The sequence below is a fragment of the Hakea prostrata genome, chromosome 3 (genome assembly GCF_041222555.1).
Source record: "Hakea prostrata isolate BN-2017 chromosome 3, UWA_Hpros_2, whole genome shotgun sequence".
Lineage (NCBI taxonomy): Eukaryota > Viridiplantae > Streptophyta > Magnoliopsida > Proteales > Proteaceae > Hakea > Hakea prostrata.
In genome coordinates, this window is record NC_142602.1 from 43,665,211 (window position 1) to 43,809,389 (window position 144,179).

General features: G+C 39.2%; 2 protein-coding genes across 8 annotated transcripts; one reads left to right on the forward strand and one right to left on the reverse strand.

Moving 5' to 3' along the window:
- The first annotated feature begins 15,995 nt into the window (after positions 1-15,995).
- Positions 15,996-16,415, forward strand: LOC149022324 (uncharacterized). Its single transcript, XM_089147589.1, has one exon. It carries the CDS (start codon positions 15,996-15,998, stop codon positions 16,413-16,415), a length of 420 nt encoding a protein of 139 aa, XP_089003715.1.
- Positions 16,416-23,919: 7,504 nt separating this feature from the next.
- LOC149022325 (Tetratricopeptide repeat (TPR)-like superfamily protein) lies at positions 23,920-98,563 on the reverse strand. Of its 7 annotated transcripts, none has more exons than XM_089150446.1 (19): positions 98,271-98,563; positions 98,089-98,171; positions 93,669-93,762; positions 92,309-92,557; positions 92,162-92,209; positions 91,349-91,981; positions 80,322-80,501; positions 79,531-79,595; positions 65,833-65,940; positions 65,483-65,596; positions 60,673-60,768; positions 60,363-60,461; positions 55,280-55,399; positions 39,608-39,712; positions 35,171-35,335; positions 34,897-35,024; positions 34,743-34,812; positions 24,831-25,048; positions 23,920-24,488 (listed from the first exon to the last, which is right to left on the reverse strand). In XM_089150446.1, exons 3-19 carry the CDS (start codon positions 93,754-93,756, stop codon positions 24,317-24,319), a joined length of 2,658 nt encoding a protein of 885 aa, XP_089006572.1. In that variant the 5' UTR covers positions 93,757-93,762; positions 98,089-98,171; positions 98,271-98,563; the 3' UTR covers positions 23,920-24,316. The 7 variants fall into 7 exon arrangements, with proteins under 7 accessions (XP_089006572.1, XP_089006574.1, XP_089006571.1 ...); XM_089150448.1 differs by lacking the exon at positions 93,669-93,762 and adding an exon at positions 92,988-93,176 and having other exon boundaries at positions 23,921-24,488; positions 79,531-79,601; XM_089150445.1 differs by having other exon boundaries at positions 23,921-24,488; positions 79,531-79,601.
- Positions 98,564-144,179: the final 45,616 nt, after the last annotated feature.

Below are 144,179 nucleotides of genomic sequence, written 5' to 3' on the forward strand. Positions count from 1 at the left end.
AGTACAACCTAGCCCTAATGAAGACATGGGGGAGATCTTACCTTCAATCCGGACATCCCCAAACATCACTTGCCTTCCAGAAGTCCAACTACCAAGCAAGGCAGGCTCTTCAGTCAGAGAATCCAGATCCATGGGTTCAGGGTATGGATCATGGACTTCAATCCGAACACTCCACAAATTTACCCGACTAGACCTTCGGGTTCTCGGACTTGCAATACGGATCCCGGGTTAGAAATACAGGGGTTGTTACATCCTTCCCTCCTTAAAAGAAATTTCATCCCCAAAATTACAACGTACCTGAAGGTCCAAAAAGGTGAGGATACTTAGACCACATCTCATCTTCTTTTTCCTAAGATGCTTCCTCAAAAGAATGATTCTTCCATCTGATCTTCACCAAAGGTATAGTCCGGTTTCTCAATTGCTTAACCTTCTGATCCAAAATCTCAGCCGGTTCTTCATCATACGTCAAATCCGCACTCAAACCTTCCGGTTCATGCTGGAGCAACTGCTCTGCATTTGCCAAGCATTGCCTTAGCATAGACACATGGAAAACATCATGCACACCAACAAGAGACGGAGGCAGAGCCAACCGATAAGCTACTGGTCCAACTTTTTCGATAATGTCAAAGGGACCAATATACCTAGGCTGAGGTTTCCTTTGATATTGAAACGCATGACTCCCTTAGTCGACGAAACTTTAAGAAACGCACGCTCACCAACTTGAAACTCAAGGTTTGATCTTCTTTTAATTGCATAAGACTTTTATCGAGACTGGGCAGTTTTGATCCTTTCTCTAATCATATCCACCATGGTACTGGTGGTTTCAATTAGATCAGGGCCAATAATACGCCTTTCCCCAACTTCATCCCAATACAGAGGAGTTCTACAAGTCTTTCCATACAAAGCTTTAAACGGGGCCATTCCAATAGTAGACTGATAATTGTTATTGTAAGCAAACTCCACCAAAGCTAGGTGGTCATCCCAGTTACCACTTATATCTATAACGCACGCTCTAAGCATATCTTCCAAATTTTGTATGGTCCTTTCCGACTGTCCATCGGTCTGAGGATGATGAGCAGTACTCAAATTCAGCTGAGTACCCAGAGCTTTCTGCAGACTATTCCAGAAACGTGAAGTAAACCTCGGGTCTCTATCTGACACAATACTAACAGGAACACCATGTAGTCTCACCACATTGTCAACATAAAGTCGGGCCAACTGAGTCATTCCCTTTGCTAGTTTAGGGTATAGACCTGTGACAAAATCCATAGCAATGTCTTCCCACTTCCAACTAGGTACTGGAAGAGGTTGCAGAAGGCCAGACGAAGGCTGCCAGACAGCTTTCACACGTTGACAAGTTCCACACTTATCAATGAAGTCTTCCACATCATTCTTCATGCCGAACCACCAAAAATACCCTTTCAAATCATGGTACATCTTCACACTTCTGGGATGAATAGTAAAGATGGACTGATGAGCCTCAGTCAAGATTTCTTTTCTGAGGTCTTCACAGCAGGAACACAAACTCTTTCTCTAAAAATAAGAGCACCATCAAAGGCTAGGGAGAAATCTTCCACGTCCTTAGTCTTCGAAGTGATCAGGTCAATCTTCTTCTTCAATTCAGGATCAGTCGACTGCAGAGCAACAATTCGGTCCCTCAAACTCTGTCGAACTGACACAACTGTCAAAATAGCACCAAAACTTTCTGACAAAATCTCAAGTCCAAATCTGACCATAGAGAACAATAAGGGCTTATTAAGAGATGTCAGATCCACACTTTCTCGATTACTCTTTCTACTCAAAGCATCAACAACCACATTAGCTTTTCCTGGATGATATTGAATATCACAATCATAGTCCTTCACCAGTTCTAGCCATCTTCTTTGTCTCATATTCAACTCCTTTTGAGTAAAGAAATACTTGAGACTCTTGTGGTCAGTGAAAATCGATATCTTTTCACCATAAAGATAGTGACGCAAGATCTTCAAAGCAAAAACCATAGCTGCCAATTCCAAATCATGAGTAGGATAGTTATGCTCGTAGTTCTTCAACTGCCTAGAAGCATAAGCTACAACCTTTCCATGCTGCATCAAAACACAACCCAAACCAACTTTAGAGGCATCAATATACACTGTCAAACCTCCAAAGTCATCTGGTATCGTCAAAACCGGAGCCTTAGTCAACCTCTTCTTGAGTTCTTGGAAACTCTTTTCACATGCTTCATTCCACTCAAACCTTATTCCTTTTCTGGTAAGCTTTGTCATAGGAGCTGAGAGTCTAGAGAAATTCTCAATGAAACGCCTATAATATCCCGCCATACCAAGAAGACTTCGAATCTTAGTGACTGACTTAGGTCGGTCCCAATCGGCAATAGCTTGAACCTTTGCAAGGTCAACCTTAATACCATCAGCAGAAACAATGTGACCTAAGAACAAAACTTTAGGTAACCAAAAGTCACATTTACTGAACTTGGCAAACAACTTCTTCTCTCTCAAATGTTGTAGAGCAAAACTCAAGTGCACGACATGCTCTTCTTCGCTCTTCGAATAAATCAGAATGTCGTCTATAAATACAATGATAAACTTATCCAAAACATCCTGAAATACTCGGTTCATCAGATCCATGAATGTTGTTGGTGCATTAGTAAGACCAAAAGTCTCAACTGATGATACCCAGATTGAAATTCGTAATGCCCATATCTAGTCCTAAATGCAGTCCTGCAGACATTACTGGACTTCACTCTCAACTGATGATACCCAGATCTCAAATTGATCTTCAAGAACATAGTGGCACCTTTCAACTGATCAAACAAGTCATCGATCCTAGGAAGGGGATATTTATTTTTAATCATCAACTTGTTCAATTCCCGATAGTCTATGCACATCCGCATACTACTGTCCTTCTTCTTCACGAGAACACCGGGGCTCCCCAAGGCGAAACACTGGGTTGGATAAACCCTTTTCTTGTCAAATCATTTAACTAAGTCTGAAGTTCCTTCAACTCAGTCGGAGCCATCCGATACCGAACTTCCGAAACAGGGGCTGCTCTAGGAATTAGATCAATTGAAAATTCTAACTCCCTCTCTAGAGGCAAACAAGACAAATCATCAGGGAAAACATCAGGAAAGTCCCTGACAACTTTAATATCAGACAATTGTTTCACACCTTCTGAGACATCCACAGAAGAGGAAAGAAATCAAACATCCTTGGTCCACTGCCTGACTTTCACAGTTGTAGCCACAATCTTCTTGCTCAACTTCCCTTGACTTCCTTGATACTCAAACAGACTATCATCCTTAGGATGAAACAATACATTTCTTTCAAAACAAAGGATAATTGCGCCATATTTGATAACCAATCCATTCCAAGTATCACATCAAAATCAGACATATCCAACTTGATCAACTAGGCTTCAAGAATTCTACCAACAATATCAACTAAACATGACTCAACCACTTCATCTAATCTAACAACAAATTTGGTAGGAGTACTAATAACTAGTCCTCTTTCCAACTTCGCAAGTGCAACAAGGATACGACTCACAATGAAGATGCTATGAATGAATGAGATGCACCAGTATCAAATAGTACAAAAGCAGAGGTAGATGATACTGAAATAATACCTGTCACAACATCGTGATCTATCTCAGATTCTGAACTAACAACACTAAACACTTTCCCAAAGGGAACATTCGAAGCAGACTTCAAAGCTGACATCTGAGGATTCGGCTTTTGAGTGCAGTTACGGGAATAATAACCCGGCTTTCCAAAGTTAAAGCAAGTCAAATCCCTACTGCCCACAGGAGCTACTGAAGGAGGATATGCAGGTCTCTGGTTATTAACCACTGGACGGGGGTTAGCATAGATCGGTCCAGTACCCTGACTACCTGCAATAGGATGCACTGGTGCACTGCTAGAACCATAACTCGAGGCAGAGCTAAAGCTGGGACTAGCTCCTTTAGGCTGAAATGAGGGGGCAGAATAAGGAGCAGGCCTAGAGAATCTCCGGTTACGGTCCACCAAATGATTCCGGTTCGCAACAAAACACTGGAGCTGATAATTCTCTCTTTCATTATCTTCTACCTTCTTCTCATTCTAAACCATCTCAGCATAGTCCACAATCAGATGAATCGCCAGATAAGTCTTCAGTGACGGCCTCAAACTTTGAAGAATTTCTTTGCCTTTTCTCTATCACCTTTGAATGCTGCAGAGGCAAAGTAAAACAACTCTTCAAACTTCTTCTGGTACTCCAGAACAGAACTAGGTCCCTGTGTGAGTGTCATAAACTCAGCTTCTTTAGCATCTCTCACAGACTCAGGAAAATAATTCTTGCAAAATGCATCCTTGAAAATTTTCCAAGTAAGAACCGGGTGCAAAGCTTCCAAAATAGGTCGGGTAGCATTCCACCACGCATCAACTTCATGTTGCAATCTCTGTTCTACACACAGAATCTTCTGAGCTTCATTGCAGCGGAGGTTGCAAAAAGCTTTTTCCATCTCTCGGATCCACTTGTTAGGAAACAATGCATCCAACGAAATACCAAGTAAGCCAGGGATCTGCAACTCCAAGAAATGCTCCATCAGTCTTGCATGAGGTCCAGGGGCAAAACCATCCACAAAAGTACCAGCTGCAGAAGTACCAGCTCCATTAGGATTAAGAGCTGCTTGGGCATTCTGCTGAGTAGTCGCGAAACCTTGCATCATAGTAGTAAACTGATTATGCTGTTGATGCAACATGTTTCCCAGAATTTTCATCACATCCTGAATAGAGACTACTTGCGGTGCTTCTGGAGGAGGATTTCCACCAGGAAGAGGGGTTTCAACTCTCGAAATCTTAGTTCCAATGTTTCCGATAGGTATCTCAACACAGTTCTGATCTTCTCCACCATCTTCACCTCCTTGACCATTAAGTATAGCGCGAGTCCTTAACTGAACCATTCTGCAAAAAGAATTCCAGAAATTAGCAACACTATATGATCAAGTCCGGAAAAAGATTCTTCAAATGAAATAAACACCACAACATGGTCAACATTCATAAACAGGGGCAACATTAAGCACAAAGTCCAAAAAGAATCAAAACAAAGCCAAAATCCAAAAATCTGGGCAACAACAATTGGGCCTGTCGCTTAAGTCAATCGACCGCCAGTAGCGACCGTGTCACATCCCCCCAGCCGGTACTCTATCTGGATTACCCGGGGAAGTGATCCACAGCCCAAGAGATCAAGTTTAGGAACGATCATATCCATTTAGCACAATAACATAATCAAAAGCAAGAACAAATCATTGTATTATAATAAGTTAATAATAAAATTCAAGAAAAGATCTCAGAAGGATCACTAAGAATATCAGAGTGCGGAATGAAAAGATACCAAACAAAGACAAGTGTAGAGTATAGCAGAAATATACTCCACAAACATATGCGGAAGGTAGATCAAAATCTAAGTAAAGCTCTAAGCTAATACAAGTAAAGTAAAAGATAAGTCTAGAAGAAACAAGAGAAATCTAATCTACATCTTCAATTGGCTCTTCTTCATCTTCAGTCTTCATCTTCTTCACCTTGCGCTTCCTTATATGGACCGTCATCATATACCAAACCTGCAGAGAAGTCTAACAACAGATATGGTACAAAAGGAGTGAGTTTCGAAAGAAACCCGGTAAGGCAGTTAAATCCATAATAACATAAATGGCAGGATTTCAAAACAAACATAAATGCAATATGGTATGAGACAAACAATGAATGTATGAATCTAACTCTATGTATGCTGGTCTCTATTGGCAGACATGCTTTAAGTCATAGCACCGTACTTCTTTAGGAAGGTCTCATCACACAATGCCTTTTGGTAGTGGGTCCGGCATCCCTCGGGACATTCCATGACTGGGGGTATAGGTCACCGCTCTCTCACATCACCATTGGTCTAAGTACTGGCGCATGTCAGGGTAAAGCCTAGCCAAATGCAAGTCTCCTACTTAGTTATATAAAGTCAGATCTAGATACGTCCATTCCTCGCCCCTGGTGATCCTTTCCGGTATCCTTCACACTAGAGTCCTCATAGTCCCTGACTACAGACTCATCAACCCTATTGGTTATCCACATATGGTAAATGGGAAGCTCTCACGTCCTCTCACGGGTTGGTTGCCGGTCTTGAGCGCCCATGAGCCCAAGTCTATCCATATGCAACCCTACCAATAAATGGCCCCCACAATGTGATTCCTGTCCTCTCATGGGCTGGTTACCGGTCTTGAGCGCCCATGAATATCCATTGCTACCACAGGTCGTTCGGTCTCAATACCCTTCCGAATAGGGTCTGATATAACGGGGTATTCCTAGCCAAACACTACTAGACAGCCCTAAATATGTCATCCAACAGTTTAGGAAGGTGTCCAAGGGCATCTCCGGAAACATCCCATAATATTCTTGTAGTTGTCCAAGGACAGCCGAACCATACTTAATCAATCACAAACACAAATCAATCATATCATACACATTTACAGTATATAGAAAATATACCATAATAAGATCCATCTCATATACAATTGACAAATAAAGATATTCATAAACTAAAGAATACAAGTAAATAAAGCTACTGTAATTAAAGTAAGTGCAACAGTAATATATTCATAAAAGAATCTATTTATGGTAACAAATCCGAAACATTCTAATATAGAAACTAAAATCACACAATCTATGCTATTATAGAAGTAACCATCCTTACCTTATATAACTTGAAGAGAATCTCCAAGGATCAAGGAGAATCTTCCCAAACTTGGCAAGAAGGTCCTAAACAAGTATATATATCATATTAGGAAAGAAATTTAGAAGGTAAGAGATCAAATCATCCAAAACAGACCAAATATGAGGTTATTGTCCTCATTGGTTGATTGACTTGGTCTACTGCCTCAGTCGACCAATGAGTCGACCAATAGAGACAGCGGCCTTCAAAATCAGAGTTTTTAGAATATAGAATCGAATTTGGTGGTTCAAAAGGGTACCAAACAAGGGGGAAACTACTATGACAGTATCCTAGTATATAGAGGACTTCAAAACACTAATCAAATCAAGTCTTCAAGTTACAAATTAGGAAACAAAAGTTACCATAATTAGATCAATCATGGTTCTTGAAGAATTCATGGTAAAAATCATGGACAAGAACGATAGGATGACGGATCATTGATTGTGATAAAGAAATCATGAAAAACATGCATAGATCTTCAAGAAAAATAGATCTAAGACTGAAGAACATGAATCTAAATAAGGAAACAAAACTTACCATAAATGTATCAGTCATGGTTCTTGGAGAAAGCATGGTATGATCAAGAAGAAAGAACTAGAGATTGATAGGTTACAACTCTTGTAAAGAAAACACAACGATTGACTACTAATATGATCAATAAAACAGATCTAAGAAGATTAGAATTTGAATCAAAAGATGAATGAAGACAAGATCATGATTTGGATCATGATTCCTTCAAAAGCTTGCAATAATCATGATTAAGAACATTGCATTAGCCATTAATCCTTAGGAAGATCATGAGGGATGAGTAGAGAGATGTTTGCAACAGAGAATGCAGCATCTTCTCTACTGTCTCAGCCCAAAAAGGAAAGAAAAACAGAGATGGAGAAGAAGAAGAGAGTGTAGACATACCTTTGATGCAAGAGGAAGAAGATTACTTGAGTTCTTGCAAGGAATCAACCAAGGATGCAAGGAAATTGATTAGAATGGAGTTCTAACTTGTTCCAGAGGCTTAGGAGGCAAAGGAGACGAAGTAATCCCAAGATTGGACTTAAATAGAGCAACAAAGACCTAAATCTGCAAACAGATCTCATTGGTCGATTGGATTGGTCTACTGGCTCCAATCAACCAATGGAGACAGCAAGGTACATAATGCACTGTTTTGGTCATAACTTCTTCGTTTGAAGTCCGATTGATCCGAAATTCAAAAGGGAACTTCACACAAACATAATAAGACTATCTAGCATGAATTGGGCATCATCCATGGTCCAAAAATTAGTACTTTATAATTTGGAATATGAGTTTCTAATTTGGGAACAACATGGTTTCCATAGCAATTTCACCATGGATTCAAGGGAAGAATTAGAGAGAACAAGGCTTCACTCTAATGGAATATCAAGAACATATAAGAGGCAAGAATAACTAAATAGAAAATCAAAAGAATACTAATCCTAGAATGAGAGGAATCAAAAATAGAAACTTACTAGAATGCTTATATCAATGGTCAACATAGAAGGCTAAAATGGCTAGAAAGAAAGGGGAATTGATTCAAAGAGATGAAATACATTAGAACAGCAGTAAAGCTAAGATCAAACATGTTAAATATTAATTAGAAAATAAGCTATAGTAGAATGATCATGCTGTCCAAAACTCAATCAAAATCAGTGAAGAATTGAGGAGATTCACCATGTGGTTTCAAGGAATCCATAGAGTGATTGGGGGTTCACTCTGAGACATAAGGAGATTAGAGAATAGGTAGTTACAGTAGTGTAACACCTTCTCCACAATCAAAACATCAAGATAGAACAGTAAGAAGAAGAAAAGAGAGAAGAAGGAGATAGAACACTGAAATCAAGGTCCAACTTAAAGGTGTAACATTAAACTAACCTTTCTTCACCCAAAACATATAGGGTGTCCTAGCTAGGTTTGGGTTGGATTTCACAGACCGCCCCAAAAATTCGTGCGATAGAACACTTCAAATATGGTTTTGGGTCTCATTTGCACTTCTACACTTCTCAAAACAGTACTAGGGCTCTGGGGATTTCGTGCTTAGGCTAAGGAAAGTATCTTGGAGACTCCGTTGGCTTCGGATTTACTTCCCACACAACTTCTACACGCTACACAGGTAATCTTCTCACAAAACCCTTCATTTCCTTGGTTTGCATGTAAGAAAATACAATGTGCAACTATTTCTAGGTTTTCTTTGATGCAAAAAGTTCTCTTTACTTCCCAAAACTTGTCTAGGCATTGATCTACTGTTCACAATGCATTTTTACACTAACAGGTAATTATTGGACATGTCCTAGTTCTCATTTTGCATTCTTATTACCCAAAAATAGATTTTTCACACTAGATGGCTGCTCGCGGAGGTAGGAGAGTACCCATTCGCAGCCGAGGTCGTGGTCGGGGTGACGCACAGGACCCAGTCCATCCAGAATACTTCAGATCATAGGAGGCATAGGAGATGTACTTTGTCCACTTTAGTCAGCGCCCGATGGAGTATGGACGACCGGTGGTGACTTCAGAGGTAGAGCAATTCCAGAACGAGAGTAGGTTTGCGGCAGTGGGCTGGAGAGGTACCTTGTTCTTGAACGAGGATGCCTATCCAAAGCTAGTCAGGTTATTCTACAGCAATCTAACCTTCCACAGAGAGAGAGTGGGAGAGCATGACACCAGGCTTGTCATAGAGAGCCGAGTGAAGACTACAGACATACACTTCACCACTGAGGAGCTGGCTCACATCCTTGATGTGCCATACGTCCACAGCAACAGGAGATGGTTCGAGCCGGGGGCAGAGTCAAATGATGTCATCCATTGGGAGGAGAGAGCTCTCATCTACTCAGGCATTTGCATGCGGGAGTGCAGCAGGGTAGAGTCAGTGATTGAGTTGCTTCCCTCATGTCGGATCATCTCACAGATCATGGCATCAGAGTGAGATCTCACTCATGTAGGCTATGATGGCCTTCTCGGTGTACACCCGCTACCAGATCGACTTGGCATACATCATTCAGAATGCCATGATCTATCGAGTGACATATCCGAGGGGAGCGAACCTTGGATACGGGAGATTTTTGACACGGATCTTCGAGCACTTTAGGATCGACTTTGAGGGAGAGGAGGCTATTCCGGTCGGTCATAGCGGCACGATAGGTCACAGATTGGTCGCTCAGATACACTTACTGGGCTGACCAAATTCACCAAAGATGCCAGTCGAGCCGGAGGACATGGATGTAGAGGCTGATCATGCTGATCATGCAGACTCACCACCACCTTCTCAGTTCGAGATAGGGGGCACATTCGGGACTCAAGATACTTCGAAGGTCGCACCACCTTGGGCTAGAGGTCTGTTCACTCGAATGGACCAGTTCAAGCAAGGGTAGGTAGAGATGAGGGGCCAGATAGCAGAGTGCCTTGACATTCTCCGCCAGATGAGACTGGCACCACCACCACCACCACAGCAGTAGTAGACTTAAGCTTTTATCCTTTTTGATTCAGTACAGACTGACTTTAGGATTTAGATATGTTTATTGTAGTTTTTATTCGGCACATGTTTATTCCCTATCATTTTGTAAAGCGTAGAGCACGCTCCAAATTATGTAAAGCATTATCTTATTAATGAAGTACAATTATGCTTGTTGCATTTATATTATTGTCTCTTATGCACTTTCTTTGATAATTATAATATGAGAATGTGTTTCACTTGACTTATAGTAAGTTATGCAAAAGAAAGATTCACTTACTCTTAGTTTGTTTCTAACGAAATATTTTCTATTATTCACTCTAGTTCTTTTGAGTCACTTCTGGATCTATGACTCAGATTGCTCATCTAACACTTGTATTAAGTATTACTGACTTTGTAAAACCATGGCTCTTATACCACTCTGTCACACCCCACCCATCGGTCTCGGTTACCCACCCAGACAACCCGTGGGAGTGATCCGTCACAGGATCCACGGTTTTAGTCTATCAATAATAATAAATACAAATAAAGACAATCAAGAGCAAGAATAGTTCAATTAATGAATTCAAGGATTACAGGAGTCCGAATACTCCAATAAAATAATCAATGAAAGAATAATAAATCAAAAGAATACGAGTTCAGCGGAAGCAATTCAAAAGGTTTAAATAAGTTTCTTTCCTGTTTCTTTTTCTAAGGCTAAAAACTTAGACTCAATTTTAACAAGATGAGGGGTCCTCCAATTCTCCTCTATATGGTGAGCAAACTTTCTTGCAACTTGTCTCCTCCTCCCATCAATGGGTGCGATAAGCGCATTCCATGCACTCACAGGAGCATCCGCACAGGCTATCTCCATTTGCCATTGCCGGTGCCACATCTTCTTCATACGGGAAGGTTCCTTCATAGGAAACCAATCCATCTTTCGACACATTTCCTCCATCTGTGCAGACTAATAAAACATATACAAATAAAGGAATGAGTTTTGGAGAACTCAGTAAGAACAATACCAATTCCCATCCATATGTCCAACAAGTCATTATTCACGTGTTTGTTTTCTTTTCAGGTATCCTGGAAAGGTATATTGGGTGATTAAGTGCATGTCTACGAAAATTTTATCTAAGGAGTCTGGTATTTAAGCGGACCGGTTGTGTCCCTCCAGTCTTTCCTATAAATTTTCCTAGTGTACTTTGGTTCAACAATATATCAGTTGGAAGTAACCTGAGGAGATACTTTTCATGTGAAATAGTGGGAGTTATTCTGTAGTCAAAAATAGTTCGTGATAGAAGCAATGGCAGCAAAGATCAACATCGGTAAGTTTGACGGCACGAAATTCTCATTATGGAAAATGAAGATGAAGGCATTATTTATAAAAGATAACTGACTGGAAGCCATCAATGTTCGGTCGGCGGAGATCACAGTTAACGAAAAGTGGAACAAAATAGATGCAATGGCCCTTTCCAATTTGCATCTGGCATTATCTGATGATATTTTAGCAGGTGTAGAAGAGAAGAAAACTACTAAGGAGGTTTGGGGTCACCTCATCAAATTGTATGAAGCCAACTCACTTCACAACAAAATCTTCTTAAAGAGAAAGTTGTATACCTTACGGATGGTAGAATCTACATCAGTTACAGAGCACTTACATACTCTGATTTCATTATGTTCTCAACTTTCAACGTTGGAACATAATGTTTCGCCACAGGAATGTGCTGAAATTCTACTCCAAAGTCTTCCAGATTCATATGACCCAGTCATCATCAATTTAACCAGTAATATCCTCTCTTATTATTTGGTATTTGATGATATCGCTGCTACAATTCTTGAAGAAGAAAGTAGACGAAAAGGTAGGGAAGATAGATAGGAAAGCTCACAACAAGATGAATCTCTGTCTATGACGCGAGGAAGGTCAATGGAACATGATTCCAGTGGGAGTCACAATCAAGGGAGGTCAAAATCAAGGGGGTAAGAAGAATTTCAAGTGCTATAGTTGTGGTAGAAGGGGACACTTAAAAAAATGAGTGTCGATTAAAAAAGGGTGTAGATAAGGCAGAAACATCTCAAGGGTGCATTGTTGAAGGAGATATTCTTTACAGTGAAGCAGCAACGGTATCCAAGGATAGATTGGAGCTCACTGATGCTTGGATCTTGGATTCGGGAGCAACATGGCACATGACCTCTCGTAGAGATTGGTTTCACACTTATGAACCTATCTCTATAGGGTCTGTGTATATGGAAAATGATCATGCCTTGGAGATTGCTAGAGTTGGCACCATCAAGTTGAAGATGTATGATGGTATGGTACGCACTATTCAAAATGTGCGGCATGTGAAGGGCTTAAAGAAGAATCTATTGTCTTTAGGACAATTAGATGAAATTGGGTGCAAGACACGCATCCAAAATGGAATGATGAGGATCGTCAAAGGCGTGCTAATTGTAATGAAGGCTGAAAGAAGCGCTGCAAATTTGTACAAATTAATGGGAGAAACTTGTCTGTAGGCAGAAGCATCAGTTGCATCAACCGATACTGCGGAAGAGATGACAAAAGTGTAGCATCAAAAATTGGGCCACATGTCAGAGCAAGGGTTGATGGTTCTCGCTGAACAGAAATTACTCCCGGGCCTCACAAAGGTTTCATTACCCTTTTGTGAGCACTGTGTTACAAGCAAGCAACATAAACTAAAGTTCAATGCATTTGATTCCAGGAGTAAAAGTATTCTGGAATTAGTTCACTTTGATGTATGGCAAGCACTGGTTACATCTCTAGGAGGAGCAAGGTACTATGTATCTTTCATTGATGATTATTTCAAAAGATGTTGCATGTTTCCTATCAAGAAGAAGTCAGACGTGTTTTCAGTTTTCAAAACACTTAAAGTGCAAATTGAACGTGAAACTGAGAAAGTGCAAATTCTTGGGATATGCTGATGGAGTCAAGGGGTATCGACCGTGGGATCCCACTGCCCACAAAGTCGTCATCAGCAGAGACGTTATTTTTGCAGAAGATAAGCTGCAAAAGGAAGATGTGATTAGCACTTCAATAGAAATTTCGGAGAATACAACAGTTTAGGAAGAAGAGAAGTCCAATCCAAAAAATTCTTCTGGAGTAGAATCAGAAAACAAGGAACAAGTACCAGTTGAGTCTACAACTGTAGAAGCTTGACAGTCAACTCGTGAAAGACATGCACCAACCTGGCAATATGATTATGTTATGGAGAGCAATGTTGCATACTGTCTTCTAATAGAAGATGGGGAGCCATCAACATTCAAAGAAGCGATTGATAGCTCAGAAACGTCACTTTGGATGGCAACTATGCAGGAAGAACTAGAAGCTCTTCATAAGAATAAGATGTGGGAGCTTGTACCTTTACCGCACGGAAGGAAGCCCATTGGTAACAAATCGGTTTACAAGATCAAACGAAACAATGATGATCAAGTAGAGTGGTATCGTGCAAGATTGGTGATCAAAGGATATGCTCAGAAAGAAGGTGTTGATTTCACAGAAATCTTTTCTCCAGTGGTTCAACTAACTACTTTTCGGATAGTTCTGGCACTTTGTGCTACGTTTGATCTACAACTTGAGCAGTTAGATGTAAAAACTACATTTCTTCATGGAGATCTTGAAGAATAAATCTCTATGCTCCAACCATAAGGTTTTCAAGAACTAGAAAAGGGGAACTTGGTTTGCAGGTTGAACAAATCTCTATACGGCTTAAAACAGGTGCCAAGATGTTGGTATAAGAGATATGATTCCTTCATATTGAGCCTTGGATACAACAGACTTGCTTTAGACCTTTGTGCATATTACAAAAAGTTTGGTGTTGATGATTTCATCACTTTACTGTTGTATGTCAATGATATGTTGGTGTCAGGCCCCAACGAAAATCGGATCGTAGAATTAAAGGCTCAGTTGGCTAGGAATTTGAAATGAAGGATCTGGGACCCGCAAACAAGATTCTAGGGATGCAAATTCACCGAGACAGAAATAACAGGAAGATTTGGCTATCTCAGAAGAGTTACTTAAGGAAAGTCTTGCACTGCTTCAATATGCAAGACTGTAAGCCAATTTCTACTCCTCTTCCTATTAATTTCAAGTTATCCTCAAGTATGTGTCCTAGCAATGAAGCAGAGAGGATGGAGATGTCTCGAGTACCGTATGCATCAGCAGTGGGAAGTCTGATGTTCGCTATGATATGTACAAAACCGGACATTGCACATATAGTGGGAGTAATTAGTCGGCATATGGCGAATCCAGGACAAGAGCATTGAATTATAGTGAAGAGGATCCTAAGATACATTAAAGGAACCTCGGATGCTGCTCTATGTTATGGAGGATCTGAATTTACTGTCAGAGGATATGTTGATTTTGATTTTGCAGGTGATCTTGATAAAAGGAGATCCACTACTAGCTATGTGTTTACAATTGCAGGAGGAGCTATGAGCTAGGTATCTAAACTACAAACAGTTGTAGCACTGTCTACAACAGAAGCTGAGTATATGGCAGCTACACAACCTTGTAAAGAAGCAATCTGGATAAGAAGATTCATGGAAGAACTTGGGCACAAACACGAGAAGATTTTCTTGTATTGTGACAGTCAAAGTGCCTTGCACATTGCAAGGAATCCAGCTTTTCATTCCAGGACAAAACACATAGAAGTACAATATCATTTTGTTCATGAAGTGGTGGAAGACGGAAGGGTGGACATGCAGAAAATCCACACAAAAGAGAACTTAGCAGATGCATTGACAAAGGCAATCAACACTGACAAGTTCATTTGGTACAAATCCTTGTATGGCTTGACAGAGACGTAGACAACATGGTGGTGGCAAGATAGAAAATGGTGTGGAGATTAATTGGTTCTCAATCTAATCTCCAAGTGGGAGATTGTTGTATAGTCTTAGTCCCATATCTAATAGAAGTAGGAGTTGTTATCCCACATCATAAAGAAGTGGGAGTTTGTTGAGAGTTTTAGTCCCAGTTTGTGTAGATGTGGGAGAAGGTAGGATGGGGGAGAGGCTATAAAAGGATGCCTCCCCCTCCATATGTAATTCATCCTAAAATCTTCCCTCTTGTATATTTCTTTATCTATAGTGGAGTTTTCTCTCTTGCCCGAGATATTCCGGTCGTCAGACCTGAAGGAAGCAGACTCCCAGAGGTCTAGGAGGATGGAAAGGAAGAAAATCAAGACTCTCCCAATCCTCTCCAGCAACAAATGGAGCAGTTACAGATCCAATTCTTGGAGATCTAGCAAACACTCCGTGTGTTGGCAAGATAGGTGGTTGCACCTCAAGCACCCGCTTTAATAGAGGCGAGTGAACGTACACGAGAGGCAGTCTTGAATCCACCATTAATCCAAGTACTAACGCTTTCTCATCATGTAGATGGACAGCAAGGTGAAGGTCAGAAGTATCAAAAGGATCGACAAGATCAAATTCGAGAAGTGAGAGCCGGTGAACCACCCAAAAGAGATGATCGGCACGATAGGCCACAGGCAAGCCGAACGGGAACAACGACAAGGCAGCGAAGAGGAGTCCGCACCCACTCACCAACCTTAAGGCGTTTGGGAAGAGGAACTATCCGAATGGAAGATAGACGATCACTACATATTGGCCGAGAGCTCGCCAATATAAACCAAAGATTGGGGCAACTTTCTCGAGGAAGAAAGGACGATGATATTTATTCGGTTATCCGCTAAACTCCTTTCACCGATGCTATCACTCTGTTCCAATTTCCACACAATTTCAGGCTCCCAACTTTTACGGCTTTTGATGGTTTGGGAGACCCCACAGCCCATATCAGCTACTATCAACAAACAATGGCGGTGGCTGGAAACTCTGACGAGATTCTTTGCCGAGTTTTCGCTTCTTCCTTGACCGGGGCGGCACAGAAGTGGTTCTCAAACCTTCCTTCGGGAAGAATCAACAATTTTGAGAACCTCGCTCATAAGTTTATCGGACGTTTCCAGAGTGGTATCCAGATCAAGAAAACGGAGGAGACACTCTTCACTATCAAGAAGGGAAGGAATGAATCTATCCGGGGATACCTGAAGAGGTTCAATAAAGTTACTATGGAAATAGTTAACTTGGATGATCAGGTGGCAGAAATGGCCCTCTTTACAGGGTTAACCAACCGAAAGCTGCTGGAGTATTTACTTCAGGACATGCCAACCACTTATGCTGAATTAGTACAACAATGCCAAAAACAAGCGGAGGTGGCAGAGATACTTGATGCCTGACAAGGAGATGGTACATGACAAGGAGAACCTAAGGCAGCAACCAAAGAAAGAAAAGTCCCCGAAAGAAGTCAGAAATAGAAGCAGCCTAATCGAGATCGGGCTAGAAAGCCACGTTTGACTTGGAGAAGGCGATCTCCAGACCAAGACGAGTACACGCCATTAAATACTCCTCGGTCAGAGATACTAATGCAGATAAAGAATCAAGATATTTTAAGGTGGCCATCCAAGATCATTACAAAGACGGGAGAAAAGAACATGGAGAAATACTGTTGTTTCCACAAAGACTATGGGCACTACACCAATGACTGTAGGCACCTCAAGGAAGATATCGAAAGACTAATCAATCAGGGACATCTCACAAACTTTCTGAAAGTCAGGGAGGATGAAAAGAGAACAACCAATGAAAAAAGGGGTCGTTCACCAAGCCGGGAACGTCGAGTCGAAGCACCAAAGTCTAAAAAAAGGAAAGGAAGTGGCGGGACCTAGCTCATAAAGCAAGTAGGTTCGGGAGCTTACAAGATAAAGGATTTGGAGACCAACCGCGCATTGGACCAATCGTGGAATGCAAAAGCATCTGAAGAAATATTTTTCTTGAAGTCAAGACAAAAAAAAAAAAAAAAATTCAATTTTGATCTATTCGGATCTATGATTACTTAATGTAGAATGCTGATTTTTTCATCCAAATCATTTGATTGGGGGCCATATATAGCAGAGTACATTTAGAATCAAAAGGCTTCGAGTAACACCAAATAGACCTAAGATTATTAAGGCATCAGGTAAACCCCTTCGGGTAATACCGTATGAGACCTTCGAACATCCCGAAATATTCCCCAGAACTTTCGGGTAAAGGCATCAGGTAGCACAGAATGGGTCTTTCGAAAACCGAAAAAAAAATAGAGAATCTCTAAGAAAATTTTTCTGGTATATGGCATCGGGTAAAACCGAGTGGGTCCTTCGAAAGCCTCAATGAAAATTCTGAGGAATTTTCTAAGGTCAAGGACATCGGACAAACTCCGAACAGAACCTTAAAAAGCCTAGGAAATTTTTACTTCCTAAGGTAAAGGCATCGGGTAGCACCGAGTGGGACCTTCGAAGGCCAAAAATTCTCTTTGTAGAATTTTGGTAAAGTCATCGAGTAAAACTGAGTGGGACCTTCAAAAGGGCACAAGAGTTATAAGGAGTTTTTCGAGGTCGGGTATATCGGATGTACACCAAGTATAACCATCGAACCCTTAGAAAAAATCCCTTAGAAACTCTTGTGTACCCAATAAAGGCATCAAGTAAAACTGAGTGGGACCTTCGAAAAAACACAAGTTATGAGGAATAACAAACCGAATGCCATCCTCAAATGCGGATCGGGCACATCAAGGACTCACCAGTTCGACCAAAAGCTCAATCCGGGAACAATAAAGAAGCGATGCAATCGGGAAGATCAACACAAATAGCTTTTCATTTATTCAAAGGCCAGAACTATACAATGATCGTGATATATAGAGTATTCTACCCTCTTGGACAAGGAACATTTCAAATTAAAAACTACATTTGGGAGATCATAAGACAAATTGGACAAAGAACATTTCTACAAAGAAAACAAGAACTCCACCAACAACTGGGAAGAGCAGCCCGAACCCATCATCTAGCTTTTCCAGGATCCTTATCCTTTGACTGATGAAGAAACTTCATCTTCAGTCGCTAAGATAAGAAGGACAAGAAAATCTAGCGAAGATTTTCAGGCTCGATCTCCTCCTGTTCTTTGGATCATTGTGGAAGAAGGATTAACGCCTTCGGGATTGACACTTGGAGCGTCATCTTCTTCCTTGTTTTCTGCAATCTCCTCTATTATTGGAGTTGCAGGAGGTGAGTCGTCAAGATATAGCGTGATGTCCGGATTAGGAGTAGGCAGATCTTCTACATCTTCGACCCATTCGGGAGGAGGAAGCCCCAGTTTCGCGAAGACTTCGGGATGGCAGAGAAACTGATGGGGAGCCGTGTCAAAATTCGGATTTCTCCTCAAGATTAATTTGACCACCTCATTCTATCCATCCTAATAAGCATGATCATTCAAAATATCCAACAAGTCATGAAAAGGCTTACTGCCTAAGTACTTACGGATGCAAGCCTTCAGGATTTCGGCAGGGATACAATCAAGATCGAGAGGAACTATTTGCTTCCCCAGCTCTTCCACTTTGGCTTCAAAATTATTCAGTTCCCCCGAAAGATTAATTACCCTACGCTCGAAACCACATATTTGTCCATTGGCAACATCCAGGGCTTGAGAAAGATGTAAAATCTCAATATTTCCTACCTTTACCTCCTCCCAAAGCCTATCCCGAAGACGTGCGATCTCCCAATCCTTGGACGAAGATTCATCCCAAAGCCTGGAAAGGTCAGAATGCATCTTTCCAATCCGGTATGCAGCCTCCGTCTGTTTGTGGAAGATATCCACGATACTCCTTCAACAAGAGATTTTCGGATGATTCAGAAGAATATACAAAAAACGAAAAATAATCTCAAAGAAGAGACTCACATCACTAAAGATTTTACGAAAGCATCGTCAAGAACATAGTCGAAAGCCTTGCTTTCAATTGGTGTTTGGGCAAGTGTGCACCACTCCAGCACCCGTCCAAAACTACCGGTAACTTGATCAAAACGTCGTAGTTTCCAGGGAGGTCTGTAAATCTCCTCTAAAGAATGCGGGGGATACTTTGGAACTAAAGAAGTCTCTTCACCTTCTTCTCTTGGCTTCTCCCGTGGTATATGCTTCGCAGACATTGCAGCGGAAGCAAGAACGCCGGATGAATCCATTATCCAGCAAGATGAAGATTACTGTGTCTCTTCTACGGCTTCTAGTTTCAGAAAAGGATCAGAACTTCGCACAACCAAAAGGAAAACACAAGAAAAAAATGAAAGACAAAATGTTTAAATAGACGCTTAAACAGGATGATGTTTCGAGTCTTGGAAATCCAACGGCGACAATATAACGATGGTTCAAACTTTTAAATCAATGGTTGAGAGCCAATGACAATTGGAATACTCCAAATGATGAATGGTGGACATTAAGCAACTTTTCGAATTAAAAAAAAAAAGGGTTCGAACACATCGTATCTATCCACGTGGCAAAGAAGGCACCAGTTACGAAGACGGCAAACTCAAGTATGCAACCGTCAATCAGAGCATTTAATACTTGAGTGATGTTTGCGTTTCCCAATCAAGATAAATTCCAAGAAAAAATGAAGGGTCATTCGCGTTAACCGCTAGATGATCGAACGGGAAAAACCGAGGGCAAGACTTCCCCGAACAAGATGGGTCATTCGAACACCAAAACTTCAAATATTTTGAATAAGGGACAATAGAAGAACAAGATAGCACAATAGCACAACGATAAATCCAAAAGATTTTTAGTTTGTGTTCAGATTAATGCAAGTATGTTCGGTTAGACGCCAGTGCCAAAAAACAATAGAACATGCAAAGGTACAATCGACAAAACTACAACAAGCAATAAAGCCAAGAAAGATTTCATCTTAAAGTTTAAGACCCAAAAGGGAGTTCTTTGTTTGGAGACACCCTCTGGAGTTTGTCCCCCAAAGGTTTGGGCAGTTGGAGGAACATTGTATGCAACTCCTTCGGCATCCAAAGGTAAAGCAGGCTCATCATCCAAATAGTTGCAAATAACAGCGTTGGTGGGATTAGCTGGCAGTGGATTTTTCTTTTCAGCAACCCAAGTTGGAATTGGAAGATCCAAATCCACAAAAGTCTCCTCAAAAATTAAATCCTTGTGCTCTTCAATCGGGAAAGAAGGATCGATCATCAGAATACTCTTCCACACGTCTTTAACACCTTCCCGATAGGCAACCAGATTATACAGATTGAGCGACTCACCGAAAGGCCCGCTGTTCAAGTATTTCAAGACACAAGCTTTTTGAACCTCTGGTTTCAGATCTTCAGGACCTTAGGGAGAAGCAATAGCTTCCAGCTTTCCTTCTAACTCTTGCTTCTCCCTAGTAAGATCCTCGATTTGGCATTCCGCTCTACCAGCTCTTTCCTCAAATCCTCCAATCGGGACTTGGCAACAATAAGTTCCCCTGAGACGGGGCGAAGAGGGGAAATATCCTCCTCTAGCGTGGAGATGTCCTTCAACCTCTTCTCAGCAAGCTCATTGCTGAGACGAACGTCAGCACGTAGGTGTCTGACTCTCATGTTTGCTTCCATCTCATGATGGAAATTCTCAGTAAGAACCCTGTCGCAACAATACAAAAACAAATTAGTCTGCTACAGAGATCTCGACTGAAAGACGATTTACAAAATCAATACAAACCTAATATTAGAGTTCACCAATTCATCATCAGGGCGTCTCATTCAAGGCTTTCCGATCGTAAGGGGTCCGGGCATTAATGGCCCAATCAACAGATGCTTCAGTATCTAAGAGAACAGGATCCCGAAGAGTCACCCTCCACTTGGGAACATAGATTTCCCCTTGATCAACCTTGCCTCTCTTAGAAGCAGCACCATCGGTCAGTTCCCTTTTCCTTTTGACAAGGGCGGTATCATCATGGGTGGATTCCTCAACTATTACTGGACCTTTTCCTCGAGCAGCACTATTCGGCTTGGGCCTCAAAAGCCCCCTCGAGGGAGTAACCCCTTTCGGGGCAGCAACAAATGAAGCCTTCTTTGGAGAAGGGGCACCCTCGGGAACCTCTTTTCTCTCTTTCCGGGGAACTCTTTCTTCAGCAGCGGCCAAGCCTTGTTGAGCCAGAGAAAAGACGGCATTGCGCTTAAACTTGGGAGGCACTGCAAATCAACCAAAAATTGAGATCATTATAAAGACAAAGGGTACATGGATAAATAGAATAGAATTGGAATTTTTGGGCGCTCACCATAGCTCAAACCCTAGTGGCGAAGAACTGCTTCGTACTCCATGGCATGCCCATGGATTTTCGAGCGCCAGGAAATGGCTTTGATGACCCAAACTGCTTCTTTTTCGGGGGCAAGAAGGAAAGGAGAACGATTGATTGGGGTAAAGGAGTCCGAGAAGTTCCAACTCATGGGAAACTTATGTTTGGATTCGGGAACTCTACAGAAAACAAACTTTTCCCGCCATCCCTTATTATTGGAAGGACAGGTACCCTCGGCAAGAATTCCCCCTTGCCATTTGAGCTCAGTCTTTGGGCGTTTGGAAAATACTACCCACCCAAGAGGATTGGATCTACTAAGTGTATAAAAACGACGAAAAACATCTAAAGAAGGGGTTAACTTGAGCTCATGACAGAACCCTAGGTGACTGATTATATGCCTCCAGCTGCTCGGGAGAAGCATGCCAGGACAAATTTGCCAGTGATTTAAAATTTTGGCAATTACAGAAGAAAAGAAGGGGAGACGAACCCCACTCTTGAAAGAGTCAAGGTAAAGAGAGAATTCCCCTGGAGGCTTAGAATTGACCCTCTCGTTGGAATTCGGGACGTGAAGGATACAAGACTGCGGAATGGAATAGTCATCGCAAATTTTGGTTAGGTCTTCCTGGCGGACCGCAGAAATAATATTTGAGGGCCCAGTAGAGGGTCTTTTCGACGAACAGGTTTTCTCCACCATCATCTTTTTGGAAGCTTTTCTCTTCTTAGAAGAAGCTCCCTAGCAATGGGAGCGTTGCCAAGTGCATCTCTAGGGATGGCTAGGGGCAGATCTCAACCAGTGATTGGTGATCTTATGATCCCGATCACCAGAGTGTTCGACAGAAGCAGTGGGACTCCTTTGATCAGCAGATTCTTCACCCTCAACCATGCGAGATACAAAATCGCTATTTTCAGAAGTTTTACCACTACCCATTTTGGAAGAAATAAACGGAAAAAAATAGACTATGCAAGTGCAGGAAAAGAGAACAAAGTAAGGGAAGGCGAAACTTACTTGTGATTTCAGGATTAAGAAATACAGAGCTTGAGTCACACAGGTTGAAAACTGAAAGACTCGAAAGAGAACAAGTAGAGGAGCAGAGAAGTAAAAAAGAAGAAATGAGACATGATGAACCTTTTATAAGTTCAAAAGGAAAATGAATGAGAGTTAATGAATGGACAGGGGCACCTCGATTCAAGAGAAAAAGATCAGACGATTCCAAAGGCTCTACTGGTCTGACGTCACTGATGGTTCAAAGAATTTTTGTCATAATGAGATAAAATTGCGATACGACAATTCGAACGGCAAGGTGTAACGTTCGCACCTCCCCGACTTCCACATGGTCCACTACACACAAGCAACGAAGCGGCAGAACGTTTCGACGGCACCTCGATGGAAAAAGATGTCAGTAGCATTAAATGTTGAGATATTTTTATTTGGGAAGTTATATCACACACGATCATGATCGGTAGTTATACTAGACCAAGCATTCAACACTGTAGATCGAATGCTTGGCCTATGGGGCAAATGATATGAAGAAAATTGCACCGAATTCATGAACTGGGTTCATAACCCTCATACAAGATTGGACCGTAACTAGGGACTCACCAAACCCTAATTTAATGATCATAAAGACGTCGTATTCCAGTTACCAATTCGGTATGGCCTCCCGAACTTTGCGGTAGACAAAGCTGACTTGTAGAAGGCCTCTATTAGTAAAGCGGTGAGGGAATCATGCTAAGATTAGGTAACTAGTTGCGTCCCCAAGTATCTAGTGAAAAACCCTAAGATCGGACGGCCACAGAAGGAGATCGAGAATTCATTCAACGATTAAAGATTATAGGTAAAATTTATATAAACCAAGGACGTACAACTCATCAGGTATCTGAATCGTTTCCCAATTACGTATTCACTATTTTATTTTGCTCTACGATTAGCCAGAGCTTTCGTGATCAGTCCGATTATTGACTTAAGCTTCGGAGGTGGCCTCTCGACCCCACGGTCGGGCCACGTCTAACTCTTTCTTGCAGAATTACGTCAAGGAGTCCGGCGGCTTAACAGATTGGATGCATCACCCTCCAATTTGAAATCCTTGATTAAAAAGAACTTTCCTATCTCATAATTTCCATCAATAGGAAATCCTCTCTCTTGCATTTCTTAATTTTCAATCTCAAGCTTTCTTTCCTATTCAATAGCAAATTCTTCTCTTCCCTTCTCATTCTCAACTAGGTTCCATGTACATTGTTATACCATATCAAAGCTAATAAACAATGAATCATTGTTTGAACCAACTCCAATACTAGACTGACCCAACTTGACTTGAACCCATCTATTGAATCGCTCAACCGTCTAAACCATCTTACTTGAGTTGCCAACAATGGCAACACATGCATATTCAGCCAGTGGATAAACAATCTCCTTTCCTCAACCACACACCCCTTGAGAATAAAACCCAAAACGCCACCCCCCCCCCCCCCCCCAAAAAGAAAAATAAAAGAAAAAAGAAGAAGACAAAAAGATGACTACTTTTCTTACTGTAAAAAAACTTGTCATGGATTTTTATTTCGTCAAAATATGAATGTTTTTAGGCTTTGGAAGGAACAATAAGGAACAATATGCAAGTTCTCGAAGTTTGAATAGTAAATATAGTGCCGCTCTTTTGCCTGAGAACTTCGATTATCACTTGTCATTGGCCTAAGAGCTACATGCCATTCTTTGTCTTGGGTCCTATTAGCCTCCCAAGTAAGATGACTTAGGCATTTCTCACAGGGAGTCCTTATAGCAGTGAAATATGCATCGGACGGATACTTTCAATTTCTTCAGGTCAGGTTACATAATAATGACCCTATATGTGTGTATTTTTACTTCAACCACCAATAAAAGAAAATTTTCTGTGAATAAAAAGAAAATTTACACTGGAAAAGAAAGGGAGGCAGGAGGCACAATATTTCCTCCTTCACTTTCCCCCTCCCCCGCCCCCCCCCCCCAAAAAAAAAAAAAAAAACCCAATTTGTATGTTACAAAAAGGCAGTAGATAATTTCTTCTTTTTCTTTACAGATTTGGAAGTACCATAAACTTTTTTACAATCCTGAATGACATGACAAACATGGGGATCATCTTTAGGTATCTTTTTCAGCATGTTCTTTGTAGATGTATGCTCCCCTGAAGCCAAAAGGACTTGATACATCCTGCATAACATTTAAGAATGGAATAGTCAATTTGAGTATGAAGAATATCTTTAAACAAAAGAAGTGGAGATATATACATATACTAGGAGGCGATTTTCCTTCATGACCGGACCGATGAGTTTGGATGGCGTGCTAAGGGTAAAGGGGAACAATCAAGGTATTGTTGACTTCATGAATACAGAGGGACAAAATATTTATTACCCTACATGGATGCACATTTCTTTCATCCATCGAGTCTTGATGTTAAAAATTTGTAAAAGCTAAAGGAAAATTGTATAATGGATTCTAAAAACTCAGAAAGTCCAAGAATAGGTATAAAACAATAATAAAAAGAACATTCACCTTAAGTAAGTTAAGACATTGTAAGGAAGGCCAGCTTTTTGATATTCATCATAAACCAACCGGGCACTTTTCGGGTCTTTGGCATTTACACAGCTACTGAGAAGGAAGTCTAGACTTGTTCGAGATGGAAGTAGGCCAAGTTCATCCTTGATAGCCTGCAGCAAATCCAATCCCATCTGCAGATCTTTGGGTTCCATCTCCGAAATTTGAGAGAATGCCTATTGATGAGAAACACTAAGAAAGGTCAAATGCAAAAGAAGAATCATCTATTGTAGTCTAGAAAAGATCTGAAGGGCTAAATTGAACCATATTTATTCATAAAAAATAGGCTTACCAACAAGAATATTTTGATACATTTGAATTGAGTCCAATCTAAAATGAATATTCTTTAATCAAACCTCTGTTAACCTAGAATCTTTTGGATTTGCCAAAAGAAAGATGCATCAGAACAGGTAACATTACTGTGTTGAAATATAAAGGATACCTAGCTTTATGTTATAAGTGTTTGATTGACGCAATAAAGCTATGAAATCTGGATCCTGGAAATAGGGGGAAAAAACGTGTGCTTTTCTCTTTCTTTCTGAGGTCTAGCGGTAGTAAGAGAGTTGGACTAATCAATCAACCTCAATACTTAGCTGGGCTTTATGCAAAAGATGCTACGGAGGTTTCAACTGATAAACCAACAAGCCAAATTGGATAGACAAGTTTAGGACATCATGCTGCTCATTCATCAGGTCCAACCTAAGCACGCATTGTGACATGCCCAAGAGGTTTCCTTCTTGATATTATGACGTTACATCCAAGCATCTAGCCTCATCAAGTGATTACACCGAATTGGTATTTCATGTCAGACCTGTCCTTACATTAGAGCTCCTCCCAGTTCCTCAATTTGTATTACTGCCTATTCTCTGATGCCACTGATGATGGATGAGGTCCACTTTAGCAGGCCTAATAAAAGCAATTTGGAATCACACCTATGCAATAAAGCATCCAATGAGGTTAATTTCCTGATGAAAATTCTTGCCTCTATGTATGATATCTTCGTTTTGGTTCATCCATCCTTTTGTTCCTCCTTCCAAGTGAGTCATCATATTTGTTTATTTAAAACCATTCAGCAAAAATTCATTATCAACCTACCTCTTGTTACACTTTGCTATGATTAGACATCTGTAATTCAAAATCATTTATTAACCCTACTATTTTTTATTTATTTATTTATTATTATTAGTTTTTTTAACATGTAAGTTTCAAAGTATTTATTTGTCAATCTAACAAATCTTATCGTGCCCCCAATTTTCATTCTTTAGTTCTAGACACAATTCCAAGATCTGTAATCAATACCAGGTAGAGAGACGAAGAAAGAGATTGAGGGAGAAGAGGAGAGAATAATTTAAGAACAGGGTTGGGCGATAGAATCTATATATCCTACCGTATCAATGTTGTAAGTCATAAATTGAGTTCATTTAGGAGTTTGAGTCCAATTGGGAGTTTGGTCTATTAGAGAGTCTTTATTGTTTATCCATCCTAGTCCCACATCGGGGAACATTGTACTTGCTCATTCATAACAATTATTATAAATAAAGCATTGCTATATTACACAGGACTAAGTCAGGATTCTCTCAAGATTTCAACATGGAATCAGAGTGAGGTTAAACTCCTAGTCCCCATCGCCTCCATCATTCTAAACCCAGTCCACATCCAGACCTGATTGAAGCCTCTTTTCAGCCCAACGATAGAGCCTAGAAGAGTCGCTGCATTTTTGGCTCTTCTAGGGCCATCGCCTAACTCTTTTACAGCCCTCCAGCCCCACTCGAACTTCCCACAACCCTCTTTACACTTAGCGATTGGTCCTAGAAGAGTCATTGCATCTCTGTGACTCTTCTAGGGCCATCCCCTATCCCTCTCCTCTTTGAAAAATCCTAGGATGACCTAAACTCCAAAAAAAAATCATCCTTTATTTGTAGATTCAGCCCTGTGACAGTGTTTGGCAAGCCTCCAAATGTCTCTAGAGCCTTCAAAGATGCTTACGAGTGGTTCTGGGTACATCGCAGGCTCAGGTAACGTTTCTTTGAGATCACAGGGACCTATTGTGTAAATTCAAATAGCTAGAGGGATCTGTTTTATAAATTCAAATAGTTCGAGGGAGTTGTTTGTAAATTCTGATATATTTAGGGGTTGTTTTGCAGATTCGAATAGTTGCAAGGAATTGTTTGTAAAGTCTGATTTTTCAAGGGGCTATTTTGTAAATTCAAATAGTTTCAGGATTTATTTGTAAACTCGAATGGTTCTAGGGAACTGTTTGTAATTTTTGAGTGATTTCTTCCAACGATGGCTGATCCCACATCTCCCTTGTTTGGTACATTTGAAGAGTCTCTCATGTCTTCCATTCATAAGAATCGTGACTTTTCTCCGCTTCAGATGGCCACTATGAAAATCAATGGGACAAATCATCTTAAATGGTCTCGTTCAGTTTCCCTTGCTGTTGGAGCTCGTGATATTACTACTTGTCATCTTGATGGGACTTCTACCAAACCTTCCACACCTTGTTCACAACTTTCCAAGTGGTACACAGATGAATGCTAGGTCATGGGTTTTCTCATCAACTCCATCGAATTAAGCATAATAGACAATTATCTCCTCTTTCTTGATGCGGCAACTGTTCGGAAAGTTGCTAAGGATACATACTCTAAAGTAGGCAATGATGCACAATGCTTTGAAATTAGATGGAAAAACAATCAATTGCAATAGAAGGACCTTATTTTTTCTCAGTATTATAACACTCTTCGGGGATATTACCTGACTTTAGATTTCAATGGGAAGTTTACACCGAAAAATGCTGAAGATGCTATTGGTTATCAACAATGGAAAGACAAACAGAGTTTATGATTTTTTAGCAGGATTGAATATAGAATTTAATCAAATTCGCGCACAAATCCTTTATAGAGAGCCTTTCCCTTCTTTGGCTCAAGCCTATGCCATGGTAGATACAAAGGACAGTCGACAGATAGCTATGGTACACACACAGACTCTTGATATGTTTGTGTTAGCTATTGATTTTGGTATTCCTAAGCCTAGTTATGCTAACTCTCAAACTCCTGTGAAGTGTGAGTATTGTGGGAAGGAACGCCATACAAAGGATAAATGTTGGAAACTACATGGACGTCCAACCAGTTCTCTTGGAGGAAAGAGTGATAGTAGGGGCAACAATTAAATATCTACAAATCAGGTTATTTCAAACATACATAGTACTCCAGCACCTACTTCCGTATACGAGATCCATAATCTTTTCTGTCAGCTAATGACCAGACTTGATGGATCCTCTACTAGTTTGACTCCCAGTGCGAGTGTTGCATTTGCCGTTGCCTCTACCTTTGGTTCCCAGCCTCCTATAGGTATTTTCGATTGTTTTAGTGTCAATTCATTGATCCCTCCTAGATAATTGACTCTAGGGCAACCAACCACATGATAAGCTCATCTTCTTTATTTCACACTCATTCTTCTATACCACTTGTTTAGAACGCTTGAACAACTGATGGATCTTTGTCCCCTATTTTGGAAAGGGCTCTGTCATTTGTTCACCTAACCTCACCCTTTCCTCTATTTTGCATGTTCATAAATTTTCAGCTAATTTATAATCCATTAGTAGCCTAACCCGTGATATGAACTGTAAACATTCTTTTCACCTCACTGTGTTTTTTAGGACTTGGAGACGGGGTGTATGATTGGCAGTGCTAAACAAAAGAGGGGCTCTACCTATTGGATAGTTCTAATTCTCCCATCAGCTCTTTCTACAGTTTATGCATCATCCTCTCCTGCATTAGTGTCTTTATTATAGTGGCATAATCGTCTTGGGTACATTCCCTTATCAGTTTTGTCAAGACTCTTTCCTAATTTAGTTAAAAAGTGTCATTTCAATGATTTTTGCTATGATACTTGTATTTTGGCCAAATAAACAAGACATATTTATCCCATTTCAGATAATAGAAGTAAAGTTCCTTTTTCTGTTATTCACTTTAATGTATAGGGACCTTCTCGGACTGTGTCTATATCTGGCCATCATTGGTTTGTTACATTCGTTGATTGTTGCACCCGCACTACTTGGGTTTATCTCGTGCATAAAAAAGTGATGTGTTCTCCTGTTTCCAAAATTTTCACAATATGGTTAAGACCCAGTTTGGGGCTGTAATAAAAATACTTAGGACATATAATGGGATTGAATATTCGGGTGGAAACTTTCCCTCTTACTATTTTGATCATAGGATTGTCCATCAAACCAATTGTGTTGATACACCTCAAAATGGGGCTGCAAAACTCAAAAATAGGCATCTCTTGGAAGTGGCATGATCCCTTATGTTTACTATGCATGTGCCACCTCGATTCTAGGGTGATGCAATTCAAACTGCCACCCATCTCATTAATAGGATGCCTTCACGTGTCTTAGATTAGCGTTGTCCTCTTGAAGTTCTCCTAGGTACAACCAATTTTACTGTACCCCCTAAGGTCTTTGGATGTGTTGCATTTGTTCTCAACCATCATAGTCATGGTAAGTTTGAGTTTAGTTAAGAGTTTGAGTCCAGTTGGGAGTTTGGTCAATTATAGAGTCTTTATTGTTTGTGTTTTTTAGTCACACATCGGGGAACATTGTACTTGTTCATTCATAACTATTATCACAAATAAAGCCCTACTATGTCACACAGGACATAAGTCAGGATTCTCTCAAGATTTCAACAATCAGTAGAACACTTAAACACTTACCTAATTAAACTTAAACCTTAGTAGGGAATTCATTTAGACTAGGACACTGATGACCATAGTCTCAATAAGGAAACCACTAACACCAAAGACCAAAACCAACAAGGAAACTACGATAGGGGGACTCCCCCAATCGTGTTACATCATATCATCTCATTATCTGTCATACTCCCCCTCAAGTTGGATATACACAAAGAAAGCTCCATCTTGGACAAATAAGAATAAATTTGCTGTGGAGAGTATTGGTTCTACTGGGTTGACTTATGGAGCTTATGGTTATGGACCATATGGTCTCCCTCTTGGCTATCAAACTTAGGGTCAGCCACTAGTGGAGCCTTATGGTTATGGAGCTTATAGAGGCTATGGCGTCCCTCCCACTGTCACTTATGTTGGAACCTTATTGTCAGTATGGACCTTATGCTGACAACCAGAGTGTTACTTCATTTGTTGAGCAGATCTTCCACTTTATACCACAGCCACCACAACCTTTCCATATGCAGTTGAGCCAGTTGCTTATCCAGAGAATCAGAACTTCCCACCAGGAAATCTTAGGCATATGGATGAGGCCATGTACAGAGCTACAGTTGCCGACTACGTTGACAACTATATGGGGCAAACATCATGGGACTTGTATTGTCATTTGTATGGGGTGTAGACAGAAGAAGGAGACATGGAATAGAGTAGACTTGTAATTGGTACAATTCTCGCTTCTTCTCATATGTAGTATATACTTGAATGTTACCTTTTCAATGGGTTTTTTGGTAAACTAGTAGTTCTATAGTGTTTATTATGCTTGAAATAGGTAGTATGAAAGAATCAAAATCATTTTGAGTCCATATGATGCCTGAAATTGAAGTTCAAATTTCCAGAAGGAAAAAAAAAAAAAAAAACTCACCAATTTTGGCTGAAATTTCGACCAAAACATCGAAATTTCAGCCTTTTTCAAGGTCGAAATTCTAGTTTCGACTGAAAATTTTTCCTTGATTGTTGCCAATGGTTCTTCCACAACCATATACGGAACAATAAAGTATCTCCTACCCCTTCACTTACTGTGTCATCAGCCTTACATGTTGATCAATTTCCTTTCAACTTATTATCTATTAGTCAACCAACAAAAGTCCTAAATTGATCCGTAACTTCTACTCCTACATCTTATGCTTTTCAGGACCTTCAAAAGAGGAGTAGGATTGGTGAAGAGTATCAGAAGGATGGACTATACTACTAGGACTATGCAGCCTCCACGTGCTCTGCTGCTATTGTTTCTATTGGAACTGTTTCACCCTTTCAGTGGCACTGAAGGCTAGGAATTTATCCCTTATATGTTTACAGTTGTCATTTCCTTCTTTTAAGCTTGTCTCTTTACTTAATTGCGAAGCATGTGAGTTAGGCAAGCACCACCATGTTTCCTATCCCACTCGCTCTGTTAATCGTAGTTCATTTATATTTGAATTAGTTCATTAAGATATGTCGGGGTCCTTGTTGTGTTTTTAATAGGCATGGTTCTTAGTATCTTGTCGCTTTTGCCGATGACTATTTTTGTCTTGATTGGTTGTATTTGTTAAAAAACACAACACATTTATTGCCTACTTTTTATACCTTTGTGAGTGAAATAAAAACTCAATTTTCTGTGCTTCAAATGTTTCGTTCTAACAATGCTTAGAATATGTTCAACATGACATTTCTAGTTTTTGCGATGCCAATGGAATAATTCACCAAACTAGTTGTACTTAACCCCTTAGCAAAATGGTGTTGCTATGGAGAAAGAAAGAAAAAATAACAAGAAGAAGAAGGAAGAAGAAACGAAAACCACCTTAAGGTTACATGGGCCCCTATGTTCCCCATGTTTCCAAACAATATTGGTGTGATGCTGTTTTGACTGCATATTACCTCATTAACAAAATGCCTTCTACAGTACTTTCTAATAAACCTTTTTTTAGGGCTTTCTAATCTTATCCCCACTCCCCTTACAACCTAGAGTTTTCGGTCGTGCTTGCTTTGTCAATAATCTACATCTTTTGCTGACAAACTTTCCCCTCAATCTACCAAATGTGCTTTCTTAGGATATTCCTGCACATAAAACGGAAAGTTATGATCCTTTTACCCATAAACACTTCATTAGTGCTGATGTAACCTTCTTTGGGACACACCGTTCTTTATTCGCTCTACAGAACCTCCAGATGACCTCTTTACCCCTAATTCCCCCCTTAATATTTATTCCAACATCTCCTCATTTAGAGGTATATCAACGGCGACATACATTGGCCATTGCACATCCACCACATACAACCCCTCCGTTCACTGCCCCTTGTACCATTGTCTTCTTCAAATGACACTCCTGCCCCTTTGCCTCTAGATGACTTACATGTGGATCTTTGTAAAGGTAAACATTCTTGCACAATTTGTTCTAATGTTGTTCATCCTATTAGCCGTTTTATTACCTTATCTCATCTTCCATCTCGTACGATCAGTCTTGCTATGTCTCTTTCCACTTGTATTATACCTTTTCATCTCTTGGTGGCCCCCCAATACCTGGATTGGAAGGCTGTCATGGATGTGGAAATGGATGCTTTAAACTCATGAAACATGTGGAGTTTGGTTGATCTGTTCCCTCATAAGGATGTGACTAAGTGTTGTTGGGTGGTTACTATCACGTATCAGTCTGACGGTTTCCTTGCTCAAAGCCCATTTGGTTGCCAAGGATACGCTCAAACCTATGATGTTGATTATTTTGAGACCTCCCATGTAGCCAGATAGAATTCGGTTTGTCTAATCATTTCTCTTGTAGTTACTTTTGATGGGACCTTCGTACGGCTTTGCCAACCCTCAACCTGGCCGAAACCTCCAAGACCAAACCCTAACCTTTGCCAACCTAAAAAGCTCTTCAATTACAATTTCTATAACTCTAGAAGACTGCTGGTTCATAAAAAGAGGATCAAGGTGTGACCCAATTCTAGGGTTTAATTTCAAAGTCTCAAACCCTGAAATTTGGGTTTACATAACTACTACTGCACCACTCCTTGAGGTCGTTACCTTGAGGTTAACGACAAGTCAAGAGCTTGTCATTCTTCCTCTGGGCAAGAGACCGTTGGTTGCAGGTGAGTGTTCGTTGTGAAGCCAAATAGTGATAGATCTGTCAATCAATACAAAGCAAGACTGGTTACCAAAGGATTCATAGAGAATTTTGAAATTGACTTTTAGGAGACTTTTGTACTTGTTGTGAAGCTGAACACAATGTCAGAGTATTAGTTGCATGTGTTGTTAACTTGGGATGAGATAAAAAAAAAAAAAAAACAGTTAGATGTGAAGAATGCCTTTTTACATGGGGAACTAGAAGAAGTCTACATGGAAATTCTTCTTGGTTTTTGATGACATGACCAAAAAAAGTATGCAAACTCTGACGTCTACCATATGGGCTAAAGCAATCACCTCGAGCATGGTTTGGTAGATTCCATAAGGCGATGGTGTCAGTAGGATACAAGCAAGGTAATGCTGATCACACCTGCTTTATTAAAAGGACAGGTCCCCAGGTTACAATTATAATTGTCTACATTGATAATATAGTATGTGTCTATGACAGGCATTGATGGTAAAGAAGTATTGAAATTGAAAAAGTTCCCAACTCATGAGATATAAAGGATCTCAGAACACTAAGGTACTTTCTAGGGATTCAAAATTGTTCATTTAGCTAAAGACATATTTCTATCCTAAAGAAAGTATGTCCTAGACTTGTCATCTGAAACAGGCTCATTGGACTGTCATCCAAGAGATGCTCCTCCTGAAGTTCCTACTCAACTCAAGGACAAAGAAGGGGAACTTATTGATAAAGTCAATTATCTCCGAAAGTAAACTACATATCTGATACATGACACGCTATTGTCACAGCAGTTAGTATAGTGAGTCAATTCATGCATGATTCACCCAATCACATGTCAACCATCTTCCGAATTCTTCATAATCTGAACTCAACTCCAGGCAAGGGTGTTCTTCCATCCCCACATAACCATCTCCATATTGAGGCCTACATTGGAGTAGACTGGGGAAGTTCACATGGTCGAAAGTCCAACCCAGGATATCATATTTTTATAGGCAGGAATCTGGTTACTTGGCCTAGCAAAAAGCAGAACGTTGTTGCAAGATCTAGTGCTAAAGAAGAATTTCAACCTGTGGCTCAAGAGCTCCGTGAATTATTAAGGTTACATGGTCTACTAGAAAAATTGGTTGTGCTGGTAGACCTTCTAATGATGCATGATTGTGAAAACAAAGCAGCTATAAGATTTGCCCATAATCCAGTGCAACATAACAGGACAAAGCAGGTAGAGTTCGACAAAGAAATTATCAAAGAGAATTTGGAAAACGACATAATCTATATGCCATTTATGATGTCTGAAGAATAGGTAGCAGCTGACTTCACCAAAAGGTTAGCTGGACATATATTTCATTATATTTTGAGCGGGTTGAGTCCCCTGGACATATATTTCATTTAATTTGACCAAGTTGGGCATGTGTTATATCTATGCCCAACTTGAGGGGGGAGCGTTAAGAAGACAAAATAGCCCCTCTTGTTACGTTGTTAGCTAGCGCTAGCACTAGATAAGGAGAGGGATAAACCCGTCCTATTCGCTTTAGGACTTCTTGTTTGAATTGTTTTCTGAGTAGTTCAGTTTCCTATCCTGTTTTAGACTAGTTTTCGTATTCATCCTCAAGCTTGTATTCTTTTTCCTACTCAGAGTAGGTTAACCTCTGATTGTAAACTATACATACCCTGCTGGGGGCTGTAAATAAAGCATATGATTATCTGAGTAATAATTTTTGAAGCTTACGACAGGAACCTATAAACTTTCATTACCAACAAGAATCACAGTACTTAAACATTCAATAATTTATGAAGTTCTATCTTCTGTTGAGGGATTACTAACAGTTGACTGAGCACATGCACGGAAAAGTAATAAAAACATCTGTAGTGTAGGCTAGGACTAATAAGAGAGAATTAAACATAAATAACTAGTTAGTGTTGATTCTTTCAACTCAGGCTGCTAAGATAAGACTTCAATGTGTGCATCTATCATTTTAGTAAGGGCATCAACCAATTGAGCTATTCAATAAACCCAGTTGATTACTAATAAGACGCTTACATGCAATAAACCAAGGGAAGAGAGAAACCTGATCTAATGCAGCATCAGTAGCCAATTCATCTTTATCCTTTAATTGCTTGAGTAAGTTAACAGCAGAACTAAACCAAATAACAAGTGTAAGAAGAATGAGAGGACAAAAAAAGAAAGTATGCAGTAAAGCAGGGAATTTGGCTTCAATGCACCTTAGATGCTTGTTTCGGACGCAATACTGAATAACTCTGCTGCACGCATCAAGCCAACTGATGAGGTCATTCAATTCCCCCAGCAGCTCAATCAGTTTGTTCAATTCCCCTTCAGTTTGAATATGTTCCTACCGAAGGGGAGAAAGAGCAGAATATAAAAGCATTAATATTGAGCCAGTAGAAAGAAATTAAAATTCATCAGAATTTTTTTTTTTTTTTTTTAAAGTATAAAATAGTAGTAATAATACGAATGATAAAATGATATTCTTGTTACAATGAGGTTTAAAATGGCCTTGGGCTCCACATTAGAACCAGCTTGCTTTATTTCTTCATATATTTTAAGTGCATCTGCTGTTTGCCCAGATAAAGCAAGAGCTGATATCAACGCACTCTTAATTTCATTTATGTTCTTCGCTGGAATCCCTTGCTCCGATACCACCTATCACCAGAGAAGGAAACAAATATATATTGAACTTAGGTAATTTCCATAGTGTTGACTAAAGCAATCAAAGCGAAGATTTCGAGAACAACATGATTCCTGCCTTCAGGGAACAAAAGAAAAAAGAAGAGAAGGGGGGTGGGGGGCAGCAACAGACTATCACAAACAAAACCAAATGACTATGATAGTTGAACCACATATATTTTCTTTTTCCAAGTGAATTAGTGGCATTTGCACCCAAAAAAGGACAAAAAGCGCTCATTCATTGGAGGGGAACATCAACTACCCTCTAGGAAACAATGTCAAAGAAATAAATAAAGACTTGTGCGTTGCATGCTTTTGCCAATCTCCCATCCATGTTAAAACCAGCTACTTATGATTTTATTAATAATAAGGTGAATGTTCTGGAGAAGTGGATTCTGTGGCCACTTTGGAAAGCACATAAAAACATGCTTATAAGTAATAATGGATGTTTACCAATGCAGACCGCCAAACTTGTAAGCATGTTGCATACATGCTTTTGCCTATTTAACTTCTCCACGTCAGAACAAGCTGCATAAATTTTAGGGATAATTATTGTTGCCCCCTTGTACTTTGATTTTATTACTACTTTATCCCCTGTACTTTTTAAAACTGCTAATCCAACCTTTAACTTTGTCTACAATTACTAATGCCCCCTACCGTTAAACTCCGTTAGTTTACTGATGATGTGGCATCTATATATTTATTAAAAATTCCAAAAATAACCCCGCAATTATCTTTTTACTTATTTACTCTTTTGTCAAGTTATAATACTACCCTTAATTAACTATGGGAAAAAATTAACTTTAAATTCACTTTTCTTTTTAAAAATAAACCACTGAATAAAGGAAAGATGTGATTTTTCTTCTCTAAAAAGAAATCACCAAATAAAGGAATGTAATTAAATAAAACTTAAAATGGAAACTAAAATATTAATAAATATCAATTTTAATTCAAAGTTGGAAATTGAAAATCACCTAATATATGCTGACCATAATATATATTACCAAATTTTCTATCAATTAGCATCTTATATGCTAATTTGTTTGTAAAATTTCCATCATGGTGATAATGAAAATTTTAAGTGGAATGTAAAAGTTTTAACAACCATAAGTATGTGGTCCCACCAAATCCAAAACTAATTCTAAAATATAAGATTTTAAAGATATAATTGACATTCAATATAGTTTCTATAAATGAGGGTAATGCAATATTTTTTACTTCTTAATTCTAAGGGCAAAATAGACATTTCATATTTGATTTTAACAGCCACTTAACACCGTTAGAAATGAGGGGGGCAATAGTAATTTCACAAAGAAGAGGGTTTGATTAGTAATAAAACCAAAGTATAAGAGGGCAATAGTAATTATCCCTAAATTTTATTAACAATTAGGTAAATGCCCAAGTTTTTAACACTTCCTGGAGAAGCATGTCGTGTGGTTGCTTTTGGAAGCATAAATGCTCAAGTTTTTATCACTTCCTGGAGAAGCATGTCCTGTGAATCCTTTGGGAAGCAAGTATCAACATGCTTATTAGAAGCTAATGTTGAGCGTATGTCAATATGACACAGACCACCTTTATTTACAATACAGAATGAGTACACGAAAGTAAAGGACAATCCAATGTGGGAGTAAACAAAGAAAATTAACATTTGGACAATTCTACCCTTGTAACCATATTACAAGGCTCCCCTTCAAGTTGGTGCAAGTACATAACCCATGTCCATCTAGCCAATATTAGAGTTTAATCTTTTGGTACTAAGCCCTTTAGTAAAGATGTTTGCTAGTTGACCACTAGAAGGAACATCTGATATAGGTAAGGCCCTGTTCAAACTTCTCATTGATGAATGCCAATCAATTTCCACATGCTTTTCCTATCACGCTGGACAGAGTTATGAGCTTTGTTAATTGCAAACCTACTATTAGATACCATAGGAACACACAAAGATCCTACTGTAACTCTTTTAGCAGTAACAGCCATGTAAGAATTTCACAGGATTTTGCCAAAATCTCAGGAAATTTTGGATATTTTAACCCCACCGAAATGAGATGGGAGGTCAAAAAGAATTTACATAACATTTCAATTGAAAATCAAGATTTTGGTATATCGAGGGGGCTGGTAGTTAAAAATTATATCCAACAAAAAACTATATACAACTAAGTCTTGCCATCTTGGTAAAAATCTCGACCAAGATTTTATCCAAGCATTAGTGTTGTCTGGTTTCAATAGAGAACAGTACAACAGCTCATATTTGAAGAGCTTTAAGCAAACAGGTACCTCAAATCAAGGGGAGTACTCGACAAGAACACAGGCAAACTCATGATTATAGTGGATTGAAGCTCCCAAAATTGAGGTTGAATTCTCTTCCTTAGTTTGAGGCAAACTATTTTTCTCTACACTATTGGAAAATGTAAAACAGTTGTTAAATGACATTGAAATTAATGTATATTGAATATCGTAGGAAGCTACAAACTCATCTTGTTGAGTTTTCTTTTCATAATATGTTTTATTTTTATTTTTTTTCTTGTTAAAAAAAAAAATCTAGTTTCCCACATAATTAATTTAAAATATGGTTGTTAAGGTGACAAGGCGAGGCGAGGCGAGGCAAAAGAGGGAAATGAAAACCAAGGCAACAAGCCGTCGCCTTGACTGAAAAATGGGCCTAGGTGGCCGCATAGGCAAACACTTTGACAATCATGATGAAAAGAAAGTATATGATGTGAATTGTATAATGTTGAAACAAATATATGTTGGATACCATGGTCGATCTAAAGCCTCATGGTGTCAAAATATCTTTTCCACCCTATAACTATTTATTTTATCTTTTGAAAATTAGAATAGTTGTGAAAATCATTAAACGATAGGAAAAATACCAGTTCTGGAATTGGACAAAACTGGTATAGTAACTTTTATGAGTTCGAACTCTAGAGAAATTTCCTAGATTTTCTGTCTTATGAATCAAAGTAGTCACATCAACTCTTATTCCCAGACAGTTACACATAAGTAGACAGTTTTATTCTAGTGAAAATTACGCCAAAGGCATCCTCTGAGGAAGTATCCAATAACCAGTTAACCACTATCACAAATAGGAAAATAAGCACAGTTACTGTCTGCAATGAACAAGTGTTTCCATATCTTTCTTGATTAAACTCCTAAAGCTGTCCAGGAAACTCATGAGGTTCCCATTGCATCTGAGTTTGTCCTAGCTGGATTTCTACCAGTCTGCCAGTTGGTTTCATTCTCTCCAAACATGCCTGAAATTCCTTCTCATAGTGCCAGTTGGTTGCATTTTTTTACTTTCATAGCCAGCACTTTCCATGGCCCTTGGGCATTCTCCCTTGATTATATCTATTTTCTCTCTCAAGTTTGATCTAACAGAAATATTTCCAATGCCTTCTTGAAAAAAGACTTTCAAACCTCTAAAGATAGCTTGCATTTCCAAAGGCAATACCACTAGCTCCTCCCTCTTTCCTGCAAATGCTATAAAAGGTCTTCCTGTTGCTGATCTGACTACTCCACAAGTTCTAACCAAGTTACCTAGAGCTACATCTCAATGCAATGTTTCAAATGTGGAGGAGCCTTGATCCAAGACGATGTTTCTTATGAACAATCATGTCCACTACATTCTTAAATCAACCATGGTAAGCCATAGGCATGATAGAGCAAACTTCTTTTAGTGCATCTTCATTTCTTGGTCTACTTGTGCCAACTTCTTTTAAATGCATGTCATTTCCTTCGCAATCATGAGATAGTATTTCAAACAAGCAGAAATCAATAAAGCTAGTGTCTACAAAGTTTTTAAAGTAAGATTTTCTAGAAGAAATATCCATGTCCAGGAAAAAGGGAACCTTCAGAAGCAGTGCAGGATCATATCATGGGTGCTTGTAAGCATACTTCAGCCTAAGTACCACTGCAATGCAATATTCTATCACCATGCACTAGCATGCATTCCACGACCTGCTCCTAGAGACATTTAATGTGCTATCACACTAACCGCCAACATAAATGGAAAAGGAATAGAGAAGCAGCCTTTGGTGAGGCTAATCTATAATGAGAACTTCAGGTAACATAGACACTTTATTTCAAAACAAAAAAATAAGATACAAAGAAAACCAGTTGGATGGATTACTTGGGCTTTTATTGTTACAAATGGAGGAATTTTTCTCATCTTTATTAGTATATATTTCTACAGAATGCTCATAAGTATGATCAGTTACATAAATGATTCATCACCTTATCAGAAAGAAATACCTGTTTTGCCTTCTCATACTGTCCACAATTAACATACGCATATATGAGTGCCATGTAAATATGCTTTGTTACTTGAACTGCAGCACGTGTCATTTCTTCATAATACTGCAAGCAGATCACAAATGGAATATCTTAGATTCGTAAGGCATATCCCAGGAATGGATTCTTAGTTTGTACGAAAACAGAAGTAGGCCAGCAGCAAGGTTAACAGAAAAAGGCATAGCATGGTTTCCAATGAATGCATACGTTTTAGGTAAGTTACACAAAGTAATTCAAAGATAGGGTTAATCTTTTGTTACTGCTGAATCTCTCAGAAGGACATAACCAAGCCTATATGAAGCAAAATACTATATGTCAATTTTAAGACAAGTGACAATCCTGATACGACATAAAAACGATGTACAGTCAGTGGTTTAAGTTGATGGCATAAGATATATCTGACAAAAGACAGCATGACTCATATTTACAAAAGGGTTATCTCCTGTAAACCTTAACACAACCCATCAACCTGTCACCTGACGCTGACAAGAGTTTGGCAGGTTAGAGTTACCAAAATTTTGATACAACAGGAGACAATTAATCTATGTGTCTTAGGTGTGTAACCTGCCTACCCTACTGTACTCATTAGCTTTTTAACTATAAATACTAGAATATTAACAATACTTGGGTAAATACCCTCAATTTCATCTTCATGTGAATGAGAATAGGAGGAACGAAACATTGCCCATACCGTACTCTTTGAAAGGAAAGGTCCCAAGGTAACTATTTTAATTGCCTGTGTTGGTGATATACTTGTGATAGGCACTGATGGGAAGATATATTGAAACTGTAAACTATCTTGAGTCAAGAGTTTGAAATAAATCATCTAGGAAAGTATAGTACTTCCAAGGGATTGAAGTTGCTTGTTCTGGTAAAGGAATATTTCTATCCTGAAGAAAGTATGTCCTAGACTTGTTATCTAAAACAGACTTACTAGGCTGTCACCCACGTGATACTCCTCTGGAAGTTGCTACTCCACTCAAGGACAAAGAAGGGGAACCCGTTCATAAAGGTTGATATCAAGGACTGGTGGAAAGCTAATCAACCTATCTCATACACAACCAGACAAAGCTGCTGCAGTTAAGATTGTGAGTTCATGCATGATGCACATTCCAATCACAAGCCTACCATTTTTCAAATTCTTCATTATTTGAAATCAACTCCAGGCAAGGGTGTTGCTGTCCCCACGTGATCATCTTCATATTGAAGCCCACATTGATGCCTAGGAGTGCTCATATGATTAAAAGTCCACGTCAGAATAGTGTACTTTCGTCAGTGGAGATATGGTCACTTCGCGCAGGCAAAAGCAGAATGTTTTCGCAAGATCTAGTACTTGAGCCAATTCCGAGCATGGCTCAAGGGGTTTGTTAACCATTATGGCTATGTGGTCTACTTGAAGATCTTGGTCTGCCAATATCCCTTACTATTATGCTTTATTGAGACCATAAAGCTACTATAAGCATAGCCAATAATCCAATACAACATGACAGGAGTAAAAATGAAGAGATTGACAAGCTTTTTAGCAAAGAGAGTTTGGAAAGTGGCGAACCTCTATTATATTTTGGTGTGGTCTGAAGATCAAGTAGCAATTGTGTTGAAAGGTTTGAGAAAATCCTGACTTGTGTCAAAAAGACATAGCAGGTCCTTTATTTATATTAGGAACTACCTAAAAATAGAAGAGATCTTTCCAATGTCAAAATATTACACAGAGAATAATAGAAGAACCTAACATAAAAATTGTACCCTTAATGAAATAACTAATATTAACACTATTGCTGCCTTGCAACACTCCCCCTCAAGTTGGAGCATAGATATTTATCATGCCCAACTTGCCAATGATACTATTGATCCTTATAATCAAGCTGTTTGTAAGAACATCAGCCCGCTGATTGTCAGAGGTAACAAAAGTGACACTAATAAGTCTAGCCTAAATCTTTTCTTTGATGAAGTGTCTGTCAATCTCCACATACTTGGTCCTGTCATGCTATACTGAGTCATGAACTATGTTGATTGCTGATTTGCTATTTGAATTAAGATATATAAGAATATCTAAATCTGATCCAAGCTCTTGGAGCAGCCCTTACCTCATAAATACTTTGAGCAATTGCCCTAAACTCAGCTTCTATACGGGACTTGCAACCACTGCTTGTTTCTTGCTTCTCCAGGCCACCAGGTTACCTCCCACATATATACAATATCTAGAGGGATAACTCTTACAATCCAGACACCCTGCCCAGTTTGCATTTGTGCATGCCTCGATTTTTAAGTTACTATGAGCTGAAATTAGAATCTACTTCTTGGAGTAGCCTTCAAGTACCTCAAGATCCTGTACATTGCATCTAAGTGTGAGGAGTAAGGATCATGCATATATTAACTAACTAGACTAATTGCAAATGTTATGTCTAGTCTATTATGAGATAAGTAGATCAACTTCTCCACCAAATTTTGACAGATTTGTCTTGTCCATCGGTTCTCCTCCTTTAGCCTTCAAGTTTAGATTAGACTCCTCAATAGGAGTCTCCGCTGGCTTAAACCCTAAAATTCCAGTTTCTTCCAATAGGTTCAGAGTATACTTCCTTTGATAGAGGAAAACACCACAAGCTGAATATGCCAACTCCAGCCCTAAGTTCCCAAAATTCCTTCAAGGCTGAATCTCCTTCACAATGCTCTCTGTGATCACAATATCATCCACAAAGACTAGAAGTATAATGGTATGGGAACTTTCTTTCTTGATGAATAGGGTATAATCTGCATTATTATACTTGTAGCCATTGGAAATCATCGCTTTATGGAATCTCCCAAAATCAAGCCCTAGGAGACTACTTCAGCCCATACAAAGCTCTCTTCAGCTTGCACTCTTTCCCATGAGTCTCAGTGGCAGCATACCCAAGTGGCACATCCATATATACCTTCGCTTGAAGTTCTCTCAGGAGGAAAGCATTCTTCACATCTAGTTGTTGTAGGTCCCATCCTCATTTACTGCACATGAAAGGACAGCTCAAATTGTATTCATCTTGGCAATTGGAGCAAATGTTCCTTGGAACTCAATCCCATAAGTTTAAGTGAAACCCTTGGCCACCAACCTTACCTTGTATCTCTCCACGGACCCGTCTGCCTTGTATTTAACAATAAACACCTATTTGCACACAACAGTCCTATTTCTTGAAGGCAAAGACACCAGTTCCACACTTTTATTTATTTATTTAGAGCTTGCATTTCTTCATCCACTACTACATTCCAGTTTGAGTGAGACAATAATTTATGCCATGTGTTGGGAATAGAAGTAAAGGCCAAGGAGGAAACCAAGCTTTGAAATTTAGGGGACAGGGATTGATATCATAGAAGAAATTTTGGTCGAAATTGTAGAAACTTAGACCAAAATGCCTGCATTTTTGAAAAACAAAATGAAATTTCAATTATTTTGGAAAAGTTACAGGTTTCGACTGAAACCATATGAAATTTCGATTGAAACGACATGAAATTTCGTACCATTTTGAAACATTGCACTCACAGGTTATAAATTAACCTGTTTTGAGCGGAACCAGCGAAATATCACAGGTTCCGCTAATTTCGACCGAAAGTGCAAGGCTAATTTTCGACCCTAAACCCCTTTTTCCCCATTTCTCTTACATTCAACCCTCTTTTCACCTCATTTTAACAACTCCTTTGCATTCCTTCTTCAATCTTTCTCCTCCATTGTTGAGATTTTGAGAATCAAAGAAGGTGAGTTAACAAACTTCTGTATTTTTTATTTTTGTTTTGTTTATGGCTCAAATTAACTTAGATTAATTTCAAATTAAAGTATGTCTAGCCTAGAGTGTTGACCAAAGAATTTGTGATGTCAAAAATTATTTTTGGTTCTTCCTAGTATTTTTTTAATTTATTTTTCTGTTATTAAAAAAATATTTTGTAAATTATATATGTTGAAGTTTGGGCTTTTACTGTTCACATGAACAGTAACATGAACAATGTTCCCATTATTCCATGTTTCCTTTTTAGATATGCTATTCTTTCTAATGTAGGAATCTTGCTACACAAGTTTTGGTAGTTTCAAGAAAGCATAGTTTCTATTTTCTATTAGTTACTAATTTCATAACTTTCCTTTTTTAGTACTTTCTATTTTGGACAGATTTTATGAGTTAGTTTTACTAGAAAATTATGTCCATAAGTTGTACTTTTTTATTTCCTTTTTTAGAGGGCAAGATGGCTTGCTTCTAAAGTTGTAATCTTGATTATTGATATCTATAAATAAAAGGCTGCAATTCTAGGAGTGAAAAAACCTAGAATCGTAGGCCTATGTGATTCCTATCAATTTTTCTTCTTTCTTCTTCTCTTCTCTTCTTTTTTTTTTCTTCTTAGTTCTTCTTGTTATTACACTGTTTTGGTTGATTAAAGTTTATTTTCTAACATGGCATCAGAGCAAGTTTAATCAACCTAGGGACTGTTTTCTCTCTTTTGGCTGCCCAGATTTTTTTTTCCCCTTCTTTTTTCCTTTTTTTATCTAGGGCAGCCCCAACCTTCGTTGCAATAATTGTGAATGGCTGTCCTTTAACTTTTGAAGCACCAAGTATCTTTGTATTAATACTACAAAAGGCCCAAGCTTTCTAGAGATATGTCTACCTATTTGATTCAATTGAGGTTGCTACTACCCTGCTTTTTGTGCAAATCTGAAATTCGATCTGCACTATACTGATGTTCTGGGATTCCTCTTGATTCTGGCGAAGATATGTCCATAATTCAGATTGCAAGACCTAAGTATTGCCTTCCATTGTTTGTGCTATAAGTTCTACTGTAAGTCGTATACTAGTACAGTAGTACCCCTGTTTCATTGAATTTCTCTGTTCCGAAAACTTATGCTGCTCCGTCTTGCTTTACTACTACTTCTGTTGTTTATTTAGAATCAAGTTTAGCCTTCTCTTTATCTAATACTTCTAACAAAGACCTAGAGGACTACTTTTCCTTAATATCGAGATCTATTAGAGTTAAAAATCTAGCGGAAGTTTGCTGCCATGGTTCGAGGTACAACGCAAGATGTTTATTTTCTTCTAAAGATCAGTCTGCACTAGCGGGACCTTAGGGATGTTTTTTTATTAACTATGAATTTAATCCAATTTTCACTTATAGTGGCTGTTGTTTTTCTTTTTTCGTAAACATATCTGATATTATCTGCTACTGCAACAACTGTTACTGCACTTCTTCTGAGGTATTCTCTGCCTTGTTGGTCTGATTCTACTCAGTTTCTAAGTATTATCGTGGGTGCCACTGCTAAATATTATAGTGGATTGTAATTCTAAGATTCCAAGATGGTTCAGTAATTTTCTCCTGATTTAATTTGCTCCTGCCTTATTTGAGGGTTAGTGGTGGTCCATAAAAAAAAATTCCCTGGTGAACAAGACTTTGTCCTATAAGACAATTTACTGCTGCTTGATCAGCTTTATTGGTTAAAGTTAGTTTGGGAAAGAATAAGGTGACTAATGAGAGAGAGGAGAAGATGGAAGTAGTGACTTTGTTGTGGAGGCTCGTATAGAACTCATGAGCACTCCTCAAAATAACTTCACTATATATAGGCTAATTTACAAGTCTATTCTATATAGGAAAGCATCAACCAATTTTGATTGGTATAAAACACTTAATTACCGCATCTTTTTCCTATCGAGAGTTAGCGCAAGGCACTAATTCTCAATGGATCTGTACTTTCCCATATTGCCCTTTCCTAACACTCCCCCCCTCAAGCTGGAGCATATATATTACTCATACCCAGCTTGTTACAAATATAGGTAACCATTGTATTCCCTAGAGCTTTGGTGAACAAATCTGCTAGTCGTTCTCCAGTCCTCACATGCTTGGGGGATATTATGCCTTGTAGTAACTTCTCACGAACAAAGTGGCAATCAACTTCAATATGTTTGGTACATTCATGAAAAACTGGATTTGATGCTATATGAACTGCCGCTTGATTATCACACCATAACTTCATTGGTGTGTCATCAATAATTCCTAATTCCTGGAGTAATTGTTTTATCCAATACCATCTCGCATGTTACCTGTGCCATAGCACGATACTCAGATTCTGCGCTTAATCTTGCTACCATAGTTTGTTTCTTACTCTTCCATGATACAAGATTTCCTCCAACGAATGTGCAGTAGCTTGTAGTTGATCTTCTATCAATAGGTGATCCAGCCCAATCAGCATCAGAGAATCCTTCAACATTTCCTATGTCCATGATTAGTGTAAAGAAGTCCGCATCCTGGTGCTTTCTTAAGATACCTCAGAATTCGTATAACTGCATCCCAGTGTGATGTTCATGGGGCAAACAAAAATTGACTCACAACACTGATAGGAAAGGCAATGTCAGGTCTAGTCACAGTTAGATAATTCAGCTTCCCAACAAGCCTGTTGTACTTCTCTGGATCATCAAGAATGGTTCCATCTTCTGGCATTAACTTTAAGTTACATTCCATGGGAGTGTCTATTAGTTTTGATCCCAACATTCCTGTTTCAGAAAGAAAATCCAGTACATACTTCCGTTGAGATAAGAAGATGCCCTTTGTTGATTGGACAACTTCAACTCCTAGAAAATACTTTAACTTGCCCAAGTCATTGGTCTGAAATTTCTCTTGTAAAAATAGGCCTTTAACCAATCAATTCCTGAAGTGTCATCTCCTGTAATGAAAATATCATCAACATAAACTACAGGAAAGATTTTGCCTACATCAGAGTTTTTAAAGAATACAGAGTGATCACTTTCACAACGAGTCATCCCAAATTCTATTACAATAGTAGTGAATCGTCCAAACCATGCTCGAGGTGACTGCTTAAGACCATATAATGATTTGCGGAGGCGACAAACCTTATTCTTCTCCCCCTAAGCAACAAACCCAAGTGGTTGCTCCATATACACTTCCTCATGCAGATCTCCATGAAGGAAGGCATTCTTCACATCCAACTGAAACAAGGGCCACTAGTAGCTAGCGGTAAGAGAGATTAAAATGCGGATGGAAGCAAGCTTGGCAATATGCGAAAAAGTATCAACATAATCTACGCCATAAACTTGAGAATAGCCCTTTGCAACGAGACCGAGCTTTCAGGTGAGCTAAAAAACCCTCAGGATTAACTTTCACAGTGAATATCCACCTACAACCAATAGCTGTCTTTCCTGAGGGTACATGCACAAGATCCCAAGTCTGATTGTCTTCTAAGGCTTGTAATTCTTCGTTCATTGCACTGACCCACCCAGGATTAGATAAGGCTTCAAGAATATTCTTAGGAATAGGATAAGTCTCTATAGTAGATAGAGAAGTAGAGAACCCAAGTGATAAAGTAGAATATGGAATAAAATTAGAGATGGGATACTGAACACAAGAACGAGTACCTTTCCGAAGAGCAATGGGAATATCAAGGTTAGATTTGGCAGGGATGTCTATAGGATCAGCAAACGAAGTCGGCACAGAGGTAGAGACCGTAGGTGCGAGGGGGGGAGGCGGTGGTTTCGGACGGCGTGTGTACACTTAGGTGATGTCTAGTGGAGGTGGAGGTGAAGGAACTGTACCTTGTGGAAACACACTTTGAAGAATACATAGATCATCATTTAGGTCAGTTAAACTATGAGATTCAGTAGAAAAAGGAGTGGACTCAAAAAATGACACATCTGCAGTAACAAAATATCTTCGTAAGTCGGAAGAATAACAACGATATCCCTTTTGAGTGCGAGAGTACCCCACAAACATACACTTTAGTGCACGAGGATCAAGTTTAGAGATCCCTAGGCGATGATTACGAATGTAACATACACAACCAAATACGCGGGAGGCAAAGTAAATAAGGGAGATGAAGGAAATAACGAGAGAATAACGAATGCCGCCTTTTAGGACAGATGAAGGCATCCTGTTAATAAGATAACAAGTAGTTGAAACTGCATCAGCCCAAAAGGATTTAGGAACCTTCATCTCAAGTAAAAGAGAATGGGTGACCCCAATAAGTGTCTATTTTATCTTTCTACAACCCCATTTTGTTGAGTATCGACACAGGAGGATGGTGAAGAATCCCATTAGAAGCCATAAATTTACAAAAAGAATCAGAGAAACATTCTTTGGCATTATCACTACAAAAAGTACGAATAGGAACACCAAATTGAGTACGAGTTTCAATAACAAAATTGCAAAATATGTCAAATAATTTTGAACGATTTTTCATTAAATAAAGCCAAGTGACTCTTGAAAAGTCATCGACAAATGTAACAAAGTATCTATAACCTAAAGTAAAAGTAACAGGACAGGGTCCCCACACATCAAAATGAACTAAAGAGAAAGGGTGGTTTGATCAATTATTTATACGAGGGGGAAAACTCACACGATAAAGTTTTCCAAATTGGCAAGACTCACAGTCCAACTTAGAAAGAGAATGAAAACTTTTATATACCAATTTTAGGTTTTTCCAAATAGGGATGCCCCAACCGACAATGTATTTGATGGGGGATGGAAATACTAGAACAAGCAGTAGAGGATATCTCCTCGAATAGATACAACCCCCTAGACATACGGCCTCTACCAAGCATCTTCTTCGTCGTAAGATCCTGAAATAAACAATATTCAGAAAAGAATTTCACCAAACAGTTATTAGTGGAAGAAAATTTATGAACAGATAATAAATTAAAACGCAAATTAGGTACGTAAAGAACTGAGGGTAAGGTAATGGATGGAGTGAGTTGAACTGTACCCACTCCTTAACATTGATATGAAAGCCATCAGCAAGTGTAACCAAAGAGGATGATGGAACAAAAGAGGAAAATATACCTGTAGCCCTGGTCATATGATCAGAAGCTCCTGAATCAATGATCCATGGGCGACATGTGGTTGAAAGGCAAGCAATAGCATTACCTGTCTGAACGAGGGTGGCAGTGGCAGATTGTGGTTGAGTGGCCTAAAACTGAGTGAAACGAATATAATCTTCCTCAGTCATCTTTACAGTCTTACCCTCAGGATGAACTCTAGTAGTAGACGCTGATTCAGAGGTGATGATTTCATTCACCATGTATGGGGGCTTCCCATGAAGCTTCCAACAATATAGTTGAATATGTCCTGGACAACCACAATGATGACAAGTCTTAACTTGTCTGTACTGTCAGTAGAGTTGTGTGAACCCGAATATTTTCCAGTATTATTTCCTTGAGTTCGTCTTATATTCTGGTCCACAGGGGCCTGTCCTTTAGAAGTTCCTTGGGAAATTGTAGCCAAAGCTGAATTTTCTGTAAAGTTATTGGTATTCTCCCTTGCAACACGAAGAACTCTTGAAAATGTGTCAGCTAAAGTGGGTACATGATCACTACCAAGAATTTGTGCTCTAATTGCCTCAAACTCCTTTCCAAGACCTCCCAAAAAACCCATAATAGCTAATTGCTCTCTTTGATTTTGCATAGTTTTGACATCAGAGGAGATAGGTAGAAGAGAGTTTAGTTTTTCATACATTCTTTTAAAATCTGCAAAATATTAGGTAATATCTCTACCTTTCCTATCTACTCGATAAAATTCATGGGACAATTTGTAGATTCTAGCTGACCAGAATACAACACATTCAAATACTCCCATAATTCTTTCACAGTTTGTAAGTGAGTAACCAAATCTACAATATTATCGGCCAAGGAATTAAACATCTACCCAAGTATTTGAGCATCAACAATTGCCCAAGTATCATCATCTTTAGGTACAGTCTTAGTCAAATGATCTATCTGTCCCGTCCATAAAGAACAATTCTAATTATAGCCCTCCACTGGTGGAAATTTGATACAGCCTCCAATTTCTTCCCAGTTAACTGATGAGGAGAGGATGAAGAAATAATTCCAGTCATGGTATTTTTACTTGAAGTTTTTCCCATATCCAAACACAATTAAACCAAATCAGATTAATCTCAGAAATCGGAAATCAGAAACAGATTAATCCCAGAATCAGAATTAATTCTAGAATAATCCCCAGAATCAAATTAACCTCAGAATCAAAATTAATTCCAGAAACGAACCACCATATATTGAACCACTTGAACCAATAGAGCAAACCGAACCAACTCAAAACCAGATTCAAAAGCGAGATTCTCTCAGCCCTAAACAGATTGTGAGTGAGGAAGGCGACGACGGTCACTCTTCCTCAGCCCCAAATCACAGAAAATGAAATTTTCTTCATCAATCGGAGATTTATCGTAACTGAGAATGGCAAATTCTGGCACAAATCTAGCATCAATCGAGGCAACAATCTTGAGAAGAGATCAATGCACAGCTCTCTCCTTGAAAAGAAAGCTCAGTCTGCATCGATCTTTAACAGAGACACCCAAATAGTGGCAGTGTAAGGAGCTACATCAATCTTCAAACAAACACCACCAACACTGTGGGAAGAACAGTCATTTATATGGCTTTCTCTTGTATCTAGAGTTTTGCTTCCTTTCTTTTGCAATCTGTTTGTATTTTAGAGGAAGAAGAAAATATAAATCATAATGTCAGTTTCAAGACATCTTGTAACTCTTGGCGTTAGTAGATCAAGTGTACATTCTGTTTTCATTGAGTTACTGTAATTACAGTGTTCTGTGGTCGCAATTTGTTCATCTTTTAGTGGAAGAAGAAAATTATTGTAACATGCTATGTGTCTTTTGGAAGATTTTTTTTTTTTTTTTCACTTTTTCAACAATTTTATTACTTCAAATCTGAAACGTCACTTTTTCAACAATTTTATTACTTCAAATCTGAAACGATTTGCCTTGAAAGCATTTAAGCTGGAGAGGCACTCCTATGTGAATTGGGCTTCTCAAAACCATAACACTGTGGATTACTTGGAGGTTGAATCAGAGAGCAATGAAATAATATCTCACATCAGGAATCAAAGGAAGGTTTATCAAATAAATAATGTCATTGTTTGCTTCTCTCCCTTTGTAATTTGTTCAGTACTTACGGACGTGTTTGGATGAATAATTTTCAGTTCTAGCTGTACCCACATCGATATTGATCATCTGGTACCTTGAGCTCTATATAAATAGATCAGCAAAGAAAGAAGACGAGTAGTTAGTGAGAGAGGGAGGAGAGGCAATGGAGAAGCAACAACAAGCTCACACAGGCTGTGTTAGTGCTTCCATACCCAAGCCAAGGCCGCATAAACCCAACCCTCCAATTCTCCAAACGTTTAGTCTCAAAAGGCCTGAAAGCCACACTTGCAGTAACCATTTTCATCTCCAAATCCATGGAATCCTAAACTAGTTCAATTGGTAGTGAAACCATCTCAGATGGCTTTGATGATGGTGGTTTCTAAGAAGCTGAAAGCATGCAAACCTTTCTCTCATGTGTAAGAGAAAGGGGTTCAGAAACCTTAACTGAGCTCATAAAGAAACAGATTGACTCAAGTTATTCTTTCACTTTCCTTGTTTATGATCATTTCTTGCCATGGGCTTTAGATGTAGCCAAAGAGTTTGGTTGGGTTACATCAATTATTCTTCACTCAGTCTTGCGTTGTTGACAACATAAAGTACAATGTGAAGAAGCGAGTGGTACCGTTTCAGTTCCTGGGCTACCACCACTTGAACCGAAAGAACTGCGATCTTTTGTTTATGTAGTAGGATCTTATCTTACATGGAGCTAGTTTTGAATCAATTCTCCAATATAGATAAAGCAGATTGGGTTCTTGTGAATTCCTTTGACAGCTTGGAGGTTGAGGTGAGTCAGGTGACTATAGAAATATTTATACTTGTTTTGTTCTTCTTGAACCGATTTGCCTCCAAGCCTCCAAGCAGGAGTTATTGATGTTGTACTTTCATAATTTGGCTTCATTTGCTTTCAGGTTTTGACATATGAATGGGTACTTTGGACTTCTATGGATTGATCTATGATAGGGCCCTGGGATTGTAGTATTATGCTATAGTGAAGGAGAGAAGGGAGATTAGGGTTGATTAGGGGTTATAAATAGGGGTAAGATGTGAGTAGTAGGGGGGATTATTTTTATGAGTGTTTGGGCAGCTGTAGGTTGTGGGCAGTAGTGTGTTGTGGGGGTGACTAGCACCATTGTAACCAGTTTATCATTGTTCTTCGTTATTCTATCAATTAAATAATATTAGTTTTGCATTTGATTTGTGGGTTCTTAAAAAATTGGTATCAGAGCATTGACGATCTCTGGGAATATACAGACACCGGATTGTCCATGTTTTCTAGTGAAGGCAATGTGCAAGAATGGCTTCTTGAAGTATTGTTATTCTGTTGGGAACACCAAACTAAGAAGGAGAGAAGGTTGAGTGAGGTTCTCCAACATTTGGAAGGAGATGCACTGTATTGGGTGTACGATAGATCGTGGTTTGAATTTACTTGGGTCGGGTGTCGATTGGAGCAGACAGTCAGCGTCTTTCCCATAGTTGTAAATGGGGCCGTTGCTTCTTTGGTCGTATCTTGCTGGTGAAGAACAAAACACGCCTGGCTTCCCAGCCGTTGCAAACACTGAGCGAGAATGGTAAGGGGCGCACAGCACAAACAATGTCATTGCGCGGGGATGCGATTTGCTTTTTTTGGGGGCAAACAAAGCCGTCCGGCCCTACCGGATTAGGCTTTCGAAGAAAGGCCTTGGAGTTTCTAAGAAGCCATGAAAATAGACTTCGGTTATGGCAAAGACTCAAAACAAAATTTGAGTTTGCACAATATTGAAACAATGATCATGCAATCGCAAGGAAGAGGAAGTGGATCTACGAAGGCGGAAATTGCTGATGAAGCCATGATTAATTCCAGAGTTGTTCAGGCTTGCCTCGATAATTGAAACAGTGTCATTGAAGTTTTATCTGAGTTATCCACTAATGAGGAAAAAGACAAGAAACATAGGAATGGGGTGCAGAGGCTTTTCCGGATTGAAAGAAAGGTGGATTGGGAAGCAAGAACTCTGGCAAAACCACCATGGGTGATGGCGGTAGCTATGGAAGGGGACTTGTCAGCACCATGGGAGATGAAACGTGAATTCCTGCAAAAATCTGGTGTGACGTGGGTACGATTACCAAATGAGTTTTTTCCCATTGAGGAATATCTCCAAGATTTGGTTATCCGGTTAGATTTAATGGCGAAATCTTTTGATTATTTTATGCGATTGTCTACAGCTCTGAAGAGGAAGGAGAAATTACAATCAACAGCTGCAAATAAGGAAATTGGGGTTGGGATCGCAAGAGAAGAGAGAAGGAAGAAAGGGGTGAACCGGGCAGCAGTTGGACCACTAACCTTGGTCTGGTCATTTCATGTGGGTCAGTTTATAAAAGCAGTGAAGTGGGTTATGAGAAGCACAGTAACTTCAAAATACCCACGACCCACTTGGTTGACTTATAAGTTAATTAATCAGAAATTAAGTTATGGGCCTTCTATTGGTTATATTTTCTAGCCTAGCCCAGCAGGAGAAAAGTTGGAAGTTGAGGTTGTTTTCGGTGCACACGAGCACACTTCATTGCACATGCTAACAGAGACGCTTCCATTCGAGCACCTGAAAGCAATTACTATGTGTCGCATTCCTTTTGTAATGCATCCTTTTGCAACTTCGGCATCAAGCAGCGCATTTTCCCCCGCCAACTATGCAAGGGACTTTGTAGAATGGCCTACTTTTGGTCGCTTCCTGTGTACATTTGTAGAAAATAAATGCATCGTTCTCAATCTTGTAGGGGAAAGGGCTGCAAATGACAGTATGGCAACCAGTGCTGCTAATCCACTGCAGGTCCTTAACTCATATATTTACATGAAACTGAGGGCAGCAGGAGTTGTGCTTTATATGGGTCCTAATGTCACTGCTGTTCAGCTGAATTCAGTTCCACTGGCTATTCCTGGTGTACCCGTTAACTCAGCTGAAGTTTCCAAGGTTTTTCTTCATTTGGGTTGCTTGGAGTTATGTGGATATTCAATCTGTTGGATTCCAAGGAGGTGTGTTGTGAAAAATGTCGAACTAGTATGGTTGTGTGGCAAGCACGTGAAGACCAAGATTCCAATTTTCCATCACGTTGAGGACAAGGTGATTTTTGAGGGGCCGGTAATGACAAGGCCATAGGATTGCAGTATTATGCTACATTGAGGAGAGAGAGGGGAGATTAGGGTTGATTTGGGATTATAAATAGGGGTAAGATGTGAGTAGTAGGGGGAATTATTTTTATGAGTGTTTGGGAAGCCGTAGGCTGTGGGAAGCAGTGTGTTGTGGGGGTGACTAGTACCATTGTAACCAGTTTATGATTGTTCTTCGTTATTCTATCAATTAAATAATATTAGTTTTGCATTCGATTTGTGGGTTCTTAAAAATCTACCATGTGTTTTTGTCAAAAAATTCTTAGCTCAAATGGAAGAGCACCTAGAAACTTTCTAGGGAATGATGGTTCAATCCAATCAGGATTCATGTTGTTAATTTTCCTCTTTAACTACAATAGGAGGTACACAGTACACTGTTTTATGAATTACTATTAAACTTCTTTTATTTTGTACATTACTTCTTTAACTACAATAGTAGGTAAATTCTATTCTTGGTTTATAATTTTATTGTGAAAATATATACAAATGCAAAGCTCGAGGAGTAAAGAAAGGACTACTCATCATGTTAAATTATAAAAAAAGATGCTAGGAAGGCGATGCACTAGTCGAGCAGTCGAGCAAGGGCATCTGATCTCAAGACCGGGGGGGGGCATGGCAGTGACTATAGCTGGAAACTCTTAGAGGTGGATGGGCCAAAACTCATTGAAACAAGACTCTGATCAGCCCGAACTTAGTCCAGTCCTATTAGAGATGGACAAGCTACTTTTATAGATGGGAAGGAAGAACCACTGATAGCATTTGCAGCTTCTCTCCGATCAAAAGGGGTTGGACAGTACGGTTCTTCTGTTCTTACAGCCGTGGCAAGAGAGATTGATTATCCAATAGCAGGTGCTATTGGGATAGGGGACCCACTCTTTCTTCGAAATGGTATGGGGATATATATATACCACCCCCTATTAATATGTTAATATATATTATTGTGGGATGAAGTTAAAGTAAATTTGTTTAGCCTTTTTTTTTAAATGTTTTATTTAAAAAAAAAAATGTGCCCAATTTATCCATACCATACAAGATTATATGCCCATTTTACTAGAGAAATATGCACATATTGTGCAAAACCATAAAAGATTTCAGCACCCAATTTGCTCAAATGGGCACAGAAGCATAAAAAACTGATTGTGTGCCAATTTGCCCAAATTGGCACAGAATCATTGCCATACAACCCCTTAATGGAAGTACAGTTTCTGTCTATAAGCCTGAAAACTTGAATCCCTAAAGACTACCTTGAGAGAGAGTTCCCTGGACATAAACTACAGACGAGGCACACTACATTAATTAACCAGGAAACAGAAGTCCCAACTACAATAAATTCACATGAAGAAAATTTCTTTTAGAATAAGACAACCTCATAAAGTTACTGCAGGTAGCACAATGGTCAAAATAAGCAGAACTTCTTTCATTTCAGGGAAAATGATGACCAAAGCCCCCCCCCCCTTTATATTCTTCTTGAGCAAAGGTCCTGCATCAAAGATGCATGAAAATATTTTGGGACAACAATATGCAAGCAGAAATTTTTATATGGACAACAATGATCAATACTCTGGCAACCTCAAAGTCATCAATAGAGTACCTTTTTAATGTCTTCTTCAGTTTCACAAAATCCAATTAAAAGACTAAAAGTCTGTGAATCTGGTTTAACACCTGCACGTTCCATTTGCTTGAAAACCATCAACCCTCCACTGATGTTTTTCTGGAATGTACAATAAATCATATATTAACCATAGCAATTCAATTAAAATAAAAAGAGAAAAAGACCAGAAACCATATGACAAGTGAATACTATAACTAATACGACATGCAAAAATATCCCAATAAATAGATTTCCCCCCACCCCCACCCACCCTATCTGTTGATTTGCAGCATATATCATAAGGGAGAAAGAAAAAAATGCAAGTCCATAATACAAGACAGCAAGTAGACAAGGACACAAGGAAGATACACGTCCAGGAAAAATCACTTCCATATGGTCAACTTAACAGTCTGTGGAAGCAACCAAGGCCTTTTGAGACGCATGCCTAATGTAGTCCTTCGTCATGTCTGATCTTCCTTTCTTAGACGAGTCATCCCTTCAGTTCCTCCTCTCTGCCTTTTCTCTCCCCAAAAGCCATCCTTCTTCTCCCCCTGATCCTGGCTTGTCACAACCTGAAGTCCCCTGTTCAGGTCCAACCCTCCCTTAACAAGATAGCGATAGTGCAGATAGCAATAGTGCTGTTGGACTTTGTCCATCTGGGCTCTTAGACTCTGAAATCTCAAAATGGAAGAACTGCCTTTTGATCACTTCCTTGGGAGGAGATGATGTAACCCCCAAATTGAGGGCCTGTCTTCAGAATCCTTTGGTTGAATCCAGCAGTAAAATAGGGCTTTAAACACCCAGCAATTAGGTCTTGGTATACAGCAGCTGTTTCAGGGTTAGATACACCCTGCAGCTAAGGGATTTAAGCTTCTAAACCCCATGGTATAGGGTTTCTATCACTTCCTAGGGAAGAGATGATGTAAACCCCAAAGTGAGGGCCTGTCTTCAGGATTCTTCGGTTGAATCCAGCAGTAAAATAGGGCTTTAAATACCCAGCAATTAGGTCTTCTAGGGAATTCAGTGGTATACAGCAGCTGTTTCAGGGTTAGATACACCCTGCAGCTAAGGGATTTAAGCTTCTAAACCCCACGGCTAGAGTTTCTAGAGATATAGGGGGAGTTAAGGTTGATGAAGAAGAAGAAAAGGATTTGGCCAGCAGGTTTACGGTCAGGTTTTGATGAAATCAAATCTGATTTCTGCTTCCTTAATGATCAGTACAATTAGGATTTTCTCAATTTCTAGGGTTTCTAAAGGGGAAGCTAGGGTTAAGATTGGAGTTGAAGATAGAGTAGGGGGAGGGAAGATGATCCTAAAGTGGGATGGGGTTGGAATGAGGGGTTTGTAAAGTATGATGGAAAACTAAGATTAGGGTTTCTAGGGTTTTAAGAGAAAAGGGAAATTAGGATTTACTAGGGTTAGCGAAAGGAGGAAGGGCTAAGATGCGGATCAAAGGTAGGGAAAGGGTACCTAAGTGGGTAGGTATTGAGTCAAAGGTCTGGGAGATCTAGGGGTTTAAGGTTGGGAAAATCTGGTTTTAAGAAATCTGGAAATTTAATAGCTGACACAAGGAGAGAGGAAGAAGAAATAGAAGAGAGATGGGCAGGCGAATGGAAGGGAATGGAGAGAATGGGGTAGGGAGGTGAGGGAGGGGTTGCCGCAGGGGATAGAAGGGTGAGAGAGATGAAGTGCGATGATGATGGGGCTTGAATTGCAGAACTTCGGGTTAGGGGATTGTGGATAGGGGCTGAGATGGAAGAAGGAGATGGTAGGGGCTGGAGGTGGGGCTTGGTTGTATTTGAAGATGAAATGGAGCTTTAGCTTTAACACTTCAGAAGTCTGCAGAAATTTCAATCTCACAGCAGCCACAAGTCCTCCCTTCCAGGGAAAATACACGACTCCTCAGCTGCGCCTTCAAATCTCAATTTTTATTATTCAACCAATTTGTCTTTTACAAGCTACAGAGGCTTTATCTATAGCCTTCATGTATGAACTCACACTAGGACTCAACCTTGGAAGGTGGACCACTCTACCATACCTTAAACTAGAATGATTCATGTCATACTACTATACAAAAGTACAAACTTAGTTTAGTTATGGTATACTCTTTCACCAGACCTAAATACCCCTACTCAAAAGGTACACCCTCTACATTATACTCCTCAACGTTACATCTTTCCATTAGACCAAAATAACAAGCACACCCCTATGTAGTGCTCGTCTAAAACTAGATCCTTCCTTTAAAAATAAAAAAAAATCAACGAAAGGGACAAACAAAACACCAAAAAGGGAGACAGTGTGGAAATTAAGTGCTTGTTTATTGACTGGGTTTGGCAGTGTGGAAACTTGAAAGTGTTGACATTATGCATCATCTCTTCTTCTCCATCTTTGTTTCTTTGCCTCCTTCTGAACATGGAGATGGCCGCAGCCTCTAAGGATGATGAATTTGTAGCACTTCCTGACCAGCGGCTTGATAAGCAAAATCAGACTACAAGGCACATCAATGATATTTCTTTTTTCTAAAATTGCCTAAAAGGTGCGAAGCTTTGTGCCATACATTAGCATCTCGATGACAAAAAGAAATGCAGGAGTCTCCACGGATTGAAGAAAACCTTCTAATCCTCCAGCAATTTATGCTTTTATGTGTTGCTTGGCTTGTTCCATGCATTTATATGATGATGGGTTTCCGTTTGAGTTGTCTTTATTATAAAATCCCAATTAAACAATCCTCCAACTTGATTCTGTTGCTTGACCACCACAGAAAAGTCGATCACCCTTCCCCCTCTGGAAAAATAAAATAGAAAAAAAACGTGTTTTAATTTCAGAATGCATGATGACTGAATGTCGATCTCTTGACTGCAAATGTTTGTTACTTGCTGTGGGTGCATCAAGGAGTAATGACTGTCAGGGTGTAATTTTTCAATTCATATTTGTTTGAAGCACTGGAGACTAGGTATGCACAAGCAATTAAGAACATTAAATGTTGTTTACATGCTACCTATATTCACATTCTATGTTTGCTCTATATTTTATCACAGAAGTTAGCAATCTGGGCTCAGTATTTTTTTGAAGTGATTCATTAGATGTAGCCAAATTCATCATCATTTTTTATTGTCAATTTAAATATTTACTTTTGATTCATTACCTTATCTACAAAAGAAATCCAAAATGGCTGCTTTTTTAATTTTCAGCTACCCTTTTCGTTGTATCATCTTCTACATGAGAAAGTCACTCTTTTTACAGGTTCTTAGGACATTTTTCTGACTAGAGCAATTTCTTGCAAATATGATTTGACTTGGGTTGGGAATCCTTAGTAGATGAGGATCCCAACACTAGATTACCACCCCAAAAAGGAATCAAATTACTATAAGACCACAACCCTTAGATTGGAATCTTGTTAGGACACTGAACAACTTCAAAATGAAAACAAACTCCAAAAGATAAGATCCTCTCTAGATAAGGAAACTTATCCACAACTAAGTCACTCAACACAACTTTAAAAGGACTATAACTATAAAACTACTGACTCAAACAGAAAACTAGAAGTAGATCCCTGATCCTTGGATTGAGGGGATTCTATCAAGATCCATATTTGGTCCCAAAGGGGGGGCTTGGAAAAATGACCAAAATACCCCTGGGATATTTGGCCAGCTTTGAGTGCCTTGTTGGATCTAGGTTTTGGGCCCAATTTTTGGGGCCCAACCCTGGCTACATCAAAGCTGCTACCAATCAAGCCATTATTGACAACCATCCTAGTACACCTCCACAACTAAATCACTCAACACAACTTTAAACGAACTATAACTATAAAACTACTGACTCAAACAGAAAACTAGAAGTAGATTGCTGATCCTTGGATCAAGGGGAATTCTATCAAAATCCATATTTGGTCCCAAGGGGGGGCTTGGAAAAATGACCAAAATACCCCTGGAGTATTTGGCCAGCTTTGAGTGCCTTGTTGGAGCTAGTTTTTGGGCCCAATTTTTGGGGCCCAACTCTGGCTACATCAAAGCTGCTACCAATCAAGCCATTATTGACAACCCTCCTAATACACCTCCACAACTAAGTCACTCGACACAACTTTAAACGGACTATAACTATAAAACTACTGACTCAAACAGAAAACTAGAAGTAGATCATTGATCCTTGGATCAAGGGGATTCTATCAAAATCCATATTTGGTCCCAAAGGGGGGGCTTGGAAAAATGACCAAAATACCCCTGGGGTATTTGGCCAGCTTTGAGTGCCTTGTTGGATCTAGTTTTTGGGCCCAATTTTTGGGGCCCAACTCTGGCTACATCAAAGCTGCTACCAATCAAGCCATTATTGACAACCATCCTAGTACACCTCTCTCCTCAAATGAGCTCTAGCACCAATGTCAGTTCATAGCTAGGCTTGAGTTATCTTCATCTGTACCAACTTTTAGTGCTAGTGTTGCTTCTACATGGATACTATTAATAATTCCTCAACCACATTCATTTTTTTTTTGGGTTGTCATAATGCATCAATAATTTAGAGAAATGGCTCATGGTATATGCGATTTACTATAATTGAAGGGGTTGCTTCAGTATTCCGTAGATGCAAAGGTACCCACGCAGCTATATTAAGATAGTAAGTTAGCAATCAGCACTGCTCACAATCCAATTTATCATGAAAGAACCAAGCAAGTCGAGATTGACCAACACTTCTTCAATGAAAAGATTCAATGTGGTTTTATTAGCATATATCTTGTGTTTCTTCAAGGAGTCAGCGGACTGATTTATTTACTAACTAAAGTTGTTTGTCCCACTGTTAGCAAGTTGGGCATGATCAATATCTATGCACCAACTTCAGGGGGAGTGTTGTAATTTTGGGTATATCTGTAAAACTGTCCCTAGGACACTATTTTGTAATAAAGGATGACTCTATCTCTTTAACAAAAGTTAGGCTCTCAGAATATTCATTAGGATTGCTAATTTAAGTGCACCAAAAAACAATACCAATAATGCTACTATTAATATGTTAGAAATCAGAGCTAAAGAATTTAACAATGATAATATTAAAATGGCACCAGCATCTGAAGAAAGTGAAGGCAATTACAAACCTCTCTAAAGTATCCTGCCATTATCGAGTTGTACATATGTGATGTATGCTCCAATTTTAAACCTTCTAAATCTGCTAGCATCTTATATGCACCTTGAAACTGCCACAGGGAAAGAAGAAAAAAAAGATGCATTAACTGCTCCACCATTTGTTCTTGACAAATAGGTTAGCAGTAAATGTGTAAAAGAAATGCGTCGTACTACACTTTTAAAATGCATTATTTGTAAAATAAAAACACTACCAAACAAATACAAGGAACTTTACTATTTATGACAACTAAAAATTTTCAGAAAATTAAGAAAGAAACTTACATCTTTCATTTTTGCACACAGATTTATCATCATCCTAAAGGTCTCGGTATTTGGATTCAAGTTGTGGTCACGTATCATTGAATAGATAGAATGTACCTTCAAATATATAATGGCAGGAGTACAATCAGGACAGTATTTCCACATTCAAAGACGTATTTCACTAACAATGAATAACGGAGCAGATTGGAGAAATGACAATTGGCGTGCACAATAGGGATCCATCAAGCACATTACACAATAGACATTAGCTTTTGAGTTAGTTTTCCTTGACAAAAGAAGAAGACAGCAAATTGAAATGATTGTAAAATTCCTGAAAGATACGAAAAGGGTTAAAAGAAAAATCAAGCCAATGCTAAACAGCTTCATCTTCATCTTTACAAAAGAAAAAAAGGCAGAAAATAATTGTGACAAGTTCTTAAAGAAATCATTCTGTACATAATTATTCATTAGCAAAAATTGAGAAATATAGCATGTCATAAATATTCAAGGTACTTCTTCATGCCTAAATTTCACTAGAGTAGATACTATACGTGATAAGCTAATAATATTATACATTTAGTACATTTATTTGTTTAGTTCAATTCTATATTTATGATTAACTGTGATTACATCATGCGAATTATGTTTTTTTCTAATATTTGCAGTCTGCAGGATTTTGTGCATAATTAAGGGCCTTAGGACTGATTGATGCAATCTAGATGCCAGATTAACCATGGAATTGACTCACATGAGATGAAGGTGATGTAATCAAGGTTCGTGGCCAGTCTCCAGGATCCTCTGTTAAATAGAACCAGCTAATAAATGGGCTATCAAAAGGTCAGGGTTTTATTTATGGGTTGGTTTTGGGTAAAGAAAGGGAAAATTTTGGGTTATGGGATGATTGGAAAAAAAAAATCTTATGGGATAGTTTTAGAGAGAAATTTCGGCTAAGTTTCGATTAACAAAACCTAGGAAGGGCTGGAGAATTTGGTACCCTGGTTATGGGAGGTTAGGGGAGGTTCAGGGTTTTAACAAACTTAAGATGGGCTAGTGAATTTAGGTAAATTCCGGTTTTAGGTGAACCCAAATGGGGGAAAACTTTGGAGGGAAGACAATTCAACTTATCGGATGGGATGGGAAAAGGGTTTAACAGTTACGGAAAAGAGGATAGGGAAGCTTGCAGTTAGGGAAAAGGTTATTGCAAATTCCTTCAAGAATCTTGATCGTGCCTCCTCTTTCTTCCTCCTTTCTTTTCCTCTTTTCTTTCAGCTGCCGCAAGATCAAGGGGAAAAAGAGAAGGTGGAGGGAGGGGAGGGTAGCCGCAAGATTTGGGAAGGATGGGATGTATGGCAATGGAGGGGAGGGGTGGGGGAGACTTTCATTAAAGGACTAAAGGCAAAGAACAATTTCAAATCAAACTAGAAGATGACCTAAATCGGCCAAGGGGATTGATGCAAGAAAGGAAGAGAAAAAAATAAAAAAACAGCAACAGAAATTAAAATAAAACAAAAACAATAAAAATAAAGAAAAAAAAAAAAAAAAACCTAAATCTAAACCACCAGTTTCCCTTTCCTAATCCCTCCTTCATTTTCTCTCTTCCCACCTCACTCAAATATCACACATTGTTTCTGTTATTATTCATTGTTTTCATTTCTTTCATTTTTCTTTTTTTTATCACACAGAGTCCCTCATTTCTTTTATTTTTATTGAACCTAGAGGAGGGGGGGTGTTCAATAGGTTGAACTACTGGAGAATGCCTTATAATAAATAATTAATATAACACAAGACGAGGCACCCAAGAATTTTATAGCGGTTTGACTCAACTGATTCTATTGTCCATTCCTCTCTAACCTTATAGAGATTCCACTAGTGAGTCCCTTTCTGTACGGTAGCTGGGGACACAAGAACGTTTACAACAATCTTGAACTAGGCAAGAGTACCTTTACAAAAATCTTGATCTCAGAGAATAGTGTCAAATCTAATCAAGACAAAAGTATTGTTGGATAGTCTGAGAATTCCTGACTTGTGTCAGAGAGACATGGTCAATCTTTTATTCAGAATTACAAGTATCCTTGTACCTCTACCTTTGGTACAAATTTCAATTACAAAAAGTATCCACATGCAGTATTTCTCTTTCCCTCTTGCTTATATTTTTTTTTTTTTTTTTGGATTCATGTCTGGCTTATATTTGTTTCTCCTTAGATTTCTATTTTCTATGTTGTGTTGCATGCCATTCAGCCCCCCCCCCCCCCCCTAAAAAAAAAAAACAAAAAATGTCCATGTAAAAGAAAAACCTATGGGCAACAACATTCCTCAACAGTAAATCAAACCCAAACAGCCCATGGAAGAGCTGCTGCCCTTGTCCTCAACTAGTTGGGAAAGAGTATTGAAGAGAGCAAGGCTGAAATGGTGGAAGAGAAAGAGGTAATAATTGTAACCACAACAATGCCCTGTCCTACAGCTGGAAGAGATTATTTAAGAGGTCAAAGAAAAGGTGATCAAAGCAACCAAGGCTGAAGACAGTATTGTGGAGACTTTGCAAAGACACACCAAAAGTAGTAACACCAGCTGGAGATATGATTGAAGAACACGCTGTCGACATGGCTGCTGATTTTGAATATGAACAGGCAGAGTTTGTCTCCCTCCACATACTTCGGTTCATTCATCTTACATGTGCAATGTAAGCTATTCAACCCACAAGACATTTTAGAATAATTTTCCACATCACGTATAGACCTAAAACATTATTTCATGCACTAATTTGTGCCTTATTCATGACCTCAACCAAAGTTCATGGTGGAATCTTATTCCCAAGAATCATCATTCAGCCATATTATTGTCATAAAATTCCAACTGTCTGGTTAGATATCAATTTAAGTTTCATTGCAATTCTGGGTTTTATTCTCATTCCTATTCAATTGATTAGTTATTTGATTTCCCATTTATATTTGGATTATTTTACTGTTTCGTGATTATGGCCATGACAAGGATTAGGGTTGCATGTTTTACCTATCCCAACCTGACCTACTGCTACCCTACAAACCAATAAGCCAATCTACCGATATAAATGTAAATCCAGAACTGAGATATGGCCGAAATCTCGGCAAGATGGGTCAAAACCAATGAATTTTCCATGGAAAATTTGGTCCCTGGTTTGGGCGCTACTTTTGACTGTTTTCTGACCTGGGTTTTTGCATACTCCTTATTTAAGCCTGATAAGCACAATGAGTGAACCATTTGGCATAAAAAATCAATGAGAAGTAGCAATTTCTTAGGTTCGTACTTATTATTAGTTGGTTCAGACTAATATTCCATAGAACTCTCCTCCCTGAGATCAACCTGTAGGCTGTAGCCAGCGACACTGTGTGCTTTCAGTACTTGATGAACAATATGACACTGACTTAAACTGTTGCAGCTTATATGCAGCCATTAATGTGATTTCTTATTTACCCAGGGCAAGAATTGGCTTGATCTCTTACTGGCCTTTACAATAACAGATACAGATTGATATAAGGAATTTTTGACCCAAGACTGCAAACCACGGATAAGCCCAGAGAGCCCCAGCCAACCCCTACATGGCCTCTATGTTGGCAAGGTTCACTCACCGCCCATTGCATTGTTGACTGAAACAGGACTCACAAGGCCCCTAAAATTCTCTAGAATAATAAATGGAAAGAATCTAGATTTTTTTCCTTCTTTTGTCATTTTGTATTAATGTAATCTTTTTTCAGTGTTGTACCTTTATATGGTTCAAGAGCTAGGCCTTGACATTTAAGTTTAAAGGGAGCTGGTTTCTAGGTAAACAATTACTTTAGAATAGTGATTTACTCTTTCTCTTTCTTTTTTTTCCTTTTCCTCTTCGTTTTTCATTTTCACCCTTAAAGATGGGTTGGGACAGAAAGAGTAGGCAACAGCAAGGAGGAACAAACTTGAGATCTCCTAGGGAGAATGGGCTTTATGAACAGCACAGCTCACCAACTGCACTCGCAGATTTTTTTTTTTTTTTTTTTTTGGGGGGGGGGGGGTGAATACAGTAGGCAGTTGTTGAATAGTGTTCTAATCATTAGTGTTGCCTAAGTCCAGGGGTCACTCTTCTCCAGTTCCATGTATCCAACCTGCTGTAACATGTTGAACTGAATTATTGAATGAAACAATTGTTGGAGCTGCAGTGGCCAGACCTGCGTTGAAGCAGTCCCTTTCTCCTCTCCTCAACATCTTACTTTGTTCTCTCCCTGTCCCAATCTCATCTATTTCTCCTCTCTCATGATACTCCTGCTCATTTCCCCATCTCTTTTCTATCTTCATTCTTAACACTACAAGCTACTCATTCTTCATATATTCTTCAAAATCCAATCCATCTCTATTGAACCTGCAACTGAAACTTAACCTTTCGTCTTCCATTCCTTTAAACAGCCTTAACAGCCCTTAAACCCAGCCCCTTTTATTCATCATCTCTTCCACAATACATCAGCACCCTAACTTTTTATAAACTAGATCCGATTCACTATTACAGATCTGAAACTTCTATCTGCACTACAGATTCAGATTATAATACTTAAGGATCCACACAAAACCACGAACAGGACGTATCTGCTGATGTGAATTGCATGTTGATACTTTGAGTTCATCTTTTTAGAGTTTTTGGCATTGGCATAAAGCAAAATTTAACACTCCAAGATCCTGCTCATTAAGAATAGAAATATAGTTAATGAATGGTATTTTATCAATAGCAGATACGGTTAAAGGCATAAATCCCCATGATGGTTGATAAGAAGCCAGAGTCAGTCATGTACGAGAAAATAAATGAATAGATGTAAAACAAATTGAATACCAGTTCAAGCTCACAGCTCTCCCCACTTGCATGTAAGATGCAATTAAAAATTTCAATAGATAGAGTCAAACCCAATTTAAGCATTTGATCCACTAATTCAAGGGCTGCATGCACCTGCAACAGAAAAACATGTCTACAATCACCCACCACCAGGAAAAAAAGAAAAAAAGGGGAAAACCTAATCTTCCAGCAACTAAATCATGTGGATGAAGGAGAAAGAGAGATTGTTCTACATGATATCATCGTTACAGCTAATGGATTTTACACTTCCACTAAATGAGGGAGAGGGAGTGGAAAAAGTTTCACTAACATTAGTTTAGTGAACCCTGATATACTCAGCTCAACCATACCTTGAGTGAATCGCAGCAGTACACAATAAGCATTTCATATGATTTGGATGAAGGGGCCACTTCAAACTTCTCATGCAAGACTTTGAATTTTAAAATGACATCCTCAACCTTCACTAGCAAAAATCATCAATAAGTTCAAAAGGATGCAGCACGTAATCGATGTCATAAATATATCTCCAATAGTGAAAGTTTTTGCATTAGGAGAGAAGAAACAAAACCTATTTGCATTTGTGGCTTGAAATACATAATATTTTACAAAACACATCAAACAAGCAGACAAATGCAGATAGTAGCTCATGGTACTTTCTTCAGATTAAACTCAAAAGTCAAAACCTACAAACCAAGTTAACTGAATACTTCAACATGCATAAATTTTTATTAATTGTAAAAGGCTCACTCCCAGGAAATGTCAATACCAGTCGTTGCTGCATCTTGGCCAAATATCAACTAATGGGGAGGCATGTAGCAGATAACTCTATTTTATGGGTCAACTAATGATTTGCCTACTCGTAACTTCTCATAATCAAACAGATATAGAGAAAACCTCATTTATTGATCCTGTGTTGTGCACATCGTGGAACTCTGCTAGCATTTTCCACCATTCCCCAGCCAAGGTAAAGAATGAGGGTTGATGCATCAGGCCAATAGCTGACACCGGAAAACTCGAACCAAACCCATGTGACATGGATTCCAGAACTTATACTAGCAACATTATATAGGGTACACCCCTCCAAGTACACTACACTATGACCCGGGTGTAATAAAAATGAGCAAGAGTTATCATGTGCCCCCTTGAAACTGATGTGGCCACTTGGCAAGTAGGCGATGGTTCACACAGTGGATGAATCCAAGTAAAGAAGCAAGTCTAAATGTGTTAAGATTAGATTAGCATGTTGTAACATTAGATCATTAAAGAATAAAGTCTAAAATTGATAAATGTTATAAGGGGTAGAAGGATTAACATAGCATGTCTTCAAGACACTAGATGGAACAAGTTAAGACAACTGTAAACTTTGGTATACGAAGGTATACAAAAGCCAAAAGTAATAGTAGTAGAAAAGGCATAGTACTGGATAAAGATCTACAAAATCATGTTGTAGACGTATATGGAGATATGATTATATCCATTAAGCTTGCATTGGATACATTGTCAATATAATTAGCACCTAAGCATAAGGGTGTCAATTCGGTAAAGTACCAATAATTTGGTATGGTATGGTACCGAATTCAAAAATGGACACCAAAACCGTACCATACATAATTTATATGGTATACGGTATGAAAATGGTATTTTAAACACGGTACGGTCCGATTTTGGTATAAAATCGGTACGAAAAAAAGGGCATGGTATGGTATAATTTCGGTATGAAAAAGCCCATTCTTCTAATCTCTAATTTGTAATGTTGCCACAAGAAGCTAAAGTATTGACTAGAGCATATTAACATTGTTGAAGTTTGAGTTGTTACTGTTCACGTGAACAGTAATGTGAACAATATTATGCCATTATTCCTTGTTTCCTTTTTAGATATGCTAATCTTATGTAGGAATCTTGGTACACAAGTTTTGGTAGTTTCTAGAAAGCATAATTTCTATTTTCTATTAGTTACTAATTGTAGAACTTTCCTTTTTCAATACTTTTTAATTTAAACAGATTTTACGAGTTAGTTTTACGAATTAGAAGGGCGGGCCTGGCGCAATGGTGGAGTCTCTCCATTGTGCCCTGGAGGTCGCGGGTTTGAATCAGCCTCTCTGCAAGCCAGGGGTAAAGGCTGCCTAGAAAGTCCCTTCCCCAGACCCCACAGTGTGGGAGCTTCGGCACTGGGTACGCCCTTTTTTTAAATTGTACTTTTTATTTCCTTTTCTAGAGGGCAAGATGGCTTGCTTCTCAAGTTGTAATCTAGACTATTGATATCTATAAATAAGAGGCTGCGATTCTTGGAGTAAAAAGCTAGAATCACAGACTTACGTGATTCCTATCAATTTTTCTTCTCTTCTTCTTTTTCCTTCTTCTCAGTTCTTCTTGTTATTGCATTGTTTTGATTGATTAAAGGTTATTTTCTAACATGGCATAAGAGCAAATTTAATCAGCCTAGGGATTGTTTTCTCTCTCTTGGCTGGCCAGTTTTTTTTTTTTTTTTTTCCCCTTCTTTTTTCCTTTTTCTTATCTAGGGCAGCCCCAACCTTCGTTGTAGTAATTGTGAATGACTGTCCTTCTTCTTTGACTTTTGAAGCACCAAGTATCTATGTATTAATACTACAAAAGGCCCAGGCTTTCTAGAGATATATCTACCTATTTGATTCAACTGAGGCTGTTACTACCCTGCTTTTTGTGCAAATCTGAAGTTCGATCTGCACTATACTGATGTCATGGGATTCATCTTGATTCTTGCAAAGATATGCCCATAATTTGGATTGCAAGACCTAAGTATTGTCTTCCATTGTTTGTGCTATAAGTATTACTGCAAGTCGTATACTAGTACCCCTGTTTCATTGAATTTTTCTGTTCCAAAAAATTCTGCTGCTACTGTCTTGCTTTACTACTACTTCCGTTGTTTATTTCAGAATCAATTTTATCCTTCTCTTTATCTAATACTTCTACAAAGACCTAGAGGACTACTTTTCCTTCATATCGAGATCTATTAGAGTTTCAAATCTAGCGGAAGTTTTCTGCTATGGTCCAAGGTACAGCGCAAGATGTCTATTTTCTCTTGAAGATCAGACTACACTGGCGAGGACCTCTGGGATGATTTTTTATTAACTATGAATTTAATCCAATTTTCACTTACAGTGGCTTTTTTTTTTTTTCGGTAAACATATCGGATATTATCTGCTGCTGCAACAACTGTTATTGCACTTCTTCTGAGGTATTTTCAGTCTTGTTGGTTTGATTCTACTCAATTTCTAAGTATTATCGTCAATGCCACTGCTGAATATTATGGTGGATTGCTACAGCGACTACTGCAATTCTGAGATTCCAAGCTGGTTCAATAATTTTCTCCTGATCTAATTTGCTCCTACCCTATTTGAGGGTTAATGGTGGTCTAGAATTTTTTTTCCCCTGGTGACCAAGACTTTGTCCTGTGAGACGATTTACTGCTACTTGATCAGCTTTATTGGTGAATAATACACTGCTCTGTGGCTACCACTTTTCCTTCTTGGGTTTCTTTTGTGCTCTTACTTTAAGATGCTTGTAACTGGTCATCATTAATTGTCCACGTGTAATGCTACACGTGAGGGGGAGAATGGTAACTTATCCTATATCTACTCAAGATGTGCTGATGGAAATTATTTGTAAAGATCTTTGTCCTCAACTTATGGCATTCTACAACAATATCCTTACCTACCTTTACCTATATTGTCATTTGCCTAACTACTTGGTCCGTAGTAACCCCTACTACCTACTTGGTCTGTAGTAACCCATATTACCTTACTTACTTGGTCCATAGTAACCTATACTATCTTTTACCTACCTACTTGGTCCACAGTAATCAATATTGCCTTTTACCTACCCATACTTTACCTACTACTTGCCTTCTTACGAAGCATTTATATGAACATTGGAATTGCAATTTTAAAGATTTAGTGTGGATATTTCTCCCTACTACCAGCATTATGTGGATATTAGCTTTTACCAACCCATACTTTACCTACTACTTGCCTTCTTGTGAAGCATTTACATGAACTTTGGAGTGCAATTTTGAAGATTCAGTGTGGATATTTCTCCCTACTACCGGCATTATGTGGATAGTGTCTTTGATCCTATTATACTTGTGGACTTTGTTCATCTTCAACATTGTTGATTGTTCTTATTATTGGATGGTTTTTTCGACATGAAGAATTAAAGTTTTTTTTAAGTTGGTGTTGATTATCTCCTGGGTGCAATTTTTTCAGTGTTTATCAACGTCTGCTATTGCTACACAATTCAAGATTGGTGCTACCTTTCAAGTTTATTCTTATTGTGCAAGCTAAAGTTTTCCTTATGTATACTCCAGCTTGAGGGGGAGTGTTAAAGTTTGAGCTGTTACTGTACACATGAACAGTAATATGAACAATGTTATGCCATTATTCCTTGTTTCCGTTTTAGATATGCTACTCTTTCTAATGTAGGAATCTTGCTACACAAGTTTTGGTAGTTTCAAGAAAGCATAATTTCTATTTTCTATTAGTTACTAATTTTAGAACTTTCCTTTTTCAATACTTTCTATTTTGGAAAGATTTTAGGAGTCAGATTTTACTAGAAAATTATGTCCATAAGTTGTACTTTTTATTTCCTTTTTTAGAGGGCAAGCTGGCTTGCTTCTCAAGTTATAATCTAAACTATTGATATCTATAAATAAGAGACTGCGATTCTAGGAATAAAAAGCTAGAATCGTAGACTTATGTGACTATCAATTCTTCTTCTTTCTTCTTCTCTTCTCTTCTTCTTTTTTTTTTTCTTCTTCTTGTTATCTTCTTGTTATTGCGTTGTTTTGATTGATTAAAGTTTATTTTCTAACAAACATTATTATTTTTCATCGTCTAATAAAAAAAATCTGCAGTCAACCCAATGAATACGATCCCAAATGCTACTGAGTTATAAGTATAACGCTCTCCACAAGCGGTTTCTAAGCAATTTGACTTAATGCTTCTTTTATTGAACACTAGAATACTTGAGCATACAACGGATCCCCATTCCTGTGACACTCAAAGATTGGAAGTTACGTTCGATATCAAAATTGAAGTAGTTGGCAGTGATTGCATTTCTCCCCAAGAATTTTGTTACTTTGATTAGGTTTTCTAGTGGCAAGAATAGATGCTTATATAATTAAAAAACGAACTAACCCCCAATACAGTACGGTTTTCGGTATTCAGTATATGGTAAATTGGTATGGTATTCAGTACATACCGATGGTATAGTATCTAAAACCAATACCATACCGTATTGAACTTCAAAATTTGGTTTTGGTACATACTGTACCAAATTTTAAAATAGTGCAGTACGGTACGGTACGCTTTAAACGATTTCGGTACACAACTAACACCCTTACCCATGCACCACTAGTGGGATTGGATGGAAGCAGAAGTTACAATTTTGGGAACAAATGGATGGATTAGTCCAAGGTCTTAGTCAAGGGGAAAAGATATTTATTGGATATAATCTAAATGGACATGTTGGAAGAGATTGTAGGGGATATGAAGATGTACATGGACGACATGGTTGCATTAGATGAACACTTAGGGGATCTCAGTTAATGTGATGGTTGATGATTTATCGACTAAAACCATTTACTTTGAAAAGAGACGAGCATTTTTTTTTAACCTGCCAAAAGTGGGTAACTTGAATCTAGAATTAAGTCTATGCTGGCATCTATCCCATCTGCTGTTGAAGGTTCTATCTAATGAAAACCCATTCCCAGAATACCCCCTTCCCTCTTGGGGTGCCTACCTCACACGTTTCCGTTCTTATATTAGAAAATAAAGGTACATGAAATCATTTACAAGTAAAGTGCTCATACAAGAAAACTCGAATTTTGAAGGAGACACTAATACGATGTTGAATAAGTATTAAGTAGGTTGCTAAAGCTGTCATAGGAGAATAGAAGAGCCATTCCTCTAAGGTGACTTTATGATGTAAACCCAGTTTTAGGGTTAGGGTTTTTGAGAATTTTAAATCAAACTAAGGGCTGTGCAGAATCTTCCAGCAAAAGAACCATTATTCTAGAATGCGTAGGTTGGGTTCAAGCACTTAGAACCTTGCTTGTAATGCTGAATTCAGATCTGAACTTTAACAAGAAGGGCTAGAAAACCAGGGTTATGGGATTTTGGCTAGATGGGGGAGTTGGCTGTTATTGCTGTGATGTGATTTCAGACTTAGTTCTAATGGTTTTAATGTGTGTGGGTGAGGGTTTATATTGACCTAGGGTTTAGGTCTAGAGGTTGAAGATGAATTGCAGAAAATTTTGATGAAGAAGATGAAGTGCAGAATCTTAAAAGTGTTCCATTTTAGGGTTTTAAGTGGAAGTAAGGGTGGGGTGAGGGACAATGATGCAACCCAATTGGAAGGAAAAGGGAGGTAAGGGGGAAGGGGAATATAGACTCAACAGGGGAGGCCTGCAGCTTCTGCCACAGGGAAGAGGCAGCAAAAGAGGAGGGTGGGCAAATGTGTTGGGGAAGAAAGGGGAGGTGTTGCAGGATAGGGACAGGGGAGGGCAGGGCAGGAGGTGTCGTGGGGTTTGGGATGAATGCTACCAGGTCACGGCAGGAGGGAGGAGGGAAAAGAGGGCAGCACACAGAAGCAGGGAGGGCCTGGAGAAGAAGAGCAGGGGTGGGGGATCCTTGAGTGGGTAGGGAAGAGAGAGGGAAGGGGGTTGGGGTGTTTACTTACTTGGTGGAGGCTGCTGTGATGATTAATGGCTGCTGGAATTTTAGAATAGTTGCTAATTGTTGATGAAGAATGCTTCAAAATCCGTTGTGGCCATCCCAAAGAGAACCACAACAAAGTTTAATGGGCACATGCTGAAATCATCATCATCGTCAAGCCTTGGCCCAGCTAAATGGGGTCGGCTACATGGATTATAGCCTTCCAATCAGCACTATTTGAAGCCATGCTATTAACAAGGCCTAAGCTATGCATATCCTTTCTCACCACTTCTTTTAAGTTTATGTTAGGTCTGCCCCTAGCTCTAATAATTCCTAATGGACACATGCTGAAATAAAACATTAAATTAACTTAAACTCTAATAAGAACATGCTTAAATTCTGTTTTAATTAAAACTCTAATTGCCACTTGTGCAAGAGTTTAAAAGAACAAAGGACTCAATAACTAACTTAACTACTAACTCAAAACAAACTTCCTAACCAATCTGGACTCTGTAATTAAACTGGAATTAAATTCCAGCAAATAATTAGGGCAGAAAATGCCAAAAATACCCCTCCCAGGGAGTTTGGCCAGCCTGGGGGGCTTCTTAGAGCGTTCTTGTGGGCCCCACTTAGGGTTTCTGCCAGGGGTCCAAGTTGTGTTCATGTCACTTTATCATGGGATGGTGATGTTCAACAACCATTTAGAATAAGAAAGGTAGTTTTAAGACATGGCAAAGGACAAAGGAAGCAAAGGATCTAAATTTCTATGAATTCTTCACAAAGAGGGTAAGAAGGTCACGGAGAAAGGAGGAGCAAAAAGTGCGAAGATTACTAAAACAATCTAAACACAAAGGATGCAGGAAAGCTATCCATAAGATAGCTAAAATGAGAAAAAGCAAGAGTAGAGATTTTAACCATTTTACATGTAGTAAAGGTGATGTGCAGTATTACTGAGGAGGGATGGGGACATCACTTCGACAACCTACTAAATGAAGAAATTTTGAGTAATTTACCAATCATGACACCACATGTCATAGGGATATACGAACAATGAGGGTGTTTTCACGTAAAAGAAGCATTAAAGGGATGAAAGGAGCCCACACATCTGTTCCAAATGAGGTCTTAAGAGAAGTGGCAAAGAGCTTAGGCATTTCAGGTTTACATTTGCTAACCAAGCAACTTAACAAGATTATAAGCACATGATAGATGCCATATGAAAGGAGGAAAAGAATTGTGAATCCAATTACAAAAATTATGGTCACATTCAGAGTTGTGATGACTATATAGGACTAGAGGATTAGAGGCATAAAACTAATGAATCATACACTCATACTACGTAATTACCAGAGAAGGTTTTTGAGACACTTGAAACAAGAAACTACTATAGAAAACAACCAAATTGGTTTCGTGCCAAGAAGATTCACAACAGAAGGTATTTACCTTTACTTTGTAGGGTGAATACAGAAGATATTTACTCACTCAGGCGACTCATGGAAAGATTTACACTTTGCAAGAAGGACGTTAATATGGTCTTTCTTGACCAAGAAAAAGCTTATGGCATAATCCATAGAGACTAGAGATTTAACCAGGAAATTACTAGAGAAGCACAATGGTTTGGGTAAATATTTCCGTATAATTAAAGATGTGTAATGATGGTGTGGTGACTAGTTTAAGAACTGCAGGGGGTCAATGTAGTGAATTGCTAATTAAATGGATTACCTCAAAGATCAGCTCTAAGCCTTTTTGGTGTGTGATTATCATGGATGTAAATTTGAAGCATTCAAAGTGAGGTTTCTTGGAGCATACATGTTGGTTAAGTTCTACTAGGAGTTCAACTCTATTAGAGTTTTTGTTAATGTAATTTTCCATTTTTTGTTACCCAAGTAAGGGTATTTATGTAATAGTGTTCTTATAGCTTTATTATAAATAGATGGCTTGAGATCACACTGATTAATTCAAGCCATTCTACCAAAATCCTGTTTCTTAACATGGCATCAGAGCCTAAATTCGATTAGGGAAGAGAAAGAAGAAAAAGAAAAATCTCTATCTCTCTCACTGACGAAGACTACCTCCACCGCCACTGCAACTGCTCTGTCACCAAACCTCATTTTCTTTAGCAACTGCTCCGTCACCAAAACCATCATCTGAAACCTCCCGCTGCAACCCAACAACATCCCCCAGTCCTAGAAGACACCACAGAAACCTATCGCCCAACGCTTGAACCCATCTTTGCCTTTCTCTTCCTTCCGCCTTCTTCTGAAACGAGAGCTCCTTAAAAACCTATTCAACCCTTGAATCAACATGGACCAAACCAGCCCAACTCTAACCAAACCATATTTTTCTTTTGTCCTTCCTAACCTGCAGTTCTATTAGCTCAAAAAAAAAAAGAAAGAAAAAAATAACGATGTTTCAAAGGCCTCATTTGTAAATTTTCATATTTTCAGGGATATATTTGTGAATTTGCATATTTTTAGGGACCTATTTGCGACTTCACATTTTTTTGGGGCTTATTTATAATTTCCCAAAACTCCAGGGGCCTCTTTCGTTAAAAAAAAAATTGGTGTTCCTTATATGCACCTTTTGAATCCTATCATTTCCTAGCATTGTTTGGGTGGTTTGGCTATTGCATTTTGTGACGTTTCAATTACTTTGAAAGGGTGAATACTGAAGAACTATAGACAATTTTTTAAACATGGCAACTACCGATGATACTACTACTCCCACTAGCTCCAAACATTACCCCACTCTTCATCCTCTTTCGGTAAGATTTGATAGAACAAATTATTTAATCTAGTCTCGATCTGCTTACCTAACTATTGCCGGAAGACAACTTGTTGGACACATTACGGGCGCCACTATTAGACCTACCACCACAGGTGTTTCACAGGATAAATGGATCTCGAATGACTCTCTTATTAAGCCATTTCTTTTAAATTATATGAATCCAAATATTTCACATGGATACCTATTACTTGATACTGCAGCCCAAATCTGGAAGGCTACTACAAAAATATATGGACAGTTGAGGAATGATGTATAGGTTTATGAAGTACGGAAGAAGCTTTATGAGATTACCCAAAAGGAACTGACTGTGGCCCAATATTATGCTGAGTTTGCAATCTCTTTGGCAGGAGTTGGATCATTATGGGGATTATCACCCCACTAATCCAGATGATGTGGCTACTCATAGGAAAAATATTGATAAGATTCGGATATATGACTTCTTGGTGGGTTTGAATGTGGAGTATGATCAAATCAAAGTGCAAGTATTGAGTCGTTCTCCCTTTCCTACACTAGGACAATCTTATGTCCTTTTTCAATGTGAGTAAAGCCGTCGATTAGCCATGCTTCATGCTTCTATTGTGGAGAAACCAGTTTTACAGTCTGTTAGCACTAGATCTGATTCGGCTAAGGAGATTGTCAAGTGTGAGCACTGTCACAAACCATATCATACCAAGGAAAATTGTTGGAAACTCCATGGGAAGCCTGCTGATTTTAAGCAGAAAATGGCACAAAGAAGCAGGAAACCGAAGGCTAATCTTTCATAGACGATTTCCACAACACCCTCTGCAAACGTTGGTTTTTCACAGGAGGAGTTAGCTATTCAACAACGTATTATGTAGTCTTACTACTTCCTCCATTGCCCATACCAACTCCTACCTTGCTACTTCAAGTAAAACTTTTACAGGCTTCCATGTTTCTTCAGTTTCCACTCCTTTGATCATTGATACAAGAGCCAAAGATCATATGACAGGTTCATCCTCCTTTTCCGTACATTATTCTCCAACTTCTAGAAAAGATAAAGTTCAAATCGCTAATGGCTCTTATTCTTCTATTGTTGAAAAAGGGACTATTCAGCATTCTCTATAACTTTCTTTGTCTAAAGTTTTACATGTTCTCTCTCTCTCTCTCTACTAACTTGCTCTTCATCAGTACTCTTACACATGACTTGAATTGTAAAGTGACTTTTTTCCCATTTTACTATGTCTTCCAAGATTTGGTAAAGAGGAAGGAGATTGGACGTGGTAAACTAGACAATGGACTTTATCTGCTGGAGCCGATTAGAGGATCTACTTCTGCTTTGACTGCAACTTCTAATCAAATCCATTTGAAAATATTAGACCTTCATCAGTGGCACCATATGCTAGGGCACCCCCCCTTTAGGAACTCTTAAGAAAGTATATCCTGCTTTAGTTTTCTTTTTATAACAAGGATTAATTTTTTTGTGAAGCCTGCATTTTTGCGAAGCAGACTCGTTCTACTTATTTACCTTCTCTCCATAATAGAAAATCTATTCATTTTGTGCTAATTCATACTGATGTGTGGGGCCCCTTGCTCATGTGTGTTTAATACTGGCCATAGGTATTTTGTTACTTTTATTGATTGTCACTCTCGTTCTACATAGATTTATCTTTTAAAACAAAACAAAAAAAGAGGTTTTTTTATGTTTTCGTGATTTTTATAATATGATTAAAACTCAGTTCAATGCCACTGTGAAAATCCTTCGCAATGACAATGGCACAGAATATATTGATGGTGAATTTCAAATCTCTCCGACTCTGGCACAATACATTAGACCAGTTGTGTTGATACGGTTACCCAAAATGGGGTTGCCAAAAGGAATAATCGACATCTTTTAGAGATGGCCCATTCAATATGATTGCTATAAACGTCCCTGCCAGTTCATGCATGATCCATATTTAGCTCATATGAAGGCTGTTACTAGAATACTGAAGTATTTGAAGGGAGCTCCTGGAAAAGGAATACTTTTGTCACCCATTGATAATCTCAGGGTAGAAGCATACACTAATGCAGACTGGGCCAGATCTCCACACAGGAAGTCAATTTCAGGTTACTGTACCTTTGTTGAAGGTAATCTTGTTGCTTGGAGGAATAAGAAACAGAATGTGGTAGCTTTATCCGGTACTGAAGCTCAATATAAAGCCATGGTTCGTGGAGTTTGTGAGATACTATGGTTAAAATGCCTACTAAAAGATATTGGAGTCCAAGTTCCAAACCCTGTGATGCTATATTGTGACAATAAGGCTGCCATTAGTATGGCCAATAATCCTGTACAACATGATCGAATTATGCAAATTGAAATTGATAGGTTTTTTGTCAAAGGAAAGTTGAAACAAGGGCTCATCTACATGCATTTTGTGAGGTCCGGAGTCCAAATGGCAAATATTTTCACTATATGTTTGAAGGTAGGAGATTTCCTTCCTATTGTAGACAAGTTAGGCATGACTAATATTTATGCTTCAACTTGAGGGGGAGTGTTGGTTGAGTTCTACTAGGAGTTCAACTCTATTAGAGTTTTTGTTTATGTAATTTTCTATTTCTTGTTACCTAAGTAAGGGTATTTATGTAATAGTATTATTTCCACTTTAATATAAATAGATGGCTTGAGATCACACTAATTAATTCAAGCCATTGTACCAAAATAGTGTTTCTCAACAATGCATTTTATTGATGATATTATTTTGGTAAAGAGACAAAAGGAGGCATTAGTGCCAAGTCGGAATTTATGGAGATCGACATTAAAATCAAAAGGTTTTGAGAGAACGAAGATAGAGTATATGGGCAGTAACGAGAGTTTCACTATAACAAATTATGAGGTGGTTAAATTGATGAGGGAGATTCTGCACAGTGATTATTGTAGGTTGTAGAGAAATAAATATTGAGTGTTTTTAATTTGACAAAGCCCACCTTTATTTATAACAGGGAATGAGTACAAGAAAGTAAGGATCTAACTAATTGGGACTAAACAAAGAAAATAACTCCTGGAAAATTCACCCTTCCACCCAGATTACAATACTCTCCCTCAAGTTGGCGCATATATACATGCCAAACTTGCCAATATTTGCTGAGAAAACATTTAGTACCCTTTAGTAATGATATTTGCTAATTAATCACCAAAAGAAACATAAGAGAGAAGATTATGAACATGGTACAAAATTTCGGCGAAATATTGCCAAAACTCAGTGGTATTTCGCCATGTCACTGGGTGCCAAAACAAAAAGAGGGACCTAAACAATATTTGCAAAATACAGCCAAAAAATCGATGAGAAATTGGCAATATATGGCCGATTATTCATTTTGTCACGGCAAATTCAGCGAAATATCACCCTTGAATGTTTCTTGCATTCTTGAATGTTTCCTAATCTACTACTGATTAGGAATGTACAATCATAATAATTTACACAATATTACAAAATAATACAAGATAGGAAAGGTGAATTGGGAGGATAATTATGTGATGAGGGTGTTGATTGGTAAATCTTGGCAGACATGGAAGAATGAGGTGTGAAGATAATGTAATGGGGTACTGATATGGAGAATCATTGTAGAAATGTAGAATATTTATTGCATTCTTAAATGTTTCCTAATCTACTCCTACTAGTTAGGAATGTACAAACATAATAATTTACAAGTTAGGCAACTTAGGGTAGACACCAAATTTTGACCCAAAATTACCTAATATACCCCCCCCCAAAAAAAATTTGGGGGCCAAATTTGACTAAAACCCCCGCCATGGCAAAGTTATATTGTGGTTTCGCCAGCCAACGAAACCCCGACATGCGGTGAAATTTTGAACATTGGTTGTGACCAATGCTACAGGGTAGTTATTTCACAGAGTTTTCATTGTCAAGGCACTGTAGGTTCCAGGTGGTTTCTTTCGGGAGATTTTGGTTGGAGCCGCTAACTTGCACCCATTGACCACCTTGATTCACCTTATGCCTATGGCAACTATGGAATTGAGGGTGATTTCATTTCAACCAAGAGCAGAAGAAAGATTAGTCACCAAAAATTGGGATCATGAACACAACAGACCAACTAAAGGAAAACACCTGAACTTGGATTTAGAGGCAAGATGATCTTTTAAGTCTTATGTTCAGGACATTTTATTTGTAAAGAAGGCATAGATCAGGTTTCCCATATGGCAAGTCCCAGTACAGGACAAATAGGTCAGCCTTGGTAACTCCTGGACCACAAAAAACAATGACAGCTTTTGAAGATCCAAGTGCCTTTTGATGGAGGGGAATTCTCGAACAACTTAATTCAAGATGGGGGAGGGGGAAGTCAGTGAGAAGAGAGCCATGACAATTTGGCCTGATAGGGTACACCCTCTGGAGACAAAAAGCATGCTCAAACTCCAGGATACAATGTCTTTGTTGCCAGGATCTTTGCATAACCAACCAGGACCGCGAACCAAGCTTTCACATCTCAGAGATGAAGGATAACAGTTATCGGGTAATCTACAATGCATCTGTATTTGAACTTTCGAAGACTCAATATACTCCAATCACAAATTTACTTAATTAAATACATTATCAGTCATGTTCATAAGAACCTCACCGCTAAATTTGGCATGCTAGCAGCATAGTAATAGATGAAGTCTGATATACATTCCACTCCCGATTCTGCACCTACCAAAATAAAAAAATCATTACACAGTTCATATGAACCACATGTTTCAAAATACTCTTACAACTCAGTATGTATGCTGTAAAGAGGTTGTACCACCTCTTTCAAAGGGCCCTAGATTTGATGCATGTGCAATGGTTCCAACCTTTGGCATTTTGTACAAAGTGGGACTGTGGGAGAACTCTCAAAACCCCACAACTTCAACCTGGCAGCTCAAGCTTTTTACCATCAACCAAGGGTCTTCCGCAAAATGCATATTGTTGTAACAGAAAGAAAATTGGGAGATTTTTTGGATGAATAGGATTTTCCCTGTTTTTATCGTTATTCATTGGGAAGGGGCAGAATCGGCAGACAAGAGAAATGTCTCCGAAATTCAGGCAAGAAGTTCCATGGTGAAATAAATTTAAAGAAGAAAAGAAAGCCAAAGGGCAGTAGTAAGAAAAGCAACAGCTACTGTTCCTTGATGACTACCAAGGAAACAAGACCCCAGTCTTCCTTGATGAACCTGTCAGTCAGATGTAGTCTAATGACGAATCTTTTGAGTCCACAGAAATATATAATGGGGAAGTTACAAATCATGCCAGTAAGGTTGTTTCCCTCCAACTAATCAAAATAAGAAGTCAACAACTATGGTTTTTGTTCATCGTGAAACAGATCCCCAATGCATTGAAGCATATGAAATATACTCTAGCCCAAAAAGAATAAGTAAATGATGAACATACTACAGGTTTTGAATGCCAAAATGAACTTCTCTGCAACCTTCTCTTGTAATAGCCTCCCTAGGGACTTAAAGATATTAGCAATGCAGACCAATGATGAGACTTTTGTTATGTCCAGAACATCTAACAATTGCAAAACCTCCTTCAACCTGTCATTTTCGCACAGTGCCAACAAATAGCTTTCTGCCACACGAGCAAAATCTTGTGAGAATTCCAGTTTATAACTAGAAAGAAAGATCCGGTAGCTTACACTAGAATAGCGCATAGGGCATAATGAACAAACAGTAAATACAGGAATAATCAATTAATCAATTAATAAAAAATAAGTCCTTTCCTGCTTTTTTTTGTATTTTTTTAAGGTCATACCCAATGCACATGGTTCCCCCAGCTAGCAAGATTTGGGAAGAGTAAAATGTACGCAGCCTTACCCCAACTTCTTTGATCAAACAAACAATTTACCAATTGTTGCTCATTGAAAAGAGAAAAAGGAGGAATGATTTGTGGGGTCTCCTTCGAAGATCAATGTTGCCACAGGCAACAAGCAAAATATAAATTTCCATTTATATTTATCTTGTACAACAAACATTGGAAAAGATTTAATTTGACTACTGTGAAATAAGAAGCACCTTGATGTGCTAGGGGAACATGGCAACAAGAAGGCAACATTTGACCACACTAGATACCATAGGTAGACATAGTTATGAATATCATCAAGGAATTGTGCAACAAATTCTCAACACTAAATTAATCTTTAAGTTAACATCCATTGTGAAGCCTCAATATTCGGATCTCTTGCAAGTTAATACTTTTTACTGAATTGGAATTGGATGTTGATATCCATCCTTCATGCAGGAACCTGATGCCTCCCATTTACCCACCTAGGTAGTAGGTACCACAATCTGTCAATCAAGATTTTATTTTTCCTTAGTACACACACTTATTTGTATATTTTTAGCCAGCATTATTTGAAACGTACATTTGTGCCTTGAAGAGGGAAGATGTCTCTTTTTGTTCTTCTTTGCATGTTAATCTTCTTTGTTTCTCTTATCATGATTTTATTTTGGAAGTAAAGCGTTTCAAAATCCCCCAACCCAAAAATTTACCCCCAACATACACTTTAAGCCAAAATATATATATATATATATATATATATATATATATTTTAAATGAACCAAATGTACCAATCATGCTGAATTATCATCGAAAAATTACTCTTTTATTATATTACCGTTGAGGTTTGTGCAATTCAAGGCTGCAGCCTTGGTGTGCAGGACCTAGACAGCAGCTTTGGTGCTAAGTTATTCAGTTTCTATTTTTGGAGAGCGATCCTTGGTACAGAAGTTTTCAAGAGTTAGAGTTGCATACTTTCTATTTTCATACTTTCTTTTTCTGTCCTTTCTATTTTGGACAGATTTTTGAGTTAGTATATTCTGTCCACAAGTTGTACTTCTATTTCCTTTTTTAGAGGACAAGTATTATTGTCTCTCGAGTTGTAACATGGACCTTAATTGTGGGAGTCCTATCTAGAATCGCAGGCTCCTGCTGGTGGTTCTTCTCCTCTTTTCTTCTTCTTCTTCTTCTTTTCATCGATTCAGCTACTGTTTACGTATTAAGAGCTTGGTTTCTAATATGGCATCAGAGCTTTTTAAATCTAAACAGTGCTATCTCCATTGCTCTCTTCTGAAGTTCAATTTTGCTCTAGTTGTCATTGGTGTGCAGCCACCTACTGCTGCAACTATTTACCGTTAGATCAGATGTTGATTTGAACTGATCTTCCCTACCTTTTACTCTTTAAATATTTCAGAACTTGACCAAATCCTTTTAGCCCTTTGTTTCTGCATTCTGCAAATCTATTTATCTACTTTCTGTTCTGCAGAATTACCTATTCGATTCTACACTGCAGAATTTCCCTTTTTTTTAAATCTTCATTCAAGTTCTGGGCTGCTGGATCATGATTCTATACTACAGATTGTGTGACCTCAAACTCTATATATCATGTCTTCAATTACCAATGATTCAACCATAAGTACTGCTAAATCCAAAGCACCTCAAAGAGATCGGGTGAATGTTCAAATTACCACCATCAAGTCAAAGGTGATTCTAATCATTTGCTTTGGCCCCAAGCATTCATGTTCAAATCCTTGCAAAAGGTAAGCTTAAATTCATTGAGGTCGAACCTCCTACCGAGACCGACAAATTTTTACCCTAGTTGGGGCCAAAATAATGCTATCATCAAAATTTGGATGTGGAATAGCATGGAACCTGACATAACAGTCATTGTTATGTTCCACAAGACTGCCAAGAGAATATGCGATGATTTGCAAGAGACCTATTCCCAGGCTAAAAATATTACATGTATCTATATGATTTATGAAAAATTATTTCAGTTTCAGAAGGCTAACAAATCTCTGCAGGATTATTGCAATTCCTTCAAGGGCATGATGGAGGAGTTGAATGTTTTTCAGCCCCTCACCACAAATATAGAGAAGCTTAAGGCACAGCAAAATGAGTTTTTTGTATCTAAGTTCTTGCAAGATTGAACCCTAAACTGAAAGCTGTCAAAGGGCATCTGTTAGCTGGAGAGCATGTCCCCAATCTCTGTAAAGCATATTCTAGGCTTCAATAGATTGCAATGCCTGAAAGTAGTTCTAAAGGAGAGAGTTCTACATTTACTACTATTTGCGGAATGGGCCGTGGCCGTGGTTCAGGGGGAGTTAGTAGATTTTCTAGTGTTGTGGTGTTCAGCAGTCGAATAAGGCATCTCGCCTATGTACTCATTGTGGTAAAATTGGACACTTGGTAGAAGCTTCTTATGCTAAGCATGGGAAGCCAGAATGGACCAAGCAACTTGCCAATCATGTCGTATCTAATGGTGGTACTGAAACAGTAACAGCCAAGGATAATGTTTCTAGATCTTCTTCTGGGGAACTGTCTAAGACTCTACGACATGATGCAAGCCAAATCCTCCGTCATCTACAAAATATTGAGACCAATGCTTCTACATCCACTGGCACTTCTGTCGCCACTCTCTCTCATGCAAATAACACAGCACTTCTTACTTCTACATCCACCCCTTGGATCATCGATTCAGAGGGTTCTTCCCACATGACTAGTAAGTCATCCCTTTTTAGTTCTTTTTCTAAATCTACAACTAACAATTCTATTATCATAGCTACTAGGACTTCCACACCTATTTTACGTTCTAGAAGTGTTTCTCCCACACCTTCCCTTACTTTGTCATTTGTCCTTCGTGTTGTTAACTTTACTTTTAATTTATTATCTGTCAGCCCGTTAACTAAAGACTTTAACTATTCTATAACCTTTTCTCCTAATTTTTTAGTTTTTCAAGATCTTCACAAGAGGAAGACAATTAACGGAGGGTGTGAACGGAACGGACTCTACTATCTAGACTATGCTACCCCAATTGCGGCTCTCTCCAATGATGGCGTCGATGCCTTTTAGTGGCACCGCCATTTAGGCCATCTTTCCTTAGCTAGATTAAAAAATTTATTTCTGTCTTTTAAATCTATGTGTGGCTTAAACTGTGAGGCGTGTGAGTTAGGGAAGCATCATCATGCCACCTATCCTCCATGCTCCATCTCTCGTAGTGAGTCTTTGTTTTCTTTTGTTTATTTAGATATTTAGGCTCCTTGCAAAGTTAGTAATAGGCATGGTTTTCAGCATTTTGTCAATTTTGTCAACAATTTTTCTCGTCTTACATGGTTGTGTCTTTTAAAGGATCAAACTGAGTTCTTACCTATATTCATAAAATAATGTCTCAATTTTCTCTACCTGTTAATATTTTTAAATATGATAATGCTTTTGAATATGCGCAAAATGTTACATCTAACTTCTGTGATTCTCCTGGGATGATTCATCAAACTAGTTGTTCATTCACTCCACAACAAAATGGAGTGGTTGGATGCAAGAATCGTCACCTCTTCGAGGTTGCACGAGCTCTCATAATTTAGATGAGTCTACCCAAGAGTTGCTAGTGTAATGCTTTTTTGAATGTGAGTCATTTGATTAACCAAATGCCTATGGCTTTGCTTTCTAACAAATCTCCATTTTCAATTGTTTTTTCGTATAGACCCTTTTTTATTGCCCCCCAAAGTTTTTGGTTGTGTTGGTTTTGTTCACATAACCCATATTGTGGATAAACATTCTACCCATCTGTTGATTGCATTTTTCTTAAGTACTCCCGTACTCAAAAAGGTTTTCGATAATATGATCCTATACATCGGAAACAGCTTGCGAGTGCTGATGTGACCTTTCTCTAGGATACCTCGTATTATTCTAGTCCATCTCTATCTAATGAAAACCTTGTTCTGAATGATGCTCCTTCCATTCCATCTTTAGTTCTTTCAACTGATAGTACCCCTCTACAGGTTTATCAGCATAGGCGTAAGTTGGCAGAAGCGTATTGTGGATACTACAGTTCCTCCTACTGATATTGGTGTTTCTCCTCAAATGGAGATCAATGTCGATCCTACAGTAGTTCCATCTTTACCCTCTCCACCAGCGGGTTCTTCTAGTGGAGACCCTACTCCGACTTCGGATGACTTACCAATTGCCTTAAGGAATGGTACTCCTACTTGGACTTAACGTTCTAACATTGTTTATCTTGTTTCCAATTATGTGTTTATTACTCATCTACCCCCCCCCCACTTTCATCATCTTGCAGTTGCCCTATTTGCCATTCATGTTCCGACCCACCATAATGAGGCCCTTAAAATTCTTGGCTAAAAAGCCGCCATGGATTTGGAAATAGATGCTTTACAATCTCGTCATATATGGTCTTTGGTAAACTTACCCCCTGGAAAATAGGTGGTCCATTGATAGTGGGTGTATATTGTTATCATCCTAATGGCACTGTTGAATAGCTCAAGGCTCGTCTAGTGGCCAAGGGTTATACACAAACATATGGGGTGGACTATTTTGAGACTTTCTCTCCTATGGGTAGACTCAATTCAGTCTATGTGTTAATTTCTTTAGTTGTGAATCATGATTGGCCTCTTTTTCAGCTTGATATCAAGATACCTTTTTGTATGGTGATCTCAAAGAAGAGGTTTATATAGAGCAACCTCCAAAGTATGTTTCTCATGGGGAGGACAATGCTCATGTTTGTAAGCTATATAAAGCAATTTATGGACTCAACCAATCTTTGTAGGCTTGGTTTGAGAGATTTAGCAAGACTATGGAGTTTTTTGGATTTGTCCAATGTTATTCTGACCATTCTATTTTCATTAGACGACAAGGTGGCAGGGTAGTCATTATGGCAGTTTACGTTGATGATATTATTCTTTCAGGAAATGATGTTGGAGCCATGTAGCCAAGACACAGTCATAGAAATATTTCCAGACCAAAGACTTGGGTAACCTATAGCATTTCCTAGGAATTTAGGTAATTCCCAGTAACAAAATAAGTTTGTTACAAAGAAAATTAAGTTTTGGATCTTTTTGATGTGGCTGGAATGCTTGCCTCTAAACCTACTGACATTCCCACGGATCCTTAGTTAAAATTGGGGTTGGATGATGGTGACTTGTTGGATGATGCTCATTGCTTTAAGAGCCTTATTGGAAAGCTTAGTTATGTCAAAGTTACTTGTCCTAATATTTCCTATAGTCTAGGTGTGTTGAGTCAATTTATGCAGTATCCTAGAATGGCCCATTGGGATGTAGCGATGAGAGGACTTCAGTATTTCAAGAGTGCTCCTGGTAAAGGGCTTATTTATCAACCAAATCTAATGGATTTGGTTGCTTTTTCTAATGTAGATTAGGCAGGACCTACAACTAATCGTCAGCTTGCAACGGGTTATTGTACCTTCTTTGGTGGAAATCTTGTGACTTGAAGGAGAAGAAGCAATCCATCGATGCCCGGTCTAGCTACTTCGTATAGAGCTATGGCCCACACGGTTGTTGAGTTGATGTGGCTTCGTTCCTTGTTGGAGGAGATAGGTTTTCCAATCTCTGCCCCTATGAAGATGTTCCATGATAGTCAAGCTGCTACATATATTGCCAACAATCCAGTATTCCATAAGAGGACAAAGCATATACAGTGGACTGTCACTTTGTTCGTGATGTAGTCAAGAAGAAAATTATCGAGACTTCCTTTGTGGATTCTACTAATCAGCTGGCTGAAGTGTTCACTAAAGCACTATTCAAGCCTATTTCCAGTCTATGTGTTGCAAGTTGGGCATGGGAGAATTGTCTGCTCCAGCTTGAGGGTGAGTGTTTGAGAATTGCACAAGGTTCAAGGCTGCTGCCTTGGTGCGCAGGACCAAGACAGCAGCCTTGGTGCTCAAGTTATTGAGTTTCTATTTTTGGAGAAGGATTTTTGGTGCAAAAGTTTTGAAGAGTTAGAGAGCATAGTTTCTATTTTCATACTTTCCTTTTCTGTACTTTCTACTTTGTACAGATTCTAGAGTTAGGATATTCTGTCCACAAATTGTACTTTTATTTTCATTTTTAGAGGAAAAGTATTCTTGTCTCTCAAGTTGTAACATGGACCTTGAGATCAATAGATAAAGACAGACAGCCTGCGATTCTAGGAGTTCTATCTAGAATCACAGGCTCCTGCTGCTGGTTCTTCTCCTCTTTTCTTCTTCTTCTTCTCTGTTCTATTCATCGATTCAGCTACTGTTTAGGTTATTAAGAGCTTGGTTTCTAACAATAACAAAGGTCTTGTTGATGGTGCTGGCACTCAAGGCTTCAAGGGAGGCTTATGGTGTTAGTAAACTCTCGCATTCACGCTTCTCATATTCTTGTCTCCGGTTACTATATTATTCCTTTTATGGCTGATGCTGCATTTGTGATGCATTATTGGTTATTTAGCATCTTTAACATGTATTTTTGTTTTCATTGGTTATTTTAACGAAATTCTGTTTGGGTGGTGCCCCTCCATCCCTACTCCACAGCCCATTCCCTATCCTGCCTCCATAGGATCTTGACCTTGAAAAACTCAAATTAAGAAGCTCAAAATTCACTTCATCTAATAAACAATAACCCCTTCTTTAATCAAAGAGTTTTCAGACAGAGAGTTTGCTTCACAGGACAGGTTTCATACCTTTCCTTCTGCTAGACTTCCTAAATTTTCATTGACTCGTCCCAGTCATCCACAGTTCTTCTTGCAAGGTTTCTTATCAGAAACTTTTTTATTTCAATATGTTTGGAACTCTCACCCTGACTCTTATTTGTTTTGCTGCTAGCATCGGATGTCCAGCAGTTCCACCCCTTTTAATGCAACTTTTACTTCTTTTCAAAATCTTCTCTCATTGGAATAAGTCTGTGGTTAATCTTCAAAATTGATATTTTCAACTTATCTTTGGTTTCTGACACATCAAATTAACATTCTTTAAACCGTGTCCAACGAGTTAAGTAGATTTTTTTATGTTCAAGAAGATTTCGGATTCAAGTTTCACAAAGTTTGATCATCACCGATGATAATCCTGATACGAGTTTCTACCACTCTATTGCTAAAACAAGTCCTCGCCGTAATTCCATTTCTCAGCGACTAGAAAGAAATGGCAGTAGGTTAACTGAACCTTGTGGTATGGCCTCAGAAGTCTCTTTCTCCTACCCTAATCTTTCTCCTTCTTATGACCCTTTAGACACCTTGTTGAATGCCTCTCCCATCTTCCCAAATAATCAATCATCTTGCTCTGTCTACCACTCCTATTGGCGAAATACATCAGGCTGTGCTCCAGATATTTCTTTTCAAAGTCCTAAGCAGTGACAGTTATCAAGCTTGTTTCTATCAAGGATTTCGGGACCTCATTTTTGGGGATCTATTCCATTTTGTTTCAAAAATAATTCTCCTCCTCTGCATCTCTTCGCCCACTTGTAATCACTCTTATTTGCTTAATTCCCAAAATAGAAACAGAAACTATGACTGATTATCAACCTATTTGTCTCAACAATATTTCTTATAAGTTTGTTTCTAGATTCATTGAAAATAGGCTAAAGCCACTAATTCATTCCTATATTTCTCCTCTTCAAGCAGCTTTTGTCCTGGGGAGGCAAATTATTAGTAATGTAATTCAGGCCCATGAATATTTTATTATCTCAATCATAAAAAGACAGGAAAAACGAGTGCTTTCAAGCTAGATATGTCAAAATCTTCAAATAAATTTGAATAGAATTTAATTGCTTCAGTCTTTCGCTTCCGTGGGTCTGGTAGTATTGGTGCTCTCTAATTTCTCTTTTATTTCCTCTTTATTGTTCTCTATTAAATAAAATAGTAGCGCACTGAATTTCTTTGAAGGGGTCATCAAGCTTGCCCATTAAAATCAGTAGCTTTTCTTGTTCGTATGGCATTATGAAGGCTTCTTTTTTACTTGTACGGATTTAGGGATGTTTGATCTAATAAAAATTGCCACAACTTCACCAAAAAAATTCACACCTCTTCTTTGCCAATATACCTTTAATTTTTGTAGGACTATTATGGGTTTTATCCTTAATCGAATTATTTTAGATTAATCTCTGACCTTTCAGGAAACAAGATCAACCACGGTCAAATTAAAATTACTTTGTGAGTTTTGTGGATGATCATTCTCGTTTGATATGGGTGTATTTATTAAAAGATCGATCACAGCTTGTCCATTTTTCAAAGTTTTTATAATGAAATAAATAACCAAGTTGATGCTTTTATTAAAACTTTCGGTTCGGATAAAGCCCTAGGATTTGGTCAAGCTGAGATATTTGATTTTTGTTCATTCAAAGACATGATACATTAAACTAGCTATTCTTATAACCCCTCCCCTTCTCCAATCCCCTCCCCCCCCCCCAAAAAAAAAAAAAAAGGGTGTGGGTGAACTAAGAACAAACATCTTCTGGATACTGCTCATCCTCTATGTTTTGATATAAAAGTTCCGAATAACTTTTGGTCTCATTCAATTCTTACTACATTTTTTTGATTAATCACATGCCTTCATCTGTGTTGAATAATAAAATACCATTCTCTATTGTACATCCTGACACCCCTTTGTTTTCCCTTCCACCACATGTTTTTTGGTGTGTTTTTTTTTGTACACACTCTGCAACCTGGTTTGAAATAAACTTTCTCCCCTTTCCTTGGATATTCACACACTCAAAAAGATTACCTCTGTTTTGACCTGATTTTCAAACCGTTATTTTGTGACTGCCAATGCTACCTTCTTGGAGGATACTCCTTTCTGCTCATCTCCGATGATTTAACTATGGTTTTCTCCGATGGGGTACTTCCAACTATTGTTCTTCTTGTTGTTCCTACTACTGAAGATCAGCCACTGACTGTGTATCAACGGCAGCAGCAATGGCAAGATCCACCAATGTCACAAGCTACTACTGTCACCTCTCAGGCTCTTCCCAAACCATCCTCTACTACAGATACTACAGATCCATCCTCCAGTGCCAACTCAACTGTTATCGGTCCAATCTTTCCTTCTTGAGTTGGGGCAATCAGTCACTCAACCCATGAAGATGTTTCATGATAATCAAGCAGCTTCCCCCTTACTGAGCAACTAGGAAACATCTTACCAAGTCACTCATTGGACCTGCCTCCAAGGATGGGAGTTGCAAGCTGGGCAAGTGGGCATGGGTGATTTTATACACTCCAGCCTGAGAGGGAGTGTTGGAAGTTGTGGGTTATTGGCTGTAATTACTTGCTAGTATTTACCTTTTTACTAGTTTCCCTTTCCCATTTTGCTTGGTCAACAACCAATGACATATCTAGGATAGTTTCCCTTTCAGAAGTTTCCTTTTTGCAGACAATATTGGCTTTTTATTTTCTGTAATTTAGTTTAGGAAAGATATCCTAGACTAATCATTGATTATTGGTTTATAAAGTAGGTGGGAGAAGGGGTGCATTGCATTCACAAGGTCTCTCTTCCTCCTCTCCTCTTTGCTCTCCCTTCTCCATTGCCTGGTTTCTAAGTTGCTGGGTTGTTACAACTTTCATTCTTGAAATTGAAACGATTTAATTACTTCATTCCCCAATTGAAAAGATTTGTTCAGGAACCAGAAACCTCAGACACAAAATGATCCAATATGATTGCTGCACCTCAAGACCTCAATATAGATACTGCTGAGTAGGTCATATGTCCTAGGTTATTGTTATTGTAACATTGATTAGGGCACAGTCAACCAAACAAGGCCAGTATGAAGGCTGCAACTGGAGAAGACTTGAAACCCTGGTGGACTTTCCAAATAGTGGCAGACGTATAGATCTGTTTGTTGATATTACCACTCTGATACCATGTAACAACATCAGTAGAGTATAATCAGTGAACTGAGAGAAATAGAAGAGATGGGAGCAGGAGGGAATATCTCGCGAGCATATGTCCATACTTGCAGTCCCTCTTCCCTATTTAATTATGATTAGTATACAAGGAAAGATTCCAATTATTGTAACCACACACTGAAAGAAAAAAACAACTCAACTGACGACTAAACCTAATCCGAATAGGACATATAGGATATAACATTAAATCTTGATTCCATGTACCACATGGTACACATAATTATCAAGCAGGACTGGCCAAGATACTGTTAGAAAGTGAAAAGAAAAAGAACAAGTGCATAAACCATAAGACAGAAGACCCTATAAGAAGGTTGCAGTAAGTAAGTTCAGGACTCATTTTCAAATGCAAGCATAAGCACCAAATATTCAAAGCTTTGGGATTAAAACTGTATGTGCTGAGTTCCTAGGAAATAAAGACAACACTAGAAAAAGGAAATTGTTATTTGGGTAATGGTGCAACATTCAAATACATAACAGATAAAAAGGACAGAAAATAACCATACCAGTACTAGGAGTAAGTTTTACAATTTGGATAAATATTTATATTCAACACAATAAATCATTCATTTTCCATATGAAATTAAAGCATTAATTACTCAAGTCTCTCCTAAGTACAATAAATGTCAGCCTATTCTTCCAATCTACACAGGCCAACACTGGGACTGCATCCAGTAAATAAAGCATGTTTTGATTCTAATGAAAACAAACGAATGGTGGAAGGAAGAAGTATCTTTCTATTACCAATCTCATACCTGCTAAGCTATATCTGTCTCGCGGAATATCTAGTGCAATGGAACTGCAAAGCTCCTGAACTTTACTCTCCTCATCAACCCTGATCCAAAGCAACATCTCATAGTAACTCAGCCTTGAAATTGAACCAGGGTTGTCCTCTTGGATAATTCCACTAAAAAATTGGAATTCTTCCACCATCTCCATGTCAATCAAATAAATAAGGAATGAACCATATATATGTTCTTCTATTTGAAAACCTTGTTCTCTCATAATTCGAAAGATTTGGAAAGCATTATCAATCTCATGCAATGAAGCTTCTTCATCTTCAGTGTCCCTAGCCTTCTGGATACAGTGTTCCATCAATGCTTTGTATTCTTTGACACCAGTTTCTCGGCCCAGTTTGCCAAATACCGTGAGTGCATGCTCGGTGCCCAGCTTTTGTGCACACATTGTCACTATCCACCGAAAACGATGACTCTGGTTGTTCTTGAAAACCCACTTTTGTTTCCTATTGCGTGAAATTTGTTTACGACGATATGACACGTTGGAATTAGATATACTTGAAATCCATGGTATATCTAACAATTTCTCCATGGATTCCCCATCATCAAGCACAGGCAGATCCACAGAAATTGGGAGTGCAATCATATTTCCTACGAATGAAAAAGTAAACATTTATAAACACAACAGGGTAAATTAAGCAGGATGTCAAGAATATAAACAACAAAAATAAGAGAATGTGCATGAGATGTTTGACAATATGCCCAAATGAAGAAAAGAAAAGCTGTAAGACTTTGACAACAAAGCTATGAATTTCATTAAAAAAAACATACCACATATCAAAGAAGATATCTCTCCGGACAGCACCTTCTTGACATCCTCTACAAGAAAAGTGAGCAAAAAAAATAACTCTTATCACGTAAATACTTCTCAGGTAACAAACAAGAAGGAAATTGAAAAAAATAGTGAGGAAGTGTCACCAGAGTGTATTGACTGAGACTCCGCTGACAGAGTTTTCAGTGCCAATCTGCTCGAAGTAGAATTTTCCAATGGTTTGTCCAGATAGCAATCCAACTGTTTCACTGCAGCATCGACTCTTCCTGAGCTTGAGCTGGACTTCTTCTTGGATGCCCTTTTAATTGCCGAACTAAAAATCGAGCTTAACTTTTTCACTTTGGAAGCGCACATTTGATTTGCAGGCAGTCGTAGCCGTTGGCCGCCCAAAATGTCTACATATCCAGATAGCAAGTGTGAAGTTTTGAACCGTGCTCCAAACTGAAGTTTAAGGCCCTATTTGGTTCAACGGGAATAGACAGGAAGTAAATAGTACAAGGAAGGACATGCAAGCCACTTTTGGAGGCTTGCAAGGGGTTGTATGGCAACCATTCTATGCCAAAATTCCTACTTCAGCACATAATCCACTTTTTATGCTTCTGTTCTGAAGTGGGCAAATTTGGCACAGAATCATTGCCATAATCTTGTATGGTTGGATACAGATGGGCACGTTTCTCTGGCCCATCTTGGCACAGAATCTTGTATGGTATGTACGACTTCTGTCACAAAATGGGCACATTTTTTTAATAAAATATTTAAAAAGATAAATATAAAATAATTAAAAATAAGTAAATATGCTGGTTCAATTCATACATAGGTGCTTACATAAAATCAAGTGAGATTATAATGTTTTCAAGTGATTAGTGGGAGTCTCGCTCTTGCTGCCAATTCATTTGCAATTTTCTTCTTTTGCTCTTCCATTTGTCTTGCTTCTGATTGGGTGTTATCAGGGGGAATATCAGGATCCAATATTACTTCTTCAGATATCCAATTCAGGTTTCCGAATTCTTCAAACTTTTTGTCGGCAATTTGTTCATCGCGGATGAAGTTATGAATAGCACAACAAGCAATGACAATTCTTAACACCAATATATATAGAGAATATACAGCTGAAGCTTATTCTTAACACAAATAGAATTTCAATGACTAGCAACAAGAATCCATTAATCTACAATTAGAATGGTGATGCAATAGCAGCATAACAGCACGACTTAGTAAGATGCATACAATAAGTGGAAGCTAAACACAAACATGATAAAATCTGCATCAAATCAAATTGTTATGCCTCTAGACTTCTCCTAAAAGGACCTGAAAAAGCAATCCAACCATGCAAAATGCAACTAGAACGAGAAGTGGCATAGATTGCAACGGATGAGATGTTTCAGTGCCTCATAGTGAACTGAACAAATCTTGAGAACAGCAAAACCATTTAAACTAAACAAATATGAAATATCATCATTAAGACTGAGTTCTATTCTTGCTAAACCCTACTAGAATTGTTCTCACCAGCCTCTCGTTTTTCTCCACATGAGGAAATTGGATCCGTTTGATCAGAAAATGGAGTATGGAAGAGTAACCAGACAATTGAAAACATAACAACCTAGATCATATGAACAGGGTCAAATATCAGTATGATTCACGACTCTGTAAAACTGGTTTTATTTAATATAACAAGAATACCAGAGGAAGAATCAAACTGAAAAAAGAAAAAAAAAATGAACATCTTCAGAGGAAATAATTATAAACAAGTAAAAACATTTCCAGAGGTGGTCAACAAAATACAGAATTCTAGAGATATTATGAACCAAGCAGGAGCATCTTAACATCTTACATTGAACATTTCATAATCAAAATACCACTAAACATTTGCATTTCAGACTTTCAATTTGCCCGAATTACTTAATCATCCATATAAAAATTTCCATTTGAGTCCTAAGGAATGACACCCTTGTGCTCCGATGTAAACAGAAAACGAATTTAGCAATATCAAAAAAATAAGAATGAATCATGTTTTCTTATTCAGAACAACTATGTGCAAAAAAAGATAACTATGTGACCTCCACTCACAATGAACAAAGATGAAGAAGTGGGTTGCAGACGGAAGTGGGTTGCAAACGGCTTCGGTTGAAGAGAGATCAGTTGCAGAGACAGGGCTTTGCTTGCACAAGAGGACTTCGGCTTTTGGTAGAGAGATAGGTTGCAGATATGCTTCCAAACAAAGAGATTGGTTGCAAAGACGCTCCCAGACAGAGGATCGGTTGCACAGACGCTTCCAAACAGAGTCTCGGTTGCAGAGACGCTTCCAAAAAAAGAGATTGGCTGCAGAGATGCTTCCAAATAGAGGATCGATTGCAGAGATGCTTCCAAACACAAAGATCGGTTGGAGAGACTCGTTTTGGAGTCGAGAGAGTTGAGAGAGTTGATAGAGATGAGAGAGACGAGAGAGAGTTGCGAGACTTGGGAGAGCTTCGAGAGATGAGGGAGGCGAGAGAGAGACGAGAGGTCTTATCTAGGGCTGCGAGAGATGACCGTTGAGAGAGACGATAACCAGAGGTCGAGAGAGTGCAAAGAGACGAGAGTGATGAGGTGCTTTTAGGGTTATCGTGAAATTACATCGATAACCCCAAGTACCGTCAACAACAAGCTTGTGCCTCGCGTTTCCAAACCAAATTGCTTCTATGTCAGAGAAGCTCCAATTTGGCAAAATTTGGAGCTTCTCTCGCACAAGGAAAAACTGTGCCAAATGCCTGGTTCAGGATAGCTTTGCTGAACCAAAGCCTGAAAAAGTTGAACCGGTTTACCATACATGCTTTTGCTGACTTCTGTGCCAAAGTGGGCAAATGGCACAGAATAAGTGTGTCAGAATAGTTACCATACAACCCACTGGTTTGCAATTTATCTTCCAAGGGTAAATTACACGTGAGTGAGATTTTCCCTTTATAGAGGAATTCCATAGGAATTTTAGAGACTACATTTCTGGTTATGGATGATCGACTTGTGTCTATAGATCAGATCTAAGGGTTGAGGTTAAATTTGGAAAATACAAAATGCTATGCAAATTTTGCACAAGAGTCCTAGGCTTGATGAACCCGGTTCGACTGGATACCTATAGACCACTTGACAAGTGGGTAGCAAGTTCCGAGGACTAGCCCATGCCTAGAACATCACTTATTAGAGATGCCTCCCTTGACGATGTCGAGGAAAAGTCCAATTTTTATCGTATAAGGCCTCATGCATACCAATACATTGATTCCAGCATTTATTGATCATCGACAAGCACATTTAATTATTCGTACATATATTAAATACACCATACTTATCAGGGGATCCTTGGACCTCGAGGATATCTGCCTAGAAACTTGTCACACTACACCCGCTGATATCAAACCCGTCTGATAACCCGTGGGTGCAATCCACAGTCACAAAATCCACGGTTTACTCATCAATGATAATAAATGCACGCAATAAGAATCAAGATAAAAAGAATAATCCAAATAATTAAATAAAAGAATTACATAAGTCCAATACTCGAAAAGAATGAATCAATGAAAAAGGAAATAAAGTAATTATGTCCAAAAATTAATAGAGTTCAACTGAAGCAAGAAGGAATTAAGGGGTTGTATGGCAATCATTCTGTGCCAAAATTCTCAATTCAGCACTGAATCTCCTTTTTATGCTTCCGTGCTGAAGTGGGCAAATTTGGCACAAAATCTGTAGTGAAATTTTGTATGGTTGGACACAGATGGGCACATTTCTCTGGCCCATCTTGGCACAGAATCTTGTATGGTATGTACGACTTCTGTGCCAAAATGGACACATTTTTTAATAAAATATTTAAAAAGATAAATATAAAATAAATAAAAATACGTAAATATGCTGGTTCAATTCATACACAGGTGGTCACATACAATCAAGTATATTGAAGAAAACAAGTGACACTAGGCAAACCATCAAGAACATCCCACCCATTTAATAAAAATCCAGAAAGATGCAGCATTAGAAATTCCATGACTGTCAAAAACAATAGTTCTTCTTGATGTCATATTCTCACTTTAAAAAAGAAATCTGACAAAATATCTAGAAAATACAACCAAAGTTAAAATATGTTAAAAGGAGATTTTGTTGACAGCAACAGTTGAACTCCAGTTTAGTATTATAAAGATTTTGCTACAATAAAAAGACCACTAACCATTAATGCCTTTGGCTTTGGAACATTTATACATGTTAATGGTTTCGATCTAACTAAAGGGTGTACTTTAGAATCCCACCCACAACTAGATCTTGAAGTGCATAATCAAGCAACCAGCAAGATTAAGCTCTGTGATAATCCCTCCCAATCCAGACATCCAATAGGCATCAAATTTATATGATTAAAAGGTGTCCTCAACTCCTTAAACTTTTTAAAGTGTGGGTTCAATCCAATCGACAGACTTGGAGATATTATAGAACAATTGAAACTAGTACCTATAAGCATGGAAGGTAATTTCGGAGGAATTTCGCGAAATATCGCCGAAATGCACGATGTCGGTACTGCGCGAAACCGAAAGTGTGGGGGCGAAAGCGAGATTGGCCGGATATCGCGGATTTCTCGGCGATATCTCGCACCCTTCCTGATCGGCGGAGATCCCGCCGATTTCTCGAACATTCGGTCCCCTCTGTTTCTCCCTCCCGGTTGCTCCGCCACAAGACAAGGCTTCACAAAGAGAATCGTGTTCGTCATTTTCTAAAGGAAAAGGAAAACCGGGAGAGAATCCAGCCCCATTAACAGAAGAAATAAACCCTAAAAATTCCCAAAATCTCAAACCCTAGCCTTAAAAACCCAATCTTGAATGAAATCCCTACATTTGAAGGGAAGAAATGCAAAAAAAAACAAGAGAATCGAACAAGGAATTGACAGTGTTGGCGATGGTTTGTGATTTTTCTCCTCGCTTTCGAACTCGTTACTCGTTTGTTCTTATTTCTTCTTGTAAGCTCCGGGTGTTGTCGTCCGGAGAAGGAATATAGAATTTCGGGGAAGAAGAGAAGCCTAAAAACGATCTACCTCCATCAGCAACTAACTCCACTGCTCAATCGAACACCGCTCCACTCCATCGCTTCACCTCCATGACTGCATCTGCAAAGATGAAGGTTCACGGTTCTCGAAACCTAAAGTAATTCCCACTCAGTTTTGATTTTTATATTATCCCACTTCCCAAATTCCCACTCAGTTTTGATTTTTATATTATCCCACGATTCCCACTTTCCCATTCTCCCAAGTAATGTGATGTCACTATGTCAGGTCACATGTGATTGTTTATTTTTGTTTTTTTTATTTTCAATTGTGCAGCACCCATCTCCGCGCCAACAAAAATTATAATTCTCGCTTGAGAGACAAACCCATGAGTTCGCTAGGTTCGCCCAGCCGGCGAATTTTTCCGAAACTTCGTTCCTTGCCTATAAGATTAGAATTAGAAACTAACAGTATCCATGCACAGCAGTTCAAAATCCAAATGAGCAACATATCCTCTACTCATTAGATGGAATACATGAAACCCATCCTAATCAGCAGCCATAACTCATAATTAAACACCCACAAGTAAATAGCAGCCAACACAAACGGGATAGCAATGGAGGCACAGAAATAACAAGAAAAGATCAAAAGTGCAAAGTAACAAGCAACATCAACTTAATTAAGTTAATCAAAGAACATGGAAAAATTCTAGCTTTCTATTAAAGAGCCGTAGCAGCAGTAGGTACAAAAGCTTAACTCAGAAACAGGTGATAGAAAGGAAATTGCATTTCAACCTCTCGATCGTAGTCTATGCACAGAAGTCGTAACAGGATTAGCATACAACTCAAAAACAGGAACTGAAGATGGCCTTATCTGGGCAAAATTGGAGGTTACACTAGCTCAATAGTTGGGCTGGCACAGCAGAGTCATACACACCTTTGAGCGAGATGAGAGAGACTAGGTGAGAGAACTTGAAAGCAGAATCCACAACCAAAAGCTCTTCGGAAACCTTGCTCGAACTACAGCGCAGAATCCACAACCAGAGGTCAGGGTAATCCCTAATTTCACTCTAATCCGAACATAAATTATTGGGGGAAAAGGAGTAGGCAAAAACATACCACAGGCGATATTGCTGAGAGACAAAGGAGGAGGGCAGTCACAGATGCAAGGGCTCCTCTTCTCGCGAAATCGGTTTGCCCGACTTGATGCTCTTCTTCAACCTCCAATACAAAGCAGGCAGACAAACTCGAGAGAGTCCAGCAACCCAGATTCTTGAGCGAGACGAGACAGAGCCACGAAGAGGGGCAGAGAGACGAGAGAGAGCAGAGAGAGACGAGAGGTCTTATATTTATATAGGGGTGCGAAAGATGACCGTTGAGAGAGACGATAACCAGAGCGTCCAGAGAGTCGAGAGATACGACAGTGATGAGGAGCTTTTAGATTATCGTGAAAATTACATCGATAACCCTCAAGCCTCACTTGTGCCCCGCGTTTCCAAACAGAATTGCTTCTCTGGCATACGGAAAAACTGTGCCAAATGGAAGGATAGTGCAGTGGTTGAGAACTCACCTCTCAGTGGAGAGATTGTGGGCTCAATCCTTACCAGCGGCATATGTGTGGAGAGATTGTGGGCTCAATCCTTACCGGCGGCATATGTAATTATCCCAACCCCAATTTTCCTATATATAAAAAGCGCCTTTGTTACAAAAAAAAAACTGTGCCAAATGCTTGGTTCAGCACTATGCTGTGATTTACCATACATGTTTTTGCTGACTTCTGTGCTAAAGTAGGCAAATAGCACATAATATACCATCAATGGGTGTTATAAACGCACTCCAGGCATCCGTATGTGGCTTCGTAACATACATCGTCACTTCTCATTAGCGCCTCCATAGCTTCTTCACTGAGGTTCTCCCAATCATATGGAATTTCCCCCGTCCCTTCTTTCCCCTTCTTTTTTTAAATAAAAAATTAAAAAAAAAAGTTTTTGTTACACAAAATATAAAAAAACACACCAAAACCCCAGCTTTGCTTTCCTTTTTTTTTTTTTTCCTTCCCTCCCTTGAGACTTATAGCCAAGCTCGCTCGGGAAGGGCATTGCAAAGCAGATGCTTTCTGCATTTCCTTTTGGGCCAAGGGATACATTTCTGTCTGCTTTCAACCAGATCTCAAATTTTATTGAGTTCTATATGAGTTGATGCAAAGTCTAAATGATATGCAAAGTCAAGTGTGAAATTTTTAATTTTCAAGGAGTAACCCAACCAAATTAATGGTACTTGTCTCCTTAGGTCAAAAGAGGCTTCCATAAACAGACTCATCTGGCACCTCTACAACCTCGCCGGCATAACGGGACTTACACTACTTGCCCTTCACGGCTCTGCTGAGGCCTTTACCTAGTCCTTGACTATTATAGCCTTTACCTCTTGACTTTATCAAATAGGGTCCTTTAACTTTACTCATTCTTTAAGACTTAGACAGACTTTCAGACCGTTAGGCACCTCACCGACTATTTCACGGGGTTATAAACAGTCGTCTGAACTTCTAGATAATTCTTAGGATTATTTTTAACATCGACTTTAGAATGTGAGTTTTTCACCAATTCTAGGTAGCACTGGAGTTGGGTCTCTTTCAACTTTGTACTCATCGAGCATACATCTAGTTTCGGTTATCACTGAAACTACTCATCTGGGATTATTAATGAGATATGTAGCTACATGTATGCAGTGGTGGTCGTCACCAAGAACAGAGGCACTACTGTAGGCATGTTCCACGGTTATCCACCTCGAATATGCATGCAGATGACATGAAATACATAATTACTACACTACTACAAGCCCATATCTTAAAGAAATTAAAAAAAGAAACTTACGGAAGAAGACGCAGTCTTTCTTTGCTTTGATATTCTCAAGACAAGTGCAATATTTGAAAGTAGTACTTCATAAACATCTATTACAAACCTTACAACGAGTTACTATTACAGAGCTTCACTCCTCTCTCAAGCTCTCTCCATTCATTTTCTATTTAAAACAAGAAGTCCTATTTATAGACTTTGGACTTCAAAGTTTATACAACATAATTTAATAAAAGATAAAGTGGAATCCAAAAACTATAAAAGGTAGTTTAATAAAAGATAAAAGGACTCTTATTTAGTGGTTACATGACATCAGCATGACGTCAGCGGCATCTTTGTTGTGAGTGGAATCTTTTAGGCAATTACTGTTCCTACTTCAAAATCTTAAGCTGCGAGGCTAATGATTTCTGCAATAGTCTCGTTGTATCTCAAGGGCTGATCATCCATCATTTCCATGATTTGGGATCTGCTCCTTCTATTGGCTTTCTTGGTCACCTTTTCATCATGCTTCTTTTCATATCTTTTCAGAAAACAGGTAGCTTTCTTATTTTTCTTGAATCTTCGTCCAAGTATCCGGCCATATCTGTTTACCCATCTTAGAATAGAAATGTCTCCAAGTTGGGCAATGACTATTCTTCTGGATCTTCTATTATACTCATCTCTTCTGGAGGGCCTTCTACGAGCCATCTGATCCTGTAGAACTGGATGAACTGGGTCCACCATCTTCCGCTGATAGTAGCTTCTTGACCTGTACCAAAGCATTTCATTAATTGATTTTACATATTCTTTGGATAGGAGGTTCTAAAGCTTCTACAATCCGTTTATCGTAGAGGGTTTATCTTTGGAATCTTCATTTGATCTTTTCTTATGCTTTTACGACAAATGATGTCATAATCTCACGACTCATTCATGCCTAAGAGATCTTTGGCACGAAGTAGATGTCTTGTCAACTCTACTTTCTCGCTTTCAAGCTTACGGTTCGCAAGCCTTAAGCTGTTTACTTCTTCAACAAGGCGCAGTGCAGACACCCTGTTTATTTCACATTGCTCAGTGAGATCTTTTATCTCCATCTTTGTGATAGAACACTCATCGCACGCCATAAGTGCTCCTTTGAAATCTTTTTGATCAACTTTTTCAATCTTCGGATCTTTGTAGAAGTTAATACCAAGAGTCTTCCTGGCATCCTTCAATGCTTCAGATAAATCAACATAGCCTTTGTAAAGAGGCTTGTCAAAATTTCTGATGCAAACAGAGACATTTGACCATTGTGTATAAATTCCAGGCAGCTTTCCTTTAAACACAACGTAGTATCTATAACTGGATTTTGACTTGGAATAAGCCATGTTCATCTGATAATTTAAGCAATTCATGACTGAGCTAAAATAGTCACGCTTGCTTTTATCTGCTGGATCTTGGATACTCTGGTGATGAAAAATCCAAAGATTATCTAAAATTGTTTTATCTTGTTCTTCAACTTCAAGTAGAACCTTGAATTGAAATCTTTCATCTATGGTGTAGAGGTATCTCTGCCCATACATAATCTTCTTGGGTACATGCTTCTTTTTCAAGTTAGCACTTCCCATCTGAGGAACTTTATCTTTGCTGCTTCGGGTATTAACCACAGAAGCTATAACCTCTTCAATGGAAGTATCTTTTGAGTGGGAATCGATCGTATCTTGAGAATCTTTGGGTGAGAATCAGCCATATCTTTGGGTGGGAAGCTTGACCAAATCTAGTTCCTGCAAATTATTTTCCAAATAAGGATCTGGATAATCCATCTGCAAGAAAATTATCTTTTCCATTAATATGTTCAAAGGTTATATCAAAACCTTTGTTAATGATGGTATCTCTAAAAATCAACCATCTTCTTTGTGAGATCTTTTTTTCATTTAAATTTTTATAAAATCTGACTATGGCTTGGCGATCAGTTCTAACAAGAATCTTTTTATTTTGAAGAAAAAGTTCAAAGGCTTCTAATCCTTTAATAACGGACTCAACTTCAAAATCTATTCTTTGCCAAATTTTTGTTCTGGTGCAAACCAGAGGCATATCTGCAGATTTCTTCACTGGATTTAGGTGAATACTCATTTGGTCTAATTTTGAGTATTGCTCCCCATCCTTCTTGTGAACCATCTGTTTCAACAATATGGTAATAATTATCTTTGGGATATCTCATGGGTTTAACTTTTGAAATCAGCTGTTTTATTCTTTGGACCAACTTAATGTCTTGTTGGTTAAATCTTTTCTCAACTTTTGTGGAAGTCTTAGCATATAGGGGGCCTAAGATTTTTCCCAAATCTTTTATAAAATTTCTGGCTTGGTTGACTAAGCCAACAAAAGATTTAATCTGGGTTGTTCCTTCAAGGACATCTGGGAATTCCAAGATTTTTCTCGAAATATGATCTTGTAAAGATATCAGGTCCTTTCCTAAGACTAAGCCCAGAAAGTTAATCTGTTCTTTGGCTATCTCTAATTTTTTCTTAGAAATGACTAAACCATGTTTAGCAAATAGTCTAAAGGCAGTGAGCAAATGCTCAACATGTTCCTTTTCATTTCTGCTGAATACTAAAATATCATCTATATAGACTGCAATAAATTCTCTGTAATCTAAGAATATCTCGATCCATTTCTGCGTTGGAACACGAAGGGGCATTCTTTAGTCCAAAAGGCATTACGTTCCATTCGTAATGTCCTCTGCTTGTTGTAAAAGCAGTCCATGGAATTGAATCTTTGTGGACCTTTATCTGGTGGAAACCAGATTTAAGATCAAACTTCTTTGAATATCTTTGCTTTGTCTATTAGTGAGACAAGGAAATCTCTCTTGGGGATGTTGTATGCATCATCTTGAGTATTGTCATTCAATCTTTTGTAGTTTATCACCATTCTACTTTTACCTCTTTTCTTTTCTGATTCTTTCATTACAATGAAAGCAGCTGACCTATGGGGGCTATTTGAATCTTGTACTAATCTAAGTTCTTTGAGCTCTTTAAGGTGCATATCGAACTCTTCATCATCTTTGGGATTATACTTAGGGTTTCTGTAATAATCCTCATATCCTGATTTTTTATCTTTAGCTCAATCATTGGCTTATCTATATGCCAGAATTCTAAGGGATTTTTATCTTGTATAATCTTTGATGTTTCTAGTTTTTCTAGAACCTTTTGAATTGTCAGTTCATGAAAATTAGATTCAAATCTTCTAAAATCTAAATAATCTGTTTCAACCTCATAACAAGAATTAAACTCATATTCTTCTTCTAATAATTCTTGTTCTATTCTGAACTCAAAATTTTCATCTTCTTCAATATCTAAGGCAATCTTACAAGAACCTGGTATTTTGCATTTGCAATCAAGAATTTTTCTTATCTTATCCACCACGTTTCGCTCGCTACTCTGAGGGCTGGAGTAGGGAAGAGTGGGAATCATAATACTCTGTCTATTAATCTGAACATAGTGCTTGTTAATTTGTAAGGCACCATTAAAGCTTAAAATAAAGTTTAGTCCTATTAGGAGGTTATCCCACGGAGTTGGTCTTGGACAAACTTTACCCATCTGGAACCACTGACTTTGGCCACAATTAGTTTTGAAACTAATTAATGGATTTTTCAGCATCTTATCTATTGTATGGGGTATACCATCTATTCCTCTACTGATAGTGGGTGGTATATCTACTAAAAACTTAGGATCATTGAACCATTTAGGGTTCAATGTACTAATTGTACAACCCGTATCTATTATTCCGGTTAAAGAAACTATCTTAGTACCAACTTTGACTTGACATTCTACCTCAATAGATTTCAAATCATCTTTTGTTTGGCAAAGGGGTATCTGTACTTCTTCGGAAATCTGAGCTGAGGTGCTTGGTTGATTGGTAGAACCAAAACCTCCTCTCCTCTTAATTTCAGGACCAATACCATAATTTGGTATAATTATGATCTGGGCAATCTTTTCTCCTTCGGAGATAACTATCTCTTTGTCATTGTGGTTCATCATACAAATCTTTATGGAATCTGTATAATCTGCATCTAACACACCTCCAAGGATTTGCAAACCTTGTGATGCGTAATAAGATCTATCTTTGACTATCATTCCGAACTTATTACTGATTGTATAAGTAACGAACGTATCAATGATAGTTAGCTTTTGAGACTCAAGGATACAATCATATGGGATAAATATGTCGTACCCTAAACTGTATTTTGTAGATTTTCGAGGGTGCAAAGCTACCTCAGAAAACCATCGATATCGAGTGCGGATCTTCATCTATTTTAGCATTGATAATTGCTAACTCATCTTGTAAAAGTTCTAACTTAGTGGAATCTCTTTTTTCTTGTAATTCCGGGATAGTAATTTTACTTTCCCTTTCTTCAACAAGTATTACTGAATTATCTAGGCAAAAAACACATCTTTCGTCAAGGCAATTTCTGCATTGGTATCTTAGGTCTAATCCGGGTATTTTCTACAGCACTGAACAAGCAATATGGTATCTTCCACCTTTGTGCTTCCAAAGATGTTTATCTTTTTCACATTGGTTCTTAACCATCTCTGATATACAAATGTGAAGGGTTAACTAATTGGTTAATCAGATCTGGGTATGGTTCATTATCTTCTTCTTGGGTATCTGGTATTTCTACTTGATACAACACTATATCTTGATTCTTGATCTGACATCTCTTGATCTCTGCAATCAAGCATTCATTGGTATTTTGTACCACCATTGCTCTTTTGCTATTTGTATTGACTAATTTGGGACATTCTTTTACCAGATGACTGGTATCTCCACAATTATAACATGCCAATCTAGTCTTATAATTCCTATTTGGGTTATATCTCCTAGCATGTTTCTGGGGATCTAAGAAGGGCTTCCTCCTAGTGGATCTTCTTAAATACCAATTTCTCCTTTCCTGGTAGGATCTTTTTCTAGGTCTTTCATAATAACCTATCTGAGGTTTCCTAGGTGCTTGGATGTATCTAGGTTTTCTCCTTGGTTTGTGATCTTGATTTCTTTCACCAAATGCTTGTGTGGTGAAAATATCTTTACAAAATCCAAAATCTGTACTTTGAAACTGTCTTTGTATCTGTATAAAAGTACATTCTTCAACTAATTTTGTAATTATATGTGTGATTCGTATACACACATTATCTTTTGCGAGGTCACCTTCTCTTTGGGATCCAACTATCTTTAATCTTTGTTCCAAGGGGTCCTGGTAACTTCTTAAATAACTTGTCCATTATCTCCTTAGTAAAAATATTACCACTTATACTAGTATAATAGTAATACAACTTAAGGAATGGTTTTATGTATCTGTAACTCTGAAGGCTTAACTGTTCAAGATTAGTTAAAGCCATAGCTTGAACCTTTGTTTGTGCACTATTGGGATCTTGTCCAGTACATAACATATGAATAAAACTTGTAAAATTATAGGGATTTACTCCTAGACTTACAAGTCAGTCATATGATTTGTGGGTATTCTGTTTTATACCTTTCCCAATTAGCTTTCATGGATTCCCCTAAAAAGGTTTCCAAATATCTGTACATCTCTTCGATGTCCAATTACGAGTTTCTTTAAAGAATTCGTTAACGACATTCTGTTTCCAGACATCTATGACACTGTCCCACCTTTGAGGATCATGGTGTCCTAGGTTCAGTAATCTTCATGTTCCTGTGATAGTATCTAATCCTAATCTAACTGGAGGCTCTACAGGCATTTCTCTTCCTCGAGGCCTGATTATATCTCCTGGTCCAATTTGTTCAACATCATAATCTAATTTTTCTATCTTTAATCTAGGTCCTGTCTCCAAACCTCATATCCGAATTACCCGGTCCATATGGCTTACTAGGGTCATATGGAGCTCCTTGCATGTTCATTCCTACAAAATTTTCTTTGTCTAATTCTTCACCAACATCTTCCAAATCAGAAGGAATCTGATTCAAGTCTTCATCCTGCTTATCCATTCTAATTCTTATGCTGTCATTGGTCGATTAAGGGATTGACCTTATCCACTCATATTAGAAGAGATTGCTGATGAGATATGTTTTAAACACGAAATAAGTCGTGAAGATTTTTATTTGAGTGAAGAAGGTTCAGATTATTATCCCTTGGAATATGGAGAAGATAATGAAATTACAGATACCGAAAATTGGTACAATGATGAGCTGATTTAAAAGATTAGATTATCTTGGTCTCGAAGTTTCGGATAAGATAGCAGATTACCACTACTATAGATAGATATAAGATCAAATGTTATTTTCGGTCTATTCACTCGGGCATAGGCTGCATGTGGAAGATTTAGATGATACCCATGAAATAATTAATTCTCTCATGGATTTAGTTATAAGCATGAGTATAAGTCTAGAAGATAATTGGAGTAAAATCCAAAACACTATAGATAGGATAGCCGATATCATAGGAGATAAAAATAAGATATTAAAACAGATAAATCAGACTCTTGATTTAGGAAAAGATAACAACCAGATTCTTAAAAATCTAGATTACATAAATCATAAGATTGAAGATTATAGAAAAATAATCCTCAACATTGATTTATCTAAGATTCCCTCCAAAGATGAAATACTAGAGTTAATCCACCAATTAAGGTTAAGAGAACCTAAAGATATAGAAAGACAGACTCTAGCAAATCTAGAAAATTTAGAAGTTGAAGCCCAAAAGATGAGCCTCCAAAGGCAACAAGATTGAAGAGTTTAGAAAGAGAATGTCCTTAATAGATACAAAGATAGATAACCTTGAAAGTTTAACCAAAAATTATTTGGAATATGAGTTTATCTTGCAGTACAGACTATATGAGAACCAAAGAAAGATTGAAAGAGTTATATTGGGGAGACCTACTAGAAGAAAATGTAGGAATAACCAAATACAAAGCTCCAGGAGTTCCAGATACAGTTATCATAGTCCAGAATAATATTGAACTAGAGATGCTCAAGACTATCATGGAAAAGCTTGATAGGATAGAATCCAAAATTAGCCAACCAATCTTGTTTCAAGTCTGAAATTGACAACTTGAATTCGTCCTTGGATAGGTTAAAGGTTACTGAGAATATTGTAAAACCCAAAGGAGACTTCATTAAGTATTCCCAGGATAAGACATTCAGATTTGGTCCATATTTCTCAAAATGAGTATTAGACCATTTATGGGAAGATCCAATTCTGTAAAAAGATCAGGATATGAGTCAAGTGGCTCAAACAGGTTCGAGACTACCATAGGAAGAATATTCGGAAGATTTAGATCTTCTAGCAGCCAAAGTCTTGCACTAGAAGAAGTCATAGATATTGACCAGAATATAGAAAGTTTTAGAAACAATAGATTGAGTTTATTAAAACCGAGAAGAGTTGTATGCTCGGAATGGTTTTCTTAAAGATCTCGCTTAGTAAGAGCTTACCAAGAACAACCCATGAATGTCTTGGAAGCCAAACCGGAGTAATCCCAGGTTCTATCCGATGAAACATTGGGAAAGTTAAGATTGAATAAGAAGATGAACTTATTACATCTTGGTGTCATAGTAATTGGCATTAAAGGATTGACAAGAAAGAATTTAGGTACCAAAGTACTAGTAGCCCCCGAGGATGATGGATGGCAAAACCCTGCAGAATCCATTATAGTAGTTACTGAAGTAGATATGAACAACAATATAGGATTATTCTATATTGCTCCAGATTTTATGAAAGATATAAAGGATGCGTCGAGATAAGATTAAAGATTATGACAAAAGGCTATGAGAGTTACGTTGGACATAACCTTTGGCATGCGTAGGATTTATGGGAAAACCTCCAATAATTCTACAATCAAGTTTAATGTGCGAGATAGACGATGTTATCCAAGGAATAGCATCAAAACATATAGCTTTACAAAAACCAGCCATGATTGACCCGATAAGGTTGGTAGGATTAGAATGGGATGTCACACAACTCATCCACCAAAAGGATAATAAGGTAATTACTCCAACAGAGAATACCTTATACCAAGATTCGCAAGGTAATACTTTGCTAGATTCCATAATTATTTAGAAACTCAACAAAGAGTATCAGAGATAGGAGAGATGAAGATAGTAGTAGCATAAGATCGGAATTTGAGTAGACTTTGATGGACAGAGAAACAAAACTCGTGAAATTAAAGAAAGAGCTATAAAAAGAGGAGATGAAAGAATGAGGTTGATGGTAGAAGATGTTCTCAGAAGACGAGGAATCATATTTGAGGATAATACCCATACAGAAGCTGCTGAGATTGAATCCAAATTTTTGGCAAAAATAGATGATGAGCCTACCGAAAAGGATGAGCGGATAAGGTCAATCCCTGAACCAACCAAAGACAGCATAAGAATTAGAATGGATAAGCAGGATGAAGACTTGAATCAGATTCCTTCTGATTTGGAAGATGTTGGTGAAGAATTAGACAAAGAAAATTTTGTAGGAATGAACATGCAAGGAGCTCCATATGACCCTAGTAAGCCATATGGACCAGGTAATTCAGATATGAGGTTTGGAGACAGACCTAGATTAAAAATAGAAAAATTAGATTATGATGTTGAACAAATTGGACCAGGAGATATAATCAGGCCTCGAGGAAGAGAAATGCCTGTAGAGCCTCCAGTTAGATTAGGATTAGATACTATCACAGGAACATGAAGATTACTGAACCTAGGACACCATGATCCTCAAAGGTGGGACAGTGTCATAGATGTCTGGAAACAGAATGTCGTTAACGAATTCTTTAAAGAAACTCGTAATTGGACATCAGAAGAGATGTACAGATATTTGGAAACCTTTTTAGGGGAATCCATGAAAGCTAATTGGGAAAGGTATAAAACAGAATACCCACAGTCATATACTGGACTTGTAAGTCTAGGAGTAAATCCCTATAATTTTACAAGTTTTATTCATATGTTATGTACTGGACAAGATCCCAATAGTGCACAAACAAAGGTTCAAGCTATGGCTTTAACTAATCTTGAACAGTTAAGCCTTCAGAGTTACAGATACATAAAACCATTCCTTAAGTTGTATTACTATTATACTAGTATAAGTGGTAATATTTTTACTAAGGAGATAATGGACAAGTTATTTAAGAAGTTACCAGGACCCCTTGGAACAAAGATTAAAGATAGTTGGATCCCAAGAGAAGGTGACCCTGCAAAAGATAATGTGTGTATACGAATCACACATATAATTACAAAATTAGTTGAAGAATGTACTTTTATACAGATACAAAGGCAGTTTCAAAGTACAGATTTTGGATTTTGTAAAGATATTTTCACCACACAAGCATTTGGTGAAAGAAATCAAGATCACAAACCAAGGAGAAAACCTAGATACATCCAAGCACCTAGGAAACCTCAGATAAGTTATTATGAAAGACCTAGAAAAAGATCCTACCAGGAAAGGAGAAATTGGTATTTAAGAAGATCCACTAGGAGGAAGCCCTTCTTAGATCCCTAGAAACATGCTAGGAGATATAACCCAAATAGGAATTATAAGACTAGATTGACATGTTATAATTGTGGAGATACCAGTCATCTGGTAAAAGAATGTCCCAAATTAGTCAATACAAATAGCAAAAGAGCAATGGTGGTACAAAATACCAATGAATGCTTGATTGCAGTAGATCAAGAGATGTCAGATCAAGAATCAGTATATAGTGTTGTATCAGTAGAAATACCAGATACCCAAGAAGAAGATAATGAACCATACCCAGATCTGATTAACCAATTAGTTAATCCTTCAGCCTTATATATCAGGATGGTTAAGAACCAATGTGAAAAAGATAAACATCTTTGGAAGCACAAAGGTGGAAGATACCATATTGCTTGTTCAGGCTGTAGAAAATACCCTGGATTAGACCTAAGATACCAATGCAGAAATTGCCTTGACGAAAGATGTGTTTTTTGCCTAAATAACTCAGTAATACTTGTTGAAGAAAGGGAAAGTAAAATTACTATCCCGGAATTACAAGAAAAAAGAGATTCCACTAAGTTAGAACTTTTACAAGATGAGTTAGCAATTATCAATGCTAAAATAAATGAAGATCCAGACCCTGATATCAGATGGTTTTCTGAGGTAGCTTTGCACCCTCGGAAATCTACAAAATACAGTTTAGGGTACGACATATTTATCCCATATGATTGTATCCTTGAGTTTCAAAAGCTAACTATCATTGATACGTTCGTTACTTATACAATCAGTAATAAGTTCGGAATGATAGTCAAAGATAGATCTTATTACGCATCACAAGGTTTGCAAATCCTTGGAGGTGTGTTAGATGCAGATTATACAGATTCCATAAAGATTTGTATGATGAACCACAATGACAAAGAGATAGTTATCTCCGAAGGAGAAAAGATTGCCCAGATCATAATTATACCAAATTATGGTATTGGTCCTGAAATTAAGAGGAGAGGAGGTTTTGGTTCTACCAATCAACCAAGCACCTCAGCTCAGATTTCGAAGAAGTACAGATACCCCTTTGCCAAACAAAAGATGATTTGAAATCTATTGAGGTAGAATGTCAAGTCAAAGTTGGTACTAAGATAGTTTCTTTAACCGGAATAATAAATACGGGTTGTACAATTAGTACATTGAACCCTAAATGGTTCAATGATCCTAAGTTTTTAGTAGATATACCACCCACTATCAGTAGAGGAATAGATGGTATACCCCATACAATAGATAAGATGCTGAAAAATCCATTAATTAGTTTCAAAACTAATTGTGGCCAAAGTCAGTGGTTCCAGATGGGTAAAGTTTGTCCAAGACCAACTCCGTGGGATAACCTCCTAATAGGACTAAACTTTATATTAAGCTTTAATGGTGCCTTACAAATTAACAAGCACTATGTCCAGAGAAATTTTGAAGATTCGTCAGAAATTCGTGATTTTGTTCGATTTTTCGCGAAAGGTTGAAATCTCAGTTTCGGTCCATTTTTTATTTCGCCCTCTAGCGAAATAACTAAGTTCCATGGCTTTAGCACTTCAGATGTCTGCAGAAATTTCGATCTCACAGCAGCCACAAGTCCTTCCTTCCGGGGAAAATCCACGACTCCTCAGCTGCGCCTTCAAATCTCAATTTTTAATATTCAACCAATTTGTCTTTTACAAAACACACACAAACAACAAAAACCCCCAAAAAAAAAAACTCACACTAGGACTCAACCTTGGAAGGTGGACCTTAATAGGACTCTAATTCTAAAAAGGACTCTACCATAACTTAAACTAGAATGATTCATGTCATACTACTATATAAAAGTACAAACTCAGTTTAGTTATGGTATACTCTAATACCCCTACTCAAAAGGTACACCCCCTACATTGTACTCCTCAATGTTACATCTTTCCATTAGACCAAAATAACAAGCACACCCCTCTTAGTTAGTACTCGTCTAAAAAAAGACAAAATCAAAATAAAAAAGAATAAAAAAAAATCAACGAAAGGGACAAACAAAACACCAAAAAGGGAGACAGTGTGGAAATTAAGTGCTTGTTTATTGACTGGGTTTGGCAGTGTGGAAACTTAAAAGTGTTTGACATTATGCATCATCTCTTCTTCTCCATCTTTGTTTCTTTGCCTCCTTCCGAACATGGAGATGGCCGCAGCCTCTAAGGATGATGAATTTGTAGCACTTCCTGACCAGCGGCTTGATAAGCAAAATCAGACTACAAGGCACATCAATGATATTTCTTTTTTCTAAAATTGCTAAGAGGTGCGAAGCTTTGTGCCATACATTAGCATCTCGATGACAAAAAGAAATGCAGTAGTCTCCACGGATTGAAGAAAGCCTTCTAATCCTCCAGTAATTTATGATTTTATGTGTTGCTTGGCTTGTTCCATGCATTTATATGATGATGGGTTTCCGTTTGAGTTGTCTTTATTATAGAATCCCAATTAAACAATCCTCCAACTTGATTCTGTTGCTTGACCACCACAGAAAAGTCGATCACCCTTCCCCCTCTGGAAAAATAAAATAGAAAAAAAACGTGTTTTAATTTCAGAATGCATGATGAATGAATGTCGATCTCTTGACTGCAAATGTTTGTTACTTGCTGTGAGTGCATCAAGGAGTAATGACTGTCAGGGTGTGATTCTTCAATTCATATTTGTTTGAAGCACTGGAGACTAGGTATGCACAAGCAATCAAGAACATTAAATGTTGTTTACATGCTACCTATATTCACATTCTATGTTTTTTTTTTATTTTATAACAGAAATTAGCAATCGGGGGGGTTTTTTTTTGTTGGATGATAAAAAAGTAGAAGCAAAAATCATTATTATTTTTTTTTTTAATAAATATATATTTTTTTTTTTTTTTTTTTTAATAAAAAAAAAAAATTCAAATTGGTTGTTTTTTTTTTTTCCCTTTTTTTTTTTTTTTTTTTTTTTTTTTTGTTGATTTGTTTTTTTTTTGTTGTTTTTGTTTTTTGTTTTTTTTAGTTTTATTTTTTTTTTATGAAATTTGTTTGGAAAAAAAAAAAAAAAGGTAAAGTATGTGAGGGGTGCGTCTAGAACTTCTTCGAGAGCAGGATGACCACCTTAAGAGCTCTCCAACCAAGTTAGAATAATGGGGATGCCTGCACACACAAAGAAAGCAAGAACGGTCCGACCTAGTTTTGGCCGGGGAACCGCCTCCGACGCTCAAATCAACCTAGGTAACAATAATGGTTCTTGAGAGAGTTCTCAAGAACGTAATGAGTAAGTACTCAGATGAAAGTTCTCGTTACCTTTCTCCATGTTGGAGGTAGGTTTATATAGAAGTTACCTGGAGGCGGTGATTCCTTAAATTCCGGATCGATAGTTGAGGAGTGAGTGGAGTAGTGGAATAACGGCTCCTTCTTTGTCGCACCTGATAAGCCGTTATGCTGACTCACCTCCCCAATTCTCGGAATAGATATGCTGAGTGTTTATGCGTAACTAACTCTTCTTGACTTAGTCAAGAGAGTCTTCTGAGAAATGCTAGAGTTGGATATAGATGTATATTTTTCCCAAGTGTGGCACTTCTCCAACGAATAAATGAACCTGCCCAAGAGGGAGGTGTCTCTCCCGAGTGAGGCCCTCGGGACCTTCTTCAAGGAAGAAACCAGATAACAAAGAGGGGGGGCACCTCGGGACCCTTTATGAGGGAAGAGATGCACCAGCCCGAGGGAGGTGCATCTCTCCCGGGGGGGGAATCGGGACCTTCTTTCCCACAACAGAGCCCCCCATTCCGTGCGATTGACTTCTCGAACGTATGGAATGTTACTCCCAGGCTTCTTAGAAAATTTTCTTTCTTCTTGGAGAAACTTTAGGACGTCGTCTTGAATGAGAGCCATTATTTCTCCAAGGCCTTCGTAATTCCCAATCGTCGTACTAATTCATACTTATTGCTGCTTCTGATATGCGAATGGTCGTGTTATCTCAGCCGTTGATTTATTCGATCAAGGGCCGTTTGATTGAGATCTTGAGTCCTTTAATCTCGACCGTTGTGTCTGTTCATTGTTGGTCGTTGGATCGCGACCTTTCATGTGCCAGATCTCAACCGTCGCTTTGCTTGATTCACAGCCGTTGGATGTGTCTCTTCATCTTCCTCCTCCTCACTATAAATAGAGGTTCAATCCTCATTTTCAATTTTTTGCTTGCAAACTCCCTCTGAAGTCCCCTGACTGCGTTGCTTGCTTTCTCCAACTCGCTATTCCAATCTTCAAACCAGTAAGTTTTCTCTAACTTTTCTTCATTTCTTTCCTTTGTCATTTCCGTATTATGGATAATTTAAGAAAAGGCAAGGAAATAGCCCGAGCCCCCTCCCGACTGGAGGTCCCGACTGCCACGATCTCCAGTCCCGAGACGTCTTCCCGAACCCAATCCATGCATTATTCCAGTGAAGATGCTTTCTCAGGCTCTTCTGACTCTCGTATTGTGAGAGCAACTGCTGACTTAGCTAGGGACGACCCTCTTGACCAAGAACCTCTTTGCTCCGATTTAGGAACGGACTTAGTCAATCTCGGTCTTTCTATGGATTCTTCGGATGAGCGGGAAGTTGATAGTATTAATCAATCTCCTGGTAAATTCCGAGTGAGTCAGAGACATTATTCGCCTCGCCCACCCCTTTCTCGTCCCAGGATTGCCACAATCGCTGGCCTCCTTTTATTTTCTCTGAATTGCTTTCCGAAGAGGCAGTTCTCGAAGAAAGGAACAAACCCAAGACGCCCTCTCACATTGACTATGATCTCAAGTCTTCGGGTCCCGAATTCTATCCCGGAGATCTCAACCCCAAACATCTCCAGCGTCTAAGGGATTTTTGTGAAATTCCAAAGAACTATCTCTTCCAGCTCCCATCTTCTTCTAGTCGGGTTGGAGAGCCCCCGAACGGGGCCTTCTCCCTTTATTACGATGCTTTCTTAGGAGGTCTTCGCCTTCCGATTCAGAAAATTTTCGAAGACCTTCTCGTTCATTACGGAATTTCTCCCTCCAACCTTATTCCAAATAGTTGGAGAAGTGTTTCCTGCTTTGTTGGTTTTTGTCACAATGTTGGAGTCGAACCAACATTCCCCCTTCTTCTGCGTTTCTTCGAAGTTAAGAGTCAATCAAAAGGGGGTTGGCTCTCTCTTCTTCGTCGGGAAACCGACGCTGTGGATTGGTCAGGCAACATCATTTTGCCGAAGTCTATGCCTACCTCCACCAAAGGGTGGAGACATCACTTTTTCTTCTGCCAGCCCCCAGTTCCGCCGCCATTCCCAACTTCTTTTGTGAAGAAATCTAAATATGATCTTAAAGGACTCAATAATCTCATTGAGTTATCCGCCGCCAAAGAAGCGGCTTTAGAAAAGATCATCCAAGTTGGCAGAGATTCAGCCGCAGTTCACAGATATTTACCTGAGTATCCGTCTGCTCTTCAGTTGTGGGGCTTTTCTCCGGGTGAGCCCCTTCTTCATTGACATTCTTCAATTTTGTATATTTTTCTTATCTTCGCACTTTCTGACTTTCTTCGTTTGTTGTCGCAGTGTCTAGCAAATTGGACATCGACGCTCTTCAGGCACTTACAACCGGGAATGTCAAAGAGGCTTTCGCCCGAAAGCCAGCGAAGAAAGGTGGTGCCACGGACACGGGTCCCGTCGTCCAGGCTCTCGGCGCTCCTGGCTCATCCAAGCCTTCGGGCAAGAAGACTGCGAGGAAGAGTATCTCTTTGGGAGGAGGGCCTCCTGAGATAGGCATTCCCCAAGCATCTCCTTCAAGCTGCTCGGGAAGGCCCTTGAAGAGGGCTCGGGAGAGTGAGAAGGCCGCCGAGGAGGACTCCCAAAAGTCCCCTGTCTTCGTTCCCGGCTGGGATCTGACCTCGTCCGATACAATGCTGGGGGACTCCAACGCTGCCAGGTCTTGGCTTCTTGAGGGGATGATCCCTTTGGACCGAAAGCATCTGAAGGATCTTTCGGATGACAAATTCTATGCCAACGCCTACAGGTAATTCTCCGTCCTTAGTCCTTCATAGTTCTCCAAGTGATTTTTGTAACATGGTATTCCGTATTTTCTCCAGGTTCTTTTCTGGAGGGGCGCATTACATGGGCGAGTGCATGATTCGCTCCGAGCACTTGATTAATCAGCTTCGAGAGCTGAAGGAAGATCAAGAACGCACCGCTGCAGACCTTTCTGAGTCTATTAAGACCGTTAGGTCTCTGAAGAAATGTGACGAAGAAAGGAGCTTGAAGCTGAAGGAGATATCCCGAAGCAAGGCGGCTCTCAAGGGGGAACTCTCCGAGGCCAAGGAAAATTTGGAAGAGGCCTTTCAAGAAATGGAGAAGTTAAGGCGCGAGAAAGCTGAGATGGAGACTATTGCCATGCAGCTTCGCGAAGAAGTCCGTGCTGGTAAACTCCCCGTCAGTGCCGATGAGGTGCCCGAGGTGGTCCAGAAAGAGATCATCACTTCTTACCTCGGCACTTCTCAGTTCAAGAATCTCCAGGTGGCTCTCTCTGCTTCTACCTACCGCCTCGGGCTTAATGATGCTTTCATCGCTGTTCTTCGACGGGTAGATATTCCTAACCTGGAGGAATTAGGCGGAATGCTAGATTGTAGAGTTTATGAGACTCTTGAAAGAGCCGTACCCGAAGGGGTTAAATGCCAAGAACCCTTCAGCCCTCCCGACCCTTTTCTCTATGTTGATGAAGATCAAGCGGTGGGCTCTGGAGAGAGTCTTGAGAAAGAAGCTCCTGGCGGCGACGGGCTTGGTGAAGACAATCTTCCTGAATTTGGGAATCCTCCTGAGAATTGAAAGACTTCAATCTTTTCTTCCTTCCGTTTCTGAGAAACTTTTGGAATTTTTATAAACAATGTTGAATTTTGCGCAACTTTGTGCTTTCTCTGTAATATTGGTCCTTGTGGCCAAATGTTTTGAATAGTAGCTTAACTTGTTGTTTTATTCAAATTGAGGCATTAAGCTTCTCTCTTGACTGGTCTCGTGTGTCTTCTCCCTTAGCGTAATGCCTTAGGGTTGACGATGTTTTGATTTCTCCCGAGCCTTTATTACAAATGGTCCCGAATATGGTCCCGAATGAAGGTCTTGGAGAGAAATGTATCTCATGGATAAAATTCCATCTCATGAGAGTCTCACTTGGATTTTCGTAAGAGGTGGGGAAAACTCCCGAGTGGCTACCCGAGCGAGGTCCCGAGTGTAACGCCATTAAATAATTCCATCTCATGAGAGTCTCACTTGGACTTTCATGAGAGGTGGGGAAAACTCCCGAGTGGCTACCCGAGCGAGGTCCCGAGTGTAACGCCATTGAATAATTCCATCTTATGAGAGTCTCACTTGGACTTTCATGAGAGGTGGGGAAAACCCGAGTGGCTCAGGTCCCGAGTGTAACGCCATTGAATAATTCCATCTTATGAGAGTCTCACTTGGACTTTCATGAGAGGTGGGGAAAACTCCCGAGTGGCTACCCGAGCGAGGTCCCGAGTGTAACGCCATTGAATAATTCCATCTCATGAGAGTCTCACTTGGACTTTCATGAGAGGTGGGGAAAACTCCCCCCGTGTGGCTACCCGAGCGAGTGTAACGCCATTGAATAATTCCATCTCATGAGAGTCTCACTTGGACTTTTATGAGAGGTGGGAAAACTCCCAGTGGCTACCCGAGCGAGGTCCCGAGTGTAACGTCATTGAATAATTCCATCTCATGAGAGTCTCACTTGGACTTTCATGAGAGGTGGGGAAAACCCCGGGTCCGGGGCGCGAGGTCCCGAGTGTAACGCCATTGAATAATTCAAAGAGATAGATGTCGACAATGAAGACATGGATTTATTGAAAATCAAATGGTCTTTTGACTTTACCTGCAAATGTTACATATTTGGATTAATTCTATTGATAGAATTTCCGAAGGTTCATGGAATTCCAAGTTCGATCAATTGTCTCGCCCGTGGCCAAGCTTTTTAGCTTGTAGGTTCCTGGTTTCGTCTCTTGTTCGACGAGATAAGGCCCTTCCCATGTGGGTGAGAGCTTGCCTTGGTTTCTTGGGTCCGAAGCCGCAACTTTTCGGAGCACTAAGTCACCCGTACGATGTCTTCTATTTTTTACCCGAGCATTGAAGTATCCAGCTACTCGGTTTTGATATCTTTGATTCCGGTATTCTGACATGCTCCGTACTTCGTCTATTAGATCAAGATTACTTTTCAAGCCTTCTTCGTTTGCTTCTTCATTGAAGTCAGTATATCTCTTTGATTCTGCTAATACCTCCACCGGGACGAGTGCTTCTGTGCCGTAGGCTAGCCGAAAAGGTGTTTCTCCCGTAGGAGTTCTAATCGTGGAGCGATATGACCAAAGGACGCTTGGTAATTCTTCCACCCATTTGGTTCGACTTGTCTCCAAGCGCTTTTTTATTCCATCCAACAGCGTCCGATTGGTTATTTCAACTTGCCCATTGCTCTGCAGATACGCCACGGATGATGTTCTATGCTCAATGTGATATCTTTCACAAAAATTCTTGAAGCCGTCTCCGATAAATTGCTTTCCATTGTCAGTCACAAGGATCTTTGGGATTCCAAATCTGTAGATGATTCTTTCTTGAAAGAACTTCTCCATTTGTTTCTCAGTAATGGATGAGAGAGGTTCAGCTTCCACCCACTTAGTGAAATAGTCGATTGCCACGACCAAATATTTTCTATTGTTGGCGGCCTTAGGGAGCTTTCCCACCAGATCCATTCCCCACATGGCGAAGGGAATTGGACTGGAGACAGATGTGAGAGGGACAGTCGGAGTCTTCGGAACAGATGCATGAAGTTGACATTGCTTGCATTTTCTGACATATTCCACGGCATCTTTCTGAATAGTCGGCCAATAAAGGCCTTGACGTATTATTTTATGGGCCAAAGCTCGGCCTCCCATATGTGCTCCGCATATTCCTTCGTGTACCTCAGCTAAGGCATATTGGGCTTGAGAAGGGCCAACACACTTTAGAAGAGGCTGTGTGACTGATCTTTTATAAAGCTGTTCTTCGATAATGGTGAACTTCGCTGCTTGATTTTTAACTGCCTTAGCTTCCTTGACGTCTTCTGGGAGGATATCATTCTTCAAATATGCTATAATTGGGCTCATCCAACTAAGCTCTTCTTCAATATCCATCGCCTCGGCCTCCCGAATGCTAGGAATTTCTAACTGTTCAATATAAACGGCTGAGCCTAAGGTCGAATATTTGGATAAAGCCAACTTGGATAACTCATCTGCTACTTCATTTTCCTTTCTCGGAATTTGCTTTATCTCAAGATGATCGAAATAATGGCGACAATCATCGATTTTGGCTAAGTAATTTGCCATTCTTGTTTCCTTTGCCTCGTACACGCCATGAACTTGATTCACGATCAACTGCGAGTCGCTTCGGACTTCCAACTCTCGGACTCTTAAGGCTCGGGCAAGTCTTAATCCTGCCAGTAGGGCTTCATACTCGGCCTCATTATTAGAGGCTTTGAAGTTGAATCTTAAAGCATAATGAATAGTGAATCCATCCGGGCTGATAAGCATTAGCCCTGCTCCACTCCCCGAAGAGTTGCTCGAGCCGTCAACATGCAAAGTCCATAACTCTGGACCGGGTGAATTTTCTACTCCCGAACTAGGCATGCTATTCTCAAGAATAAAGTCGGCAAGAACTTGTCCCTTTATGGCCGGACGAGTTCTGTACTCAATTTGATATTCGCTCAACTCAATAGCCCATGTGACCATTCTTCCGGCTAAGTCTGGTTTCTGTAGTATCTTCTTCAACGGGAAGTTGGTCAAGACTACAATTGGATGAGCTTGGAAGTATGGTCTGAGTTTCCGAGATGCGATTACAAGTGCTAAGGCTTGTTTATCCACATCCGGATATCGTGTCTCGGCATCTATTAAAACATGACTTATGAAATAGATAGGGTTTTGTGAAGTACCTTCTTCTTTTACTAAGACCGCGCTTACTGCCGCTGGAGAAATGGCTAAGTATGTGAATAATTGTTCTCCTGTTGAAGGTCGGGCTAAGAGAGGTGGAGTCCCGAGCTTCCCCTTCAACTTCTCGAATGCTTTCTGACATTCATCGGTCCATAAGGTATCCTTTGCCTTCCCGAGCTCTTTAAGAGCTTTGAAGAAAGGCAAACATTTCTCACCCGATCGTGAGATAAATCTATTTAAGGCTGCTACTCTTCCGGTTAAGCATTGGATGTCTCTAACCGTCCTTGGTGACTCCATCTCGAGCAGGGCTTTGATTTTCTCCGGGTTTGCCCCAATTCCTCTTTGGGATACCATAAACCCAAGGAATTTTCCGGAAGAAACTCCGAAAGCACATTTCTCCGGATTTAGCCTCATCTGGTATGTTCTCAAAGTATCAAAAACTTCTTCAAGATCTTCAAGATGACTTCTTCGGACGATACTCTTTATGAGCATATCATCCACATATACTTCCATATTTCTTCCTATTTGGTCTTTGAAGACTTTGTTTACCATTCTCTGATAAGTGGCCCCAGCGTTCTTCAACCCGAATGGCATTACTTTATAAAAGTAACTTTCTCGATCTGTCATGAAGGTCGTATCCTTCTCGTCCTTGGGATTCATCATAATTTGATTATATCCCGAATAAGCGTCCATGAAGCTCAATACTTCATGTCCTGCTGTAGCGTCGATCAAAAGGTCGATCCGAGGAAGTGGATAGCAATCCTTTGGGCATGCTTTATTCAAGTCTGTGTAATCTGTACACATTCTCCATTTGCCGTTGGCTTTCTTCACCATGACTACATTCGCCAACCAAGTTGGGCATTCTATGGGTTTTATAAAACCCGATTGCTCTAGTTTCTCCACTTCGGTTCTGATGGCAGCATGTTTCTCGAGCAAAAAATTCCTTCTTTTTTGGATCATTGGAATTGCATCGTCCCTTATCCATAAGCTATGTTCTGCAACTCTTCGATCTATTCCGGGCATGTCTTCGGCCGACCACTCAAATACATCTAGGTTGTTTTGGAGAAACTCGGTGAGCTCTTCCTTGAATTCCGTAGGCTGTTCGGACCCGATCATAGTCCCTCTCTCCGGAAGATCCGGATGAAGTTGAATTCGTTCAAGCTTTTCAACTGGTTCGGCTCTCTGCATAGCTTCTTCATCCCGGTCATCCCGAATTTCAATACTCATTGTATTGCCCGATCTCTCGGCTTTTTTGACTTTCTTAAGATAATTCACATAACATTGTCTGGAGAGTCGCTGATCAGAAGAGCGTCGGGGTTGGAAACTTCAACTTCATATGTGTTGGAGAAACCACCGCCCCTAAGGCGTTAAGAGTTGGCCTCCCGAGTAAAACGTTGTAAGCTGAAAGGTCCCGAACCACCATGAATGTTGCTTGGACGACTGCATCCCGAGGGGAGGTCCCGATCCTTAGATCCAATTGGATAGTCCCTTCGGATATGGCGGACGACCCGGCGAACCCATATAAGTGAGTCCCGCATGGAGTCATCATCTCGTCCTCAAACTTCAATTTCTTAAATGCTTCATAAGATAGTAAGTCGGTGGAAGATCCCGTGTCCACCAGAACTCGGTGAACTTCTCGGTTTGCCAATTTCACTTTGATAACTATAGCATCGTCGTGAGGAGAAGTGACGCCCTTGAGATCTTCGTCGGTGAAGGTTATTGGATCTGGGCATAAGTCATTTCTTCGTTTTCTTGGCAATTGCATCGATCCAACGAACCGTGCCTTTTGCTTCGCCTTCTTAATGGATTCTTCCGTCGGATTTCCCAAAACGATGTAAATGGGGGAAAACTCCCGAGTGTCGGGTTTCTTCTCGGGATTCTTATCTGCCCTCTCGGGACTTTTGGATCTGAGTCTTTTAGTTGATTTAGGTGGGGACTTCTCTCGATCTTGTAGCTTCTTCTGAAGATATTTTTCAAGTTGCCCTGCCTGGATGAGCTTCTCGATCTCGATCTTTAGATTTCTGCACTCATCCGTATGGTGACCGTAGTCTTTGTGGAAACGGCAATACTTTGTCATATTCCTATCTTCGGGTCGGGCTCTTATCTTGCCCGGCCACTTCAAGTTGTCGTTATTTCTGATCTGTAATAGAATTTCTGACCTCTTAGTATTAAGAGGTGTAAAGTCTCCATTAGCGAGTCTTTCTTTCCAAACTCCCTTTTTGTCATCTCTTGCCCGAACATTTGAATTTTGACCGCTTTCTCCATAATTCTTCTTTTCCTTTACGCCTCTCGTAGACTCTTCCCGGGCTTCGATAACTTCTGCAACCGTTGCTTGTTTTTGGCATTTCTTGAGAAGGGCTCCATAAGTCCTCGGCTTGTCTTGGAGCAATACCTCGAGCAAACGTCTTTGGGTTATTCCACTCCATAGCGCATTGTACGCCACTGTGTCATCCAATTCTTCAACTTCAATAGCCACTTTATCGAATCTGAGAAGATCGTCCCGAACAGACTCATTTGGTTTCTGCCTGATGGCTAAAAGGCTATCTGCTGTCTTCTTACTCCCGATGCAACTTCGGAATCGGGCAATAAATTTTCTCCCGAGTTCTCGAAAGTTTTGGATGGATCTTGGCGGTAGGCTAGAAAACCATTTTATCGCTGGGCCTTTGAGAGATGCCGGGAAAGTTCGGCATAATAGCTCATCTTCTCGGCCAATAACAGCCATGACCGATTTAAAATAACTAATATGTTCTCGAGGATTGGACTTACCTTCATAGGGAGTGAATGTCGGCATGATAAAGTTCGGTGGAAGAGGTGCTCTCATGACTTCTTCTGAGAAGGGTTCTCTATCAACCACATCATAGTCGTCATCGAGGTCCCGATCATCAAGCCGTCTCTCCATGGCATCTAATCTTCTTCCGAGACCATGCGCCTCTTGACGCTCTTGCGGAGACCGAACACTTCCGAGATCAGAATATTGGGAAGTTGGTCCATGAGAAGATCCATATTGACTAACCGACCCTCTCGGGTTATTAGATCTAGAATGGCCTCTTCCGTGGCTTTCTCCTTCTTGCTCCCGAACTCCTTCATTTCTACGCCCTTTTCTGGGTAAATCTTGAGTTTGCCTAAGCCCAGCCAAACGGTGGAACACACTTCCCCTCGACCGATCCTCTCGGGGACGTGGCTCTTCAATATGCACTCCTTGAAATCTTTCTCCAACTCGTTCGGCTGGCCTTCTTGGTATTCTGGGATTTCTCCTTTCTTCATTCACCGGACGTTGCCTATCCCGAATCTGACGGATGGCTTCACGTCTTCGTCCCTCTTGGGAATTTCTGGGGGGTCCGGATGGTACCCCGATCTGATGGACTAAGCCTCGAACAACTCCTTGGAGTTCCAACATTTGTTGTTGGACTTCTCTTTGCATATTCTGCAAATCGGCCACTGTCGCTGGAATTGGAGGTTGACTCGAACCGCCTTCTCCAAATGGAGTTGGAATAGTTAACGGGGGATTCTCCGGAACTCCTTCTTGACCTTCCTCTGGAATAGGAATTTGTCGATCTTGAGAAGGGAGAGTTTGTTCTTCAACACGTCCGTTTTCTGTCTCCTTTTCTCTTGCTCGAGTGAGAATTTGAGAACTTGTCACCTGAGGTGTGGTACGTCTCATCATGACTTTTTGTGACGCTTCCCACAGACGGCGCCAAATTGTTGCGTCTAGAACTTCTTCGAGAGCCGGATGACCACCTTAAGAGCTCTCCAACCAAGTTAGAATAATGGGGATGCCTGCACACACAAAGAAAGCAAGAACGGTCCGGCCTAGTTTTGGCCGGGGAACCGCCTCCGACGCTCAAATCAACCTAGGTAACAATAATGGTTCTTGAGAGAGTTCTCAAGAACGTAATGAGTAAGTACTCAGATGAGAGTTCTCGTTACCTTTCTCCATATTGGAGGTAGGTTTATATAGAAGTTACCTGGAGGCGGCGATTCCTTAAATTCCGGATCGATAGTTGAGGAGTGAGTGGAGTAGTGGAATAACGGCTCCTTCTTTGTTGCACCTGATAAGCCGTTATGCTGACTCACCTCCCCAATTCTCGGAATAGATATGCTGAGTGTTTATGCGTAACTAACTCTTCTTGACTTAGTCAAGAGAGTCTTCTGAGAAATGCTAGAGTTGGATATAGATGTATATTTTTCCCAAGTGTGGCACTTCTCCAACGAATAAATGAACCTGCCCAAGAGGGAGGTGTCTCTCCCGAATGAGGCCCTCGGGACCTTCTTTAGGGATGAGGTGAGCCATCCCACATGGGAGGTGTCTCTCCCGAATGAGGCCCTCGGGACCTTCTTCAAGGAAAAAACCAGATAACAAAGAGGGGTGCATCTGTCCCGAGTGAGGCACTCGGGACCCTTTATGAGGGAAGAGATGCACCAGCCCGAGGGAGGTGCATCTCTCCCGAGGGGGGGGCCGCGGGGGGGGGGGGGGGGGGGGCCTTCCCGCCGAGGTTTGGAAAAAGGGGTTAGGGGGCGGGTGGGGTGTTGGTGTATATTTTTTTTAGGGGGGGGTTTGGGTGGGGTTTTTGGGGGGGGGGGGGGGTGTTTTTTTTTGGCCCCCGTGGGGTTTATTCGTTTGATTGTAAAACCCTCTTTGGTGTTGTTGTTGGTTTTTGTGTTTATATTTTTTTTTTACAAATTTACCCTTAAAATCTAGGTAAAAAACCAGACCCGGAAACCCGGGGCGCGCCCGTGGGGGGGGGGGGGGGGGGGGGGGGGGAGAGGGGGTGTAGGATGAGGAGGGGGGGGGGGGGGGGGGGGGGGGGGTGCCTTTTTGAAACTTTTAACTTGCTTACTTCAGCATCGAATTGTGATTTTCTAACAACAGTGGGTATCATTGATATATTTTCACACTATAGGAGGTCTGATTGATTAATTGGATAACTTAGGGAGTGGCACTGAAAATTACTCTTTATTATATTATAGATTTAATTTAAGTGATTTTTAGCAGAATTACTCTAATTGAGAGGGTGTCTGTTCATATGCTTTAATGAGATTGCATATGAATAATAGGTATTCAGTGAGGTTAATATTCTTACTTTGTCATCTTATTTGCTTCTTAGCAGACTTGCTGTTGTTCTTATTCAGATACTGCATAAGGTAAAAATATTCATGAATGCGTGTTAGCTGAAGGTTAAATGTGTCAACTGTAGAACTTCAATGGCAATGGTGCCAATGTTCAAATGCACTTTTGACCACACAGTACAATGTCCAAACCATTACCATAAATGCTCATTGAGCGTACTTATTGAAAGCATTTCTACAAACTCAGAGCAGAAAATAACAAATAAACAAATAAGTACTACCCAATAATAATAATAATAATAATAATAATAATAATAAATAAATAAATAAATAAATTGTTAATACTTTTTTAAGAAACAAACCCCTCAAATCTATTTTTCACACTAAATTATATAAGTTGTTAAAAGTCACATAAATTTTGACGTTATATGGGAAAAAAAGTAAAAGAAACCCATACGAAGTATTAAAACAACACCAAAAACCATTTTTCTCTTCTAATTTGAACACAAATTCGCCTCCTGTGTCTCAAAGTAAACCATATTTTCACACAGAAAAATTTAAATTAAAATTGAAAAAAAAAATCACCACAGATGTTTAGTCACATACTTTAGATTAGGTTGAATGAAGAAAACCAAGAATTGTAGAAGTTTAATGGAATTCAACTCCACATTAAATAATGCACATTAAATAATGCATTAGTATTAAACTTAAAATTCATTTCTATACCAATGGGGGTTGGTCCAAGTGGTAAGCAGCTTGGCCCGCTTAAGCAAGGTTCCGGTATCGAAACCTTGTGGATGCAAAAAATCCCCGCTGGAAGACTCACCCACTACAGCCACACCGGATTAGTCAGGGCAAAGCCTTGGAAACCGGGGTTGGCAACCAAAAAAAAATAAAAAAATTAATGCCACCCCTTGATTAAATAATATTTCCTACTAAAGAGAGGAAAGGAAAACAGAATTTTCAAAACCACCCCATGGGTTATCCCCTAAAATTAATGCCACCCCTTGATTATCTAATTTATTAGTCAAGCCCTATTATTAATACCCTCAGTCTTACTTAGTTTTTATTTATCCAATTTTCAATAGTATTGCATCCTAAGTTTAAAAGTACCCATGAACCATATCTCTCAAACAGTGTGAGGACCTACGATTGAAAAAGGACTGCAACTGAGGAAGAGAAGGAAGGGATAAGCTTAAGAAGGTAGTCTTAATTGTCTTTTTAAAAACTTTAACATACACTTAAACGTGATTTCCTAATGGCAGCCGGTGTCATTGTCTCATTGATATATTTTCATCCTATAGGGGATCTGATAGATAGATTGGGTAACTTAGGGGTGGCATTGGTTCTTAAAGGGTAATTCACATGGTGGAAATGTAAAATAATGAATTCCTATTAAAAAAAAGTGGAGAAAAATGTAAAATACATAAAATAAAAAAAGAATTAATATATAAAGAAAAAAGTGGAGGAAAAATGTAAAATAAAAACACACAAACAAGAGAAAAACAATTTATCAAGATGAAGAAGACTATCAAAAAAGGAAAATGTGAAAAATAGGAAGAAAAACAAGAAAAAAGAGGGGGAGGGGGGGAAGCAAATAATCATATGGAATACCTACCCAAAAAGCAAGCGATGGGGAAAAATGGACATCATGAAAAAGGAGAAAAATGGTAGAAATATATTTAAAAAAAAAAAACAAAACAATAGGACAAGTAGGAGAATAGATACAATACATTATATACAAAATAAAAAAACATAAATAAAAACAAAAAGAAACATATAGGAGATTAACAAATTCACCTTAACATGATTGAGCTTGGATTTATATTTTTGTCTACCTTTGATTATTATGACCAGTCTCAGTAATTTGTTACAAAAATAACCATTACAAAGGAAAATGATGACAAAGGTTGCATTGGTAAACGGCTTTACATACGAGCTTTAGCGGGAACGTACCCAAGAGACACTACAGCTTATAAACAATCTCCAATAGTTGTTCAACCTCGATACCAATAATCTCATGGGTCATCCATCCATGTAGCTTTTGTAGCACACTCAGAGGGAGGAGAGAGAAAGAGAGTGAGAGACAGAATGTATTTGAAAACTCAAAAGGAGTGAATGGAATTTTTATTTCCTTCTTTCTCTCATTGTAGAAGAAGAAAAAAAGTAGACGAAAATCAATAGAGCAGTAGTCTTCTATTTATACAAATTCCCTTGTTGCTTATGAAGAATGATACAACGTAAACTTCTATTTATATTTAAAAGGTGGAATAAGTTCCGTTTTCTGCTTTGGCTAAGTTCCGTTTTCTGCTTTTTTCTCTCCGGTGTGATGCCGTGATGCCCTGAAGTCTCACTGCTTTTTTCTCTCCGGTGTGATGCCGTGCTGGTTGCTTTTTTAATCTCCGATGTGCTGTAGTGTGATGCCGTGATGTTTTTTTCCTGTTGTGTCTTCCTGGTGTTGCCACTTGTGGTTCCATACTGGGTCTTCTGGTGAGTTGCTTATTTTCCTTAAATTAGTGATATGGCGTCTCAGTATGCTAGTCTTAGACTCACTGGATCGCTGTGTGGGAACTCGGAGTCCGTTGATAGTGGTTCGCCGTCGGCTACTGCTTCGTTTGCTACCGATGAGCCGATTAAATTGGATGATGTTACGGAGGAGAGGCTGGCTTCGTCTTGGGCTGCTGTTCTTGTTGGGCAGGTGCTAGATGGTCGACGTTACAGACAGCAAGCTGTTACTGACGCTCTGATCCGTGCGTGGAACCCAAGAGATGGGGTTTCCACTACACAAATTGCCGATCAGCACTCATGCCGATCTGGTTAATGTCTTATTGGAAGAACCGTGGTCAATGAATGGTAACTTAATCGTTCTGGAACCGTGGTCGGAGGAACAGAATTGGAATTTCTCATTCGTCTCTATGTGGGTTCAGCTGCATTCCCCTCACCTGGAATTACTCGATATGTCGATTGGGGCCAAATTCTTTGGGAAACTTGGTCGTTTACAGCACCTGATGCTTATTAATGGCTCGCATAATGGGCGTCATCAGCATTTTCTCAGGGCATGGGTGGTTATTGATGTTAAGAATCCGTTAAGGGCGTCTATCCAGGTGGAGCGACGTAATGGAGCGGTGAATCTGATGTCTGTCCGATATGAGAGGCTTCCTCTAGTGTGTTTTATTTGTGGTTTGTTGGGACATGTAGATTCTCGATGTTCGTCTTCCATGGCTTCTGCTGGGTGTGTTTTGCCTCCTGATGTTCGTGCGTTCCCGCCGGATAATCGTCTTATTGATATGGCTTTGTCGACACCCTTGAGGTTTGCACCTCAGCCTTTCCATTGTCTTAATTTTCCGATGTCTGATTCTCCAGTGCCTCCTGCTGCTGCCCATCACGACGGTGCTATGGCTGATGCTGGGTTTTCTGATGCTGGTTTCGAGGCGCCTCCAGATGTCAATTCTTCTGGTCACGGCCCTGATGGTCACGTCCCATCTTCTTCTTCTGTGGTTGCACCTGGCCCTAATCCCTTGAGTTGTATTTTTCCGTCTCCAGCATCCTCTGCTTCCGCCGCGGCTTGGTCTATTCCAACGTTTCATAATGATCTTTCCAATGTATCACCATTGCCTCTTGGTTCGCGTGTATTGTTGGAGGCTCATAAATCGGCTTTGGCTCTCTCCCATCATCTCTTGGCTAATCCGGGTTTTCTGGAGAATCTTCAATCGCTGCTTCCTTCGCTGGCAAATGTCTCTCTTACCCCTGGGCCTTCTGAATCAGCTTTATTGAAGTCCTCTTCGGCCCAACCCACTGTGGATAATCAATTATTGTGTTTGGAGTCTAGTGCTGCGTGTGATCAATTGGAGCAATCAGCCTCTAAGCCCATGGAATATCCTTTGGTTAATGACCCTGGTCATATTGTTTTCTCTGGAAGTTGCCCGAAGCTTCACAGGTCTCGACCATCGTCTGTGATTCCCAGCTCTAATATTTCACCTCATCACAAAAAGGCTAGGCGTCTGCGGCCTTATCCTCCTGTTTCATCGCTGATGCCGCCTAAAACATTATCTTTTTTACCCGATCCCCCCATGGGTGCTGCCGATCAGCCCCATGGGGAATCATGAAGCTTTTGAGTTGGAATTGTCGGGGATTGCGAGGAGCCTCGACAATTCGAGATGTTGTTCACCTCGTGCGCGTTAAAAGGTCTGATGCTCTTTTTCTTATGGAGACAAAATGCAACTTGGTTCATCTTCGAACTCTGCTGAGGCGTTTTGGTATGACTGGTGTTTTCGGCGTGAATTCGGTTGGGGCTTCTGGTGGTTTGGCTCTTTATTGGCGAAATGGATACTCAGTTGATATTCTTCACTCGTCTCTTCATATTATTGATTTTCGTCTTATCAGTCCCAGTGGGGATTTGTTCAATATTACTGGTTTTTATGGTGCTCCTCGCCGTATTGATAGAAGGGGTGTTTGGACGTTACTTGATCAGCTGGCTATCATAAAAAACGATAATTGGATGGTTATTGGAGACTTTAACTCTACTTTGTGCTGGAAGGAAAAAGTGGGTGGATCTACTAATTCTGCTCATGATTCGACTGGGTTTCAAGCTCTGATTGATAGGTGTGCCTTGATAGATCTGGGGTTTCAAGGACCTAAATTTACTTGGTCTAATAAATGGTTGGGGGCTCATAATGTTCGTGTGAGGTTGGATAGGGCATTTGTCAATTCTACCTGGCAACAACTCTATCCGGATTCTGTGGTGTTTGTCTCTCCTTGTGTTGCTTCTGATCACTATCCTATTTGTTTTGATTCGGAAGGGGGTAGATTTCGTGGGTCTAAGCCTTTCAGATTTGAGCTCATGTGGCTACGACATCGAGATGCTCTCAGAGTTGCAACTCAGGTTTGGTCTACATCCTTGCGTGACAATGCTCATAATGTTCTTCAATTCAAGCAAAAGGCTACAAAAGATGGATTCCTGAGGTGGAATAAACAGGTGTTTGGTAATATTCATCTGAACATCAAGAATATTAAATCCCAAATGTCACACTTAATGGATGCGACTTCTATGGAGTTTTCCCAAGACAGATTGAATTCTTTGTCTCAGTGTCTTGAGGAGGAGCTGATTAAGGAAGAAGATTTTTGGAGGCAAAAGTCTAGAATCCAGTGGCTTGCAGGTGGTGACCTAAATACTTCTTTCTTTCATGCGTCAACGTTACAGCGCAGACGAGCAAACAGAATTTTAGTGCTTAAAAAGGATAATGGTATGTGGACTACTTCTCACAGTGAGGTAATTCAGGAAATTCTTCACTATTTCAAAGAGTGCTATACGGCTGCTGATATTGATAACTCGGCACAGCATCAACTACTTTCTAGTCTTCGGCCTATGGTGACTGATGAAATGAATGCTGCGTTAATGGCTATGCCTTCTGTGGATGAGGTTAAGACTGCTTTATTTGCAATGAAGCCTGATAAATCTCCTGGATGGGATGGTCTTCCTCCTGCCTTCTTTCAGACTTACTGGAACGTGGTACATGCTGATTTGTATGCATTTATTTTGGAATTGTTTTCGACTGGATGTTTTCCACCACATTTTAACAAAACGCTGATTTGTTTGATTCCAAAGAATTCTAATGCGCAGTCTGTGGAGGAATTTAGGCCCATTAGCCTGTGTGGAGTGGCTTCTAAAGTATTTCCCAAGATCATAAGTATGCGATTGGCGACTTTTCTCCCCACCATTATTGACCAGCATCAGACAGCTTTTACTCCTGGCAGGTCTATTTCGGAGAATATTCTACTGGCTACTGAGACGTACCATTATATTAAAGGGAAGCGAAAAGGAAAAAAAAAAGGTTTCTGGCAGCCAAAATTGATCTTAAGAAAGCCTATGACAGACTTGAGTGGACTTTCACTGAGCAGACTCTTCTTCGGTTGGGATTTCATGAGATGTTGGTGTCTTTGCTTATGTCCTACATCCGATCGGTTTCATTTAGTGTGCTCATTAATGGCTCTGTTCATGGGAACATCTCTCCTACCCGAGGTATTCGTCAGGGTGATCCTCTTTCCCCTGCTTTATTTTCTTTATGTTCGATGGCCTTCTGTCACCTAATGGATCTGGCTACTGATAATGATTTGGTTTCCGGCATCAGTATTCGCTCTCGAAGTCCTCGGTTAACTTATCTGTTATTTGCGGATGACATTCTCATCTTTTCTGAGGTTTCTCTTCAACTGATAAATGGCCTTAAGGAGACTTTAGAGGTCTTCTGCAGCGGCTCAGGGATGTGCATAAATAGAAGCAAATCATCAATCTTCTTTAGCCCCAATACTCCCAGTCGGTGGCGTCGCTGGTTCTCTCGGTCTTTAAGGTTAGCTCAGGGATTAATTCCGAAAAAATATCTGGGTGTCCCAATGGATTTTCATCAGTATAAATCTGACTTCCTTCACGGGATACAGGACCGAGTTCACTCTAGGATTGCTGGATGGAAGGGTAAGCTTTTGACTCATGCTGGTCGTGCGGTTTTAATTAACTCTGTTACATCTACAGTGTCGTCCTATGCTTGTCTTCATATGTTGCTTCCCAAATATCATCATGATACAATTCGTCAAGCTCAGGCAAAATTTTTCTGGGGTGAAAAATCTGATGGGGGGAAAATTCAATGGATCGCATGGGACAGAATGTGTCAATCTAAAGCTTCTGGAGGTCTTGGGTTTAAATATTCACATCTGCAGAATCGGGCTCTTCTCTCTAACTTGGCTTGGAAGATATGGTGTGAACCTCAGCTTTGGTGGGTGAAGATTATTAAAGCAATATATTTTCCTTCTGTTGATTTTCTGAATGCTGGGGTGGGATCTAGACCCTCGGTTATGTGGAGAGGCATTGTCGCGGGAAGGGATGTTTTGAAAAAAGGGCTGTTGTGGCGTGTTGGAAATGGAAATTCAATTCGGATTTGGGATGATGCTTGGATTCCATCGGCAAAAAATTTCAGAGTCTCATCAGTCAAGCCATCCGATTGTTTGCTTATTTGGGTTGCAGATCTCTTGGATTCTCATCGTCAGTGGAAAGTGGAGACCCTTCATCAACTGTTTAATGCCTGCGTTGTGATTGCCATCTTGAAGATTCGTCCAACTTTCCAACCAGCTGCAGACTTTCTTGTTTGGGGTCCTGCTTCAACTGGTATTTTCTCGGTCAAAACAGCTTATCAGATGTTATATAATGAATTGCGAGATAGTTTGAATGTGGCTCCTTCTTCGTCCACTGTACACTCTTATCATCTGATGTCGCCGGTGATGTGGAAGATGATTTGGCATGCTGCTACACTTCCTAAGGTCAAATTTCTTCTTTGGAGGATGTTTGCTCAAGGTCTGCCTTCGTCTTCTGCTTTGATTAGAAGAGATATTCCAGTCGATCCTTTATGTTTGCGATGTGGCCTAGAGGTTGAATCGATTGACCATATATTTTTCAACTGTCAATTTGCTAGAGCAGTTTGGTTTGGATCATCATTATCACAGTTCATAGATTCTTCTTCTGATCATGTCTCTATTAATTGGATTCAACACTGGTGTTGGCTGAAGGATAGGGATAAAAAGGCTGTGGAAAGTCCTTTCTCCCTTGCTTCTTTCCTTGTTTGGTTCATCTGGCATGCACGAAACTTGCTATATTTTTCGGGGTTCTGCTCTTCTCCTGCTCAGGTTATTTCTGATGCTCAGACAGCAGCTAAGGAGTTTCTTTTTATTAGAGTTGCTCAGCCGAGTGTTGTTGATGAACACTTCATGCCGGGTTGGTGTTGCCCTTCTCGTGGTTGGGTTAAAGTTAATTCTGATGCGGCTTTTTCTGCTGATCAAGATGTGGGTGGATGTGGTTTCATTGGGAGGGATCACAACGGCTCTATTCTCTTTGCCGTGTCCTGGGGTGAGGTGATGTTTTCTGCTCTAGAAGGTGAGCTGGTTGCTATTCGCGAAGCTCTGCTACATACTATCCGAGCTGGTTTTACTTGTGTGATTCTGGAGACTGACTGCTTGGTTGCTGTGTCTATTCTTCAAAAAACCTCCTCTGCTTCTTTTTATGTATCCCCTCTTCTTGAGGAGATCTGGTCTCTGTGTGTTCCCCCGTTACGTGTTTCGTTCTCTTGGATCTCCCGCTCGTACAATGTTGCTGCTGATGCTTTGGCCTGTCGTGGTCTCTCTTCTGGCTCCAGGCTTCTCTGACCTGTGAGCTCTCCCTGGCTCTTGGGCTTGGTTCCCATAGAGCTGGGTATTTGTAATCTCTCTTTATCTAATTAAAGTGTCGTTTACCAAAAAAAAAAAAAAAAAAAAAACAACGTAAACTTCTATTTTCTCTCACTCATTTCCTAGTAATCCAATTTTTTCTACGAGTCAGAGTCAAGAGAGTTGATACGGTCAAAAGAGTAACCACTTTTCCGAATGTCCTTTCCACAGTAGCACTTTTCACAATGCCTCAGTTCCATCTATTTCAACTAGAAGTTTATATGCCTTATAGCTACACGTCACATCCCTCCCTCCTTGCTGTCAAATTATTCACTGGTCTCGCTTCTTATTTTTTTACCATTTTTCCCAATCATATGTCACGCTCACGGAGTCTTGCTCAGTGCTGCGCATTTACTGAGCTGCGAACGGCTCAGATTGAGCCAGAAAGTAACAATAAACTACCGGCGTTGATTTAAAACATGTGGAAGTATCGTTCAGAAGAATATAACTTCAATATTAGTCTGCATGAACACTTATTACCAAGTAGAACATGTGGGTTTACCAAAAAAAAAAAAAGTAGAACATGTGGAATTCCGAAGAGAATGTGAGAACATAACTTTCCTTGAATTGATATTGGTTCTTTGACTTGGAATCAGAGTTTTTAGATTCACAATTTAAATAATGGAAGAGAAAGAGATCCATGATTTTATAACCCAGAATTGAAGTCCATATGATCGGAAGAAAATTCCTTAATTGTGGCTTCAGCTACAGTGGACTGGCTTGCAATGACCTGTTTCTGCACTCAATTGCATCTTCCAGAGTTGACTTAGTCAGTAATAGATCAACCAGCAATAGGACGGATGTATACAAACAGGAAAAAACCCTTTATGCAAACCTTTTAATTTAATTTTACCGATCCTGAGAACACCGAACACAATTCAAATTTCAAAAATGCCTCAAAACCATAAAACAATTACGACTTGGAAGAACAACAGAATTTAGGTAATTTGAGAGTAATAACGATAACAAAAAGCAAGCATTTACCTCCAGCAGCATAAATAAGTAATGAAACTTGACCATTTTCACAAATCCAACAAAAAGAAGCTCAAAAAACTCCCCAAAAAATAATACTTATAATAAAATAAGAAAAGCAACCTAACAATAAGGGACAACGAAGAAAAAACAATCTAACAATTACAATTACAATAGAATAAGAAAAGTAAACCATATCTGAAAAAAAAAACATGTATATGACAGTACCTGGGAAAGAAAAATGAAAGAGAATTCATAGCTGCAACCTCATATCCCTACCATATCCAAAAACTCATAGAAGGACGCAATCTTTATCTTCATGTCATTATGAGAGAACAACCCAAGATGAATGCCAGGGGTAGAGTTGGTATAGATTAGTGGGAAAAGAAAATCTTAATCTAACAGAAAAGGATCTAATTAATCTTAAGGCCATAAAGAAAGGACCAAGACATAATACCAGCTATCACAGTGAGTCTCCTTCGTCCCAACTGACAAGAAGTAATGCTAACATTGCTCCATTGCAACTCTCGTTCCTATTACCATCCATAGATGTGTGCAAATTTGCAGATCCCTGTCAATGTTCGAGATGCAATTTAACTTTAACTTTAGCATCCATTTCAACCAGGAAAAATGGATTTAAACAAATCAAGAATAAATAAAGTAGGGAGAAAGATAAAAAACTGCTTACCTCAGGTTCCACGTCTTTTGTTCCTCACCCTTAATCCCATCTTCACCTGCAAAGGTAACTTCTGCAGTTAAGTATAGCCTTGCAGCTTATTTCATTGACGGCCACATCCAGCCAGCCAATATCTATCCACCTTACCCGAGGGAGTGATCTGCAGTCATAACATCCGGTTTCATGTCACATCCACATCATTCCACATAATAACACAATCATGAGCAATAATAAATCAAAAGTTCAATATTATAAACAAAAGGTATCCCGGTAAACAAAGGATCTCAAATCAATAAAGCAGAAGCAAAGTCAAAACTAATAACACTACTAATCCTTAAAGGAAAGCTAAACTGGAATGGAACAAATCAAAAACAAAGTCCAATTCTTTCAACATTTCGCCTTCTTTTCCAAGTGCTTATACACTTGCAACTTCAAATAATTGATATCTAATAAGCCCCTTGTAACTCATGTCTACCAAAGGAAGAAAAAGAAGAGAAGCAGGAGATCAGCAGCAGCAAAGAGTAGGGGGACAGACCAATCAGCAGGGGACAAGTGGCATGATATTATTGGGCAGCAACCATAACAAAAACTGGTGTATGCAGAGGAGCTCCCAAGTGGCAATAAAAGATTGGTGAGAAGTGGAAGTTGGTTAGGGAGGTGAGGAATAAGAGAAGGCACGCAAGGAGAGAGGAAGGGGGAGGGAAAAAGAGATGCAAGCGAATGCTTGAGGAGAGGGAAACCTCTGGAGAATGGCCTAACCTTTAGTTTTATCTTATTTTCTGAAGTTTTTACCAGTTAGTAGGAGCAGTCTGTAATCATCAATTATATCCAATCAGGGAAGCTTGATGAAATCGACTATATCTCCAATATTATTCTGTTGTTTTGTTGTTCTGAATTCATAGCTTTCTAGTGTTATTTGTTTTTGTTGTTGAAGTTTATCATAGCTATTGAAAGAACAGAGTTATATTTTGTTGCTGTCTTTATGGAATCTATTGCCATGAAAGATAATTTCCATTGCTGTCAGTAAGATTTCGGTGGACTCAGACCAAACTTGAGAGGGTCCTATCAATATCCAACTCGTAAGCCCAATGGCGGGTTCATCAGGTCCTATCAATGTTGATTGAGGCTGTAAGGGTACTCCATACTGGCACTCGAATCGTACCACATGCCACAATGAATTCCCATCATTTCCTCAGTTGTATAATCAAAGGGAAATATCTCCGAATGTGAACTCGAGGTCTCTTCTTAACCTGTGAATACATCTAAAAATAACAAGCCACAAGGGATGAGTTCTAAGGACCTCAGTGAGTAATTCAAATAAGATGCATATCCATCATTCATACATAAGGTAGTAACACTAATATGTTCATATGATATGACGAGACATGCCCATGCAAGTGTGATGAAATAATGTTCCTATACTTTTACCAATGCAAGTCTCTATCTAGGTAGATACACATTAAGATATAAAACTAGCCTCCTCTAGGTAGGTCTCGTCACTTTGATCCCTCACAAACTAGTTACCTCTATTGGGATCCCAAGTAAGGAGTATAATCACTTCACACCTCCGCTGGGTTTAGGTCACCACTCTTTTGCCACACCATTGGCATAAGTATTGGTGCATGTGAGGAAACAACCTAACCCAGTGCAAGTCATATACTCAGTTATATCATTTTAGGTTCAGATACCTCCCCTATGGCACCGACCAGCTTGGTTCAGTATCCTTCCTATCTAGAGTCAACATATCTTATGGCTCAAACCAACTCGAACTATGCCTTCTCTTAGCCCTATTGGTCATCCACAAATAATGGGTGGGATGCTCTCATGTCCTCTCACAGGTAGGTTATGGGTCTTGAACGCATAAAACCCCAAGCCTATTATATGTAACCCTACAAATGAATGGCCCCCACAACATGGTTGTGTCTTTTCACGAGTTAGTTACTGGTCTTGAGGGCCACCAGCCCACACTTCTGCCACGGTTCACTCAGCATCAATACCCCCGCCGATAGGGTAGTGACATGATGGGGTGCCTAACCATGTTTCATCTAGACAACCTAGAGATGTCACCTAATCTATATGTTCCTTTTGAGGTTCCTAGGGTAGTGGTTAATCCCCAACCCCATATCATGTCCACTAGTAGTCCGATTCAGCAATAATACTTATAATTTAGTAAACAATCATGATTCCACAATTTCAAATATTTGCAAGGATATAAAAGTCTTTAAGCAGTAGCATACAATTTAATACACAAGTCCAATGTAATATTAGGAATTAAAGATAAGCATAAATAAATGAATTCCCTGCCCTTGCAAGTAACTTGTACTTCTTCAAAGGTGACTTAGCACATCCCAAATAGTCCTATTTAAACACTAGTTAAAGGTTAGAAGCAACCCTAGAAGTTCAATGTCGGAAAAGAAAACAAAAGCCGAAGCCGTCGGTATAGGTCTCTTTAGAGGTGTCAAAACCTAACCCGAACCGTTAAAACCGGACCGAACCGGCCCAAACCGAAGCTTAATGGGTTGTGTTTGGGCTGAACAACCTCAACCTGCAATGGTTCGGGCTGGGCAGGTCAGCCCTGTGTGTGGCCCACTAGCCCGAACCATTTGGCTTGAAACCAGCCGTTAAACCCGTTATAAAGAAATAAAATAACTTAAATTTAAATGTAAAAGACAAGAAACCCTCAAATATCCATTTATTTCCTTAATTGTTTTGTTTTGGAATATGCAAACAATAAGCTTGTCAAAGCCTTCGCCATTTGGAAGATGGGCTTAGTAAATATTTTGCAAGTGTATTATCATTTGAAAATCTTTTAATGCTTTATTTTGATCAATTTTTACAAGTGTCAAGAAGGGGGAGGAAAATAAGCAAAGACAACCCATTAAAATTCATAAAGATACCAGCTTTCTTTTGTATATTAGTTCTATAAGTTTTATTTCTTTGTAAAAAAAAGGTTTTTGGTTTTGAACACCCAACACAAAAGACCTGGTGATAACTTAATATTTATATGTGTTCACATACTCTTGATAAATTTCACATATCAACAAGGTACTCAAAACATACTGTTAGTAAACCCGAACCCAAACCGTTAGTAAACCAAATTATAAACCGTTAGCCCAAACCATTAGTTAGCCCGAACCCAAACCGCACCGGCCCGAAACCGGCCCAAAACCGTTATTTTCTTAATGGGCCGTGTTTGGGCTAAGTGTTTTTCAGCCCGAAACCGGCCCAACCTGAACCGTTGACACCCCTAGGTCTCTTTAATAGTAACCGGTATGGGTCTCCTAGGGAGACCTATGGTCAATCGTGTAATAACCCCCATATTCCTAATCCGAAACCCAAATTGTAGGTCCAAGTACCCGAAGCTCTAGCCGAAAGAAGTTATGGACTATCTGGATTGAGGCCCATGTTTCGGCCCCAGAGTCTATGGATCTGGAACATTGTTGGTGAAGATCTTACCATACTGGAAAACGGAAGGAGGTCTAGCTGGAACTCAGATGGACTGGGCAAATGGATATCTAGCATGAGAAAGGTCGAGTTGGAAGATGTATGTTCGCGAACAAGGTAAGATCCCCCCCCCCCCACATGTTGGTTAAGGTTGTAGCAGAGCTAGAGATCAACTTGGAGTGTAAACGCCCACATACTGGAAGTACCAAGGGGCAGTTGCTTAAGGTAGTCGATTGACCAGGTTACCAGCCACCCTAGTGGTCGATTGGAAAACCCCGCCTAAAAATCCTAATTTGCCCCCGGCACCCTATTTAAAGCCTTCAATGACCTAATTTCGTTATATTTAATTCGTGGAGGTTGCTATGGACTGAGTAAAGGCAGAGCACAAGTGGTGGGTGGAGGGAACCTCTTTTCACAATGAATTTTGTGAGTTTGCTTTGACTTTCAGATCCAAGTGGAGGTAAGTTTAACCACTCTCTTATTCTATTGATTTATCTTGTTAGAGTAGTTGTTTTTCTTCTAAATTCTATGGTAGTGATTTGGATTAGTTTAGTCATTTTTCCATTAATGATCTCGATTGGATTACACCAAGAGGATGGTTTTTTATCCAATTTAATGGCGGATCTTATCGAAGAAGATGATGTGGATTTAAATTATTCCCTTCTATGATCTATAGTCTAAGTGACCTCTCTAGAATTCTAAAGAAGTGATTTAGACTTAGGTTAACCCAAAAACAAATCAAAGATGGGTAATCAAAAGTCTAAATTTCCGACTTAGAATGTTGCCCGAGAGTGGGGTGGTCGCTTAGGGTAGTCAATCAACTGACTAATAGCCTTAACTAACCAACCTGCTTCTAGAGGTTGTGTTGATGCTTTTTTTGCCTAGTTTAACTCTCAAACCCTAATGTAACTTTACAATCTTAATCTAGGGGGTTTTCTAGAATCTGTTAGTGTATGTGCTTGGGAGATCTAGCACGTCTTTCAATACTTTTTCCACTGAAACAGGTAAGGACACAACTGCATGTATGGATGAATTGATATTATGATGAACTACTTACTTTTTTGTACATGTCAATAGTCTTATAGCATGTTGTAATTTATTGTTATGCATGTTTACTTGTTAATGAAGTGTCATGTGATGATTAATGCATTTTACTACTTTTCTTAGTGTAGAATGATGTGTTTGGTGCGACTATGATTGAAGAGTACCTAGCTTGGTGCTCCTAGCTTGGAATATCAAGGGTTGTGGTATGGGACATTGTCCTCTAATGTCCCTAGCATCTCATGATTGTTGTCCCACATGACTAGGAGGTCTAGATTGCACCATTAGGTACATTTACATGCTACTACCCTTTTGGCAGGGGTATTGAAGTGGAGTGACCCGTGATTGTGTGTCATCCAAAATAGGTAATCAGTCCGTGAGGAGACTCAGTGGTCTACTGTTTATCAAACAATGGTAAAGTTGCATATGTTAGGGTTGGGCTCATGGGCGTCCAAAAGACGGCTTAGGTGTCATGAGGAAACATGAGAGCATCTGCCCCAACAATATGTGGATGCCCATAGGGTTAAGGAATGGGATCCAACAGAGGTAATCAGTTTATGAGGATTCACATTCTTAGGTTGAGAAGGATACTGGACCAACAGTGCATTAGGTATGAGGAAAGGTATCTGGACCACATATAGTGCATTACCATAGGACCTTTAATTGGGTTTAGAATCCCCGACATGCGCCAATACTCAAAACAATGGTTATGGAGAGAGAGTGTGGACCTATACCCCAGCCATGGTTGATGATGAGGACCGTACCCGTTACTCGGGATCTCAACAGAGGTAGCTAGTCCGTGAAGGATTAGAGTGACAGGACCTACCCAGAGGAGGGCTGGTGTTACACCTTAAAGCATGTCTAGCTGAATAGAAACTCACATAGTTAGATTACCAAATGCATTTCATAACTCTGCATTTCATTATTTCATCTGCTATTCACTACATGCTTTTAGTACATATATGGAATTGTTGCCTTACTGAGTTCGTTAGTACTCATCCTTGTATCTTTGTTTTCTTTAGATGTCTATACAGAAACAGGAGATATTCCCCATGCGTGGGAGAACACCTCTGAAGAGGTACTAGAGGTGTTAATGGGATCTGTCCTAATCAACACGAAGCTTCATGCAGCTGCATGGAATGCTCTTATGGCACCTATTGAAGGGAAGAGAGCCCGAGTTGTCCGCCACTTGGACAAGTCCATGAAGGAAGGTCTCATAACTCCGTGGATTAAGAAACACGAGATAGAGTACCCTAAGAAGTTGCAGGACAATAATAAAACATAATGTTTGGATAATTCTTGCTTTTGTTATTACATACTTTGTTACCTACCTTTGATACATTCCTTTAAGACATTATTTTGATATCATTCAGTGTTATTTCCTTGGATTTTAGAACCATCTATTTTGTGTATTTATTATTACTAATGATGTACTTAAAATCTTTCGAATGTGGATCACACCCACGGGTTATAGGATGGGTCCAGTACCAGCGGGTGGGGTTTGACAAATCGACCTTAGGGGGTACATATTGCTTGAATAGTACCCACTACGGGTCGCCCAGGGAGAACCATGTCCAAGTACGAACATAATCTAATCCAATGCTCTGTTGGCTATAGGATTTAGTTCTACATTACTTACAAAGCAATTAGAAATTTTTATAAACATCTAAGAAGAAGACCTATCAATAGAAGACATTCAAAAACTCAAATCAAAGTGAAAACCTAATGAATTAGAAATAGGTCTTCTCTTATATATATCAGGAAAGAAAAGGTAAAATAAAGTGATTGTGGGATCACTCTAGAGCAATAACAATGTTAGGGTTTAAGTCTCTTCTAATTATGGATATCTCCACAGTGATCCACTAGCGGTGAAGAATCAAAAGGAGATGAATAAATCAAATGAAGTAGTGAACTAACTTTAGGAAAACTTAGTTGGTTCACGAAAAGCTCTCCATCCTATTCGCATAATATTCTCCCTCTTTGCAATGAATTCTTTGATGTTCTCTAACGTTCTTTGTTGGCTTAGGAGTAAAATAACACGTTTTAGGTCGAAGAAATCATTAAATAGGGGGTTCGAATCACCAAAATACCAAAATTGCCCTTTTTCACTTGCGGGCAGTAGTAGGAGTCACCTGGGGAGACCCATACCCAATCAACCTATACCCCTGGAATTGATCGAGGAGTAGTTTTAAGGGTGGTTCTTCCATTGGCTCTTCTTCAACACTTATTCCACACTTAGGGGAGGTCTTACCTGATCTCTGGGTCTTTCCAATGAACTCTTGATCCACTTTCCACATCCGTCATTGTTCGAGTTAAATCTTATGAACTTCAACAACACTTCAGCTTCATCATCATTACCATACACTTCCATTGGTTCAGGTTCCAATCCAATGGTCTCAATTTGGATGGCCCACAATTGCCTTTTACTCGCATTCTGGTTTTTTGGACCTACAATATGGATTTCAAGGTTAGGATCATAGGGGATTTCACATTAATAGTTATCCTCTAGCATTAATTTGAAGACTTCCATTGAAGCAGTTCACTATTGGGACTTTGGAACACAATAATAAATTATAATGAAGTCAAAAAGTAAAACGGCACAAAGGCCAGAGGGGGCATAATGATACACAACAAAGGTTCTCATCTATCCAAATTAGCTTACCTAGCCAACCAGGTGATCCAAATGTATCAGTAAGCTTCCTGCCTTTTTGAAGGATATACCCACTAAAGAAGATCGAAGTTGTTGGGAGAGAATCAAAAATGTGAGAACCATTTTTTCTTGATTTCTACGTCAACAATTTCTCTACAAATGCAGAGACAGATATGAAAGGCATAGAAGAAAGTTAATTCCCAATATCTCACAATCTCGTCTGACTTCTTTCCTAATTCTTCTACTCGACAACTCCAATTCCTCCCAAGTTATAACAATTTGGTCCAACCTGCTTGATCTATGCCGACAGAACCAGAGCACGACATGCCAAAGAAATGTTACAACAATTGAGTACAGTATCATCTAATCACGCTGCTAAGATTGGATCGTTGCAAGAGTCAATAATAGAGCAACAAAATGATTTAGCAAATCAACAAAACATACTGGGTGAAATATTTTCCCAATTAACAACCAAAGATGGAAGAGTAATTAGATCCACCGATACCAGATAGTAGAGGAACTCTAAGATTGCCACCAGAATCCACCAATTCTTCTTCCACAAGTTCAATCCAAACGCGACCTGCCTAAGTAGATTTTCCAAAATTAGACGGTATTGATCCCGTCGGATGGATCTTCCAAGCAGAGAAATTCTTCAGAATTCATGCAACACCTAATGATCAACGACTAGACCTTGCGTCAATCATATGGAGGGCTTAGTGTTGTTATGGTTTCAATGAGCGAGTAAGGCAAAACTATTCAACTTCTGGGCCACCTTCACTTGAGCATTGGAGATGCACTTGGACCCACAAATTATGACGATCCATGCACAACACTAGCTAAATTAGGACCAACAACTATCAAGCTTAGTACGAAGCCCTAGCTAATCGGGTGGAAGTTTTACCAACAGATTTCTTGGTTGGCCGCTTTATTTATGGACTATGATCCCATATCCGCAATACAGTGAAGGCGTTTCGGCCGGTAGAGTTGATGGATGCAGTCATGCTAGCACGAATCCAAGAACAAAAGCAATTGGAGGCATAGTGACCCTTTGTTTGAGCAACATCCATATAAGTGAAAGCCCCAATTCCACTTCTTCTTTGCAACCCTTGCTTATGCTAAAGGCCCACCACCACTAGTACCGATTTCAGGAATTCCCATTGGACAATTAACAACTCAGAGATGCAAGCCCATAAAGGAAAAGGGACTATGTTATAACTATGAAGAAATTTTTGTTCTAGGTCATTGTGTAAATAGCGGCAACTTTGCCTTCTGGTGTTTGGTGAAGACGATGACTTAAGAAAACCAAATGACTCGGAGGGCACAGAACATTCCTCAACTCAAACCGCCTAACAACTCAGAAAAGGTTCGAGATGTTTTCACTCATGGGGTTCACTTCCCAACAACTCTAAGAGTTATAGGATTTATTTTAGGCCGGTTGGTTCAAGTCTTGATTGATGTGGGAAGTACCCATATCTTCATCCGTAGTGAAGTTGCAAGGTATTTGGATCTAACAGTATCATTATCAGTCACCTTTTGTACTTGCAAACCTCATTATCAGGTATCATCTCTCCTATGCAGTCAGCTTTTGTACCTGATAGACTAATTTCTGATAATGTTTATATTGCTCATGAATTGTATCATTATATTCACCACCAGAAAAAAGGTAGGAAAAAATTCTTAGCCCTCAAGATAGATATGAAAAAAGCATATGATAGGTTAGAGTGGCCGTTCATTTATGCTACTTTGAGGAGGATGGGTTTCTATAACAAATGGGTGGACTTGGTGATGGAAGGTGTCACATCCACCCAGCTGGTACCCTACCTGGCATACCCGAGTGTGTGATCCACGGCCCCGAAGAACAAGTATCGAGGAAATCATCCTCCCACATATACAATAACATATTCACGAACAGAATATAATCAATGTGTAATGATACAAACAAGAGATCAAGATAAGATAAGATAAGAGAGGAACAATATAATCAGAGTGCGGAAAATGATACCGAATCTATATATAATCAAAAAGGGTAGAGTGAGGCGGAATCTCACTCCACAGTTATAGCGGAATGTAGTTCAAAAGTCAAGAAAAGAATTACAACTATTTCCAAAAGAAAGTAAGGAAAGAATAATCAAACTAAACTAAAGTTTCTTCTAACTTATATAAAGTGTCTTCACAAACATAAACTTCGAAAATTAAGCTCAGACGCTCCCACACCACGGTAGGGTTAATCTTGGTACGAAGCTTGATCACACAAGGGATCATCACCGTAATCTTCATAACCGCAAGCACCTTGGGTACAGTATGCTTCATCGGCTTGCACTTCCTCGTATGGGCCATCATAATACTGAACACTTGTAGAATAATCTAACAAAAGATATTTGCACAAAAAGGAGTGAGCTCGAAAGAACTCAGTAAGGCAAGCTAATCCACAACAACATAAATAAAATTATAGCAAAACATAGCATGATACAATATGATATGAAACAAACAATGCATGTATGAATCTAACTCTATGTATGCTGGTCTCTATAGGCAAACATGCTTTAAGTCATAGCGCCATACTTCTTTGGGTAGGTCTCAATTCACTCATCCTCGATTGGCAAAGGGTCCTTCATCCCTCGGGACAATGCATGGCTAGGTTTAAGTCACTGCTCTCTCACATCACTGTTTGGTCTAAGTATTGGCACATGTCAAGGTAAAACC

Bases quoted from the DNA above. Each gene is read 5' to 3' on its own strand.
- LOC149022324 (XM_089147589.1), top strand. From the start codon at position 15,996: ATGGCGGTGGCTGGAAACTCTGACGAGATTCTTTGCCGAGTTTTCGCT.
- LOC149022325 (XM_089150445.1), bottom strand. From the start codon at position 93,756: ATGTTTTCAATTGTCTGGTTACTCTTCCATACTCCATTTTCTGATCAA. The intron at 65,597-65,832 runs GTATGGTTGAGC...TTTCTGTTGCAG, and splicing joins ACTGCTGCGATTCACTCAAG to GTGCATGCAGCCCTTGAATT. The intron at 34,813-34,896 runs GTGCATTGAAGC...TATTTGGTTTAG, and splicing joins GTCCGAAACAAGCATCTAAG to TTCTGCTGTTAACTTACTCA.